Source organism: Ahaetulla prasina, chromosome 1 (assembly GCF_028640845.1).
Source record: "Ahaetulla prasina isolate Xishuangbanna chromosome 1, ASM2864084v1, whole genome shotgun sequence".
In the NCBI taxonomy this organism is placed as follows: domain Eukaryota; kingdom Metazoa; phylum Chordata; class Lepidosauria; order Squamata; family Colubridae; genus Ahaetulla; species Ahaetulla prasina.
This window is the reverse complement of record NC_080539.1, coordinates 355,108,566-355,252,744: the sequence shown is the minus strand read 5'-3', so window position 1 is coordinate 355,252,744 and position 144,179 is coordinate 355,108,566. Positions and strand designations below refer to the sequence as shown.

The window sequence follows — 144,179 nt, the reverse complement described above, 5'->3', positions numbered from 1 at the left end:
GTTATTCAGAAGGGACCTTGGAGGTCTTCTAGTCCAATCAAGCAGGAAACCCTATACCATTTCAGACAATTTGTTGTCCAATCTCTTCTTAAAAGCCTCTAGTGATGGAGCACCCAAAAATTCGGGAGGCAAGCATTCCACTGGCTAATTGTTTGCATTGTTAGGAAATTTCTCCTTAGTTCTAGGTTGCTTCTCTCCTCAATTAGTTTCCACCCATAGCTTTTATTCTATCTTTGGATGCTTTGGAGAATAGGACCCCTCTCCTCAAATATTGGAACACTGCTATCATGTCATCTCCAGTCTTTCTTTTCATTAAACTAGACATACCAAGTTTCTGCAACCATTCTTTATATGTTTTAGCCTCCAGTCCCCTACGACAATGTCATCTTCCAGCTGAGACCCAAAGCTCATAGACTTCAGAATCATGTAGAATGTTCATCGTATTTAATATTTCTACTTGTCTCTTGGAGGACTGGTGGTGTGGTATCCAAAGGATGAGCCCTGCTATTTACTGCATCCATTTAATTGTTCAATAAATTAAAAAATGTCCTTAAACATGCCCCACAGCAGAGAATGGCATTAAAGCCACAATTGTTGGGAAGCGTTTCACAATTGTTGGGAAGCGTTTCACTGAATTTGTGACTAGCGACAAGTGTTGTTGTTGCTGAAGATGGAGTCCTACCAGCTGGCTGGAGATAAAGATTGATATGATTGTCCTCTTCTTGCTTTTCCTCTTTCCTCTAATTGCCTACAAAGTTCTGACAGAAAAAGCCTCCTCTGTGTTCATTCCCATTTTGGGTTGCCTCATTAATATTTGATGGCTCAGCATGATAAAATATTTATAGCTAAATATATTTATGTGAAGACATTAGCAGTGTCCTGGACACAAATCAGATTAGCAAGTTTTGAGAGCCAGTCTGGTGTCATGGTTAAAGTATTGGACAATGGCAGAATAGACCCAGGTTAAAGTTCACCCTCCATTGACTAGATAAATTTGAACCAGTCATTCTCACCTCTCTCATACTGATTGCATTGTGTGGATAAAATGAATGGGGATCCCTGTGGAAACTGCCTTGAACCTTTGGAGGAAAGGCAGGTTATAAATATCTCAAATAAACAAAAATGAAACTTTCATAGGCAGCATTTAATTAAATCTATAAACAATGTGTTCTCTGCATTTCTTTGAGAAAGCTTGCTGGTTGTATCAGGACACTGTATGGTAGATTTTTAATTCTTCTAAGTTACCTTGATTGAACCAAATCCTGAGAGATTCTTTGAGTCAAAAAAGAGTCTAGAATCACAGGTTCATAAAGCTGGAAGCAGTGGTGAAATCCAATTTTTTTACTACCGGTTCTGTAGGCGTGGCTTAGTAGGTGTGGCAGGGGAAGGATACTGCAAAATCTCCATTCCCTGCCTACTTCAGGGGAATAATACTGCAAGATCCCCATTCCCTCCCCACTCCTAGGGGAAGGATATTGCAAAATTTCCATTCCCACTCTACTCTGGGGCCAGCCAGAGGTGCTATTTGCCGGTTCTCTGAACTACACAAAATTTCCGCTACCAAAATCTCCGAACTGCTCAAAATTTCCGCTACTGGTTCTCCAGAACCTGTCAGAATCTGCTGGATTTCACCTCTGGCTGGAAGGGATTTTGGAGGTCTTCTAGTCCAACCCCCTTGCCAGACAGGAATCCTTATACCAACCCAGACAAATGAAGTTCCTATATTTTCTTGAAAACGTCCAGCAATGGAGCACCCATAAATCTGAAAGACAAGCCAGGGGTGAAATGCTCCCGTTTCGGACCGGATTGCCCAATCCGATAGCGATGGCGGTGGGTGGTTCAGCAAACCAGTAGTAAAAATCCCTGCACACCCCCCATGCCCAGCTGAGCCACGCATCATCAGAGGTGTTGTGTTTTTTTTTACTTTTAAAAGCATTTTTTCTTCGGCCAAAAAGCAAAAAAAAATGCTTTTAAAAGAAAAGAAAAGCCTCTGACTATCAGGCAACTCAGCTGGGATCGCCAGAGGAGCCTTTTAAAAGCATTTTTCTACAACCTCTTCAGCTGAAGAAAAAATGCTTTTAAAAGTAAAAAAAAAAGTTGGCCACGCCCACCCAGTCACATTACCCCCCCCACCAAGCCACGCCCACAGAACCGGTAGTAACAAATTTTACATTTCACGACTGAGGCAAGCTGTTCCATTGATTAACTGCTCTCACTATCAGAAAAATTCTCTTTAGTTCCAGATAGGCTCTCTCTTTAACAAGCTTCCCCTGCCCCGCCACCCCGCTGCCAACAACCCCCCCCAGTTGCTTCTTGTCCTCAGGTACTTTGAAATTAAGTCAACCCCTCATTTCTGTGACAGCCTCTCAAGTACTGGAGTGGTCTTTCAAGAAACAGTATGCGAACGATAATCTATATATCACTGATGTGTTTTCCATTCATGTCTGGGTTATAGTGAGCTTCATATGGGAGAATAATATCTCACAGATAATTTCAAGAGAGTTAAGAAATATTTTATCATGAAAGCCTTTTCTCATACAGTACGAAGTGGCACAACTCAACTCACCATAACCTCCAGAAAGAATATTATACTTAGTAGTAGCAGCATTCAAAGAAATAAGCCAATAAGATTGATTTTATGTTAAGATAATAAACATACCAATATATATAATCTGACTTTATGTACACATGAAATTGGTTTGAACTGTGATAAAAACTGGATTTTTTAAATCAATGTTTATTCAAGTAATTTTTCTAAGCCTTCTATCTTTTCAGCCAGTTAGTGTCAGTGACCACATGTGATTAGAATACAGAATATAGAATAACACATTTGGAACAGTGGTGGCATTCAGCCAGTTCTATCCAGTTTGGGACAACCGGTAGTGGCGGCTGCGAGAGTCTCCACCCACCCACCTAGATGTCATCACGTCCCATTTATTGACCTTTTCGATGCTCTGCACCAGTGGTGAAATCCAATTTTTTTTACTACCTCACCTGTGGGTGTGGCTTGGTGGGTGTGGCAGGGGAAGGATACTGCAAAATCCCCATTCCCACCCGACTCTGAGGCCAGCCAGAGGTTGTGTTTGCCGGTTCTCTGAACAACTCAAAATTTCCGCTACCAGTTCTCCAGAACCTGTCAGAACCTGCTGGATTTCACCCCTGCTCTGAGCATTTGCACACACTCACATTTGCAAACTGGTAGCAAATACCACCCCTGATTTGGAAGAGTCCTTAGAGAACTTCTAGTCCAACCCCTGCTCGAGCACAATAACCTATATTATTAAGAAGAATGACTCTTCTTAAAACCTCCAGTGATAAAGCATCCACAACTTCTGAAGACAAGCTCTTTCACTGATTAATTGGTCTCACTTACAGAAAAATTCTCCTTAACTCTAAGTTGGATCTGCCTTTGATAAGCTTCCATTCATTACTCCTTGTCCTGCCCTCATGTGCTTTGGAGAATAGTTGACCCCTGCTTCTCTGTGACAGGCCCTCAAATATTGGAAGACTGCTGTCATGTCACACATTGTCCTTCTCTTTGTTAGGCTAGACATATCCAATTCCTGCAACCATTCATCATATGCCTAATCATCTTTGTTGCTCTTCTCTGCACTCTTTCTAGAATCTCAACATCTTTTTTATGTCATGGCACCAAAATGTTGTATTTACATACTTGGATTATTGTATGTACATACTCAGTTTCCATAAGAATTACTTCATCATAGTCAGGATAGGTAAAGGTAAAGGTTCCCCTCGCACATATGTGCTAGTCATTTCCGACTCTAGGGGGCGGTGCTCATCTCTGTTTCAAAGCTGAAGAGCCAGCACTGTCCAAAGATGTCTCCATGGTCATGTGGCCGGCATGACTAAATGCCAAAGGTGCACAGAACGTTGTTACCTTCCCACCAAAGGTGGTCCCTATTTTTCTACTTGCATTTTTACATGCTTTCGAACTGCTAGGTTGGCAGAAGCTGGGACAAGTAACGGAAGCTCACCCCATTACTGGGCACTAGGGATTCAAACCATTGAACTGCTAACCTTTCGATTGACAAGCTCAGTGTCTTAGCCACCGAACCACCGAGTCTCCAGTGTATAGTCAGGATACTAATTGCCAATTACATAATCAGAAGAAAGCAGTCACTGGGATTGCATGCCTTTCTCAGCTACCTTCAGAAAAGCATACCACATCACTCATAAGCCTCTTTCCTCTGCTCTTCCCCTCACCCCATATAAGGAGTTATGGAATTCTGACAATCGTGTAATGATGAAATCATTAGCTTTTTAAAAAAAGTCTAGAGTCAAAGTCTGTAACCTTTTGGGTGCTTCTCAACAATGCATAAGAAAACACTATTCCAGATATAGAATTTACACTCATCTGCTCTTTGCTGGGGTCCATGGACATGATAGTGTGTCACAGTGTGGTGGGCCTCTTTTCAAACTGGAGATGTGTTGTGTTCTGGCAAGGATGGCAATTGACTCAGAAAACAAGACAGTGGAGGCTTTCATGATTATTTTTTTAGAATAGAATAGAATTTTTTATTGGCCAAGTGTGATTGGACACAGAAGGAATTTGTCTTGGTGCGTATGCTCTCAGTATACATAAAAGAAAAGATACATTTGTCAAGTATCATAAGGTACAACACTTAATGATAGTCATAGGCTACAAGTAAGCAATCAAATCATATTAGGAAATGGTCAATATAAACCATAAGGATACAAGCAACAAAGTTACAATCATACAGTCATAAGTGGGAGGACATGGGTGATAGGAACGATGAGAAGATTAATAGTAATAGTAATGCAGCCTTAGTGAATAATTTGACAGTGTTGAGGGAATTATTTGTTTAGCAGAGTGATGGCGTTTGGGAAAAAACTGTTCTTGTGTCTAGTTGTTCTGGTGTGCAGTGCTCTATAGCGTCATTTTGAGGGTAGGAGTTGAAACAATTTATGTCCAGGATGTGAAGGGTCTGTAAATATTTTCACAGCCCTCTTTTTGACTCATGCAGTATACAGGTCTTCAAGGGAAGGCAGGTTGGTAGCAATTGTTTTTTTTAAAAATGTTTTTTTTAAAAAACTATTTACAGTAACGCAATTTACAACAAGTATTTATAACACATTCCAGGTGTTCACACAATGTCAAGTTTCCTTTTAAGTCTTCCTCTCAGAGACTATTTTTCCCTCTAAGTCTCCTGCTAGCAGCTTTGTTTTCTTCCCTCTTTCATTCTGACTCCCTCCCCAGTTTTGGGGCTTCACGAGAGACTGTGTGAAAAAAAAAAGAAATAATGGGGCTAGAATTTTATTGTTGTGTTCTTAGCACAGCTTGACTTCCTGCTAGATCTGCTCAACCAAATACTTACAACCCACTGGCTTCCCTTTCATGAACCTTGAACTTGCAATCAATTTTTAGCTATGGAATTTTGAAAAAGGACATATAGTAATCTACTCTATTCCCTCTTCAAAATGTTATGGGTAGCACTTCTACAACTCTTCACAATGCTGTACAGCCCTCTCTAAGTCGTTTACAGAATCTGCATATTGCCTCCAACAATCTGGGTCCTCATGTTACTGACCTCAAAAGGATGGAAGGCTGAGTCTTGAGCTGGTGAGAATTGACTCCTTGATTCTCCTTGAGCCGGTGAAAATCGAATTGCTGGCAGTCAACAGAATTAGCCTGCAATACTGCATTCTAACCACTGCACCACCACTGCTTATCTTGCATGGATCTCTCCTGCATGAACGTAAAGCTCCACACTTTGGCTATCCCAACACAATCAGACTTTTGCTGCAGTTTCTTTGGAAATCTCTTGCACTTGTTGTCTTTTCTGGGGAGAAAAAATCCTCCAAAGATTTTGCTCTGCCAGGCACACAGCTCTTTCCTTAGTGATGTGGGAATAGCAGGGTGTGAAAGGGAAATGATTGGATTTCTTGACAATGCTCAAAATTGCATGAAATGAAGAAGAAGCAGCAATATGTTCATTGTTTTGTTATCTTCAGCTAGAGCTATGCTGGCTAGGGAAAAGGCAAGAAACGTTTTCTGAAATTAAAATTGAGAGGTGTTTTCCCCTCCTATGCATTAGGTAATGGTCTCACAAAAATGTCTGCTTGAGGTAGAATAAGAAAACAGAGAATGTAACTGTAAAGATCTCCAGTCAAGAACAAGATGTAACTTCTCCGCTGTCAGGGTTTGTCTGGGTCATTTCACAGGTGATCCAAAGATGTAATGCTTGCTTTGAATGAAGCCAAATTCCACTACCCCCTTTCTCTTTCTCTCTCTCTCTCTCTCTCTGTTTTCTGAGTATTTGTTTTCTGAGGTTTTCGCGGGTGTTTGTATGTAAGTCTTTGGTTATTCGGGTTTTCTCCCGTGTAAAATTGGAAGTGTCTTGGCGATGTTTCGACGAAATCCCATTCGTCATCTTCAGGCTAGGTGTTTACAGCTTCGTGCTTCTAGGAGAAATGTGTGATCGCAGCTGTTTCTTCCTTTTAACTGCTAGTGGGGGTTTGAACTGATTGGGTGGGAGCTTGGCTGTGCTCTGATTGGATGGGGGGGTTGTGCTCTGATTGGATGGGGGTGTGTCCTGTTTGGGTGGGGGCTTGGTTGTGCTCAGATCAGTCTGAGTTGCAGGGGGATTTGAGCTAGTGAGCTGCATTGCTGTTGTTTGGCTTTGTGTTCGTGGTCGTGCTATATCTTCATAGTGGGTGTCAGTCTGCTGCATATATGGATTGGAAGGGTTTGAAATGGCTAATGTTGCAATTGCAGTCTGGCTTCTGGTCCTTGGTCGTTCTTCATCATCAGTGTGGGTTTGGGTCTGCTTTCTGGGTGGATGTGTGGTGGTGACATCCTGTATGGACCTCGTGAGTGTGGGTCTGGTGTCATTCCTCGTGTTAGGGACTCGTTTGTCAATAAGGGCAGGTTTCCAAATGGCTGGTAGGTGGGAGGTATCATCTCGTTTGTTCATGCTGTGTGGGTGTTTTTCTATCTCGATGGCTTCTCTGATTATTCTGTTGTTAAAGCGTTCAGTTTTGGCGATAGTTCTGGTCTTTGTGTAGAATGCTGTCTTGATGTTGTGTTTGTGGAGGATCTTGCTGATTCTGTCTGTGGTGCCTTTTATATATGGGAGGAGGGCTGTGCCGTTTTCTTGTTCTCTGTCTTGGATTTTAGCGCGGGTTTCTTTTTGGATTAGATTGGTAATCTTATTTCTTTGGAATCCATTGGATGTAAGCACATTAGTGAGAGTGTGTAGTTCGGTTTTTAGGTGTTGTTCGTCAGCTAAGCGTTTTGTTCTGGAGATGAGTGTCTTGGCTACGGAATTGATCTGTGCTGGGTGGTGGTATGAGAGTGCGTGCAGATAGCGGTTTGTGTGTGTTTTCTTCTGGTAGATGGTGTGTTCTAGGGAGCCATTGGGTTTCCTGTAAACTAAGACATCCAGGAAGGGAAGTTGGTTGTTAGCTTCTGTTTCCATGGTGAACTGTATTTTGGGGTGTAGGCTATTGAGATGTGTGAGGAAGTTGTCAAGTTTTTCTTTCCCGTGTGGCCAGATTATGAAGGTGTCATCTACGTATCTGAGCCAGAGTTTGGGTTTGTGATCAGATTTTTCTAGAGCTTGGGTTTCAAAGTGTTCCATGTAGAGGTTGGCAATGACAGGTGAGAGGGGTGATCCCATGGGTGCTCCTTCTATTTGTTTGTATTTTTGTCCATTATAGATGAAGTATGTGTTGGATAGGCAGTGGTTAGTCAGATCTAGGATATGCTTGGGGGGGTTATATTTGTTTTGGATAGCTGTCAAGGCTTCTTTGATTGGCACTTGGGTGAAGAGGGATATGACATCGAGGGATATGACATCGAGCACCTCCTAGAAGCATGAAGCTGAAAACACCAGCCTGAAGATGATGAATGAGATTTTGTCGAAACATCGCCAAGACACTTCCAATTTTACGCGGGAGAAAACCTGAATAACCAAAGACACACACACACACACACACACACACACACACTTTATTTTCACATCAAACTTAACCATGGTTTATTGAATAAAGCATAGTTGCCTGAGTTTATCATACAAATCCATTAACTCATACAGATTATAAACCACAATGTGTAGACCCAACCTAGCATTTGCTGTTAAAAAGGATTCTCCCAGCTTTGCTTTTTAGACTAGCAAAGCTTATTCTAGTTTCAAGGTTTAGCTTGCACCACAGTTCTATTAAATGGTGAATAGAGGGTGAATTTTAAATGAATCTCCACTTTTCTTTCGTAGGAGTTTAAATCATGTACCTAGAGATTACTCCACTCTTAGCTGTGATTTAGAAATGACTCTATTCTTAGTTGCAGAATATGCCTGTTACAGGTTGATGATAGGTAGGAATTGTTTATAAAAGCAGCAACTATACAGGGAAAAATATGTTCAACTGTAATATATTGAATGATTGCATTCATATAACAAGCCCAGCTATGTCAGTTATCCATAGTGGTGCAAAGCCTGATAAGTTTGTGTCTTGTTTTGTTTTGTGGCTTAGTGTGGTATGTTTGGCATGTTTCCTGAATGCAGCCAATGACTGGCCATGATGCTTTCTTTCTCCTATATTTGGCACAGCTGAGAAGACTCAACACTTCCATCTTTATTCCACATCTCTTGATGAACAGATAATGCCAAGGAAATGTTTAATTTTGATGACTTCAGCTCAATAAACATGTCTGGGATGACTGGCCTCTCCAACATGAGAAATCAATTATAATGATAGGACAGTGGAGAAATTGAGAATGAAAAGAGGCATTATTTTTAAAATAAAGAAGAGTCATTCAGTGAAATGGCCAGTGTCTACGAGAGAGAGAGAGAGAGAGAGAGAGAGAGAGAGAGAGAAGGAGGGATGATAGATAGAAGATAGATAGATAGATAGATAGATAGATAGATAGATAGATAGATAGATAGATAGATAGATAGATAGATAAGAGAGAGAGGGGGGAGGGAAAGAGAGAAAGAGAGATAAAAGTCTCATTTTACACCCTGTAATCCCTTAATTTGGGGTAGGATCAAGTTGACTGGATGGATCTGAGAGTTTACTGGCTGGATGCCCTTCCTGATGCCACATGGAATTCACAACCATTTTTTTTTCTTTGTGCCCTAGGAGAGAATCATATGCTTCCACCAAGTGGGAGGCAAGTATCTTCACCACTGGGCTACCACCCCCACCCACACACATGTGCTAAATGTCAACTCGCAAAGCATCCCTGACCTGCTCTCGAGTTGCTAAAGGCAAGGGGGAAGGGAAAGTGAACTTCACAGCTGCATCAAAGAGCTGGTATCTCAGTCAAAACAAGGTACATTCCAACCGATATCCCGAGGTCGTCTACACAGAAACCCACAGTGGTCAGAGACAAATGACTTTTGCAACCCACAAAATTGCTTCGTAACTGATGAGACATATTGGGGGGAGGGGGAAAGAGGGTCAGAGGTAAAATGCCAATTAACTAAGGTCAGAGTTGGCTCCATCTGGTCCCTGCTGGCATGAAGCTCCTAATAAATAACTGGATTTCTTTTGAAGCTTGGCTTGAGGCTCATGATTTAATTAGGGCATCTATTGGAACCCTGACACTAACTGATAGTGGATTGTCCTCTGCAAAGAGTCTCTGCTGCAGACAATTGCTTCAGGGTTCCAAGTAACACCCTTAACGAAAGAAGACTCTGGGGCTTGAGTTTCCTCAAAGTTCCATTTTATTAGAGATGTCATATTGGCACATCTGGGAAAACCCAAATCTGAGAGCTTCCAGGTTTTCCTCACCCAAAGGAAAATTCAAGTCCCTGCCCAACACCCACATGCTCATCACATGACCCAATCCAAACACTGTGCCTACTGGAGATGCCTCCCAGTTCCAACCCTCAAAGTGCAAGGCAAGTTGGCCTTGACTTTCTGAGAAAGGAATGTTATTATAACTATATATCACCCATGCTCCATACAATCCCCCTTCCCAGTTTCCCACAGTAGTAAATGTGGTAGGCCTGAAGATCCAACGAAAAAGAGGGCTTCCAGGCCTGACAATTGTGCTGTACCAATCGTGCTGTACCAGGTCTTGAATAACCTCACCTTCATGATCTAGAGGGGGAAGTCACTGCTCTCTCTTTATCAGTTATACACCCATCTATACCACTTATAGAGGGTTTGTGGAGAACACCCGAATGTGGATATGAAGGTCCGAATTGTGCTGACATTGAGGGCCACATCCATAGGGATGCACACACACACACAAAAAAAACCCCAAACCCAACTCCTATCAAAAAACCATTTTCTTCCATCTCCAGCAAGCTCTTTGCAACAGTTTTCACAATAGCAGCATCCCTGGAGGCCTACAGAAAGCTTTCTATCAATGGGGGAAAGCAGGTTAAACCTTTTCAGGAGAGGAGATGTTTTTGCTGTTCCCGGTGACAGACTAAAGGAGAAGGCTGTTATCACAGAAAGCAGGTGGTGCTTTCCACCTGGGTAATTGATAGACCTGCCCTATTCCTCTGCTACGCTCTTGGCAATTGTTAATGGACATAAGTATATTTGTTATGACTGTCCTGATGTGCTGAGTTTTTAAATGACTCCTGGAAGAAAAGTGTTTGTAGGGGGAGGAGGCTGCCAGAAAAAAAAAATAAGAGAGACGCTAAGAGAAGCAAGCACACTACAGTCTGGTATGCTCCAGCTTCAGGTCCACCATTTCTGAACTGTATTATTGTCCTTCTTTCAGGAAGAAAATTCTACCTGAAATTCACCTGCAGTTTGTGCAGCCCAAAAATCTTGCTTTCATACTTTCTAGTCATGTTTAGACTGATACTGTTTGGGTATCTTGGAATGATAATTTCTAGAATTGTAGCCCCTTTAGGAGCTCTTAATGGAGGGCTCCAAGTAGACCTGTCAACAAAGAGAGCTTCCTTAAATTGTCCTCAGTTGTGTTAACAATCATGATCATGTTCCATTTTGCATTCATTTAAAAACTAAACTAAAACAATACCAATAAGCTGCAGCTCATGGATTCCACATGCAGCCTTCAGACCCTTGTGTGGAGCTTATTTGGTAGCAAATCCTGAGAACATTATTTCCTGCCTATTTCAATTGCCAATGATAAAATAACTTTCATAGTAATAGATTGTAATAACTATCAGGAATTTAATCATGCATTCTTATGGTATGGTAGAAGTAAGATACGTATGTATTTTCATAGACACTATGTAAGAAATGCATTGTTATTAGTCTGGGAGAAAGTTAGAGATAAATATTATTTGAAAATTCCAATATGGTTATCAACAATAGAAGCATTGATACACCCAAATATGGTTAATTTTGGAAAGATTTTTAGATATATACTTACAGATAAAGGAGACCTGAAAAGGAAACAATAACTGGAAGAACAAGGGATTGTGATAGACTGATATATGTGTATGCAAATTCAAACAAGATATGAAAAAGATTTAAGATTATATGATTTTTACTCAGAAATGATATAGTTGTATAGGATACTTACAGGAATAGAGGAGAAAATAATTTTTAAAATCTACAATTTTTTACTTAGTATGGAATTAGAAGAAGAACAAGTAAAGGGCAAAAAATTGTGGATTTGCTTGGGCAAAAAATTGTGGATACTCAATTGATCTTGATAGATGGCAACAGTTATGGGAAAGGAATTATAAATTAACAATGTCCACAGCATATAAAGAGAATCAATATAAAATGTTTTATAGATGGCATATGCCTCCTAAAAAAGTTGGCAAAAATGTTTAAAGACAAATCAGCTAAATGTTGGAAATGTTATCAAATACCAGGATCTTATTATCATATGTGGTGGACATGTTCAGAAGCTAGAGTCTATTGGAATAGAATTAAGAATTGGATAGTATTTGCACAAAGATGGAAAGCAGAAAAGATTTCTTGGAAGAGGAAGTAATAAAAAAAAATTGGACTGCGCAGAAATGAGTAGATTAACCTTGATGATTAAAGAGAGAGAAGATACAGAATATTTTAAGATATGGGGGAAATTTTATGATTGGTTAGAAAAGATAAATAGATAAAGATTTTGATATCGTAATAAGAGAACATTATAGTAAATGTATTGTATTTGGGGGGAAACTATAAGGGAAGAAATGAAGATAGGAGGAATAACCAAAAAGAAGAAGTAATTACTGAAGAAACACCGAGATGACACACAGAAGGACTGATGTATTATGTGTTTGTTTGTGTAAAAAATAAAAAAAAACTTTACAAAAAAAGGAATTTAATATTAACTCCTTAATGAGTTCTTATGATGTCCATATTTGGATCTGTGTTCTATTTTTGCAATGATTGCTTATTGCCATGATTAGATCATGATTTACTGTCTATAACTGAAGCAAGCCAAAAATCCCTGAGCATATATACAATGAAGTACTGTTACTAGATCTCAATCAGAAACTTATTCATGGTAGATCGAAGTATAAATGGCAACACATAATGGTTAAATGTGCTACTGTTCAGATTTTTGTATATGTACTAGATCAGATTTTTCCAGTTTAGTCCCCTTCCAGATGTGTTGGACTAAATTCTCAGCTAAAAATTTTAGATGATGCAGAAGTGGGATGGAGAGTTTCGTTGAGTGAAATTCATTCATGAATGCATTTTATAGTTTAGCTATTTTTCCAAGTATGTGCCAACATGCCAAGTATAGCAATAGCATTTAGACTTATATGCTGCTTCACAGTGCTTTACAGTCCTCTGTAAGCGGTTTACAGAGTCAGCATATTGCCCCCAACAATCTGGGTCCTCATTTTACTCACCTCTGAAGGATGGAAGACTGAGTCAACCTTAAGTCTGGTGGGATTTGAACTGCCAAACTGCTGGCAGCCAGTGATCAGCAGAAGTAGCCTGCAGTACTGCATTCTAACCACTGCGCCACCACGGCTCATATATGCTTCTTAGTTAGGCAGGACACGTTGCAGGACACATTGCAGATCCCAGCTATGAAGGAACTACATCTTGTGGGACGTAGGAAAAGGGCCTTCTCTATGGCGACTCCATCCCTTGGAACTTCATTCCCCCAAGTATAAGATTGCACATATCTTTCTGCTTTTCTACAAGACCTTGAAGACATGGTTTGGGGGATCAATTCAGAGTCTATCAAGCGGCTTGTGTGATTCTGTGGTCACCACTACAGTGTAGGGAGTAGGGTGGGGGATTTAAATTATGGATTACAGTAAAACTAAGCTTTCATTGTGATTGTGACATAGTATCCCAAATGTACTAAAACAGACTGAATGATTCTTTCTTAATCTTTGCAGGAACGTACTATATCTCATGATATGATTAAAAATATCAAGATGGCAGCTGCAATAGTGTAGTAAAAGCTGTGCTGTTTCTTATGTGTGTCACAACTTTTTGGACAGTTTTGATCACACCTTATGGACACTCTATAAAAACTACTGAGAGTAACACAGGTACAATTAAGGTTGGTAACCTCGTCTATAGATTCTCTATCTTACTAAAAACCATTGTTGAAGACCAAAATTGGATTGAACTGGCAGGGCAAGCCAACTTAATGCTGGTACTCTTTTTCTGTTGGCTCAAAGGCAGAAAGTATACAGAACAAACTTTTGCTCATCATCAGGTCATTGAGAAATACACAAAAGTGAGAGACCTACTGTAAGTGCATCTTTGTCAATTTAAAGAAAACATAAAATATTAGTAAATAGGCTTGAATTCTGGAAATCTTTGTATTATGATGGAGTTGAAATTTTGTTGCTGATTGCAATAAGAATGGATACTGGACATAACATCTTTAAGTGGAATGCTTAGCAAATAGTTCAACCACAGACATAGAGATATTACAAGGATGGTATTTCTTGTGATACTCTATGGCAGGCAAAGCTGGCTAGGGAATTCTGGGACTTGAAGTCCTCCAGACTTAAAGTGGCCAAGGTTGGAGACCCTTGCTCTATGGAAGTTAAAGTTGAACTTTAAAGAAGTAGGATTATGAAGAGTATGAACGTCTTTGAACTTTGGTGTTGGAGAAGACTCCTGAGAATACTGTGAGCAACCAAGAAAACAAATGGAAAAATCATTGAACAAATCAACCCAAAGTTCTCATTTGAGACACAAATGACCAGGCTCAAATTATCGTACTTTGGATGCATTTTGTGAAGACTTAGTTCTCTAACGTCTCTAATGCTGGGAAAAGTGGAAGGAAAGGGAAAAAGAAAATGTCCAGCAGCAAGATGGATGAACTTAGTTACAGTGGTGGTGTATGCCCTGCTGGAAACTTGAAATAACAAACTAAGAGTAGATTCTTATGGAGAAAATCTATCTATGAGGTCACTAGGACTCAAAAAAAATCATGGCACATAATCAATGACAAGGATACACAATGTCCATTTGGCTATTTAAAATGTATAAGGAATGCTTGTGATGGTATTAGAGATGTCTTGAATGAAGATGGGAATGTAAATATAGTTTTGTATGAAAATGTTAGCCGAGAAACTGAATGACTTCCTGCACATGTTAAATAGATTGTATAACGGAACAAGGAATATGTACTGAAAAGGAAGGTGTCAGAAACCAAGTTTGCTTCTCTTTACCAAGAATGGAATTATTGTAATTTGCCAGGCAGCATTCACAATATCTCAGCCTCTCTGCCAGTCTAAATACTGTACAGTATTTAATTCGAATATACATTTTTTCACAGCCATGGGTTTTAGCACATAAGCCCAGTAAATTACCTCCACACCTAGATGGAGAAAAGGATTCATTATTTTTTTTTTAATTGAAAAAGTTTTAACAAACAAAAACATTTTTGCCCTTTTCCCCCCCTCCCCCCCCCCGCAAAACCCCCTTCACCCCTCCCTTCACCCCCACCCCCACCCCGGCTTCCCGGGTCAATCACAAGGTATTGTTATACATAAACCAAACATAGAATAAAATTTTCCCTTCTAATCCAATTAACCTCATCCAAATCTTTTCATTTCCTAACCCCCTCATTATATAAAATAATACATCCTAATTATTCAAGATGGAGAAAAGGATTCATTATTTTAAAAGGCAAAGGCAGACCTTTGGAGAAATGGAGATGAAATTTAATATGCTTTGTTGTATCGTCTTCAAATTCCTCCATTAAATTGCTGGAATAATCCGTATATAAATAGTCCTCAATTTATGACTGTAACTGAGTCCACAATTTCAGTCATAAGTCATATTGATTGCAAAATGGGACACCATATGACCGAACAGATTTTATTTTGTTTGTTTGTTTGTTTGCAGTGGTGGTTAGGCAAATGCTACCGTCATTAAGTGAATGCATTGTTTGCTGGAAACCAGAAGTAAACAGGTTTCTGGCAAAAACATCATGACTTGCAATCAAATGACAATCATGTGCTGTAAATGTGAGTCAGTTGCTGAGCACCCAAAATGCAATCACATGCAGGGTGGAAGGCAGATGTCGGAACTTCAAAACTGGGTTATAAATCTCATTTGGAAGATCTGTCATAACTTCAAAAGGTCGCTAAACCAACAGGTTCTAAGTCAAGGAGTACCTGTGGGCAGTGGTGAAATCCAAATTTTTTTACTACCAGTTCTGTGGGCGTGGCTTGGTGGGCATGGCAGGGGAAGGCTACTGCAAAATCTCCATTTCCACCCCACTCCAGGGAAAGGATACTGCAAAATCCCCATTCCCGCCCCCCCACTCCTGGGGGAAGGATATTGCAAAATATCCGTTCCTACCCCACTCTGGGGCCAGCCAGAGATGGTATTTGCCGGTTCTCCGAACTGTTCAAAATTTCCGCTGCCAGTTCTCCAGAACCTGTCAAAACCTGCTGGATTTCACCCCTGCCTGTGGGGCAAGAAAACTGCAAGGAAGTAAGGAGACTTTGTGTTGGTATCCAGATTCCCTTTAAATGGGTAAATATTATAAACAGAAGCTGTATTAAAATTTATTTATTTATTATTACTGTGGACACTTCTGTTCTTTATACCACGACACAAGCTCAATGATCGTATATACTTCAGTTTTTTATGCACAGAGTGTGCGTGAGAGAGGTGGTCCCTAAATTTCATATATATAAATAAAATAAAATATATCAGGTTGTGCATGAGGATAATTCCTTTCATTTAAAACTCTTCAGATTATATATATTTCCCTGATAAATTATTTGATTCCAGTAAAACTCCGAAGCTAGCGGAAGTATAGCAAATCAGTGCCATCTTGTGGTCTCTGGGGATGGGTTGTTGTTTTTTTCCCTCAAATTTAATCCATTTGTCGGCTGCTATTTATCTGTATAATAGGGCATCTCTATATGCTGCAGCCCCACATATTCAGAATAAAGAACTGATATCTCCAATCTGATTTCTACATGCTGTATGGCTAGGACAGGGGTCTCCAACCTTGGCAACTTTAAGCCTGGAGGACTTCAACTCCCAAAATTCCCCAGCCAGCAAAGCTGGCTGGGGCATTCTGGGAGTTGAAGTCCTCCAGGCTTAAAGTTGCCAAGGTTGGAGACCCCTGGGCTAGGAGACAACAATATAACAATAATGTCATTATTTCAGGTTTACATTTTTACTTACCAGAAGGGCAGAAGGGGGTAGGAGCCCCATTTTTCTCAGACATTGGAGGTTAGTGATACCAGAAGAAGAAGAAGTGCTAGCCCTGAATAGGACAACTCACCGCCGCCAACTTGCCACGGCCAACTTGCCATGGCCAATTCACCATGGGACAACTTGCCACAGGACAACTCAACAATTCAGTTTAATCATTTAAAATAATTTTAAAAACATTTTAATTTTTGTCATTCGCATTTCATTTTGTCCTTCCTTTTGCATCCTTTCTTTAATAAGTCCGTTCCACCATTTCTTCGGTATTAGTGTAACTCTTGTCCCGCAGTGAGTTATCCTGTGGTGAATTGGCTGTGGTGAGTTGTCCTAGACCCGTGATGGCGAACCTATGGCATGCGTGCCAGAGATGGCATGCAGAGCCCTCTCTGCGGGCACGCGCACCGGTGCCAGCTGCTCTTCCGGGTTCCGTCGTGTGCATGTGCACCAGCCAGGTTCTGGTGCTCTGGCACGTGTGCTCCAGTTTCGGCACTCAGTGCCGAAAAGGTTAACCATCACTGTCCTAAACCCATGCTAGCTATGAAACTACTGTAGGAAGTCAGCACCCTCTCCTAGAAGAATGAAATATTTTAGGAAATGTTAAAAAGGCAGAATATTATATTTCCCTGGATGAGAAATGGAGAAACATGTTTTAAAGACAAAGCATCTCCCACCTTCCTGCCTCCCCAACCCCACCTTTGTCAATGGGCCATCATCTGCAACACAATAGGACCCATCTAGCAACAGAAACTCACCACATGGCAAGACTCAAGCAAGCTTGAGAGACAACCTACAAAGTTAGCTAAGACCCCTGCCCCCTGGGAGTTTGACAACCAATCAGGATACATTTCTTATACAGGAACAGGAAACACTAAGGTGGAGCCCAACAAAGGGTATAAACTCAGGCACTCTCAGCATCTTTGCGCTTCTTTTTTGGGTCTTCACCCAACACCTTGAAGGATGTGATCGCCTTTTCTGTTCAGGAACTCAAGACATGTGACTCCTGTCCACCATTAAACCATCTTTCCAAGCAGTTTCCATGTTTCTGGTGTCTTTTTCACCACTTGAAACTGGACCCAGATGGACCTTTCTTCCAACACTACCAAGTCATTACTTAGAAGAGGAAGCAGAACCAGGGTGCAGGGAAATGACTGCTGAACTTTTGTGCAGATTAGTAGTGACCTGTTCCAAGAAATGAATGTTTGTAAAAGAAGCTAACATAACTGTATATAAGGACACATGTTTTATAGATTCACTCAGATTTTTTAATTAACACCAGAAAGAAAAGCTGCTTAAACAAAAGAGCTCTTCCTATTTACTCCTGCCTGTTGTAAAATAACTACTTCAGGCTCTAACCCCAATTAGATAATTACTTTCCTCTTTTGTCCTAGCAGGCACTCATTACCTGAAAGACACTTAATCTTCGTTAATATGTAGCCCTTCTTTGCTGATGCTAAACTAAGGAACTCTGTGGGATGGAGGCGGGGAAGCTGCAGGGCTATAAAATTTGCCCAATGAAAGTAACCTTTTTGTGAGTCAAATTCCAAAGACCATCTCTGTCACTTGGGTTCACCATGGATGAAGAGCCAGTAGTGCTGTAAACAACCAATACTGCCACCTCTTTTAACGTCCTCCTGCTTTAGTATCCAAACTGCAAATTCTAAATTAGCTGGCAATACAAGGATTTTATTAAAAAATCATATTAGTCATGACTTCATTTTAAGGATGTGAAAGTTGGATGTCAAGAGAAGTAAGCTGAATGCAGTAGAAATGGTATGTGTGATAAAAGAAGAAGAAATTGGGATGAATTGATATGGATTGAAAATGAAGGATCAGTATGGAAGAAGAATATTGAAATAGTTTGATCGTACAGATCGAGGGTTTCTATTCCAAGTTTGGTTCTGTAAATGGAACTTTATAGGAAATGAAAGTTCATCCTAGCTAAATATTATGCTTTAGACTTCAGTTCTTGTCTAGCTTTAGAAGAAGGAGGGGAACCTCTTTTTTTTAACAGATGTTGCCATTTTTACACCCTTCCTTTCCTCTGACGCCACAGGGGACGTTGGTGATGTAGTGGTAACATTAAAGGGTGAGAATTAAACAAATTAGCTCCTTTAACAGCAATGGAAGCCTAATGTTAGTTAGTTTACTTTATTGTCATTGCCCTTTGTACAACAAAATTAAATGCCATCTTCAGTGTACATTATAACTATAAAAATAAAACACAAACACACATCCTTCACATTCTATACAATTGAATTGAAAACCCTGATATTGCATTAAGATTGCACTATACAGTAGAATTCAATATAGTTACTGCTCTGGGATAATGTTGTGACCCAGGCCCAAGTTGGTAGTAGTAGACGTAATCAGTTCAAAAACAGACAGCTGAGAATTAACTCGTTCTCAGTGTAGTCCAAACTAAATCAAAGCAAATTCTTTATAACACAATTCTTCAGTCTTATCACCAACCTTGCTCTAAGTAGGCAAACTGCCAAAGGCTTTTCATGGCAAAAGTTCAAAAGCAGAAGACGCCGACAAGAAATAAATGCAGCAAGACAAGGAGGAAGGCTATCAATGTTGTTTTCTGGCAAAGAGCCCAAACGCCATTGCTGATCTTTTAAGCCTTATGGGAGGGGCCAATCATCTCCTGGCCTTACTCCCGAGTTGTCCTCTTTGTGTTAGCTGCTCTTGCCTTCTGGCAGCTCTTCTCATGCACGCATTAGGAACAGGCTCCTCCTGTTCCTCTGCCTCACTACTGTCAGCCTCTGGAGACTCTGGAATCCACACATCAATCCCAGATGGCACTGGCCCCAACTCTGCCTCCAATGCAGAGCCCCCATCAGGGCCTTCCCCAGCCTCCAGGACTGGCCCATGTTCTTCCTCAGCCTCATTGCTGTCTGACTCCATTGCCAGCTCCGTGGGCTGCTGGCGGACCATAACAGATAGAAGCTGTTTTTCAGTCTTTTTGTCCTTGTTTTTATTATCCTGTACCATCTGTCAAATGGTAGTAGTTCAAACAAAAGGGTGCCCAGGATGAGATGGATCTTTAAAAATGCACCCATTTTAAGATTAAAAATAACCCACAATAATGTTTGTGTCATTCATCTTTCTAGGGTGAAACAAAACTAGATACACACAGCTCAAAATTATGCCCGCTTCTGCTCCAGATTAATTTTAGTGAATATTTTTAAAGTTCCCAACATTTATTTCTAAACCACAATTTCCTTATTTCCATGAAATAAATTTTCTCTATTTCTATCAAGACTAACCAGCCCTAAGCCATTTACAGCTTTTCAACTAACCATCTCTTCTTCTTTTTTTTTTCACAGCTAAAACTGCAGAGGGGGAAAAAAAAGATTAAGGAAACAAATTTATTCCAAAAATGTACTTATATTCTTATATTCTGGAATGTATTTATATTCTTGCTATTCCATTATCTCAGAAGCCATGCTTTGTCCAACTTACTACTTAACGGGGCTAAATTCATCCAGCAGACTATGAGAGGGGGTAACACACTGTGAAGGAAAGCCCTCCAAACTGTATTTTCTTTCCAAGGCAATTTTGAAGCACTCAGGAGAAGAAAGGAAGGGGGGAAGGGAACCATATTTGCAAAGTTACATTGACATTGTAATTTCTGCATATTTAACAAACCATCGCTCCTTTAACTGAAAGTGGTGATTTTCATGGAATGCTACCCTTTTCATTATTGCATACTTCTTTGATTTAATTTGGCATGGGACACATCAACCTTGATTTGGGAAAGCAAGGTTAGAAGGGATATGCAAGGCATAAAAATGAGTTCCTCTCAACAGGAAGGTTTGGGTTTCTTTTACCTTGGCTAATAGCATGATTGCCACATTTCGTGCTTCGTCTGGAGCCCTGGAGATCTACTGCCAGCTAATCTGGACTGAATTCTTGCAACTGTTGTCTGTGTCAGATTCCTACTATTCTCACCTGATTATGAGTAGAGGAATATAATATTCTTTATTGGCCAAGAAGGAATTTGTCTCTGGTGCAGCGGTGAAATGCTAATGGTTCGGACTGGTTCAGGTGAACCGGTAGTAATAAAAGCTACCGGTTTGGGAGAACCGGTAGTAAAAAAATGCTACCAGGTCAGACAAACCGGTATTTCCAACAATCAGCTGTGTCACGCAATTTATATTCACTAAAAAATCCTGCTTTCTAGCGAATCTAAATTGCGCGGTACACCTGTTCTCCCTCTCCTTGCTGTTCTACTTAGCTCAGAAAAGGCTTCTTAAGTCTTCTTTTTCACCACTGCATGATAGTGCCTGCGGTGCACATGCACACAAAGCGTACATTTGTCGTGCACCGCGCATGCGCACGCACAGCGAACCAGTAACAGACCTCGGAGGATTTCACCATTGCTCTAGTGCATAAGCTCTCAGCATACATAAAAGTAACAACTTGATAAATCATAAGTTATAAGACACAATCAATAAAGTGATAGACATAAGATATCTGTAGGAGTAGATAATAGGAAAGATGAGAAGGATAATAGTTACGGAGCTCTACTACATGGTTAGATATTCGCAGGCATAAGATAGTGCTGTGGGAATTAGGTGTTTAGCAGAGTGATGGCATGGTGGAAGAAACTGTTCTTGTGTCTATGTTGAATCGGGGGGTTTTCCCCTAAAATTTTACTTTTTTGTAAACATTTCTTGTCAACAGATGTCTTGATCAAATCATTGCTTCGTCTATCCTTAATTATTTAAGTGTATACAATTTGGGGTGATTTAATGACTGTCTTGAATAATTGGTGTTTGAATAGTTGCTAAGGGCTGAACTCCCTGCCCCACAAACAGCCTTTAAACATATTATATTTAATTATATTTAATAGCAATAGCACTTAGATTTATATACCGCTTCACAGTGCTTTACAGCCCTCTCTAAGCAGTTTACAGAGTCAGCATATTGGCCCCAACAATCCAGGTCCTCATTTTACTCACCTTGGAAGAATGGAAGGCTGAGTCAACCTTGAGCCGCTCAGAATTAAACTCCTGGCAGTTAGCAGAATTAGCCTGCAATACTGCTTTCTAACCGTTGTGCCACCATGGCTCTAATTGTATTTAAATTAAATTAAACAGAGTTTATATGATTATTCCTCATGAGTTTAAATTTTGTTCTTCTTCCATCTTCTTAAAAATTAGTACCCTGTGACAAACTTTGGAAAGAATCCAGGTACAATACCTGAGGCTTGGGAGACCACTTGTATTCTTGAGATCTTTGATTAATATATTGGATTAAAGACCCAGGCAAGGGGGCTCAGGGGGGAATTTTTTACACTGACAATGGACAAGTGCAACTTTTTAAACTGCAGAGATATAGAATCTCTACATCCAATACTCATATTTTATTTCAGACTGCCTCTTTCTAATTGGTTCCCAATACAAAAGCAGAACATTACTGATTAATAGAGGACAACAAACCAAAATAATTCTTTTTATAACCTACTTGTATAATAGTTAGTTCCTATACTGATAAAAATTCAAGGGGCTGTTATGAAAACAGGGAGCTAAAGTTTTCTTTTTAATCAGTGAAAGGCTACCTGTTCAGTGCATCACAGGAAAACTTTACAAAAAGAATAAGAAAAATCTATGCTCTAATATACTTGGGGATATATTAGTTAAAAGTATTTTCAAAAATTGGGAATATTTCAGCTGTTGGGATTCTTGTAATTGTGTCCCTTTAATTTCAATAAATCTTACTATATAGAACTTAGTGAGAATCATACTTAAAAAAGAATCACTTTTATTTATTTATTAAAAATGAGTTGGAAACAATTTGATCTTACTCTGTAAAATGAGTCACTTAATTCAGCCCTTCTCAACCTGATGCCCTCCAGGTGTGTTGGATTGCTGGTTTTGTGACCACATCTACACCAGACAGATTTTCAGGAGACCAGCATATCTGGGAAGTAAGAGATTTGCCAACATTGAACTACATTGTAGTTATAACATATTTTATGACTTAGGCACTATGCAATCCAGAACTGATTCTCTTCAGTCAATTTTTGAACATTTCATTGCCTTTACACTCAATTGCCAGAATTTGACTGTCCAAATGGACTCAGTCAACAAAGTTGTGTGGCTATTTGAAATTATATGAAATAACTACTCTGAACATTATATCTTAATGATCAATAAAAGCCAGTCAAGGCACACAGAATCCAAATATAGATGACTGTGTCTTATAGACTCCTTAATTAATGGGACATTAATTTTATTTTGATCTCTTTAGTTTTCACTTTTAGTTTTCCTAGAAAGATAACAAGGAAAAAAAGTCCACTGATTACAAAGCTACACCTTCAAAATAGCTTAAGTGCCTTGATATGGCAGGTCTACGATGTCAGCTTTTGTGTATGTCTATATTGTATTTATTATAAAACATATAGATATACAAAAATGACCCTCTGGTAAGATGAGCAGCCAATAAATTTTATAAATAAATATGCTTATTAGATTTGTATCCCACCCTTCTTTCAGGAATTTGAAGTGGTATTCACTCCTCAATTTTCCTTTCATAACAAAAGTTTGTGGCTGAACTGAGAGAGAGGGACTGACCCAAACCACTCAATCAGCTTCATTGGTTGAACTAGGATTTGAACTTGGGTCTCCCCAGTCTTCATCTAAAATCTTAATCATTACATTATACCCCGGCTGTCTCTGTAAGAGGTTAAAATTATTACCTTGGATTTAGTAGGAGCAAATTACGTTGATTTCTGGTGGACTTGTGGTGGGATAAATGCTAGAAGGACCAACACTTGGCTAGCATTAATTCTTCCATATGAAAAGAAATATTATGTGCTTAAACATTATTCCATAAAATATTGTGTAGTGGATGTAATCTCTGTGGAAAAGTCCCACTGCTGTGACTGTGTGGGGTGACTTTGCTAAGGAAGAAAGAGGGGGAGAACCAACAGTCTCAATCACCTTGAAAAATAAGTAAACCCCCTCTTTGCTCCTAAAATTCTCAGTTAATTTATGTTCAGGTATTTTATTAAAATTTCAGATATAAATCTGTCAGAGATGAAATCTGCTTTGCAAAGATAAAAATAAATTGAATGTATTCAATCTGGTATGCAAATCATCTTGCATGTTTATCAGAATGTAATGGATCCCTACTTCCCTACAAAAGGACTTTGAAAATGATTTTAAAAATAGTTTTACTACTGGAATTTATAATAGAGTCCATAATACTATCATCTGGGAAATATTCCTTTTTTTTCTACGGATTCCATCTGGAAAAAAACCCTAGAAGATATGAAGGCAACTGCAGTGGTGCCTATTAGTGAAGTTCTGTGCTGGCCATCCCAAAGATGTTTTTTCAAAAGGCAAATTGGATTTTCTTTGTTTTTCCTTGAAGACATTTTTCTTCTCATCAAAAAAAGTTTCTTCAATTCTTCAGTCAGTCAAAAAGCACCTTTGCGGACAACCATGACCTGGATGACTGATGATCTCCATAGACATAGTGTCAGCCTCCATTCCAAACTTCGTATCTCTTTGTACTCCTTATATTCAGTTGTTTTTTTTTTGTTTTTTTTTGTTTTTTATTTACATTTATATCCCGCCCTTCTCCGAAGACTCAGGGTGGCTTACAATGTATAAGGCAATAGTCTCATTCTATTTGTATATTTACAAAGTCAACTTATTGCCCCCCCAACAATCTGGGTCCTCATTTTACCTACCTTATAAAGGATGGAAGGCTGAGTCAACCTCGGGCCGGGCTTGAACCTGCAGTAATTGCAGGCTACTGTGTTCTAATAACAGGCTTTACCAGCCTGAGCTATTACGGCCCATTTGTTAGATAGAATGGGATTGTATTTCAGTTGTTAGATAGAATGGGATGGTATTTCTAATGTAAATAGCTACTGGATTCAAGTTAAGAAGAGAGGGGCCTTTAAGAGTGTCGGTCTGACATAATTAAGGTGGGAGGAGAGATTAATGTTTGAATTCAACAGGAATGTTTGAGCGCGAACGCTAACGGACATTGCATTCCTGATTTGATTGATAACCAGAGTCCTGCGGAAGAAGATTACCACGGGACCCCGGGAAGGAGCTGGCATTGGACCAAACCTGATGACCTTTTGGGAAAGAGGAGGGAGGAATAGGGTGATACAGATTGTCAGCCATATTCTGTCTCAGATTCAACTTAAAACCCTGCTGCTATCCAGATGTAATTAGTAAAAGTACTTGTCTTTATTTTCAAATGAAGTCAAGGTGTATTCTTTCCTAGTTATAATCAGAGGCAGCCTGACACATAGAGCACTGGCCAACTTTTCTTGCTGCAGAATAAGGCATTAGGCAAAGAAACAGTAAAACAAAGGTAAAAGGTAAAGGTTTCCCTTGCACATACGTGCTAGTTGTTGCCGACTCTAGGGGGCAGTGCTCATCTCCATTTCAAAACCAAAGAGCCAGCGCTGTCCGAAGACGTCTCTGTGGTCATGTGGCCGGCATGACTCAATGCCAAAGGCGCACAGAACGCTGTTACCTTCCCACCAAAGGTGGTCCCTATTTTTTCTACTTGCATTTTTATGTGCTTTCGAAACTGCTAGGTTGGCAGAAGCTGGGACAAGTAACGGGAGCTCGCCCCGTTACATGGCAGCACTAGGGATTCGAACCGCTGAGCTGCCGACCTTTCAATCGACAAGCTCAATGTCCTATCCCCTGAGCCACTGCTTCATCTAAAGTTGGATCACTTTGTTCAATACTGTGCCCCATACAATTGATACTTTGGCACAAATTAAAGAGAGGTATATGACATATCAATAATATAGTTATGTAGAGGTCATTCTTAATTTGAATGTGTGGGTGGGAAGAATGCTACTTTTACAAAGGGCCATGTTTCTGAAAAGAGAATGTGCAGCAATTTAATCTCCTTTCTTTTGAATGGAATAGAAAATAATAAATTGACTCAGCCATTTTGAAAGAGGTAAAAGTCTCCTCCAGCTTCAAGGTGCTTCTCAACTTTGTAGTATTCTCACCAAGGCACTTTGACTTTTAAGGGCTATGTTCCTTTCCCACAGTTTTCTTTCTAAAAGGTATTTTCTCATTTTCTTGCAGCAAAAGCTTCCTTGAAAACATTTGTCTGTGCCCTAGGGGTCAACAGTCATTCCTGACTCAATCTCTCAGTTTTAAGTTTTGGCTCACAAAACAGACATGGGAACATGTTCCAGAAATATACAGAGTAGGATATGATCTACATCTGAATCTGTGGACCCTTCCTTTGTAGGCATTCTGCCAATAGATATTTTGCTAGTTTGAGAACTAGGAAGGCAACTTTTCTTCAGAAAACACTGAAGAAAAAGTTTTGCAAGTGGAAAGGAAAGGCAGAATTGCAGAATGGCATTGGATGAGTTTCTTTCTCGTCCAGTTAGAAAAATTTAAGACAGGGATATTGCAAATTAACAGTGTGAGACAGACACAAACAGTGGAGATTGGAGTACCACAACTTCAACCTAAGACTGTCTACTGTTGACCTCACCCCATTCCTAAGAGGTCTGTCAGGGGAGTGCATAAGAGCACCAGCATGCCTACTGTTCCTGTCCTAATGTTCCCTTTGGTTGCATTCATTTTGTGTAGTTACTTCATGCTTATACTTATATATATTGTTGTGTTTGACAAAATAAATAAATAAATAAATAAAAAATAGATTGTAAAGTAGACTGAGTGGGACAGACAGGGCTATGGATGGATGGCAAGAAGAAAAAAAGCAGGAGTGAAATGCTCCCGGTTCAGCTGATCCAGTAGCAATGGCAGCAGGTGGTTCAGAGAACTGGTAGCAAAAATCCCTGGTCCCCCCACCCATGCCCACCCAATCGCCCGCTTGCCCACTTGCCCACTTGCCACTTCTTTTAAAAAATACTTTTAAAAGGTAAAAAAAAGGCTCTGACGATCACAGCTGAGCCGCGCAATCATCAGAGCCTTTTTTTTTACTTTTAAAAGCATTTTTTTACAACCTATTCGGGCAAATAGATGGTAAAAAATGCTTTTAAAAGTAAAAAAAAGATTGCACACCAGAGCTGATCATTCCCTCCCACGCAATGTTCTACTTACCCCATGCTTCCTTTTGGCATGCACTGCGTGAGCACAGCGCACATGCGCAGCTAGCGAGCCGATAGTAAACCGGTTCAAATTTCACCACTGAAAAAAAGTCAAATGACAAATAAATTACAAAAATAGGGAGATCAAAAATAAATAATCTGAGGCTTTGAACAAACACCCTTAGATTTTGAAAAAAGAAAGAAAGAAAGAAAACACTTTCTGGATGCCTATAAAGCATCTTATAAAACATTAAATTCCCCAACAATTAAGAAAAATGATAGCAAGATGAGATGAATCTAGGCAAAGTACCATAACACTAACAAGAAAAAAGCAGATTTATTCAAGGAAAGCACTTAAAACCAGAGACGGGCAACAGTTTTTTATTGCTGCAAATTTGTCCATTTTTGTTTTCCAATTACTCATTTTTATAAATTTTTATAAGGTTCTGGTTGTCAAGCCTGCTTTAAAAAAAGAAAGAAAAAGAAAAGAAAAAGAAAAATGTGAATTGTAAAATACCAGTATGTATGCTTTTTCATGACCTTTCTTTTTCCAGGGATGCATGATATACAATTTATGCCTGAAACTTTCCCTCATGTAACACATGATTATTTCCATGAATATATGAATTTTTGTACAGATATTTCCCTAATCAACTTTTTAGAAATCAGTGACTAATGGCACTGCAAAATTGAGAGAGCTGTGAATTTCAAATGAAAACTAGGTTTCACCTCTTATGTTAGTTTGAAAATGCAAAATAAATGAACTTTCCCCCACTTCCCTGATTGGAATATTAAACAAAGCTTGTGATTTGGCAAAGCAGAGAACATATGTTACTCCAACAATTCTGATTTTCAGTATCACTTAGAGTGGGGGAGACGTCAAAGAGCGAAGAAAACAACAACCATCAAATTAGGCCTTTTTCTACATACATAGCATGTACTTTGGGGCCATCATTTTCAGTTTTGGGAAATTTCTCCTCCCCACACACTGTTGTCTCTGGTATCTCCAGAAATAGTTAGCTTGTTTTTCAGAACATCCTAGTTCTTTGTTTTTAAAATATTTGCTTTCATTTCCTAACTTTTTTATAAAAGTGCTGATGGGGAAGAGAGGATTTCTGGTTAGTTTCTTTAATGTTTGTGTTTATCTCTGAATTTGAACATCCATTTTTGCAATGAAGCATTCATTTAGATTGGTTGCCATAGAAACTAGAGAAACTCTATTCTAATGCTACCCAATCCCTTTTGGACACAAAAGGGCCACCTGCGTTCCTTCCCAATATTTTTCAGAGAAAGATCCTGTCTCTCTTTAACAGTTCAAGATGTACATAATAATCCTACCTATACCCACCTGAGGGTAGAACAAGAGCAATGGGTAGAAACTAATCAAGGAGAGAAGCAACTTAGAACTAATTAACAATTAATCAGTGGAACAATTAGAACAATTAATCAGTGGAACAACTTGCCTCCAGAAGTTGTAAATGCTCCAACACTGGAAGTTTTTAAGAAGATGTTGGATAACCATTTGTCTGAAGTGAACTATGTGATCGGGGTTGATAAACCGACACTTAAGAGTTTGAAAATTAATGAGTACTTACGATCAGCCTCTCTCCCCTTCTCTCCCTCAGGTTATCCCCACAGAAGCCTCTCTCTCCCCTTCTCTCCCTCAGGCTGGCCCCACAGAAACGTCTCCTATCCTATCCCATTCTCTCCAGAATTATTTTCAAGTTGGAAGGGGAAGTAGAATATCTAACTAATTAGCATCAGAGCATGTTATAATAACATGGGAAATACTAATGCTCTGATGGTCATTTTGAAAAACCCTTTCTTAGTGAGCACCTAGAAGTCAAGAGGGACATACGTGGCAAATTTCAAATTTGTAGACTTTATGGTTCTGGAGATTTTGTGATTAATGTGTGAGTGGTTTTCGCTTTTGTGTGTGTGTGTGTGTGTATATATATCTGTGTGTGTGTATGTATGTATGTATATGCATGTGTGTGTGTGTGTGTGTGTGTGTGTGTGTATACACAAGCATATATATATGTGTGTGTGTGTGTGTGTGTGTGCATGTGTGTGTGTGTGCGTGTGTGTAGGTCTTTGGTTGTTCAGGTTTTCTCCCATGTAAAATTGGAAGTGACGTCTTGGCGACGTTTCCACGAAGTCTCATCCGTCATCTTCAGGCTTCAGCTTCGTGCTTCTGGGAGCAATGTGTGATCGCAGCTGTTTCTTCCTTTTAACTGCTAGTGGGCGTTTGAACTGATTGGGTGGGAGCTTGGCTGTGCCCTGATTGGATGGGGGTGTGTCCTGTTTGGGTGGGGGCTTGGTTGTGCTCAGTTTAGTCTGTATTGCAGGGGGATTTGAGCTGGTGAGCTGCATTGTTGTTGTTGTTTGGCTTCGTGGTTGTGCTACATCTTCATAGTGGGTGTCAGTCTGCTGCATGTATGGATTGGAGGGTTTTGAAATGGCTAATGTTGCAGCTGCGGTCTGGCTTCTGGTCCTTGGTCGTACTTCATGATCAGTGTGGGTTTGGGTCTGCTTTCTGGATGGATGTGTGGTAGTGACATCCTCTGTGGACCTCGTGAGTGTGGGTCTGGTGTCATTCCTCGTGTTAGGGACAACATTAGCAACATAGGCAACTTTTCTTCAGAAAACACTGAAGAAAAAGTTTTGCAAGTGGAAAGGAAAGGCAGAATTGCAGAATGGCATTGGATGAGTTTCTTTCTCGTCCAGTTAGAAAAATTTAAGACAGGGATATTGCAAATTAACAGTGTGAGACAGACACAAACAGTGGAGATTGGAGTACCACAACTTCAACCTAAGACTGTCTACTGTTGACCTCACCCCATTCCTAAGAGGTCTGTCAGGGGAGTGCATAAGAGCACCAGCATGCCTACTGTTCCTGTCCTAATGTGCCCTTTGGTTGCATTCATTTTGTGTAGTTACTTCATGCTTATACTTATATATATTGTTGTGTTTGACAAAATAAATAAATAAATAAATAAAAAATAGATTGTAAAGTAGACTGAGTGGGACAGACAGGGCTATGGATGGATGGCAAGAAGAAAAAAAGCAGGAGTGAAATGCTCCCGGTTCAGACCGGATCAGCTGATCCAGTAGCAATGGCAGCAGGTGGTTCAGAGAACTGGTAGCAAAAATCCCTGGTCCCCCCACCCATGCCCACCCAATCGCCCGCTTGCCCACTTGCCCACTTGCCACTTCTTTTAAAAAATACTTTTAAAAGGTAAAAAAAAGGCTCTGACGATCACAGCTGAGCCACGCAATCATCAGAGCCTTTTTTTTTCTTTTAAAAGCATTTTTTTACAACCTATTCGGGCAAATAGATGGTAAAAAATGCTTTTAAAAGTAAAAAAAAGATTGCACACCAGAGCTGATCATTCCCTCGCACGCAATGTTCTACTTACCCCATGCTTCCTTTTGGCATGCACTGCGTGAGCACAGCGCACATGCGCAGCTAGCGAGCCGATAGTAAACCGGTTCAAATTTCACCACTGAAAAAAAGTCAAATGACAAATAAATTACAAAAATAGGGAGATCAAAAATAAATAATCTGAGGCTTTGAACAAACACCCTTAGATTTTGAAAAAAGAAAGAAAGAAAGAAAACACTTTCTGGATGCCTATAAAGCATCTTATAAAACATTAAATTCCCCAACAATTAAGAAAAATGATAGCAAGATGAGATGAATCTAGGCAAAGTACCATAACACTAACAAGAAAAAAGCAGATTTATTCAAGGAAAGCACTTAAAACCAGAGACGGGCAACAGTTTTTTATTGCTGCAAATTTGTCCATTTTTGTTTTCCAATTACTCATTTTTATAAATTTTTATAAGGTTCTGGTTGTCAAGCCTGCTTTAAAAAAAGAAAGAAAAAGAAAAGAAAAAGAAAAATGTGAATTGTAAAATACCAGTATGTATGCTTTTTCATGACCTTTCTTTTTCCAGGGATGCATGATATACAATTTATGCCTGAAACTTTCCCTCATGTAACACATGATTATTTCCATGAATATATGAATTTTTGTACAGATATTTCCCTAATCAACTTTTTAGAAATCAGTGACTAATGGCACTGCAAAATTGAGAGAGCTGTGAATTTCAAATGAAAACTAGATTTCACCTCTTATGTTAGTTTGAAAATGCAAAATAAATGAACTTTTCCCCACTTCCCTGATTGGAATATTAAACAAAGCTTGTGATTTGGCAAAGCAGAGAACATATGTTACTCCAACAATTCTGATTTTCAGTATCACTTAGAGTGGGGGAGATGTCAAAGAGCGAAGAAAACAACAACCATCAAATTAGGCCTTTTTCTACATACATAGCATGTACTTTGGGGCCATCATTTTCAGTTTTGGGAAATTTCTCCTCCTCACACACTGTTGTCTCTGGTATCTCCAGAAATAGTTAGCTTGTTTTTCAGAACATCCTAGTTCTTTGTTTTTATACTATTTGCTTTCATTTCCTAACTTTTTTATAAAAGTGCTGATGGGGAAGAGAGGATTTCTGGTTAGTTTCTTTAATGTTTGTGTTTATCTCTGAATTTGAACATCCATTTTTGCAATGAAGCATTCATTTAGATTGGTTGCCATAGAAACTAGAGAAACTCTATTCTAATGCTACCCAATCCCTTTTGGACACAAAAGGGCCACCTGCGTTCCTTCCCAATATTTTTCAGAGAAAGATCCTGTCTCTCTTTAACAGTTCAAGATGTACATAATAATCCTACCTATACCCACCTGAGGGTAGAACAAGAGCAGTGGGTAGAAACTAATCAAGGAGAGAAGCAACTTAGAACTAATTAACAATTAATCAGTGGAACAATTAGAACAATTAATCAGTGGAACAACTTGCCTCCAGAAGTTGTAAATGCTCCAACACTGGAAGTTTTTAAGAAGATGTTGGATAACCATTTGTCTGAAGTGAACTATGTGATCGGGGTTGATAAACCGACACTTAAGAGTTTGAAAATTAATGAGTACTTACGATCAGCCTCTCTCCCCTTCTCTCCCTCAGGTTATCCCCACAGAAGCCTCTCTCTCCCCTTCTCTCCCTCAGGCTGGCCCCACAGAAACGTCTCCTATCCTATCCCATTCTCTCCAGAGTTATTTTCAAGTTGGAAGGGGAAGTAGAATATCTAACTAATTAGCATCAGAGCATGTTATAATAACATGGGAAATACTAATGCTCTGATGGTCATTTTGAAAAACCCTTTCTTCGTGAGCACCTAGAAGTCAAGAGGGACATACGTGGCAAATTTCAAATTTGTAGACTTTACGGTTCTGGAGATTTTGTGATTAATGTGTGAGTGGTTTTCGCTTTTGTGTGTGTGTGTGTGTATATATCTGTGTGTGTGTATGTATGTATGTATATGCATATGTGTGTGTGTGTGTGTGTGTGTGTGTATGTATACACAAGCATATATATGTGTGTGTGTGTGTGTGTGTGTGTGCATGTGTGTGTGTGTGCGTGTGTGTAGGTCTTTGGTTGTTCAGGTTTTCTCCCATGTAAAATTGGAAGTGTCTTGGCGACGTTTCAACGAAGTCTCATTCGTCATCTTCAGGCTTCAGCTTCGTGCTTCTGGGAGCAATGTGTGATCGCACCTGTTTCCTCCTTTTAACTGCTAGTGGGCGTTTGAACTGATTGGGTGGGAGCTTGGCTGTGCCCTGATTGGATGGGGGTGTGTCCTGTTTGGGTGGGGGCTTGGTTGTGCTCAGTTTAGTCTGTATTGCAGGGGGATTTGAGCTGGTGAGCTGCATTGTTGTTGTTTGGCTTCGTGGTTGTGCTACATCTTCATAGTGGGTGTCAGTCTGCTGCATGTATGGATTGGAGGGTTTTGAAATGGCTAATGTTGCAGCTGCGGTCTGGCTTCTGGTCCTTGGTCGTACTTCATGATCAGTGTGGGTTTGGGTCTGCTTTCTGGGTGGATGTGTGGTAGTGACATCCTCTGTGGACCTCGTGAGTGTGGGTCTGGTGTCATTCCTCGTGTTAGGGACAACATTAGCAACATAGGCAACATTAGCCATTTCAAACCCCCCACCATCTACCAAAAGAAAACACACACAAACCGCTATCTGCATGCACTCTCACACCACCACCCAGCACAGATCAACTCCGTAGCCAAGACACTCATCTCCAGAACAAAATGCTTAGCTGACGAACAACACCTAAAAACCGAAGTACACACTCTCACTAACGTACTAACATCCAATTGATTCCAAAGAAATAAAATTACCAAACTAATCCATAAAGAAATCCCTACTAAAATCCAAGACAGAGAACAAGAAAATAGCAAAGCCCTCCTCCCATATATAAAAGACACCACAGACAGAATCAGCAAGATCCTCCACAAACACAACATTAAGACAGCATTCTGCACAAACCGAAAAATATCCACCTTCCTAAGAAACCCCAAAGACAAAATTGAGTTAGAAAATCAAGGAGTATATGAAATCCCATGCACCGCCTGCCCCACCACATACACTGGACAAACCAACAGAAGAATAAGTGCATGCATTGAAGAACACAAGAACTCAGTCAAAAAAGAGGAACCAACTTCTTCCCTGGTCCAACACCTTAAAGCCACAGGACATGATATTGACTTTAAAAAGACCAGAACTATCGCCAAAACTGAACACTTTAACAACAGAATAATCAGAATAATACATGTCAGCTGCAGATGCGGCTGTCTGTCGGGGGTGAATCATTGGCCCCGATGGAGAAGGTACGCAACTTGGGCGTGCTCCTGGATGGCCGGTTGTCCTTTGAAGACCATTTGGCGACCGTCTCCAGGAGAGCATTTTATCAGGTTCGCCTGATCCGCCAGTTGCGGCCCTTCCTGGACCGGGATGCCTTATGCACAGTCACTCATGCCCTTGTTACCTCTCGCCTGGACTACTGCAATGCTCTCTACATGGGGCTCCCCTTGAAGAGCACCCGGAGACTTCAGCTAGTTCAGAACGCGGCTGCGCGGGTTATTGAGGGAGCGTCTCGGAGCTCCCACATAACACCTATCCTGCGCAGACTGCACTGGCTACCTGTTGCTTTCCGGGTGCGCTTCAAGGTATTGGTTACCACCTTTAAAGCGTTCCATGGCTTAGGACCGGGCTATCTATGGGACCGCCTACTGCCGGCTTCTATCTCCCATCGTCCGGTACTCTCCCACAGAGAGGGACTCCTCAGGGTGCCATCAGCCAAACAGTGTCGACTGGCGGCCCCCAGGGAGAGGGCCTTCTCTGTGGGAGCTCCGACCCTGTGGAACGAACTTCCCCTCGGACTTCGACAATTACCTGACCTTAGGACCTTCTTGTGAACTTAAAAACTTATTTATTTCATATGGCTGGACTAGCCTGATTTTTATTTTATTGGATGGGTTTTAAAATTGTGTTATTTTACAGGGAGTATGTTTTTAACATTTTGGGCATTTAAATTAGTTTTTAAGGGTTGTTTTAAATTATTGTGTGTATTTATATTTTATCTGCCTGTTCACGCCCTGAGTCCTTGGGAGAAGGCGTATACAAATTAAAATATTATTATTATTATTATTATTATTATTATTATTATTATTATTATTATTATTATTATTATTATTATTATTATTATTATTATTATTATTATTATTATTATTATTATTATTATTAGAGAAGCCATCGAGATAGAATCAGCAAGATCCTCCACAAACATAACATCAAGACAGCATTCTGCACAAACCAAAAATATCCACCATCCTAAGAAACCCCAAAGACAAAATTGAGTTAGAAAATCAAGGTATATGAAATCCCATGCACCGCCTGCCCCACCACATACATTGGACAAACCAACAGAAGAATAAGTGCACGATTGAAGAACACAAGAACTCATTCAAAAGAGGAACCAACTTCTTCCCTGGTCCAACACTTTAAAGTCACAGGACACGATATTGACTTTAAAAGACCAGAACTATCGCCAAAACTGAACACTTTAACAACAGAATAATCAGAGAAGCCATCGAGATAGAAAACGCCCACACAGCATGAACAAACGAGATGATACCTCCCGCCTACCAGCCATTTGGAAACCTGCCCTTATTGACAAACGTGTCCCTAACACGAGGAATGACACCAGACCCACACTCACGAGGTCCACACAGGATGTCACCACCACACATCCACCCAGAAAGCACACCCAAACCCACACTGATCAGGAAGCACGACCAAGGACCAGAAGCCAGACCGCAGCTGCAACATTAGCCACTTCAAACCCCTCCAATCCATACATGCAGCAGACTGACACCCACTACGAAGATGTAGCACGACCACGAACACGAAGCCAAACAGCAGCAGTGCAGCTCACCAGCTCAAATCCCCCTGCAGCACAGATTAGACTGAGCACAACCAAGCCCCCACCAACACAGGACACACCCCCAGCCAATCAGAGCACAGAAAAACCCCCATCCAATCAGAGCACAGCCAAGCTCCCACCCAATCAGTTCAAACCCCCACTAGCAGTTAAAAGGAAGAAACAGCTGCGATCACACATTGCTCCCAGAAGCACGAAGCTGAAGCCTGAAGATGACGAATGAGACTTCGTTGAAACGTCACCAAGACACTTCCAATTTTACATGGGAGAAAACCCGAACAACCAAAGACCTACATATATATATATATATATATATATATATATATATATATATATATATATATATATATATACACATATATATATATATATATATATATATATATATATATATATATATATATATCTCCAGTTTATCGAAGTTATGATTTTTTTTTTAATAGGCAACAGAGAAAAAGTTTCAAGGGTATAGATTTTGGTTTTTCAGTAAATTTAAGAAGAGGGAGAGAAAAAAAATGGCAGATACAAAGTTAATGTTTTTTTTAAAAAAACAACAACCTGCAAACAATATCATATTACCCCAAGCAAATTAATGTCATAAAAATAATATTCAGGCAGATAAGTAGGGTAGCTAAGAAAATGTGCATTGGCTATCACATTATCTCCATCCATTTTCTTTCCTTTTGAAACAGGATTTATAATCAGTAATCAATATCTTTAAGTGATGCATCTGAGATTAAAAATTCATTTAACCGTGAAATCTATCACACTCATTCATTTTTCAAGCTTACTCTTTTTTTAAGTGAAATTTCAGCAATACATGGAACTGTGGCTCAATCTCATGATACTCATTCTAGATTAGGGATGTGCCTTTGACAGCTCTTAAATACTGAGCTGTCAAAAACAACAACCAATAGCGAAGCCCTAATTTTCCCGCCTGAAGGGATGCGGAAACAAACCAATCAGATCGCATCGCATCAGGACGCTCAACACTCCTTCGGCAGCTCCACAGATACAACACTCATCAACATTCTTCAAAGCAATTGCATCTTTACCAGTGGTGAAGCACTGTTTCAGAATCCTTTCCAGTGCTCTACACCAGGGGTCTCCAACCTTGGCAACTTTAAGACTTGTGGACTTCAACTCCCAGAGTTCCTCAGGCAGCAAAGCTGGCTGAGGAATTCTGGGAGTTGAAGTCCACAAGTCTTAAAGTTACTAAGGTTGGAGACCCCTGCTTTACACAATCCAACTTTATGCACAGAGTAGAGCCAGAAAGCCTAGTTCGAACAGGAGAACAGCTGTGTAGAACGTTTCATAAGTTCACATTTTCTTATCTGCTCCCTGACAGGTTTAGGCTGTAATGGGCATGAACAGTTTCAGAAAAATGGCCTTCAATGGAGGAAGATGGGGAGTAGAATAGAATGAAAAATGAGTGCATTTACTCAGTTCCAGGTGGAAATATATCATACCAACTCATGAAAGCATGAAGAAACTGAGAGGAGGAAAGGGGTGAGGAAACACTCCCTCTAGCAAGACACTTCAGAAAATTGAAGATGAAAATATGGGCAGTCTTTAGCAGATACAAAAGACCTGCTAAAGATATTAATACTGGTCTTACAGATGGAAGGTGTCATTTGAAAAGAAAGTATGTGGAAACAGAATGTTCTAGCAACTTCATGAAATAAATAACCGGAACCTTTCCTTTCCCCCCACCCCACCACCAATTTATTTTCTCCAGAAATCTTAAAGATTTGGTGTCATTTTGGGTCAGTGAGGCTAGTCTACGTGAAACAATGGGCTAACTATCAGAATGTATCTTTTGGTGTGTGTGTTTTATAAACATCCCAGAAGCATCAATGTATTTGGTTTCTCTGGGAAACATTGTGACAAACACGTCTGGGGTCAAAAGAACCAACTTAAAAACTTCAAAAAAGAGAATTTGATGAGAAAAATTTTTTACGTGTTTTTTTTTTTTATTTATATCCCGCCCTTCTCCGAAGACTCAGGGCGGCTTACATTGTGTAAAGCAATAGTCTCATCCTATTTGTATATTTATATACAAAGTCAACTTATTGCCCCCCCAACAATCTGGGTCCTCATTTTACCTACCTTATAAAGGATGGAAGGCTGAGTCAACCTTGGGCCTGGTGGGACTCGAGCCTGCAGTAATTGTAACTGCAGGCAGCTGTGTGTTAAACACAACTGTGTGTTAATAACAGGCTGCATTAGCCTGGTGAACCACTTCCCAGCCCTGTGATACATGTATCATATGATACATGTATCACAAACAACAGTGTTTTGTTAAATGAAGTATCCAGCCTGAACTGATATGCTTCAAACTATTTCATTCCCATTTCTCTATTGTGGAATTAAAGTAGTGCTGTGTCCTCCTGTTTTTGTAGCAGAATAAAGACCAAAATGTTCTCCTGCCACACAGTTGATGGCAGTGTTGCTTAATGACCACCACACAAAAAAGTAAAATCAGGCACAGTCCCTTGGTGATCCCTTAGCAACAACTATGACTTACAACCATAATTCCTGGCTCAATTACGGTTATTGAGTGCTACCTGTATTGTAGTTTGAATCAAGCCAGGCAGCACAGAAGGGAGAAGAGGGTTTGTACAGTCCTGATAAGAATAATCGAACCATTTCCTTGTTTCTGGGATTGAGTGCCAATTTAACCCAAAGGGCCCAACCTCTGGCACTATATTCTCAATTGCTTTATATTGTTTATTTGGGTGGTTTTCTTGGGGTGATTTTTCCCACACAGTATGAAACAATGCCTTTGCTATTACTAGTATCAGACATATCAGACATATAGGACATTAATACAATTGAGCGAGTCCAGAGATATTTCACGAGAAGAGTACTCCACTCCTCTGCTGACAACAGAATACTTTATGCCACCAGACTTGAAATTCTGGCCTTAGACAACTTAGAACTATGCTGCCTTCGGTCTGACCTAAGCATAGTACACAAAATTATCTGCTACAATGTCCTACCTGTCAATGACATCTTCAGCTTTAACCGCAACCATACATGAGGAGACAATAGATACAAACTTAAGGTAAACGGCTCCAAATTCGATTGCAGAAAACACGACTTCAGCAACAGAGAGGTCAGTGCCTGGAATGCACTACCTGATTCTGTGGTTTCTTCCCCAAACCACCAAAACTTTAATCTTAGACTGTTTACTGTTGATCTCACCCCATTCCTAAGAGGTCTGTAAGGGGCGTGCATAAGCACACCAACGTGCCTACCGTCCCTGTCTTACGGTCCCCATTTATTCGTATCCATTTCACGTATTCATAATCATGTTTATATCTGTTATCTTATTCATGCTTGACAAATGAATAAAATAAATAGTAAAGTGATCATCTGCAGCATCTTCCTTATTGCTACAGTCCAATATAGGTGGCTGCTTGCTTTAACTGGGCAACTGGAATGATTTTCATACCTTGGGTGACCATGTTGAAATTACATACTTTTGGCACACCCTTCCATTGTTATACAATCATCCTAGGATACGAGGAACCGCCCTGTTTTGATGACTGCACAGCCAGACTTGGCAGGTAGGACATCCATCCATCTATACATCCATCCATCCATCTCCTGGCTTCCAGAATTTGCAGAGAATGAATGAATTTAGCAACAAATTCCTTTACTTTTCTAACTTACAGTATAATAGGAAGATTCTTCTTAGAATAATTTGTCAGCAAGGTGCTTGGTGGTCTCTGACCTTGGTGATTTTCTTGTAGATATTTCATTACCAAACTAGATTACCTCTTCAGTGCTAGTTGGGACTGGGCTATGCTCTCAATTTATCTTCTAGTGGCTTGCCCTGTCATTGTTGGTGGGAGTGGTCTTATGGATCCTTAATTGAGCTGTTGTTTATTGTTAGCTTGTTTGTCAGTTTCTTGACTGGGCTATTGTTTGCTTCTTGATTGTTGGTGTAATGTTAATCTTGGTGTTAATTTCTGCTCATTGAGGTATTGATTGCTGGTGAGGAGGTGTTTTGATCTATTTGTTTCCTTTTGGCTTTTGGATTGTCTCTTTTGAATGATATGTAGATGTCATTTATGTATATGTTCCTGTTGATGGTTGATTTGTGTGCCAGACTTACAGGAATTCTCTAGTATATTTGGACTTGGCTCGGTCTAGAATGCTCACAATGTCCCAGTTGAAACTATAATTAGGCCTGTCCATGCGTTGTGCAATTAAAGTATATTAAAAAGTATGTAATTAAAAGTACATAAAATGAGAGCAAACCCCACTCCCTACCAGCATTGATGACATTTCCTTGTTTGGTAATGAAACATCTGCAAGAAAACCACTGAGCTCAGACAGCACCAAGGACCCCACAATTTAAGCAACAAATACTTTATTCTAAGGTTTTGCCTGTTAGTCATGCAATCTGAACATATAATCTCTCCTGTTTTCCTGTTTCTTTTCATCACTGCTCAAACACCATGGAAAGAGCACAGGGAATTCAAAACGAGGAGGAAAAAGAAAACGAACTGACATCTCCCACTGCTGGATTTTTCAAACATTGGCAGGTACAGCTGGCCTCCATACTGTTGTGTACTTGCTGATATGCTTCTTTCTGTTTACTCAGCTGTGGAAGAAGCCAGAAAATACCCAAGTGACAGCAATCTTGTTGCAGCCTGGTTTGTGATCATGATCATGGTTTACATTGCCAGCTCATTAAAAGAGAACAGGGCTTCTGTCTTTCAATCAGCTTTTTCTGTTCAACTGGAGTATATGCAAACCTGATTCATTGCAAGCTGTTCCTAACCAGGGTTCCCAGGATATCTATGCAACATCCTCCCCACCACACACACACACACCAGGAACCCTGTGAGGTAGGTTGGGATAAGGAAGAGGAAGAGGAAGCCAAGAAGCCTTGAAAGCAGAATCTTTTCCCCCTAGCTCACTTGATTTTCTAAACTGATCCTTACATCTGAACCTTTCATCAGAACAATCCATGCAGATTCCTGCAGAATGCAACTTTTCTTCTACTCCTTATTCAGGAGTAAAAGCCTGTAGAACTTTGCAGAACTACCTTTAAAGAGAGAGAGAGAGAGAGAGAGAGAGAGAGAGAGGGAGGGAGGGAGGGAGGGAGAGAGAGAGAGAGAGAGAGAGAGAGAGAGAGAGAGAGAGAGAGAGAGAGAGAGAGAGAGAGGAGTAATTCGTAATTCTTCTATTTTTATAGAACTTGGTGGTGGTTTTTATTTTCTATATAAAATAAACAGAATGGAACAGAACAGAACAGAACAGAACAGAATAGAATAGAATAGAATAGAATAGAGAGTTGGAAGGGACCTTGAAGATCTTCTAGTCCAACCCTATACTATTTCAGACAAACAGTTGTCCAATCTCTGCTTAAAAACTTCCAGTGTTGGAGAATTCACAACTTCTGGAGGCAAGTTGTTCCAATGATTAATTGTTCTAACTGTCAGGAAATTTCTTCTTAGTTCTAGATTGCTTCTCTCCTTGATTAGTTTCCATCCATTCCTCCTTGTCCTGCCCTCAGGTGCTTTGGAGAATAGCTTGACTCCCTCTTCTTTGTGGCAACCCCTGAGATATTGGAATACTGCTCTCATGTTTCCCCTAGTCCTTCTTTTCATTAAACTAGACATACCCAGTTCCTGTAAATGTTCTTCATATGTTTTAGCCTCCAGTCCCCTAATCATCTTTGTTGCTCTTCTCTGCACTTTTTCTAGAATCTCAACATCTGTTTTATGTGGTGACCAAAACTGGATCCAGTATTCTAAGTTTCAAACGAAGCAGTCAATATATTTTCAAATCTTGTTTTGCAGAAAGGAATCTGGTGCTTTTTGAGCATTTTAGAACCTGAGATTCTGAAGCTGCTACATGTTTGTATGAATCAGAAAGAAGGCCAACTGATCTTCTGTCCTTCTCTTTTTGAAATGAAAGAATCCTTGTCTCACACTGTGAATCCTTTGATTTGTCCTGCAAAGTAATGTATTCTTGTTCCTAAGCATTCCTAGCTGATGTTGCCGTGTTGCAAGAATGTCCAGTTAGTGTGATGATTGAAATGCTGAAAAGGATAGGAACCTGCAGAAGAACCAATCAGAATTGTTACAGGTCAGGGGTGAAATTCAAATTTTTTCCCTACTGGTTCTGTGGGTGTGGCTTGGTGGGCGTGTCAAGGGAAGGATACTGCAAAATCTCCATTCCCACCCAACTCTGGGGCCAGCCAGAGGTGGTATTTGCCGGTTCTCCAAGCTACTCAAAATTTCCACTGCTGGTTCTCCAGAACCTGTTAGAACCTGCTGGATTTCACACCTGCTACAGGTAGTCCTTGACTTACAACTGTAATTGAGCCCCAAATTATGGTTGTAAGTTGTGCCTAAGCAAATCACCAAGTAACCGTGATTGGTTTTAGGACCTTTTTTGCAGGAGTTAAGTGAATGTGGTGGTCGTTAAGCAAACCCATTTTTCCCAATGGACATTTTTTTTTTGCCAGAAACTGGAATGTAAATGACAGAAACCAGCAAAAAATGTCAGAGATCACAGCCATGTGACTGCAGGACAGTACAAATGCCTGTAAATGTGTACCACTTGCCAAGCACTGCAAATGTGATCATATAACAGCAGGATTGTTGTGACTCTCAGAACATCAAAAATGGTTCATTTTCTGTGAACATCCATGATAGCTTCTAATAAGTGACTGGTTGTTAAGCAAAAATTACATATAATGCATTTGTGGTAAAGTTCTCTCTGACAGGCTGGTTTTTCTCATGTAGCTTCTGTGAGCAAAACTCTACCATCTTTTCCAACAGGTTGGCTGTTTTGATCCCACTATTATAGCCATCCAATCCTTCCCTCTCAATGAGCAGGATCAGAGGTGGTATTAAGCCAGTTCCTACCGGTTTGCCTGAACCAGTAGCGGAGATCGCAGTGGGCCCGCCCAACCGCCCCAGCAGTATGCCGTCCTATTTAGACACGTTTTTGAGGGCGGACGCACGCACGAAGTGAGCACACACAGGGGCAGTGAACTGGTGGTAGAAATAAGTGAAACGCACCCACTGAGCAGGATTCATTGATAGAATTTATTTCTCTTCCTTTTAATGAAAAGAAGGACTAGGGGTGTCATGATAAATAGTGTTGCAATAGCTAAGGGGCTGCCACAAAGAAGTGGAGCTCAATCTATTTCTCCAAAGCACATGAAGGCATGACAAGAGGCGATGGATGGAAACTAATGAAGGAGAGAAGCAACCTGCATGCCAATATGCACATGAGGGTCGGTTCCGAATAGGCCACGGGCTGGTAGTGGGCCATAGGCTGGGGGTTGGGGACCCTTGGATTAGAAGACCTCCAAGGTCCCTTCCAACTCTCTTATTCTGTTATTCTGTTAACTGCACTAGGCTAACCAATGTCTCTCACTGCCTCCTGGCTTGCTTTTGAAACCTCAGAAACTCTGCTGCTTTGCAAATACTCTGAATCTGAACTGATTGCCAAAGGAAGGGTGACAGAAGTACAGCCAACATATATGCAATGCGGTCAAACCAGTGAAGATGGAATAATAATAATAATAATAATAATAATAATAATAATAATAATAATAATAATAATAATAATAATAATAATAATTATTATTATTATTATTATTATTATTATTATTATTATTATTATTATTATTTAATTTTTATACCACCCTTCTCCCGAAGGACTCAGGGTGGTGAACAGCCAGATAAAAACAATACAATATATTACAATAAAATCACTATTTAAGAAACTTATTCAATATGGCCTAAATTAAATATAAAATACATAATATAAAATAAACCCCATTTAAAATCCAATTAAAAACCCCTGTTAAGCCAGTCCTGCTCGGAAGAATAGATACGTCTTCAGCTCACAGCTCACGAAGTACAAGTAGTCCTTGGCTTACAACCATTTTTGTTTAGTGACCGTTTGAAGTTACAACAGCACTGAGAAAAATGACTTATGATCCTTTTACACACTTATGACCAGTGCAACATCCCCGCGGTCACAAGATCGAAATTCAGACACTGGGCAACTGGCATTTATTTATGATAGTTGCAGTGTCCCGGGGGATCATGTGATCAACTTTTGCAACCTTCTGACAAGCAAAGTCAATGGGGAAGCCAGATTCACGTAACAACTGTGTTACTAACTTCAACAACTGCAGTGGTTCCTTTAACATTGTCGGCAAGAAAAGTTGTAAAATGGAGCAAAACTCAACTTAACAACTGTCTTGTGTAGCAGTGGATATTTTGGGCTCATTTGTGGTCGTTAAGTCGAGGACTGCCTGTCACAGCAACTTCCTGATAATGGGATCCGCCGCCAGCATGAGCATCAGCCAAATTCTTCTCCAGCTAAGCCCTGTTAAGCTACTGATGCAGCAAACAACAATCCTGCTTGCAGAGTTGCCTAGGAGGTTTCGCTGACATTTTTTTTTTGCTCTGCCTTGCCAGGGAGGGATGTGGAAGAACATATTGAAAGTGGTTTGTTTCAAAGGGCACCCAATGAATAATGGATGGGCTGAAAGTGGGTCAGAGTTTATCCGAAATGTTCTGCGTGTTAAATGGAAATTAGCATGCTGTGCTTTGACGGACAGGCTCCCTTCCAATTGCAGACTCAGGTTGCCTCCAAAGCTGCCAAATCAGCTTCTGATCTGGATGATGATTTCCTTCCCTTTCCTTCCCCTCCCTTTCCTTTCCTTTCCTTTCCTTTCCTTTCCTTTCCTTTCCTTTCCTTTCCTTTCCTTTCCTTTCCTTTCCTTTCCTTTCCTTCCCCTCCCCTCCCTTCCCTTTCCCTTCCCTTCCCTTCCCTTTCCTTTCCTTTCCTTTCCCTCCTGTCTTTTTTAACATTTTATTGATATATTTTCACATTACATATATAAGTGCATAGTGAACAGCATATTGTCTGGATCAATTTATTTTATACAGTAATACTTTTCCCACTCCTCTATTGTCCAACCATTTATAAAACAAATCCCATGTTCGAAAATGCTCAATACCTTCTTCTTCTTTTACTATTAATGTCAATCTATCCATTTCTGCACAATCTAATTTTTTTTTAATGACATCATCCTCTGTGGGCATTTGCCACTGACTTCTCAGTTTCCCAAGGATATCTGTGAAAGTGCCCAGAGAAAGAAAAGCAAGTAGGAATCCCTCAAGCTTCTCCTGCCACCGTGATCGCTATGAATAATGTGGCTTGAAATGCATGCAAATGTGCATATGAAGTGTAATTCAACCTCACAGTCCCAGCTATCCACCTGATACTACAGCAGGATTTGTGTTTCTCTTTGCTCATTCCTTCCCTCGCACATCACTGCACTGCACTTCCTTCTGAATTCTCTTTGGCTTCTCCTCTGTTCTTCCACACCACAGCCAATGAAGTCAATTGCATAATGTAATTCTCAGGAAATCCAGCCAAGGTGCCCTCACCTCGAAAAAGATTATTTGTCTTGCGATTGGATGCCAATCAGAATTGACAATTATCACAGAAACCAGGCTGCCTGGATTGGTCTTTACCAGCATTAGCAAGGAATCAGATTAACTTGCACAATGTCTGAGCATGGACAGTGACATTACTAGACAAATCCTGCCTGCCTGTAATAGAGTCATGAGTAAAGGAGGAGCTTGTGCAGCGATCATCATGAGAATTTTCTTATTTTGTTGCTGGGGTGGAATGTAGTCTGGATTCCCAGGAGGGAGGGAGCTGTATTCCAGTGAGCAAGCAGGCAGCAAAGCATGGAAATTTTGGTGGGAGAAAAAGACTTAAGAAAGATCTTCCCTAGAGATTCCCAGGGTATATCTGTTGTTGTTGTTAGTCGTGATGGTGTCTGACCCATCATGACCCCATGGACAACATTCCTCCAGGCCTTCCTATCCTCTACCATCTCCCGGAATCCATTTAAACTCACACAGACTGCTTCAGTGACTCCATCCATCCACCTCGTTCTCTGTCATCTCATTCTTCTTTTGCCCTCAATCTTTCCCAGTATTAGGCTCTTCTTCAGTGAGTCCTTCCTTCTCATTAGGTGGCCAAAGTATCTGAGTTTCATCTTCAGGATCTGGCCTTCAAAAGAGCAGTCAGGGTTGATCTCCTCAAGGACTGACTTAATGACCTAATTAATTAATTAATTAATAATTAATTAATTAAATCATTATAATTCATTATATAATGTTAAAATTTAATAATTAATTAATTAATGACCTAATGAGAAAGAAGGACTCACTGGAGAAGAGCCTAATGCTGGGAAAGATTGAGGGCAAAAGAAGAAGGGGACGACAGAGAACGAGGTGGCTGGATGGAGTCACTGAAGCGGTAGGCGTGAGCTTAAATGGACTAGAGGACAGGAAGGCCTGGAGGAACGCTGTCCATGGGGTCATAATGGGTCGGACATGACTTTGCAACTAACAACAAGGACTGACCGGTTTGATTGCCTTGCAGTGCAAGGGACTCACAGGAGTCTTCTTCAGCACCATAGTTCAAAGATCTCAATTCTTCGGCCTTCAGGGTATATCTATAATTATGCAAATAGTTGCTTTAGTTACACAAGATTCTCAGGCCCCAAGAACCAAGAAAGGCTCTGGGTGTTACTTTTATTATTCCTCACCCATAGACAGAAATTTTGCCAAACCAAAGCAACTATGTAGCAATATTCTGGGAATCAATATGGAGGAGCCTTTTTATCTCTCTTCCTCCCAATCAAACTTTCCGTGCTTCACTTTCTCTTTGCCCTCTGGAATGCAGCCCTCCTTCTGGTAATTCAGACCACATTCCACCACAGTTGCACTCCCTGGGGCTCACTTTGTTTTGCAAGTGAATGAGCTGATAATGTAGCTTTCAGAGTTGGCATTGTTTGTGATAGAATAACATAGAGGAAGTCAGATGGAATCAAAAGAATCCATGACCTGGATATCATTCTCCCTTTATTTATGGGTTGCCATTTTACACCTTATATGTGTTTAAATGGTAACAATCAAAAGTTGCCCTTTCCACTGGCTGTAGAGCTCTTAATAAAGCTCAGGGTGTTGTATTCTATCATGCATACAGTCAGAAGGACTGAATTCAGTGCTTAATTTAGGAAAATGCATGAGATTGATCAGATAAAATTTTTTTACCTATCAGGTCAGATACATTGGATGATTCCACCCAAATTGGCAACCATAAACTGAAACTCATTTTGATTGAAAGAGTTGATGAAATTGTCATCAAAAATCAAATCTCAAACTGGAATCTTTCAGCAGCCTAAGAACACCTGAGGTATAATGGTCTGTTGAAGTGGGTATCAAATGTCCCCGATCAGCCCTTCCATCCACCTTGAAAAAATTGAAAGTGAATTAGTACAAGAAACAGAGGAAAACATTTTATTGGCAACATAGGAGAGGTTTGGATCAGCTGTACCCAATTCTGTTTTCAAGCAGAATGCAAAATGATGTTTTTTTCCTAAAAAGCAACTCATAGTTTAATAACAAGAAGTTTGAGAGTCTTGTCATATGATGCTGTCAATAAGTGTTATTGTTTAGAGAGACATATTGTATGGCCCACTGCTTAAGAGGATTAGTCTGTGTGGCTATTCATATCTGGTGTCAGGGTTCCAAGTAACACACCCAATGGACTCAAAGGTCCAAGGTAGGCATATTCCTCAAAGTATAGATTTATTAGGCATGGCTTAGGACCGGGATATCTACGAGACCGCCTTCTGCCACCGATTGCCTCCCAACGACCTGTGCGCTCCCACAGAGCGGGCCTCCTCAGGGTGCCGTTGACCAAACAATGTAGGTTGGCGACCCCCAGGGGGACGGCCTTCTCTGTGGCAGCACCGGCCCTGTAGAACGAGCTACCTCCGGGGTTACGACAACTCCCCGACCTCCGGGCCTTCAAACATGAACTGAAGACCTTATTATTCCAGCGAGCTGGACTAGCCTAAGAAATATTTTAGTGAAATTTTAAATGGGTTTTAAATCGGTTTTTACCGTTTTAGTGATTTGGCCATCAAATATTTGGTTTTAATTGTTTTTATATTGTTATTTATTATATTGTTATTGTTATATTTTAATATGGCTGTGAACCACCCTGAGTCCTGCGGGAGATGGTGCGGTATAGAAGTTTAATAAATAAATAAATAAATAAATAAATAAATAAATAAATAAATAAATAAATAAATAAATAAATAAATAAATAAATAAATAAATAAATCTGGCATATCTGGGGAAACCCAACTCTAAACTCCCTCTTGGGTTTCCCCCCTAGTTAAAAGTAAAGTTTTCTTCCCCTCCCCATGCAATCCATCACATGGTCCAATCCAGGGGTGGTATTCACTTACTTTCGCAAATGTGAGTGTGTACGCATGCACACACCCTTCCGTGCATGTGCTTTGCTCGCTCGCACACCTTCCGCACATGCGCCCACCTCAAAAACATGCCTACTTAGGACAGCATAGAGATGGGGTGAGGGGACGGGCCCACTCACCCCTACCTCCACCCCCACCCACCCCCACCCATGATTTCTGTTACTGGTTCGGGTGAACCAATCCAAACCAGCTGAATATCACCTCTGGTCCAATCAGGTCAGAGTCCAAGGGTCCTTTGGTCTCAGATCCCATCTCCTTGCACCTGGTGGGAAAGTCTTTGGTTCTCAGAGGAACAAATTTTATTTTGGCTACAATCCCCCAACTATCTCTCCCTCCCCCCTCCCGTTCCCACAGCTCAACTCATCTCCGCTGTGGCAGCCCTGAAGGGGCCAGGAGAAAATGGCTTCAGGGCTGACATCTGGGGTTTTTTCATAGTCGTCCCCTCATTTTAGATCCACCATCTTAGAAAAGCCAGAAGAGTCCCCTTTTTGAGTAGTTTTGTTGATACATTCTTAAGCACTTTGCAGAGCAATAGAGACAAGTGATAATTTCCTTGGGTTAATTAAGTTCCTTGAAGGTACCTTCTGTTTTACAGCAGTCCAAGTTTCTCTTCCACATCTTACCTGATTGTTTATATGTGTCACATCTGGAAGCAATTAATAGGACAGTCCTGTTTCTGATGAGGCCCTGTGGAGCTGCTACAAGGAAGTGTGCTCTACACAGCACATTTGAACTGCAAAGAGTTCCCAAAGTGCTTTGCATCCAATCTGCTTTTCATCTCTATTGCCTTGCGAATCACTGATGCTTTTACACTGGTTTGATCCATATGGCGGAGCGTCTGCAGCTTGCACAGAGGGCCTCCATCCTGGTGGCATTCGCGGGATTATGCTGCTTTTGTCAGAACGATGAAAGGAGCTTTGTGCCATCATACTGCAGGCTCTGCCCCTTTGGGGGATGCATGTGGTGTAGCAACACAGATAAAGAGACAAGATTTGCATTGTAATGCCACAACACTCCCCTTGTTCCAGTCTGTGGGCAGTGCTACATCCAATGACTGCTCAGCTGGATAAGCCAATAGTTGAGCATAGAGAACATCAGCCCATCACTGCTGATTCCTGGTCTCCAACTTCACATTCACTGCAGTTATTGCTCCCTCTCTGTCTTCTATTTCAAACTGACCATAGAAAGCAGTACCTGGTGAGTCTGTAGAGATTCTCAGTCATCCAAATCATGACTGAGAATCTCTACAGACTTTTAGCTATACAATTTGGGATGAACACCCTTTGAATGGTGTGGGAGTAGGAATGGATTTCCAGAGGAAAAAATTGCAGGCTACAGGAATCAGCAGCACTACTCAAGTGAACCTGAGGACACAGATAAACCTCCAAGTGCTTCAATCACCCTCTAAAAGATGCAACTGACCAGTTGTCTGCAAGGAATATAAATCCCTCTATTCCCCACCATCCTGTCAGAACTGAAGAAGCTTCTTGGATGAGAAGCAAAACATCTTCAAAAGCAAAAAAAATAAGAAAGTCCAGGTGCCTCCTGAAAAAGCACCTTTGGGACAATGCCCGGTGACTGAAGAGGTGTCATCAGGAATTGTGCACACTCCAGACCCTGAGCATATTGTAAGGACATTGTCAATTAAGTATATTAGATCATGCCCAAAACAAACATTGTGTTGAGAGGAGAGGGAACAGCTAAAATCAATTTTAAATGGCCTCTAGTGAGCATAGAATAGAATATAATTTTTTATTGGCCAAGTGTGATTGGACACACAAGGAATTTGTCTTGGTGGATATCCTCTCAGTGTACATAAAAGATAAGATCGTTCATCAAGAATCATAAGGTACAACACTTAATGATAGTCATAGGGTACAAATAAGCAATCAAATCGTATTAGGAAAGCGGTCAATATAAATCGTAAGGATACAAGCAACAAAGTTACAGTCAATCAGTCCTAAGTGGAAGGAGATGGTGATGGGAACAATGAGAAGATTAATAGTAGTGCAGATTTAGTAAATAGTTTGGCAGTGTTGAGGGAATTATTTGTTTAGCAGAGTGATGGTCTTGGAAAAACTGTTCTTGTGTCTAGTTGTTCTGTTGTGCAGTGCTCTATAGCGTCATTTGAGGGTAGGAGTTGAGACAGTTTATGTCCAGAATGTGAGGGGTCTGTAAATATTTTCACATTACATATATAAGTGCATAGTGAACAGCGTATTGTCTGGATCAATTTATTTTATACAGTAATACTTTTCCCACTCCTAATGTCTACCTCTATTGTCCAACCATTTATAAAACAAATCCCATGTTCGAAAACGCTCAATACCTTCTTCTTCTTTTACTATTAATGTCAATCTATCCATTTCTGCACAATCTAATTTTTTTTTAATGACATCATCCTCTGTGGGCATTTGCCACTGACTTCTCAGTTTCCCAAGGATATCTGTGAAAGTGCCCAGAGAAAGAAAAGCAAGTAGGAATCCCTCAAGCTTCTCCTGCCACCGTGATCGCTATGAATAATGTGGCTTGAAATGCATGCAAATGTGCATATGAAGTGTAATTCAACCTCACAGTCCCAGCTATCCACCTGATACTACAGCAGGATTTGTGTTTCTCTTTGCTCATTCCTTCCCTCGCACATCACTGCACTGCACTTCCTTCTGAATTCTCTTTTGGCTTCTCCTCTGTTCTTCCACACCACAGCCAATGAAGTCAATTGCATAATGTAATTCTCAGGGGGGGGGGGGAAATCCAGCCAAGGGGTGCCCTCACCTCGAAAAAGATTATTTGTCTTGCGATTGGATGCCAATCAGAATTGACAATTATCACAGAAACCAGGCTGCCTGGATTGGTCTTTACCAGCATTAGCAAGGAATCAGATTAACTTGCACAATGTCTGAGCATGGACAGTGACATTACTAGACAAATCCTGCCTGCCTGTAATAGAGTCATGAGTAAAGGAGGAGCTTGTGCAGCGATCATCATGAGAATTTTCTTATTTTGTTGCTGGGGTGGAATGTAGTCTGGATTCCCAGGAGGTAGGGAGCTGCATTCCAGTGAGCAAGCAGGCAGCAAAGCATGGAAATTTTGGTGGGAGAAAAAGACTTAAGAAAGATCTTCCCTAGAGATTCCCAGGGTATATCTGTTGTTGTTGTTAGTCGCGAAGTCGTGTCTGACCCATCATGACCCCATGGACAACATTCCTCCAGGCCTTCCTATCCTCTACCATCTCCCGGAATCCATTTAAACTCACACAGACTGCTTCAGTGACTCCATCCATCCACCTCGTTCTCTGTCATCTCATTCTTCTTTTGCCCTCAATCTTTCCCAGTATTAGGCTCTTCTTCAGTGAGTCCTTCCTTCTCATTAGGTGGCCAAAGTATCTGAGTTTCATCTTCAGGATCTGGCCTTCTAAAGAGCAGTCAGGGTTGATCTCCTCAAGGACTGACTTAATGACCTAATTAATTAATTAATTAATTAATAATTAATTAAATCATTATAATTCATTATATAATGTTAAAATTTAATAATTAATTAATTAATTAATTAATGACCTAATGAGAAAGAAGGACTCACTGGAGAAGAGCCTAATGCTGGGAAAGATTGAGGGCAAAAGAAGAAGGGGATGACAGAGAACGAGGTGGCTGGATGGAGTCACTGAAGCGGTAGGCGTGAGCTTAAATGGACTAGAGGACAGGAAGGCCTGGAGGAACGCTGTCCATGGGGTCATAATGGGTCGGACATGACTTTGCAACTAACAACAAGGACTGACCGGTTTGATCGCCTTGCAGTGCAAGGGACTCACAGGAGTCTTCTTCAGCACCATAGTTCAAAGATCTCAATTCTTCGGCCTTCAGGGTATATCTATAATTATGCAAATAGTTGCTTTAGTTACACAAGATTCTCAGGCCCCAAGAACCAAGAAAGGCTCTGGGTGTTACTTTTATTATTCCTCACCCATAGACAGAAATTTTGCCAAACCAAAGCAACTATGTAGCAATATTCTGGGAATCAATATGGAGGAGCCTTTTTATCTCTCTTCCTCCCAATCAAACTTTCCGTGCTTCACTTTCTCTTTGCCCTCTGGAATGCAGCCCCTCCCTTCTGGTAATTCAGACCACATTCCACCACAGTTGCACTCCCTGGGGCTCACTTTGTTTTGCAAGTGAATGAGCTGATAATGTAGCTTTCAGAGTTGGCATTGTTTGTGATAGAATAACATAGAGGAAGTCAGATGGAATCAAAAGAATCCATGACCTGGATATCATTCTCCCCTTTATTTATGGAGTTGCCATTTTACACCTTATATGTGTTTAAATGGTAACAATCAAAAGTTGCCCTTTCCACTGGCTGTAGAGCTCTTAATAAAGCTCAGGGTGTTGTATTCTATCATGCATACAGTCAGAAGGACTGAATTCAGTGCTTAATTTAGGAAAATGCATGAGATTGATCAGATAAAATTTTTTTACCTATCAGGTCAGATACATTGGATGATTCCACCCAAATTGGCAACCATAAACTGAAACTCATTTTGATTGAAAGAGTTGATGAAATTGTCATCAAAAATCAAATCTCAAACTGGAATCTTTCAGCAGCCTAAGAACACCTGAGGTATAATGATCTGTTGAAGTGGGTATCAAATGTCCCCGATCAGCCCTTCCCATCCACCTTGAAAAAAATTGAAAGTGAATTAGTACAAGAAACAGAGGAAAACATTTTATTGGCAACATAGGAGAGGTTTGGATCAGCTGTACCCAATTCTGTTTTCAAGCAGAATGCAAAATGATGTTTTTTTCCTAAAAAGCAACTCATAGTTTAATAACAAGAAATTTGAGAGTCTTGTCATATGATGCTGTCAATAAGTGTTATTGTTTAGAGAGACATATTGTATGGCCCACTGCTTAAGAGGATTAGTCTGTGTGGCTATTCATATCTGGTGTCAGGGTTCCAAGTAACACACCCAATGGACTCAAAGGTCCAAGGTAGGCATATTCCTCAAAGTATAGATTTATTAGGCATGGCTTAGGACCGGGATATCTACGAGACCGCCTTCTGCCGCCGATTGCCTCCCAACGACCTGTGCGCTCCCACAGAGCGGGCCTCCTCAGGGTGCCATTGACCAAACAATGTAGGTTGGCGACCCCCAGGGGGACGGCCTTCTCTGTGGCAGCACCGGCCCTGTGGAACGAGCTACCTCCAGGGTTACGACAACTCCCTGACCTCCGGGCCTTCAAACATGAACTGAAGACCTTATTATTCCAGCGAGCTGGACTAGCCTAAGAAATATTTTAGTGAAATTTTAAATGGGTTTTAAATCGGTTTTTACCGTTTTAGTGATTTGGCCATCAAATATTTGGTTTTAATTGTTTTTATATTGTTATTTATTATATTGTTATTGTTATATTTTAATATGGCTGTGAACCACCCTGAGTCCTGCGGGAGATGGTGCGGTATAGAAGTTAATAAATAATTAAATAAATAAATAAATAAATAAATAAATAAATAAATAAATAAATAAATAAATAAATCTGGCATATCTGGGGAAACCCAACTCTAAACTCCCTCTTGGGTTTCCCCCCTAGTTAAAAGTAAAGTTTTCTTCCCCTCCTCATGCAATCCATCACATGATCCAATCCAGGGGTGGTATTCACTTACTTTCCCTACTGGTTTGCAAATGTGAGTGTGTACGCATGCACACACCCTTCCGTGCATGCGCTTTGCTCGCTCGCACACTTTCCGCACATGCGCCCACCTCAAAAACATGCCTACTTAGGACAGCATAGAGATGGGGTGAGGGGGCGGGCCCACTCACCCCTACCTCCACCCCTACCCACCCCCACCCATGATTTATGTTACTGGTTCGGGTGAACCAATCCAAACCAGATGAATATCACCTCTGGTCCAATCAGGTCAGAGTCCAAGGGTCCTTTGGTCTCAGATCCCATCTCCTTGCACCTGGTGGGAAAGTCTTTGGTTCTCAGAGGAACGAATTTTATTTTGGCTACAATCCCCCAACTATCTCTCCCTTCCCACTCCCGTTCCCACAGCTCAACTCATCTCCGCTGTGGCAGCCCTGAAGGGGCCAGGAGAAAATGGCTTCAGGGCTGACATCTGGGGTTTTTTCATAGTCGTCCCCTCATTTTAGATCCACCATCTTAGAAAAGCCAGAAGAGTCCCCTTTTTGAGTAGTTTTGTTGATACATTCTTAAGCACTTTGCAGAGCAATAGAGACAAGTGATAATTTCCTTGGGTTAATTAAGTTCCTTGAAGGTACCTTCTGTTTTACAGCAGTCCAAGTTTCTCTTCCACATCTTACCTGATTGTTTATATGTGCCACATCTGGAAGCAATTAATAGGACAGTCCTGTTTCTGATGAGGCCCTGTGGAGCTGCTACAAGGAAGTGTGCTCTACACAGCACATTTGAACTGCAAAGAGTTCCCAAAGTGCTTTGCATCCAATCTGCTTTTCATCTCTATTGCCTTGCGAATCACTGATGCTTTTACACTGGTTTGATCCATATGGCGGAGCGTCTGCAGCTTGCACAGAGGGCCTCCATCCTGGTGGCATTCGCGGGATTATGCTGCTTTTGTCAGAACGATGAAAGGAGCTTTGTGCCATCATACTGCAGGCTCTGCCCCTTTGGGGGATGCATGTGGTGTAGCAACACAGATAAAGAGACAAGATTTGCATTGTAATGCCACAACACTCCCCTTGTTCCAGTCTGTGGGCAGTGCTACATCCAATGACTGCTCAGCTGGATAAGCCAATAGTTGAGCATAGAGAGCATCAGCCCATCACTGCTGATTCCTGGTCTCCAACTTCACATTCACTGCAGTTATTGCTCCCTCTCTGTCTTCTATTTCAAACTGACCATAGAAAGCAGTACCTGGTGAGTCTGTAGATCCAGGTCATGACTGAGAATCTCTACAGACTTTTAGCTATACAATTTGGGATGAACACCCTTTGAATGGTGTGGGAGTAGGAATGAATTTCCAGAGGAAAAAATTGCAGGCTACAGGAATCAGCAGCACTACTCAAGTGAACCTGAGGACACAGATAAACCTCCAAGTGCTTCAATCACCCTCTAAAAGATGCAACTGACCAGTTGTCTGCAAGGAATATAAATCCCTCTATTCCCCACCATCCTGTCAGAACTGAAGAAGCTTCTTGGATGAGAAGCAAAACATCTTCAAAAGAAAAAAAAATAAGAAAGTCCAGGTGCCTCCTGAAAAAGCACCTTTGGGACAATGCCCGGTGACTGAAGAGGTGTCATCAGGAATTGTGCACACTCCAGACCCTGAGCATATTGTAAGGACATTGTCAATTAAGTATATTAGATCATGCCCAAAACAAACATTGTGTTGAGAGGAGAGGGAACAGCTAAAATCAATTTTAAATGGCCTCTAGTGAGCATAGAATAGAATATAATTTTTTATTGGCCAAGTGTGATTGGACACACAAGGAATTTGTCTTGGTGGATATCCTCTCAGTGTACATAAAAGATAAGATACGTTCATCAAGAATCATAAGGTACAACACTTAATGATAGTCATAGGGTACAAATAAGCAATCAAATCGTATTAGGAAACGGTCAATATAAATCGTAAGGATACAAGCAACAAAGTTACAGTCAATCAGTCCTAAGTGGAAGGAGATGGGTGATGGGAACAATGAGAAGATTAATAGTAGTGCAGATTTAGTAAATAGTTTGGCAGTGTTGAGGGAATTATTTGTTTAGCAGAGTGATGGTCTTCGGGAAAAAACTGTTCTTGTGTCTAGTTGTTCTGTTGTGCAGTGCTCTATAGCGTCATTTGAGGGTAGGAGTTGAGACAGTTTATGTCCAGAATGTGAGGGGTCTGTAAATATTTTCACAGCCCTTTTTCTGACTTGTGCAGTATACAGGTCCTCAATGGAAGGCAGGTTGGTAGCAATTGTTTTTTCTGCAGTTCTAATTATTCTCTGAAGTCTGTGTCTGTCTTGTTGGGCTGCAGAACCAAACCAGACAGTTGTAGAGATGCAGATGACAGACTCAATAATTCCTCTGTAGAAATGAATTGGCAGCTCCTTGGGCAGTCTGAAAGTATACCAGAGGTAGTATTAAGCAGGTTCTGACCAGTTCTGAAGAACCGGCAGCAGAAATTTTGAGTAGTTCGGAGAACCGCTAAATATCACCTCTGACTGGCCCTGCCCCCAATCAATTCTCTGCCTCTTGAGTCCCAGCTGATTGGGAGGCAATGGGGATTTTGCAGTAAACTTCCTCTGGAGTGGGGAGTGAATGAAGATTTTACAGTATCCTTCCCCTGCTAAACCCACCAAGCCACACCCACCAAGCCATGCCCACAGAACCGGTAGTAAAATTTTTTGAATCCCACTACTGCATTACACACTGGATTATCTTTTTACAGCCCCATACAACTGAGGCACAGAGCTATAGAAACTAGCAGTGCATAAACTGGTACAGGTTATCGCAGGAACTGTCTCACTCTAATGGGATTGACTACACCATTGTGCTGACACAAAGGGCATGCTGCAAACCCTTTACCCTCCTGTCAGTCAAGGAATTTTGGCTGGTGGGTCCAGGAGAAGGGCTGTTGTGTCTACGGGGCCTGAGCCGGGCCTCCTAGCTGAGAGTGACACAGAGAGTGAGGAGAAAGAGCCAACAGGGCTTCCCTCTGCAGAATCTTCCCCTCTGGCTCCACTCCAGGTCCCAGAGGCAGGCCAGGTGGAGGAGGAGGAACCGACACGGCCTCTTTCCCGTGACCCCTCTTCCTCCTCCCTGGCAGAGCTCCAAGAACCAGTTGAGGGGAATCCAATGTGGTTAGATGCAAGGCAGCGATGCCAAGCAAAGCGTGCGCAGCAAAAGGAAGGAAGGGGCCTGCCCAGGGAGTGCTGAGTCACAGAGCCACACCCCACAGGGTATAAAAGTGGGTGGAGCTGCCTTTGGGCTCCGTGATGGACAAAGACTGACTTCTGGGAGCTTCGGCTGTGTTATTTTGTGATTCAGACTTTGACTTCTGTTTATTCCTGAACTGCAAATTATGCTGGTCTGAGGAGAACTTGGCAGGCAATCGCAGGTTCATTGCCAGGACTGTTATCTGTTGTCGGAGTAAATTGCTGGCAAGGAAAGTCAGCTCGCATGTCTTTTGGGGTTGTGGTCGGGAGGGGACATAACAAAGGCCTTTTCTGCCATGGTGTCGTGTCCCACTCCTCTTCTGACGGCTGGGTCTGGGAAGTCTGTATCAAGCGTGGCCACGAAGCCTCTGCAGCTTTGCAAAATTCCTATCAGAGTTCTCAGGGCAGGCAGGAATCCAAGGTGTGACTTCAGCAACCAGATTAGACTTTGCCTGACTCAAGGAATGCCAGAAAGCAGATCCTTTATATAGGCCATGGGGTGTGGCTCCTGTCAAGGTTCCAGAAAAACCTCTTCTGCAATAAAAAAACTCAGAAGCCATTGTTTTTCAGAGTTCTTTACTAGCATGAGGAAACTGGCACACGATGAGTGAAATTCCAAAACTGAATTTCCGGATTCTTTTCCCAGTTATACAAACCCCAAAAGTCCCACCCCCCTGACCCCTTTGATGGTCATATGGTCCCACGTTCTCCCAGTTCATTCGAATATCTTCTTGCCACTCTTCCTGCAGATGTGAACACCATCCGACCTTGACCACTTGAAGAATGTTAACATACCCCTCAGCCCCCCTTCTTCCCCTCAGGGGAAAAATGTGGTAGCGTCTGGAACCCTAAAGTCTAGTATGGTTTCCAGGCCTGACAGCTCCATGACTCAGCACTTAGCCAGGCCTGCCCCTCACTTCCTTTTGCTGACATTGCCTCTCCATTCTCCGGAAGCGGGGATCTGTCCACCCTTCGTCTTCCTGCCCAGCTGCCGGCAATTCTAGCTCGTGGCTGGCTTCATGCTCATCATGCTCACATGCTATAGGAGGGAGGTTTGTTTGCTCAGTCTGTCCAGGCATGGTGCCAGGGCTGGGGGCTGGAGGCATGCCAGGCCATTCGTCTTCACTATCAGTCTCTGGCTGAGATAGCAGGAGATGGGAGGGGCCTGGCTGCGGAGAGGGGAGGGCGGGCGAGGCACAACACATGGCTACTGCCCTGTAGAACATTGTGCCCCAATCCTCTGAGTTGAGACCTGCACCCACCCTCTTGATCTTCCTCAAGGGCCTAATAACTTATTCTGCCAATTGGCTTTGGCCCCCAATGGGGAGTATCACTCTGGAGTGGGCTATCAGATTAAGAGAAGGACTCTGCCTCTCTGTGTGTATTTTGCATTCCATTCTCTCACCACCTTTTAATGATAAATTATTATTGTTGTTATTGTTTTATTCTTTTCATGGTCACTAGTTATGTTTGTAAGCTGCCCAAACTCACCCCTAGATGGATGGGCAACACACACATCTAATAAAGCAAGCAAGCAAACAAACAAAATATGCATTTGCAGTGCAGGGCTAGTCCAACCCTTAGGCAAGTCAAGTTTCTGCATGAGGCTTTTGGTTTTATGTATCAAGAACAACAAATTCGTCATTCTTAAACGATTACAATTACATGAATTGTGGTGGCGCAGTGGTTAGAATGCAGTATTGCAGCCAAACTCTGCCTACTGCTAAGAATTCAATCCTGACTGGTTCAAGGTTAACCCAGCCTTCCATCCTTCTGAGATCAGTAAAATGAGGACTCAGATTGTTGAGGAAAATATGCTGATATTTGTAAACTATTCAGAGTGCTGTAAATCTAAATGCTGTTGCTAAATTTTTATACCATCAGAACTTACAAAGAGACAATTGTGGGATTCTTGTGCCACATGAGGCAAAATAGAATTTTTTTAATGCCTTGACTTGTGGTACAGTTAAAACATTGTGCATGCTTACTGCAATAAAAAGTAAATTCTGGATAGCAAGGAGGTGGCCTTGATGCTTTTTGTGTTGTGGACTAAGTTCGGGGTTTTTTATACCATCCAAGTATCTTTTGAAGCATTTAATACATCAAGCTTGAGAGATTCACTATTGTGCCTCTTATCAGTGCCAGTAAATACAATCATCCCTCAGTTTGTTTATTTTTTTCAAAAGATAATCGAATGAAAAAAGAATATTGCCAGTTTACTAGGATACCATCAAAACAACTTTTTTTTTTTGCCTTGAAAGGAAGAGATGTCTTGGCTGCTGTCAGGACAAAGGAAATATTACAAAGTTTTTTTGGAGTAAGAAATATTAGGCTTTCAAAAGAATATCTGGGAATGTATTCGTTTAGCTGCACGTCAAAGGAATTGCTTCAATGGGTTGATCAGGCAGTGGTATGAAAAGGACGAAATGAATTATGACTAGGAATGGGGATGGGAGAGGAATTTATTTAGATTTGCATTCAGATACAAACAATCTAATTTTGTATTTTAGAATCTATACCCAAACCAATAATCCTCTCCATCTTTGGAGAGCTGTACAGGATAATACAGGCAAATTTCACTCAAAGCAGCAAATCAAACTTGATGTATTTTCAAAATGGACAGAAATTGAAATTGACGGTTCACCTATCCTTACTTACAACATCAGCCATAATGCCTGCTGCGGTACAAGACTGCTATGAGGGAGGGAGGGAGGGAGGGAGGGAGAGAGAGAGGGAGAGGGAGAGGGGGAGAGAGAGAGAGAGAGAGAGAGAGAGAAAATGAGAATAAAGTCCCATATTAAAAGAAGCGTGAGAAGTACAGGTAACCCTCTGACCCAATTCACCTGGAGGTTACTTTCTTCCAAACACATTTCTCCTCAGTTGACATAAACATAGTTTGGCAGTATGGTGCAGGGAAGAGATGGGAAGTGGATTCCTTTATATTCAAACAATCAGACAATCTTTCCCTCTTTACAAACCATTGGTTGATAGATGAATGCTTGGCGTGTGTAAGAGATGACCAGGCTGAGCCCAAGGGTGGGGTCAAATGTATCATCAGTCTTGAGTACCTTCATGCCCACAAGAGATCTCAGTCCAGCCCACCTCGAATTCCATTGACTCTTATCTACCACCAATTTCCTTTGGCCATTTGTAGTTCTGATTCTTGTAAAGAGCTTAAGCTTGCAATAAATCTTTATACCCATTTGAACTGCCTGGACCTTTTGATTTTCTCGGTGCTTGATACTGCCCAGGGGGTAATTCCAGGATTGATGGACTCCCGGGTAAAAGAGGATCACTTCAGACTCTTCCTATGGACTTGTAGATGAAATAACCTATTTCATTGCCAATGGAGAACTGGATTCAGAAGGAGTGGTAGAACTGCCTCACTGAATCTATTTTCATTTACATAGAAACAAAGGCTTTAGAAGTTTCTGCATATAATCCCATTATAGTTCTAACCTTCTTTTCCTAGGAGAGAATGGTATGGGGGTGGAAAAATCCAATCATTCCCCACTTGCTTGTAAGGTTTAGGTCAGGGGTCTGCAAACTTGGCTTCTTTAAGACTTGTGGACTTCAACTCCCAGAGTTCCTCAGCCAGCAACGTGCAGCAGCAGCTTAAAAAGCCAATGCAATACTAGGTTGCATTAAAAGAGGTACAGAATCAAGATCATGTGAAGTACTAGTACTGGTACGACTTTAAAGCCTTAGTAAGACCACACTTAAAATACTGCATCCAATTTGGCCACCATATTATAAAAAAGATGTTGAAACTCTGGAAAGAGTACAGAAAAGCGCAACAAAGATGCTTAGGGAGCTGGAGGCTAGAACAGGGGTCTCCAACCTTGGCAACTTTAAGACTTGTGGACTTCAACTCCCAGAGTTCCTCAGCCAGCAAAGCCGGCTGAGCAACTCTGGGAGTTGAAGTCCACAAGTCTTAAAGTTGCCAAGGTTGGAGACCCCTGGGCTAGAGCATATGAAATATAGGTCACAGGAATTGAGTCTAGTGAAAAGGACTATGACAGCAAAGTTCCAAAATTTGAGGGGTTGCTACAAAGAAGGGGGAGGCAGTCAACCTATTTTTTAAAGCACCAGAAGGCAAGACAAGAAAAGATGGATGGAAACTAATCAAGGAGAGAAGCAATGTAGAACTAAGGAGAAATTTCCTAACAGTGAGAACAATTAACCAGTGGAACACCTTGCCTTCAGAAGTTGTGAGTGCTTCCTTTCCTCAATGGTAGCCTTAGGTGTCTGCAGATTTCTTGATCAGCTGCTTCCCAAGAGCAAAGATTTTGGCATGAATCTTTATTCAGAGGCTGCCTATCTACCTTAGAGACTGCAACATGTTGACTTGTATCCCGAGTCACCTTAAGTTTTAAACCTTGGCTTTAATGAAGATGATTGTTTTTGTGAAGTTTTAATTAATCTCAGATTAATTAAATGCTGCTTCTCTGTGCATTCCCGGATGAACAAGTAAAAACAACCCTTGCTTCCAAGATGAAAATATTGCCCTTTTAAGTCTGTATCTCACACAAATTCCTTTCCCTCTTTGGTGGGAGATTGCGAACAAGCAAATCACAGGACCCCAGGGTGGCTCACACATGCGTGGGAGGTTGTACAGTTACTCCAAAATAATTGCAATCATTTTCACACTTCCAGAGAACGTCCATGCTTATGCATGAAAACAAAAGACAAGCATTGTGGAGGCTCATGTCCTGGGCCCTTCCAGTTATGTTGGATTTGAACTCCTATAATTCTGGCTGAGGATGATGATGGTGATAGGAGATGAAGCCCAACTGGCAAAGGTGATGTATTCAACTGGGGCAGATAATAATTTACTAGTCAGTTGGGTCCATATAAGGGGCAGGAGAGTAGACCAACCCCTCGTTATTTACCAAAGCACTTGAAGGCAGGACAAGAAAACGTTGGATGGAAACTAACCAAGGAGAGAACCAACCTAGAATTAAGGAGAAAAATCCTAACAATGAGAACAATAAACCCGTGGAACAAATTGTCTTCAGAACTTGTGGTTACTCCAACAATGGAGGCTTTTATGAAGAGACTGGACAGCCATCTATCAGAAATAGTATAGGTCTCCTGCAGGAGCAGGGGATTGGACTAGATGATCTCCAAGGTTCCTTCCAACTTTGTTACTCTTATTCTGTTTCTCTATTTGGGAAAGGAAATATCTCTGAAAGGCTGATCCAACAGGGCACGGTTGTCTAGGATTTTATAAACCTGAACAGATTAGTTCTGGAAGCTTTGTATGGTAGGGGAAAAACACATTGTTCATTAGAATCTTTTCCCCCTCTTCTTTTCTTTAGCAGAGAAGACAAGACAGTGTAGTCTGCCAAATGCATCAGAGAGTAGCAGATATAACAGGGTAGGAGGGAAGACAACTAGCAGAAATAGGACTTACACCAGAACTCAGTCTAATGCTGCTATGGTTGTGTGAATTTGCCACCAGATTACAAATACATGGTCCATATCATACTACAGAGCATCAGAACTAAGAGAGGGATTACTTCATTCTTGTGCTGAAAGACTTCTATTCCAAACTGTAGTAACTGGAAATCCACCAATGAGGAGGGATGGTGAGAGATGGAGCTAAAACAAGTCAATTCATACCATCTCGCTGCTGTTGGCTAGGCCTTGAAAGATTAATCGGCAACAAAATGGCTAAGATCATTTTTCCTCTAGAGACTTAATGCATCTCCCAAGTATTGCTGTGCCAAAATTACAGATATGTTTAAATCATTTCAGTAATGACTGAGCAACGTTATGAAAATGCTGTATGTAAGAGTACAGAATACAACTTCAAGCAAATGGCTTCCAGAGGCAGTCTCATTCAAAAAGGGCAAATAGCCATAGGTTCTCATAATTTCCATGAATTGGTCCACATTTTTTGAAGCCAGCAAAGCTGGTAGCCTGCATCACTTCTCATGGTAGTGAATTCCAGAGTTTGATTACCCTGTAATGAATGCTGTAATTTTGCTGTATTTTTCTAATGGAGAAAAAGGTGGAACTATGAATAGCAGACTTAACTAGATCAACCTTTGCCTCTGTCGTGATGTAGCTCTATTAGCTACCGGTAGTTATAATCCACAGAAATTGGTTTTTCTATGCCAAAGATTTGCATTTTATGCCATGATCCCTCAGGTTTGTTCTGACCACAGGATGATTAATTTACATAATTACTGGAGATCCTAATGGCCACTAAGTTAACTGTTGTAAGTTGAGGACCACTCACAGCCTATCTCAAAAAAGCTCACTTCTAGTTGTTTTACGTCTGTTTGAGAGCTTATGCACCAGAAACAAATTCCTTGTGTGTCTAATCACACTTGGCCAATAAAGAATTCTATTCTATTTCCTAATCAGGACAACCTCAAAGGGCTGAGAGAAAACTCAAGACACTTGTTTGAATGTCTGACAACTATTTCTCCCCTCCTTGCATACATGCACACATCTAAAGAGATGATCAGATAATAAGATTAATAAAACAGCAGCAAGAATGAATATCAAGCTGCGATCAAAGTAGAACAATATCTCTAAGCTTGTCCAGGTCCTGCTTCCTTTAAAGGTCGGCAGATGCCAGTGAAAATCAATGTCCTTTGGTTCTACTCACTTATCCCAAAGCTACTTATTGTCAGATGTGTCCAGTTCCATCATTTGTCTGCTGAGATGAAAAGGTGTGCTGGTTACCCTGAAAAATAGCTGAATGGCAAAATATTGCAGCATTTGTCATTCGTTTTTCTTTTCAGGATGAATGCACCAAAAACTGGATGCATTGCTATAGCCAATCCCTTCCAGTCATTGTAAAATCTGATTTTCAGCTGCTTTAAGAGTCATGGTGGCACAGTGGTTAGAGTGCACTACTGCAGGCTACTTCTGCTGACTGCTGGCTACCTGCCTGCAATTTGGCAGTTTGAATCTCACCAGGTTCAAGGTTGACTTAGCCTTCCATTCTTCTGAGTTGGGTAAAATGAGGATCCAGATTGTTGGGGGCAATATACTGACTCTGTAAAACCACTTAGAGAGGCTGTAAAGCACTAGGAAGCAGTATATAAGTCTAAGTGCTATTGCTTGGATAGGTAGTATTACATTTGAGTAAAGATTCAGACCATCTAGGTCCCAAAGGAAGGTACAGTTGATGAATACGATACCCGAAACCAGTAAAATACAGATCCTTTCCTGAAAATTGATCAATGAGAAAACGTGTTTTGTTTTATACAGGTAACCCTTGATTTACAACAGTTCATTTAGTGACCGTTCAAAGTAACAACGGCGTTGAAAAGTGGCTTGTGACCGTTTTCCACAGTTACGACCTTTGCAGCATACCCATGGTCATGTGATCAACATTCAGATACTTATGACCATTGCTGTGTCCCAAAGTCACGTGATCACCTTTTGCAACCTCTGATAAGCAAAAATCAATGGGGAAGCCAGATTCGCTTAACCAAATTACTAATTTATCAGCTGCAGTGATTCACTTAACAACTGTGGCAAGAAAGGTCGTAAAATGGAGCAGAATTCACTTAACAAATGAACCGAACAACAGAAATTTTGGGCTCCATTGTGGTAATAAGTTGAGGACTACCTGTATAAGCTACTTATCCAGAGGTTGACTTAAACCTCAACTGGCGGTCCATATTTACAAGGTGGGTAAGTAAGGTTCCAGGCCAGGCCCAACAAGCACCTAATAATATTAATCAACATCTCCTTATAACAACCCCATAATGCCTTGCGGGGTGGAGTCTGGGCAACTGAATGGAGCTAGCAGAGTGTTTTAATGACCGGATGCCCTTCCTATCACCAATGAGGAGTTTTGCTCAGCAGATATATTCAGATATTCTCATTGTGCCCAGAGAGAGAAATATCTGCCTCTACCTAGGATCAAACTCACAGCCTCCTGATTGTGAGGCGAGAGCTCCACCTCTAGGCCACTGCACCACTCCTACCTAATAGTATTAATAAAAATTACTAATTATGAACTATTATGATAAATGAAAACTTTTTAGGATGCTTGATCTATAGCAAAAAGGAATCAACTGGGAACAAATACTGGAGAAAAAAATCCAAGGTGCTTGTTGTGTCTGCGCCCCCCGAGCTGGAGCCACTGCCAGAAAGTGACTCAGAAAGTGAGGGGGAAGGGCCATCAGGACTTACCTCTGGAGCACCGGCTTCCCTGGCTCAGCTCCAGGAGCCAGAGGCAGGCCAGGTGGAGGAGATAATGAGGCCTCTGTCCCCCGACTCTTTCCCCCCCAGGCCATGCCTCCAGACCCGGCTGATGGCAATCAGGCCTGGTTGGACCCTAGGTTTCGTAGGCAGGAGAGGCGGGAACAACAGAAGCAAGGGTGGTGCATGCCTAGGAAGTGCTGAGTAATGGAGCCACACCCCACAGGATATAAAAGCAGCAAGGGCTGCTATACCCCTTCGTGGCAAGGAAATCAACTGCTTAACTAGAGCTGAAGTACTGTTTGACTCATCGGCAGCAAGAGAGATAACAGAGACGCTCACTAGGTTGCTGCCAGAAGCTGATAGTTGCCGGCTAATTAAGTCATTGCTTGGACTGAGGCGAGGGGGACAGAACAGTGCTGGTGCTCATCTATACAGCCCATCATGCCATAGGACTGGGTTACTTAAGGAACCACCTCTCCTCGTGTCTACCTGTCCCATTACATCAGGCAGAGGCATGTTACATGGCTTGTCAATTAAAAAATGTCATCTGGCCGGACCCTGAAGAGACACTTTTTGTTATTGTGCCTATCCTGTAGAATATCATCTCCGCAATGGCCCAACTCTTGTTGGCTTTTCACACGGACACAGCTATAGTTCAGGCATGTCAAACTCAATTTCATTGAGGGCTGCATCAGGTTGTGTTTGACCTCGGGGGACTGGGATGGGTGTGGCCAGGGTGGGTGTGGCCAACATGACATCACTTGTGTCAGGGGGCGCCTGTGGTGGCTCGAGTGCTCTGCCCGTGAAAACAGGCTCCTGAGCTCGATTTTCGGCTGCAACTGTCTCCTGCAACCCTCTGCCAAAGAAAATGGAGCTTGGAGGGGTGCTGGCAGAAGCATCACAGGCTGGTCCTTCGTTATTTCCAGGGTGGCCCCACAGGTTAGATCTAAGCATCCAGCGGGCCAGATCCAGCCCCTAGGCCTTGAGGTTGATATCCCTGCTATAGTTGGAATGTCAATCAGAGCCTGTGAGATGGCTATATTAGTTGTAATTGGTTTTTCTTTTATCTTGGCTGTCAGTTATGGATTTTATTTCTTATGGTCTTTTGTTGTTTTTTTAAACTGTTGTTAGCTTCCCAGAGCTACCATGCTGAGATGGGTGGGCATATTAATTGAATTAAACAAACAAATAAGCAAGTAAGCCCTGGATATTCATTCCTCAGCGGGAGTTTGACACTCTGGATGCAAAACTGATTTGCTTCAAAACAAAAGAGGGGAAGGCAAAACTGAAAATAAGCAGTTTGCTGGATTACACACAAATTAAAGCTCATGCAGTGTTTTATTCCCAGTAGCAGACTAGATGCAGATGTGGAAACTCCTAGCAGGGCATTAAGTCTGAATGATATGCTGTCTGCACGCTACAGATCTCCCGTCTCTCGTGTCTTATCTCTTTGCCTAGCAATCGTGCAGATTGACTTTTATTTCCTTTTGCATAATCAGGAATATTTTTTTTTCCATCCTCATCTTCATTCCTGATGCCATACTGAAAACTTTTGTAGTTTATCCTGCCTGTCCCAAGGATCATTAGGAAAGCTGCTGTGTCACCTTTTGGGCATTACACGCCAATGATCTGCTTCCATTTCTGTTCAAGTGTTTTTGCGGATCTCACCTCAGAGGAGATTATGTTTGGCGATGGAGCTCTGCTGCCACCTGCTGCATTACCATCATATTCCATCTTTTCGTCAGCAGGCCGGTCAAGGAAAATCGGGTGGGGGATTTTCTTAATATGAACTTCTTGGCCTCTATTCTGTGCTTAATGTGCCTCGCAATATGCACTTCAGGATGCAGACTGAGAATAAGCATTCTATTCTGCCCCATAACTCATGATTCTTGAGCTACAATGGATGGGTTCACACAATTAATAATCTAGGTCATGATTTGAAGCAGAACCTATACAGGTAGCTAAGCCCTCAAGCCCTATCCAAGAAAATGAAATTTAATGTGGAAAAAAACAAGGTTTTACATCTGGGCAGGAAAAATCAAAGGTACAAGTACAGATTAGGTGAAACCTGACTCAAAAACAGTAACTATGACACTTTGGAGTCTTAGTGGACGATCACTTAAACATGAGCCAGCAGTGTATGGCAGCAGCCGAAAAAGCTAATACAATCCTCGGTTGTATAAACAGAGTCATAGAATCAAAATCATGTGAAGTATTAGTACTGTTTTATAAAGCCTTAGTAAGACCACTCCTGGAATACTACATCCAGTTTGGTCACATTACAAAAAAAGATGTTGAGACTTTAGAAAAAGTGCAAAGAAGAGCAACTAAAATGATTAAAGGCCTGGAGACTAAAACATGAAGAACAGTTGCAGGATTTGAGTTTGGCTAGTCTAGAGAAAAGAAGGACGAGGGGGGACATGATAGCAGTATTCCAGTATTTGAGAGACTGCAACGAAGAGGAGGGGGGCAATTTATTTTCCAAAGCACCAGAAGGTAGAACAAGAAACAATGGATGGAAACTAATCCAGGAGAGAAGCAACCTGGAATTGAGGAGAAACTTCCTAACAGTGAGGACAATTAACCAGTGAAACAGCTTGCCTTCAAATGTTGTGGGTGCTTCATCACTGGAGGTTTTTAAAGAGACTGGACAACTAGCTATCTGAAATGGTATAGGACAGCGGTTCTCAACCTGTGGGTCGGGACCCCGTTGGGGGTCGAATGACGATTTGCCAGGGGTCACCTAAGACCATCGGAAATATGGGAAGTATACTTGCGAGTCGAAGAATCGTGCTCCAATGGTTGACTCCACAAGCCAGCTGCAGGCTCTTTAAATCGCTAGCCGAATTCGGCTTCAGGCGCAATGAATTAAAAAAGAGAGAAATCTTTGCTCTGATGTCTCCCTCTCAAGCCAGCTGCAATCACTCCCAATCACTAGCCTAATCTGGTTTCAGGCACAATAAACTTAATAGGGGAGGAGTCTCTGCTTTAATGCCTCCGTCCTCAAGGCAATTGTAAGCAGTTCAGATCGCTAGCCAATACGGCTTCAGGCGCGATAAATTCAAAACGAAAATAATTTTATGGTTGGGGTCGCCACATCGTGGGGAATTGTATTAAAGGGGTCGCCACATCGTGGGGAATTGTATTAAAGGGGTCGCAGCACTATAAAGGTTGAGAACCATTGGTATAGGATCTGCTGTTTAAGCAGGGGGCTGGGCTAGAAGACCTTCTATTCTGATTCACTCTGGAGGTTTGGGGAAAAAAAGAATATTGGGGAGGTATATGTTTTACATGTTATGTTAATAGGGAATTTTAACTCTCCTCAAATAGACTTAGTTAAAAATATTCCACTCATAGTGAAGAAGTTCTAGGTGAACTAACAATCCAAATCTCAGAACAGTTTACCATGAATTCCTTCATACAGGAAGCTAGCTTAGTTTAAATCTTAAGTGGTGTATAGCATCTAGTCTGCGAAGCAACTCTTGAACCTAATCACAATACATAAATGTATATACAGTATGCGTCTATATACAGTAAGTGTATGTGGTTTTATAAACACATGACAATTCACTAACAGTAACATTTCATAAACATGAATAAAAAAGATAAACAGAGGAAAGTTTGAAATAAAAGGGCCCAAGTCAGTGCAAAAAAATCTGCATTGTACAATATCAATAAGACAAAAACTGAACCAGAACATAAACTGCAAATGATGAATTGTATGATTACTGACATGATTAATAGGGCGTGCATCACTTTGGAAATAATTTAGAAAATATGCAGTGCATATTCTTTCTTTCATCTTGGGGAAAAAATGCAACTGCTTTCAAGGGTTGCATAATAAACATAACTGGGAATGGGGGAGTTTGTGGAAAGGCACCAAGAAATTTTCTAACTGAAGAAAGAGTTGAATCTTGGTTTCCCACATTTTCTCATGAGGTTTCAGCTAGAAAGTAAAGTGTTTCAAATAGACATGCCTTTCAATTATTTTTGACATCTGCACTGAAATAAATGATTTTTTTTTAATTCTATGAAAAAAAAAACCTAGAATAATCAACTATTTGAGTGTTACGGAATTAGTTCAATATTCATATTATTCCTCAAGAGATGCTTTTTCACCGATAATTGTGTCAAACTTCGTATTACATTCAACTATCCAACTGAGGTTACCAAAAGTGACCCTTAAAAAATAACTCAAGCTACAAATAAATAAAATTCCAGACATGGAGATAACTTTATTATTTGGAAATGTTTTCTTAAGGGGACAAAAAACACTTACCAATTATAATAAACACATCAGCTTAACAGCTGAATACTGAACATGCTTTACATCCTTGGAGAATTAAACTGGCTTATTCAAAAACGAAACAAATGAAGAATAATTCCTTCGGCACAGCATAGTCCTTAAGCATGACCCCCATCTCACCCTTTCTCTCCTGCAGTATCTGAATTTGTTTTAAAGGTTATTTAACTGCCAGCCCACAAATGTTGAACAAGGAAGGTAAGAAAGGACTTTTTGACTTTAGATTGCTTATGTATTGCCTGCTCTGTAAAAAGACAACTTTTTGCAAAAGGAGAGCACCACAAGGAACAGGTAGGCTTAGAACTTTATCCCCCTCCCCCATTGTGTGACAACTTATTCTGCTTGAAGGTTTCTTTCAGTGGAGGTTGTGCCGACCAGCGAGAAATTGTTGCTAGAGAAACTCAACAATAAAATCCAGATGTTTGCCTGCAGGGATGAGTATCTCCATTTCAAGAGAACCTCAACTAGCTTCAGATTCAATGGAGCTCTTAGGAGCAACAGCAGCAGATGAGTTGCTTAGCAGAAAGCCCTGGACGCTAGCAGCAATTTCCCATAGACTGGACTGCACAGAATAAAGCCAGACTGCTTTCAAGGGCACCTACTCATTCTCCATACAGATCACATTAAAGCAAATATGCATTAATTTCAGCATGGAACTCCCAGTTGTCAGCATGTTTCAGCCATTACTGAAACAAGAACAGGTGCCGGAGAAGCTTGTTTCAATCAATTAACACAATCCCGGTTCAATGTAAGACAAATCGACCAACAGAACCACCTCTTTGCATATCCTTGTCTCGGCGCTGAATAGCAATAGCACTTAAGGCTTATATAGCGCTTCACAGTGCCTCTCCAAGAGGTTTACAGAGTCAGCATAGTGCCTCCAACAACCTGGGTCCTCATTTTACCGACCTCGGAAGGATGGAAGGCTGAGTCAACCTTGAGATGGTCAGGATCGAACTGCTGGCAGTCGGCAGAATTAGCCTACAATACTGCATTGTAACCACTGCGCCACCATGGCTTTTCAATAAAAATAACACCCTTCCCAAAACATTCTTAAAAATTCATAGTACAGCTGGGGTAGAGAGGAAGAAATATTAACTGAGTCAATTCTCTGTGGTGGGGTCAAACACACCTATAAAGAGCCAAAGAACCTGGTTCCCAATGGCTTTTAAGACCTTTTAAGGAAACAGGCAAACCACAAGCAAGCAGGGGAAGAGATGGCTGCTTACTGGCCAGCATCTGACTTCTAACATCTTTGGAAGAAAATGTGAACTATTTTTTTTTTCCCATACAGAAAATGGAAATGGAAAAACAAGCAAAGCTATGGTCTGTAAGTTCCCCATTACGTATATCAAAACTTGGGCAGGGTTCAGAAAAGAATGACAAGTAATTCCTGGTTTTCATGAGAATATAAAGAAAGCTTTAAGAAGGGGGGGGGGAAGAGATATTTTATACAAAACTAAATGGCTCTAAGCCTGCTTCATAAGCCAATTGAACTGTATTCTACTTATCAACTAAGGCCATATACGACTGCCTTTGCAAGGAAATATCCTGCTTTTCTAAAGCTTTTCAAACTTAAATGTATTTTATTAAAGCTTTTCAAACTTATCAGATAAACCTGTAGTTTGTCAACATAATGGGTAGTTAAGGCAGATTAGCCAGCTACGTCAAGTGGCCACTTGAGTCTTCCTCCTTGTGAACACACTTTGATTAAGCAAAAATATTGGCAAAAGCGCCTTTTTGTGGTGCAAAAGAATGTAATGTCAAAAAACTTGAGAATGTTGTGTCTTAGGAAACAGAACTAAAAGAACATGAAAAACGATAGTTGGCAGAATTTCTTGGCTTTGTGATATGCTGATGGAAGCTTCTGGAAGAATCTGCATGTCCTGAAATACTGATAAAAATAAGATTTTATTCAAAGATCTAAGCCAGCGGTGTCCAAACTTGGCAACTTTAAGACTTGTGGACTTAGCAAAGCTGGCTGAGGAATTCTGGGAGTTGGAAGTCTACAAGTCTTAAAGTTGCCAAGTTTGGACACCCCTGATCTAAGCCAAAAGTTCCCCCCAGGAAAAGAAACTGACAACCATGCTAACAATGGCAGCATCCTTCCCTAGCTAGAGGATTATCTAATAAATTTCTAAGTCTTAAGTCTTTAAGCTATTAGGAATAAGATAACTAAACTAACTTTACATGATTACTTCTTTTTCCTGCCAAATAATTATGTATGAAGCTTAATGTACCTAATCAAGCAACATTGGGGAACAGGATGAAATTCAGGCTAAGCAAAAGGGATACTTTGGGCTCTTTCGCTTTTGAACAATAGCCTCTCATAAATAACAACCTCACATAACGAGCAATTTAAAACAGAAACCAAAAAAACCTCCTCTTTGCCATGGGATCCAAATTTTTTAGAGAGAATTTAGCTCCTTTTCAAAAATCTGGGCTTCAACTCTTCCTGGGTATTTAAAACTAGCTAGAAGTTTTTATTATTATTATTATTAGTCAGAATGAAAAAAGGCTTTTTGTAATTTTGCACTTGTAAAAGCAAGCCAACTGTAGAAGTAAACTCTTGAGTTGGGATCCAGCAAGTAATAACTTCCTGGGTGATTTCTACATGGAGAGAAAAGCTTCATCAGAAGAGATCATCTGGTTTTGGGCCCAATGTTTGTCCCGGCATTGCAGACTGGTAACTCATCCAAATTCTGGAATTCCCTGTGCCGTAGGCAAATTAACCCTTTTTGCAACTCCCGGACCTGTTCCAGGGAGACAGGTAAAAGCATTTTCATCACCACGCTTTAAACTTGTCCCGCTGAAAGATTCAGAAACAATTTTTCACCATCTCAAAAACGATTCTGAGTCTTGGTTCTCTTGGGAGGTAGAAGAGGAGGAGGACTTCCCCACCTCTCCTGCCCACCTGCATATTTGATCGTCAGGCATCCATCCAGGATCTCCAGAAGATGAGCCGGCCGGCAAGAGCTATGACTGCTCTGCTTCAGAAGCTGGTTTTGCGACGCGTTGCCTCACTGGATTTGGTGGAGGACCAGGGTACCATGAATCTCCGCGGTCTGTTTCACCATCAAGATTGGCTCCATCAAGTCCTTCGCTTTTTTTTTTCAAATGCTGAGAAGATTCTAGTAACTTTCCTAAAAAGAGAAGAAAATTCAGCATTGCCAATTTATCTCTTTAGAGCAGGAGTGTCAAACTCAAGGCCCGGGTGCTTAGACCTGACCAGCGGGGCTGCCCTGGAAACAGCAAAGGACTGGCCCGCAGTGCCTCCGCCAGTGAAAATGGAGCTTGCAAGGGCTGCATTTGGTTGCATAACCTTGCTAGAACCAGAAAATTAATAGTTCATTTTAATCAAACTTGGGTGAAACTATTCCCTCCTTATCTGCCACTCATTAATGCATCTTCAGGCAAAATCAGAAACCTTCTGCCACTCTTGCTAAATCCTTACACTGTTATTTTAGATGCCCAACCAGGCATAATAGCACTTCTATCTCCTTTTAAGCAAACAAGAGAGCCTGCCTCCCTCTGTTCTTGCTGGTTTAGGAATAAGATCTGGGACAGAGCAGAGAGGTACAATTGACCACTGAGTGGTACTACTGAAAGTGGGCAGGGCTGAGACAAATACAGTTAAATGCCATTATTTAATTAACAGGTAGTTTAATTACTCAGACATTTTATAATTTTGGAAAAAGCTCTGGGTAACATACTAAGGCAGGAAAATAAAACAAAAGATAAAACCACACAAATGCTTAAACCTCCCTTTTCTTGTCTCAGAAGAAATCCACTTGGCATGCAGCACTATACTTACTCTGATGAGGATGCTGGTATGGCCTTTGCTTTTTAGAGGGACACACACAATCAGCCAGAAATACCATGATCTGAAAAGAAAACCAACATTCTTCAGTGCTACATTCAAGCTTTATCTTTTCCTTTTAAAGCTGAGTGCAAAGAAAACACGTTTACTTACAAGGCCTAGCAGCAACCCCGAAAACAAAGTTACAAATGCAAAAATTGCATAGGATCCCCAGTTTGGTATACCAAGGTTTTCTGTGAAATAAGTGTGACATTGCTGAAAGGGAGAAAAACACATTTTGAGAATTAGCTGGACAGCAACTCTGTAAGCTGCCTGGAATCACCATGAGTGAGTTGGGCAGCCATATATATATATATGTATAAACTTAATCTCTCTTCTGATTTAGAGGAAGATGTGACACGTACCCTAATCCACATGGAAAGCTGAAATAAGGCAGACATGCTGCTCATCCTGCAAAGAAACACACGAGAAGAAAAAATAAGGGATAATTCTACGGTCAAAGAGGCTAAACAATAAAATCTACAATTAATGAACTTTCAGTGGATTTCAGTGATCTAAGCAGCCCATTTGAGATTCAGCATTCAAGTTCTATTAAGGTTGCTCATGCAATTTTCATCTGACTGCAATGGAATCAATTCCCATGTCCAACTATAAATGAAACCCAATTGTAAATGATTCCTATTGGAAGAACAAGTGGGAGACATCCAAAGAAATCAATGTAGAAGCAAACAGAGTTTTCTGCGATGCTCAAAAGAAAAAAAAGGGGAGGCCTGCATAGGAGAAGTATAAAGAAGCCTACAATCAAAGGGGAAAATAGGGTAATCAAATGATGAGCTTGAAACTTGCAAACGTTTTCCAAAACAACAACGTAAGAGGGCTGGAGGGGGTTATGTTAGAAGAAATCGCTCTTAACGCTGTTGTGAAGAGAAAGGGATGAATTAGGCAACAAGTAGACTATTTTAATTAAGATTTTAGTTCCCCCCCACCAAAGGGCAACAAAGCCTTTGCTGGCCATCACTGTGCTACTAGTGAAATGAAGAAGCAGCAGCTCAGATATACAAGGAGAAACATTTAAGTGAACTCAAATCTCCAAGGCCAAAAAAATTATGTTTTTGGCATTCAAAGAACGGCAGAGATCCTGGGGAAATTGTGACGTTTCCCTCCCAAAAGACTGCAGGAGAGCAAATGGCCCTATCTTCAAACAAGGAGGGGAAGACGAACTGAGGAAATTAAAAGATCTGTCAGTTTGATGTTTTACTGGATGGGATTCTCAGACTATTAAACAGCATATTTTTGAGCTGTGGATAGGAATGTAACAATTAATAAGAGACAGTATGGGTCGGATACAAATCCAGTTAAATTCATGTCTTTGATCGACAGAATTACTTACTTAATGCACTGGGGATATGGCTTGGACATAGTGTGCTCTACCCTTAGCAAAGCATTCAAATGTTCTTTTCCTTTCAAACCTAAACACACCCAACTCCTCTTCAAAGGATTTCTAGTCCCCTGATCATATTCATTGGCTTTCTTTTTTTTTTAAGTGAGGTGCTCAAAATTGGGCCTAGTACATGAGGTGGTAGTGGACCAGTGCAGAATAAAACGGAATGACTATGACCTATTTGGTTACCCTAAGCTTCTGATAGGAAAATAATGAAAATAATGAAAATAACTAGACTCAATCGAGATTGTAACTGTTTTCATAAATCATTAGTTTAGATCCGTGATAGCGAACCTATGGCACGCGTGCCAGAGGTGGCACACAGAGCCCTCTCTGCTGACACGCGCATCTTCGGCCGAGGTCAGTTCTCTGTGGCGTTTCTTTCATGAGCTTCTGTTTCCCTGCAAACAACGAAACAGAAGTTCACGAAAGAAAAAGATCTTACCTCATGCTGCACTGCCAGTGTTGGGATGCCCCGCCTCCTGCCCATCAGCTGATTTTCAGGTCTCTGCTGCACATGCATGAAAATCCGGGCATGTGCACATTTGCCTATGTCCATGCACATGTCCACGCATGTATGAGTTTTTAGTTTTGGCATGCATGCGCACACAGTTTGGGCACTCTGTGTCTAAAAGGTTCGCCATCACAGGCTTAAATCTTAACTTGATCCTGGCTTCATAAATGATTAAACTTGATGCATTTATTTCCCAAAACTGTTAGGGAGCAGAAACATTTCTGCTGATACTTACAAAAATGAAGATGGGCCAAGCCATGAAGAAATGGGCTCAACAGACTTCCATTCTTGCTCACTGATAAAATTGATGAAGTCACTTTTAGTTCGGGGACCTTGGTACCGTCTAAATTCTCCATCTTTACAACTGTTCAAAATAAGAGCCATGTCAAGCGCTTAAAATTCTCATAATGTCTCACTTAGCAACACTATAGACAAGGTCACAGAGTGGATAAAAATCAATGTTTTTTTTTAAAAAAAATAAAAAACAGATTCTTTTGATTTAAATCAGATTTTTTTTATTTTTATCAAATTTATTTTAATAAAATGCTTTTGGAGTAAAAAACTATCTAAAGATAGTTTTCTATTTAAGATACATTAATAATTTAGTTTATTCAGCATGAAATGAAGTTTAGTTATGTAGCATGAGGCTGTATATTCTGCAATATTGGGACTGTTGGTAAGTCAACAGCGGGTCAGAGAAGGAGCCGCTGCAGGACAGAGATGACAGTTGCTCCTTAAAAATTATGATTTAAATCGAGTTAATCTAAATAAAGCTTTTTTACTAGTGATTTAAATCATGATTTAAATCGAGTTGATTTAAATCAAATCCACTCTGCAAGGCCACCTGATGAATTTATTTATTTATTTATTGTCTTGCCTTTATTACTTATAAAAACAACTTTTTTAAGTGGCAAGCATCTAATATTCCTTCCTCCTTCTATTTTCTCCAACACAACAACCCTGTGAAGTGGGTTGGACTGAGGGAGTGACTGGTCCAAAGTCACCCAGCTGACTTCCATGCCTAAAGTGAGACTACAAATCCTGGTCTCACAGTTTTTAGCTTGGTGTCTGAATTACACCAAACTGGCTCAATTACTATGCTTGTTCCAATACACCTGTGTTGAATGCAGTCGGCTTAATAGATAAGACTTTCAATCCACATTCCCTCAAGTGAAATTTGTTTGGTCAGATTACCGTAACCTCTCAATCCATTAAGATAGGCAAGTTTTTTTTTTTAAGGGCATAACTATTTTTATGAAGACAGAAAACCATGGGCTTTACCATCTCACAGAAGCCTCCAATTAAACAGCTAGAAAAAAGCTAGAAGTGATAATGATAATAATAATTTATTAAACGTGTATGCTGCCTAACTCTCAACTGCTCTGGGCAGTTCACAACAATCAAAGACATTCCAATAAAGCATAAAAGTAGAGGAATTTTGCTTCAAAAATTTGCCATTCGTTATTTCTTTAAAATAAAGTAAAAAAAAAACATTTAGTCAGACACTACACTGTACTTTTACTTTATTTTTTACCAGGTTTAACTCTGCTTCTGTGTTCTGCTAAAGCCTTATTGCCCACTTTTCCTGTTTTGTTTGAAAATTGAGATTAACGTCAGTTCTGAATTATATGTTAGGTTGTATATAGGAAGATATATTTTCCCCATATTCTTTTCAGATCTGTCGTAATTTTTTTAACCATCTCCAGTCTCACTTTTTTTTAAAAAAGCACACAAAATTTATCTCATCTGAGATTGGCCTATTTCACAGGTTAAATCTCTAATGATTGGGAAGTGGCATTACAAAAATTCTTCTCCCCCCCCTTTTTTTTCTTTTTGATATTTTTAAGTGCCAAGTAAGGCATCACAGATTATTCTGCAATCCAACAAGACAGACACAGACTTCAGAGGATAATTAGAACTGAAGAAAAAACAATTGCTACCAACCTGCCTTCCATTGAGGACCTGTATACTGCACGAATCAAGAAGAGGGCTGTGAAAATATTTACGGACCCCTCACATCCTGGACATTTCAGCTCCTACCCTCAAACCAACATTATAGAGCACTGCACACAGAACAACTAGACACAAAAAGTTTTTCCCCGAATGCCATCACTCTGCTAAACCAAGAATTCCCTCAACACTGTCCAACTATTTACTAAATCTGCACTACTATTAATCTTCTCATTGTTCCCATCACCCATCTCCTTCCACTTATGACTGTAACTTTGTTGCTTGTATCCTTACGATTTATATTGATATTGTTTCCTGATTGCTTATTTGTACCCTGGGACTATCATTAAGTGTTGTACCTTATGATTCTTGATGAATGTATCTTTTATGTACACTGAGAGCATATGCACCAAGACAAATTCCTTGTGTGTCCAATCACACTTGGCCAATAAAAAAATTATTCTATTCTATTCTGAGGGTAGGTGGGAGGGTGCTGGATGAACCACTGTCCAGAAAATAGACAACACTGGGCGCTACCAAATTATCACCCCAAAGCAGCAGACAGGGACAATTGTTGAGACCCAGATAGTTTATGGGAAGGGAGAGTTGAGACTTCAGATGTCCTCTTCATGCATGGCAAGAAGTTCATTAATGTACTTAATAGATCAACTGATGTGATGCTTGGGAGCTTGTCTTCTCCAGCCTAACTCGTTCTAGATGTCTATAAGTTATACTGCTCATCTTCAATCAGCCAGAAGGCACCAGTATGAGGAAGACAGTTATGATTTTGTTTGATTTTGTTTTCATTTTCGAGTTGCTGCTTGTTTTAAGCATGTCCAAAAATTGTTCCTTTAACTGCTTTTTCCCTTGTTTTATTTTGCCTTGTTCAAAGAAACTGAGGAAGAATGAGACTCTCTTCCTTCATTTCCACCTGGTCTGTCATTCTTGCCATCTTTGATCTTCCTTTTAATTGGTTTCATTGTAATGTCGTTGTTTTGACTGTTATGAGTTGCATGGCATACTAGTTTGATAAATAAGTATTTCCATCAACATTTCCCTAAATACTTTTTAGGGATGACTGTATTAAAACAAGCTAACTGACTGATTCCAAATGTTTAAATGAGATATTGTGATTTAACCTTAGCTGGCTAAGGGACAAAAACATAGGTAAAATTATAGATCTATTCTCACTTCTGCAAGAGGCCTTTATAAAGTAAGATAAACTACAGTTCTTTCTTCTTCTTCTTTTCATTCTCTCTCTCTCTCTTATATCTCCACCTTATCTCCATCCTTTACTGCTAACAGGAAAAGCTGATTATGTCATAATCTATTTCTAGATTATTAATGACAAAATGGAACTAATATTACTTTAAGTTTCGTTCCCTTAATTGATTTTAAATTCTAGGTCTTTTATCGTCCTCCAAACAGCTATTTTCACTGAACTTTAAAATTACTACAATAGAAAAACGTGAGATGCTGAAGTATTTTCCTATTTTGCTTTTGAGGCAAAAACCACAGGAGTTATAGCAACTCAATCGGTTTTAAAGTACTTACTGGTAAATGGTGGGAAGTGCTGTTATGACAAATCTTCCACTTAGTCCTATATAAAGATCCAGAGGGAAAATGAGGGTCAAGAGTTCATTATGGTAGATGTATTTCAAGGTAATCAGTCACAAATACATTAATTCTGCTCAAGTTAAATTTCCCCATTTTAATTATGCATACAATTGCAAGTGACTTTTTTAAAAAAGTGACAGAAGTTATAAGTAACGTGACTGAAGACTGTACTACCCTATCCCATCCCCAGCATCCTACAAACAATATATTACCAACAGCCATACCCAGAACTCAATCAGTAAAATCCATCTGTTTTTTATATATTATTAATTACCAGTATATTATTTTTATGAAAAATTCAACAGGCAGACAAAAATGGAATTGGTTATTACTTTCCAGATGAAAAAGTAATGTTTCACTTTTCAAACATGTTATCAGGCCATTCTAATGTTACCCCATTCAGCTTCTAACAAGCTACTGAAGTGCTATATTCTGTTACCAAGCTATTACATTATTCAATTTTCCCCACACAAATATATCTTGCTATTTTCAAAGTTGTAACAATAGCAGCACACATAGTGTTTCAGCAAACCAACAGTTGTTATTGTTTCTATATCACAACTAAAATTGGGAGTGCCTAGTTCCATGTAATTTGTTCCAGGCTACATAGTTCATGACAGAGGAATAGTTTTGAATGCAAAACTTTCCACCTATAACCCTTGCTACTAAATTATACATCTCATTAAAGGACTTTTGTTCCAAAAATCTTTCATCATCAGTTTGTCAACTAAGCAGAGGGCTCCAAGGGATAAAGTGGAGAATTTATAGTCCTATTTTATCTATTATTATTATTATTATTATTATTATTATTATTATTATTATTATTATTATTATTATTATTATTATTATTATTATTATTATTAATTAGATTTCTATACCGCCCTTCTCCTGAAGGACTCAGGGCGGTGTACACCCAGAATAAAAACCCAAACAATACAATATACAATTAAAACAAAATTAAAAAACTTATTATACAATTGGCTGAAAACTTTAAAACATTTAAAATTCTAAAAACCCATTAAAATTCATATAAAATTTAGAAATATAAAATATAAATTTAAAAATACAACAACATTTAAGCCAGCCCCGCGCGAGTAAATAAATACGTTTTCAATTCGCGGCAAAAGGTCCGAAGGTCAGATATTTGGCGTAAACCAGGGGGAAGTTCGTTCCAGAGGGTAGGAGCCCCCACAGAGAAGGATCTTCCCCTGGGGGCCACCAGCCGACATTGTTTGGTGGACGGCACCCTGAGAAGTCCCTCTCTGTGTGAGCGTACGGGTCGGTGGGAGGCATGAGGTAACAGTAGGCGGTCCCGTAAGTACCCAGGCCCTAAGCCATGGAGCGCTTTAAAGGTAGTAACCAAAACCTTAAAGTGCACCCGAGAGACCACAGGCAGCCAGTGCAGTCTGCGCAGGAGTGGTGTTATATGGGAGCTACATGGAGCTCCTTCTATCACTCGCGCAGCTGCATTCTGGACTAACTGAAGCCTCCGAGTGCACTTCAAGGGGAGCCCCATGTAGAGAGCATTGCAATAATCCAAGCGAGAGGTGACAAGAGCATGAGTGACTGTGCATAAGGCATCCCGATCAAGGAAGGGGCGCAACTGGCAAACCAGGCGAACCTGGTGAAAAGCCCTCCTGGAGACAGCCGTCAGTGCAGGCATGCTAGTAGGCCAATCTGATTCCTGAAAGAGTTTCCAACATTAATCTCTCACTAAGAAATTCCCAAAAAGTTTCTGAAGAATTATCAGGATCCTCAGAACACAGCTTGAAGCTATCTGATGGAAAAAGCCTGAGGCTACATACACATTGCATCATGAGTACATTGAATGTACATTACCTACAGTTGGCATCAGGGCAGCATATAAAGCTAAAGATGGGCAGCATATAAAGCTAAAGGTTTCTTCTATCCAGTGGAGTCCAACTCTAGGGGTGTGTGTGCTTTATCTCTGTTTCTTAGCCCAGGAAGCCAAAGTGTTGTCCAAAGATACTTCCATGGTCATGCCAAGATGCATGGAATGCTGTTACCTTCCCATTGAAGTGAGACCTATTTATCTGCTTGCATTTACATGCTTTCGAACTGCTCGGTTGGCTGGAGCTGGGGCAAGTATTTCAGCTTAACAGAGTTGGAAGGGACCTTGTAGGTCATCTAGTCCAACCCCCCACCCAAGCAGGAAGCCCTGCAGCATTTCTGACAAATGGCAGTCCAATCTTTTCTTGCAAATCTCAAGTGATGAAGCTCCCACAACTTCCAAAGGCAAGCTGTTTCACTGGTTGATCGTTCTCACTGTCAGAAAATTTCTCCTTATTTTTTGATTAAATATCTCCTTGTTCAGTTTCCATCCATTATTCCTTGTCTGGCCTACAGGTGCTTTAGAAAATAGCTTGACCCCTTCCTCTCTGTGGCAGCCCCTCAAATAATGGAAGACTGCTATCATGTCTCCCCTGGTCCTTCTCTTCACTAGGCTAGCCATGTCCAGTTTCTGCAACCGTTCTTCATATGTTTTAGTCTCCAGTCCCCTAATCATCCTGGTTGCTCTTTTCTGCACTTTTTTTCTAGAGTCTCTACATCTTTTTTATTGTGTGGTGACCAAAACTGGATGCAGTATTCTAGGTGTGGTCTTACTAAAGCTTTATAGAGTGGTATTAGTACTTCACTTGATCTTGATTGTATCCCTCTGTTAATGTAATTTAGGATTGCATTGGCTCTTTTGGTGGCCACTGTACGCTGCTGGCTCATATTTAGCTGGTTGTCCACTAAGACTCCAAGATCCCTCTCACAATTACTACTATTAAGCCTGGTTTCACCCAGTCTATACATGTACTTTTGGTTTTTCTAGCCTAAGCATAGGGCTTTACTTTTCTCTACACTAAATTTCATTTCGTTAGATAGGACCCAGTGTTCAAGTCTGTCAAGATCCATCTGGATCTTGAGCTAGGGTTTTAGCTATTCCTGCCATATGAGAGGAATAGAGAGCTCATCAAGCCACGCTCAAACCTAAGTAAGCTAAACAACTTGAACCACTGAGTCATTGTGCCCCTATGGGCAGCATATAGGTTGATTAATCAATAATAAATAAAAGTACTGAAGGCAAATTTGAGGTTGGAGAAAAACCTTGCAACTATTATTATTATTAGCATATGGCATTGTTACATTAACTAGGAGAGTACAAGGCTAATGCTAAGTAATAGTTTGCCTATTTACCAGGTCTATCAGGTATTCCCATGGTGCGCCAAAGGAGGCCAAGCTGGCTTCATACCAGAAAGATAAGCAGCTCTTTCTTCTTCATCATCTGATCCCCCACCCCCCTTCTCTGGAGTTGCTTCACAAAGGGGTGTTGTAACCTGGAAGGTTCAGAACCAGCAGAAATCTGACTGACTGCACTGACTGCTTCAACTCATCACTCTACTAAAGTTTATCTACGCATATAGAACATCCTTTTGAACTGCAAGGTGGGCAGAAGCTAACTGATGGGAGCTTATCCCATCATATAGTGCTAGGTCTCGAATCAATGGAGCAGAGACCATCTCCAACATGATTAAGCCACTGAGTCACCACACCCCAACCTTCCAACTGTGTGTAACTTATTCTAAAGCAATGAAACATACTTTACATTATTCAATTCACATCGGAACAACAACTTACCTGGCTGCTCTGTTACATCCACTTTGGCAATGTTCACTTCAAGATCCTCGCTCCATTCAGCAAAGCTTTCCCATTCCGGCTGTAAATTCTGACAGGCAGGACACCAAGGAGCATAGCTGAAAAATAAATGTTATACAGGGGAAAAAAACATTTTCTTTCAATAACTGAGAATAAAAACTGCAGGCATCTTGGAGTGCATACTTGCTATATATTGTTATTATGATTTACGAAAACTGTAGTGCCAAACATCTATGATAGTAGAGCAATACTGGTTACAATAAAATAAATATTTAAGATTAAAAGGGACAAAATTTTAAGGGAAGAATCTATGCCCTGCACACAAAATCTTCTTAGCTTGTTCCTTGGTATATCTAATTCAATGGATATAAAGTTGTGATGGTCAAGAGCCACTTTGCTCAAGAATTTCAATAATTATCTCCAACCATAGGTAACATTCTGGAGTAAACAAACCACTGAGGTTCTAACTCAGTAATATAACTGATTGCCATCATAAAACCTTGATCAACTTCACTGGATTCTATAACACAGAACTGTTTTATTATGTTATCTTACTTTATATGACAACTCATTAACCTTAATAATTACAATAATTCAGTAACAGGAGGCGTAATGCTCTTGAATATTCATGGAGTGTCTCAACAACCAAGTGCTAGAGAGGTATATAACATTCCATTCATTGACTTCCGCTGGCGCCACCTTCTTCGCTCCGCACTGAATATCGTAAAAGCCGGCGAAAACAGCGAAGAACAGCTGTTAGCCAGCTTTAATTTCTCTCCCTGGGAGAAAGGGAGAGAATAGAGCAGCGGGGGGAGTGGTAGATCTCCCCAGGGGCTTTGTTTTGTTATGCAGAGCCCCGGAGGGTTAAATCCCACTGAATCCTGCCAAGCTCCGATCTTCAGCACGCTCCTGCAAAAGCAGGAAAAGAAGAAAGTGTCCATCTCTGCTCAATCGATTTTTTTTGTGGATTTCTACATGCAGACGGAACAAGCGCGAGTGAACAACTATTGGATTGCAAGTATTTCTGATTTCCTGACTTCTACCTTTTAAAAAGAGAAACTTTTTTCCTTGCTTTAACTGACTGCTTAATATGGCGTCTGAGAGGAAGCGAAAGTGAAAATGAGCAGGCTGTGTAACTAAGAAGCTAAGAAATGTTACTTGTGGATTGTAACAAATTGAGCTCTCCTATATTTAAAGGGGAAAAGAGAAGTTTTTAAACTTAAATTTTGTGACTTTTAAAAATTGAAATGGCTACTAAACCACCTAAGACTGCTGGCAGAAGGGGATCTGAAGTAGCTTTGGAGGATTTGATTAAAGAACAAGGAAAAGTGTTTGAAGAGAGGTTTAAGGAGATGATGGATAATAATGAGAAAATAAGAGAAGACATAAAAGAAATAAAAGAAGATAATAAAAAGATAAGAGAAGATATTTTGATCGCTTTTCAAGGTTTGGCAAAAAGACTGGCGGGGGTGGAGGAGGAGGTGCAAGAAATTGTTTAGTCAAACCAGCAATTAGATAATAGAATGGGAGGAATGCAAATAAGATTAGACAAAAAAGAAGATCAAGTGGTGGTGATGCAGTATAGAATGATGGAAGGAGCTCTGAGAATTAGGGGTTTACAGGAAGAAAAAGGTGAAGATTTTTAAAAAAAATTATCAGACGCCCTGGCTGAATTTATTGAACTTGATCCACAAGAGGTTGCTTATCAAATTGATAAAATTTACAGAGTTAATTCTTGGATTGCCAGACAGAAGAAATTTCCTAGAAACATTGTGGTTTATTTTTTGAAAAGGACAGTGAGAAATCAGATTTTGCAAGTTGCATATCAGAAAAACCTGAAAATAGGAGAACAGGAGCTAAAGGTTTTGAAAGAAATTCCTCCTAAGATGTTAAGGGATAGGAAAGACGCTATATTTTTTACACAAGAACTTAAGAAGTACCAGATTCAATTTAGATGGGAAGTTCCAGTTGGTTTGACAATGTATTATCAAGGAAGAAGATATCGTATTGATACTGTGCTTAAGGCCAAAGATTTTCTTTCTACTGTGCTGAAAGTTGAAACAGAAGTAATAGAAAAAAGAATTCAAGAGACTCAAATTGGTGTGGAAGCTGAGGTGATCCCAGTGATGTTACCATCTGAGGAACAACCACAAGAACAAAGAGTGACGAAGGGAGCCCTCAAGCGTAAAGAAAAGGAGCAACAAACTCAAAGTAAAGCTCAGGATTCTGCTACAGAAGTGGTGGGAGGAGCAAGGCTGAAGATACGGGAGGATGATCTTCAGCTGATCACTCCAAGGCTTCAGCAGGCCAGTAATGGCAAATAAAATTTTGACTTGGAATGTCAATGGTTTGAATTCAGCTCAGAAGAGAAGAAAAATATTTCATTATTTGAAACAATTTAGAAATGATGTGATTTGCTTACAAGAAACACATATTAAATTATCAGATCAAAAATACTTAATAAACTCAAAGTTAGGTAAACATTTTGCTGCCTCAGCTTTGGACAAAAACATGGTATAGTGGTATATTTGAGAAAAGATATACCAGCCAAGTTAATAGAGGCAGATACTCACGGAAGATATATTGCCATCGAACTTATATTAGAAACAAAAAAGACCCTTTTGCTTGGTATATATGCACCCAATCAGCAACATGAAAATTTTTACAGAATGTTGTTTGGCAAGTTGATTCTATGGGATTATAAATCATGTATTATATTAGGAGACTGGAATAGAGTAATAGATACATGAAAGGACAAGATAATTTCTTCTAAGAAGATACCTGCACATGCAAAGCTGCCTAAATCCTTTTTTGAGGTGATAGAAGATTTTGAGTTGAGAGATGTATGGAGACTGCGGAACTTGGAGGAAAGAGATTATACTTTTTTCTCTGATAGGCATCAATCCTTTTAACGTATTGATTTTATTTTAACTTCTAATGATTTGCTTTCTAGGGTGAAGAAAACTAAGATATTTCCAAGATGTTTGTCTGATCATAGTCCTGTTTGGATGGAATTGCAATATGGAAAAGAAGGCAGAAGAACATGGAGATTAAATGAAAATTTGTTTAGATATCAGGATAATGTAAATCAATGTAAAAAGCAGATGAAAGAATTTTTTGATTATAATTTGAATAAGGAAACATCAATAGAAATGGTTTGTGATGCCAGTAAAGCCTTTATGAGAGGTGTGTTTATATATATTAACAATAGACAGAGAAATAAGCAACAAAGACAGCGTAGGTACCGAGGAGATTTATAAGAAACAACAATTATTAATACATAACCCGCAGGACTAAAAGATTAAGGATTCAATAAAGATATTACAGAGTCAATTTAATATGATAATGGCTGACCAAATGGCAACAAATATACAATATGCCAAACATAATACTTTTTGTAATGCAAATAGACCTGGTAGGTGGTTAGCATAGACTTGAAGGAAAAAACAGAAACAACGTATTATAGAAAAAATAGAATATAAAAGTAAAGAGAGATATCAACAGGATATAATTAAGAAAGCTTTCTTAGAATATTACACAAATTTATATGCTAAAAATAAAATACTGAATATAGATATTGATAATTATTTGAAAGATTATAAGGTTAAAAGTTTAACTCTAGAAGAAAGGGAAGAATTAAATTGGCCTATAACTTCTGAAGAAATTATTTTGGTAATTAAACAATTAAAAATGGGGAAAACTCCTGGTACAGATGGGCTTACAGTAAGTTATTATACGAAGCTACAGGATGAGATGTTAGGTCCACTTAAGGAATTATTTAATCAAATACAATTAGGAGGGGGAATTCCCTCTTCATGGAGAACTTCTTTTATTTCATTGATACCAAAAGAGGAACAGGATTGTTCTAAACCTGAGAATTATAGGCCAATTTCACTTTTAAATAATGACTATAAGATTTTTGTTAAAATAATAGCAAACAGATTAATGTTACTTTTACAACGTAGAATTCATACTGATCAATCTGGATTTATAAAAGGGAGACAGATGAGGAATAATGTTAGGCAGAATGTTAGATACCTATTGGAATATTTAGGAAAGAAAAAGTTTATATCAGCAGCATTTATTTTTTTGGATGCAGAGAAAGCTTTTGATCAATTGCATTGGGATTTTTTATTTAAATTAATAGAAAAAATGCAATTTGGAGATGGTTTTGTAAGAATAATTAGAGCAATTTGTGGAGAGCAAACAGCCCAGATAATAATTAATGGTAACCTAACAGAAGCTTTTAAGATTGTGAAAGGAACAAGACAGGGATGTCCTTTATCACCATTATTGTTTATTTTAATTTTGGAGCCATTATTAGATAAAATACGAGAATCTAAGGAGATAGAGGGTATTAAAGTTAGACAACATGAATATAAACTGAGAGCTTTTGCAGATGACTTGGTGATTACTTTAACGAACCCTATAAATTCAAGTGTATCTCTGTTGGAAATAATTGATCGACATGAAAAGGTCTCAGGGTTTAAGGTAAACCAGAATAAAACAAAAATGATAATAAAAAATATGACCAAACAACAGAAAGAAAAGTTAGAGGAAATAACAGGATTTGAAATTGTAAAAAAAGTTAAATATTTAGGGGTTTATATTACACATCAAATGTGAAATTGTATAAGAATAATTATGAGGTCTTATGGCAAAAAGTTCAGAAGGACTTGACGGTTTGGAAAAAATTGCAGTTATCGCTGTTGGGGAGAATAGTTGCTATTAAAATGAACGTTTTACCTAGATTTTTATTCCTCTTTCAGATGATACCAATAATTAAGAAAGATAAAAATTTGGGGGAATGGCAGACTGGAATTAATAAATTTATATGGGAAGGTAAAAAAGCCAGGGTTAAAATGAAAATAATTCAAGATTCACGGGAAAGGGGAGGCTTAAAAATGCCTAATTTTAAATTATACTATGAAGCAGCTGTTCTCTCCATAAGAAGTGATTGGTTTAATCTAACGGAGGAGAGAATTTTGAATATAGAAGGTTATGATTTATTATATGGATGGCATGCATATTTAATTTATGATAAAAAAATGGATAAGGCTTTTAAAAACCATGTGTTAAGAATTGCTCTCTTGCATGTCTAGAAGAAATATTTTTATAAATTAAATTATAAGGTTCCTATGTGGGCAAGTCCTAGACGTACAATAGAGAATATAAATTTAGAACAGAATCAGGAAATGATTACATATAAAGATCTTTTGTATACTGAAAGTGGTAGTTTGCAACTAAAATCCTTGCACGTATTAAAAGAAGAAGGGAAAAATTATACTTGGTTCCAATATGGGCAATTAGAGAGCATTACTATTAATCGTTTCATAGTTCCCATCACCAATCTCTTTCCACTTATGACTGTATGACTACAACTTGTTGCTGGCAATCCTTATGATTTATATTGATATATTGATCATCAATTGTGTTGTAAATGTTGTACCTGATGAACGTATCTTTTCTTTTATGTACACTGAGAGCATATGCACCAAGACAAATTCCTTGTGTGTCCAATCACACTTGGCCAATAAAATTCTATTCTATTCTATTCTATATGGGTAATTACGTGCTAGATGGAAGGAAGATCAGAAAATTGGTATAGTCCAGAATGAGGAAAATTTGGTAAAGCAAATTATAAATCAATCTCAGGAGCATATAAAGAGATTGTATAATGTGTTACTTGAAAGAGACTCTGAAAGGGATTTGGTAAAGGACTGTATGATAAAGTGGGCACAAAATTTTCAGGAACCAATATTATTAGAAACTTGGGAAAAAATTTGGGTTAGAAATGTTAAATTTACGCAGGCACAGAATTTAAGGGAAAATTTTTATAAAATGTTTTACAGATGGCATTTAGATCCTAAGAAATTTTCGTGTATGTATCCAGATATGCAAACAAAATGTTGGAGATGTAATTGTGATGACGCTACATATTTTCATATTTGGTGGACTTGTAAGAATATTAAGGCTTTTTGGATAAGAATTTGGTGGATTCTACAAAATGTTCTGAAAAAGAAGATAAAGTTCCTGCCGCAATTTTTTCTGCTGGGAATTATCACGGACTGTACAGTAATTGAGACTAAACTGATTTTAAATCTAATAACAGCAGCAAGTTTACTGATAGGACAGTATTGGAAGAAAAATAGGAGAATGGATATTGAAAGTTGCCAATTTGGCTGAGATGGCAAAAATCTCAGCCTTTTTGAAAGACAATACACAAGAAAGATATTTAAATGAATGGAAAAAATGGATTGACTATATTCAAAACAGATATCAGACTAAGAGTTATCAGACTGCCTTTGAATGATTAGGATGTATTATTTTTTATTGTTTTGGGGGAAGTTAGGAATTGATGAGAATTGTAGGAGTATAATTGAGTTAGGAGGGAAGAATTTTTAGCATATGTTTATTTTATTTTTAACTATACCTTGTGTTTGTTCTGGGAAGTTGGGGGGGAGGGGGGTTTGTGTAGGGAGGGGGGGCTGGGGAGGGGAAAGTTTTGTAAAACTTTTTCAATGAAAAAAAAACATTCCATTCATTAACTGTTTCAAGCATGAAAGAGCTAGTTTTAGGATATCTGTATCAAACCAAGACACTCATGTTATATCCATGCATGAAACAAATGAGTTGTTTTGCTACAGTCACAAGTCATTGGGGAGTCAGGGGGGAAAAGCACATATGGTGATGCTGATGGAGGCAGGGACTCCTCTTAATTGCCTAGACTGGATGCACAAGTCAGTACATTGGTAGTGGCTGAATTGAGGGAGAAAAATATGATATACTGCAGTGAAAAAATGGGAGATTGATTAATGGGATATAGTACTAAACTAAACAAAGCATGGGGGAAATAGGGCATTTAGGGTTTAACATATGGAGACTGTGACTAGTACACCAATCTCGGCCTACTCATTTTTTGTTTCATTCAAAAAAAAATGCTTCTGCTTTCACTTTTGTAAAACAGTGACTGGCTTGAAACAGCACAGTTCCTCCCATTCAGAAGCTCCCCTCCCCCAAAGAACTACCAAATCAAGGAGCTGAAGAAGCTTTCTTGGATGAGAAGCTAAACGTCTTCAAAGAAAAAACAGGAAGTCTAGTTACTTCTTGAAAAAACACTTGAGGGATTACCAAATCTAGGGTGCAAAAATTCACCTTAGCTCATGAACGTCAACTATGGTTACTTTTAAGATGCATGGAGTCTATTCCCAGAATTCCTCAAGCCACATGCAAACTGGCCAGGAATTCTGAGAGTGAAGTGAAGGGTCAATATATCATAAAATAACCAATATTGACAAACCCTGCTCTCAATCATTAAATAGCCAGCCCCAAGGAAGAGATAGGAAGGTCAGGGGCATCCACTGTTCTCCCGACTGACGAGTGAAATGGGGCGAAGGGTGGAGCGGAGTTAGCCCTGAGCAGATAAGGAGTTCTCCTTTCTAGACGGCTGGACTAGATGATCTTTGCGGTCCCCTCCCCATCCTACGATTTGCCCAGGCACTTCCGGGAAAAGAGCCGCTTTTCTCTGCCTGCCAGGACTCACAATTCCACCATCCACTCGCCCTGCAGCAGTTCTTGCCACGCTCCGTCAGTCAGTACTTTGACTCGATTCCTGCCGGCCAACGCGGGTCCCGGCACTATAACCACCAGCAGCAGCAGCAGCAGCAGCATCGAGGCGAGCGCTATCCAGGAAGATCTCGATGAGGAGCCACGGAGGGGAATAACGGCCGCCATCATCTCGGACGACTTCCGCCTTGGCAGGGCGCCAGGAAGCCAATCAGAAAGGATGCCGGGAAAAGAGGCGACTCATCCCTGGGAATGGAGAGAGAGAGAGACCGAGAGAGACCAGTCGAGCGCGCGGGCGGGCGTTTCCTCGCTTCCGCTGCCCCTGGTTACGGAGGGGACCTTTCCTTGATTGATTGATTTGGAGAACAGCGAATCAATCAACGTCTCGCCTCGATCCTTTCGCCCCGCCTTCCGCCTCTCTCCCTTCTGCTTCCCCAGCTTCGGAGCAGCATTCCTGACAGATTCGATGTCGCTCGTTCGCCGACTTTTCAAGGCGACGGAACTTCGGCACCAGACGGATTAAAATGAACCAGGAGTTGCTATGACGATTTATTTATTTTTTTCTTTTCAAAGGAATAATAAAAACACATGTTTTAGAAATAATATTTCCCGTGTTGTTGTGGGTTTTTTGTTTATTTAAATGTGTAAGGCATGAGATGTCCTTTTTTTTCTTGCTTGGTTATAGCTGATGAAAATGAAGTGATTTCAAGAAGCCACTCAAATTCCTCTTCCAAATTCCAAATTCCTTCTCCTACGTGTAAGTGGGACCTTGACTGAAGGATCCTAATGCCACAGAACGCAAGTGTTTAAAAAATCTCCCTGCTCCGAATTAACAAGAATCTCCTGCTCATACTGGCTTGAGATAGGTGACATTCAACCCAATGTATTTGGACAGGGTTAAAAAAAGTTAAGGGAGGCAGCTTTCTGCTTCATACTGTATCATCATCCCCCTTTCAGTCTAAGGCGAGGATAAATTGAACAAAGCAAGATACAAGGAACTTGGACTGAGGTAAACTGCACACCTCTACAGGTTGTCCTTGCTTAGTGATTGCCTCCTTCATGGACGGTTTGCAGTTATGATAGTGACAAAAGTAATTTTGGAACCAAGCCTGGCATTTACGACCTTTGCAGATATATAAAACAAAGGAAAACTAAAGCAAGACCATAAAAATAGTCATGGTTTGCCTTATGGACCATTTCTCTTAACAACTGAGTTGCTAATAATTCCAGATGTGGTTGCAACAGGAAGACTATGTGTAAGGGAGTAGTCTAAGAAATTAATTTGAATGAGACATTTAATTGGGCACTCTACCCAAAATATCTAAATAATGTTCATCTTCAGAGACAGTTTGTTATAGTAGGTAGGAGAGTTTATCATGGAGCAATACAGGTAGTCCACAACAGTATTTACTGACCATTCAAAGTTTCAACGACACTGAAAAATGTGACTTGCGATCATTTTTCATACGACCACTGCAGCATTGCCAATCACATGATCAAAATTCAGATGTTTGGCAACTGGCATGTATTTATGAGGATTGCAGTGTCCTGAGGGATCACGTGATCACCTTTTGTGACCTGACAAGCCAAGTCATTGAAAAAGCGAGATTCACTTAACAACTGTGTTACTAGCTTAACAACTGCAATGATTCACTTAACAACTTTGGCAAGAAAGTAAATTGGGACAAAATTTACTTAATTATCTTGCTTAGCAACAGAAATTTTGGGCTCAATTGTGGTCATAAGTGGAGGACTACCTCTGCTACAAAATGGCAGCTGTCTTTTTCCCAGAAGGCTTGCTGTTCTGGGGTATATTTTCATGTATCTCAAAATTCTTTTTCTAGAAATTATTTTTTGTTCCTGCTGAGATAAATTACTCACCCCAATTTTTATAAGTCAAATATTTAATATTCTATTTTCTATTAAATTATATCATTTTAATTTTTTTGAATAATGATTTTTTTCTCTTTTAAGGGGTATGTGCTTCATTTACATTCCATATTAAGCATTTGTAATCCCATGATGAGGCTAAGAATTTAGAAAAGTCAACACCTACTATATAATACCTAATTCAGGACCATCTCTTTCACTTTCCAGTTGCACTTGTAAAGGTTTTTGTGTAGACTCATCCTGTCACACACATTCATATTGTCTTCAGTGTTTTGAATTTTTCTAAATGTTCTCTTGCTTTCTGCACAGAATTCAGTTAAAGCTTATGTTGTTTGAAAGTAAAAACCATTCTTGTAGTTTGTTCCATCAAAATACATTATTTTTCTGTTTAAGTCAGAAAATCAGTCAGAAAGAAGCAGTTTTCTTTGATGCAGTATTTTAATTGACATTTAATTAAATGTCAGACATTTGAAGACAGAAGAACCACAGCACAAGAGAAGCGAGCACTCCACAAAGCCAGAGCTGCAAATGCTGCAACAATGGCACCCACATCTGCCCATTATGTGGCAGAACATTCCATGCCTGTATAGGCCTTACCAGCCACCTGCGGACACGCCGTGGACAGCCCACAACCCACTAGATGTCAAGGTCCTCTTCGAACACAATGGACGAACATCATTTTAATTGAATTTCGTTGAGAACATATGCATCCGTATTATTAATCTTCAATCTTACAACACTTCTACACAACTTGGTCCCTTCTCTTCTTCCTAACAAAATGCATCAGGACATCCCTTCCTAATTTTGCAAATTCTGTGAACTTTGTCAATTTTTTTGCCTCTGTATCCTCTTCATCTTTTCATCTCTCTTTTAATAACTTTTGTCTTACTTTTAAAACATTCTTTTATCATCAATTTTACATGTCTGGTCACTTCTCTCTTCCAAAGCTGTTCATTTAGTACTAAGTGATTCAAACAACTTTTTGCATAAATCTTCAAACATTTTCTGAAGCAATTCTGGTGTAATTCCTCTTTTTGCAAGTTGTGCTAACAATCCCCTCCTCCATTCTCTTGCTCATCTGGTAATTGTCATTCTAATTTTGTAATCCAGAAATGAAAGTGTCTCAGTTATAAGAGGGAAAGTAAAAGGCAGGCTTTTTTTTTTTGCTTTGTCTTTCTGCATCTTAAATACATTCATCTAAAATGACATTCCATATTTGCAGTCACTGTCACAATCTGGCTCACATTATCTTTATTATGTAAAAACTACCAATTGTCTATACTCTTAATGCTAAAAAAGTAAGAGTCTCATGAGTCAGGTCTGTTTGCCTGTTTAATTCCAATATTTTAAAAAACACTCACCAAATTTAATATTTCAAAGTTACTGTCCCATTTATCCATTTTGAACTTTTGATATTCAATTCCTGTTAAACTTTTTGCTGAAAATTTAAGTCCTTTATATCCGCCCCCCACTTCTTTATCCAGAAAGTATGTTGTATCTTTAGTTAATGAAAGTATCATTAACTGGTTTTCTTTCATCCTGCCTTTCTCTTTAACTGTAAATTGATTACATGCAACTGTGATTATGAAAGTGATGCTTTTGCAGATCTTATGTCCGTTACAGGCCGCATTATGGCTGTGAGCTTGACTGAAATCCCTCAACCCTCCCAATAAAAGTGTGTTTACTAAAGAATATTTCTGGTTTATCTGTGGTATTTAAAGATGAAGATAATCAAGTTAGATCAGGGGTCGGCAACCTTAAACACTCAAAGAGCCACAAAGGTCCTAATCAGAAGCCCCCCGTTCAATTCTGGAGCTGACCAGAAGTCCGGTTCCCCCACCATAGAGTCTCCTCCTAGTGCGGCATCCTTTTTCCTCTACCTGTCCTAACCGAAAACCCTATCAATTGTGGAGCAGACTGGAGACAGGGAGCTGCAGAAGAAGGATGAAAGAGCCACATGCAGCTCCAGAGCCGTGGATTGCCGACTCCTGAGTTAGATATTTTTAAAAATTACAACCAAACCTTTTTTGTCTTCATAAATTTATTTAGTAAACAGTGCACATTCAAATGAAATACTGTAGCAATAACAACAGAACATGACCACATTTAGCAAACAAAGGAGAAAATTATCTGGTGACTTCCTACTCAACTACCATCTTTATAAAGGAAGCTGGTAGAGAGAGAAAGAACATGAAGCTTTGCTGGTAGGAGAATGCAACATAAAACAACACTGCCCATCTCCTAACATCCACAATAAATCCCTCTGTGCAGGTCAGAATCTTACCAAAAGCTACTGCGTATGAAGGTTTAGAATTGGGTCACAGAAGTGAAAACACAGAATAGCATGTAAGGCAAAGAAAAGGAATTATTTCTCAGTTCTTTCATGAGTGAAAGGGGATTTAAGGCAAGTAGGAGAGTGAGCTCATATTCTGTCATAGAATGGAAGGAATTAACAAATGGATCTTGGTAGATGGGATAGAAGAAAAAACAGAGAAGAAGAAGAAATAGAAATAGAGAGAAGACTGCCTAGGTTTACCACATAACAAAAATATTTAACCACTGCGAGGCTCCAATCTTACACTCCAGCTGACATATCTCCAGGAACCCTTTCATACCATTTAATATTTCTTGACTGAATAAAAGACCCAGCCAAGTTGCCAACTTCTCTATCTCTCATAAATATTCATTTATCATGAATGGAAAAGGTGTATTATGAGAAGAAAAATTCTTCTATAACAACAGATGCTGGCAATAGAAACAGTGTCTGGTTCTGGAGTTGTGCTTTCAATCAAGGTTACAGGTAATCCTTAACTACATTTGTTTAGTAATCAAAGTGATGACTGGGATGAAAAAAGTGACTTATGACCGTTCCTCATACTTATGACTGTTGCAGTGCCTCCATAGTCACATGCTCAAAATTTGGGTGCTTGGCAACTCATATTCATTTACAATGGCTGCAGCATCCCAAGGTTGCATGATCACCATCTGAGACCTTCCCAGCTGGCTTCCAACAAACAAATTCAATTCAATACAGCTTCAATTAATGACTGCAGTGATTTGCTTAATGGCCACAGCAAAAAAAAGATAATAAAACTGGGCATAATTAAGTCAACAACCACCTCACTTAGTGATGGAAATTCCATCCCAATTGTGGTTGTAAGGTTGAGGATTACCGTACTTGCATTACATATGCATATAATGCTACCCTATATTACCTATGTACAAAGCTGAGGGTTATTTTTCTTCCAAACAAAAGAGAAATCTAAAAATAAACAGCCAGGAAATGTTAAAGTGCTTTTGCTTAATCATTAAGTAAGTCACTTGAATGGTTTTGTGGAACTGGATATTAAGGTAGGTACTATTTTAGGAAAGGCTTTCTCTGTAATGCTGAGCTATAAGCAGCTTATTGCAGCCTACAAATGTTAAAATTGGTTGTCCAATTTATCTACACTTGAGCAGTTCAGTGAATGGTGAAAGAGAAGTGACTATGAGTTTATTTAAATATAGTATTATTCCCTGTATTTGCTACAGAGATAGTATCTACTGCACTAGTGAATTAATCTAATTGTGACTAAAATAGCTATTTGTGCCTTAAATTGTTAATACAGATGGTCTACATAATTAAAGCAATCAACCAAATCTCCTTATGAGCAAATATCAAGATAGACTCAAATAAATCAACAACATCCTTAGCCGAACTGCACAATAAGGGCTACCCTCAAACTGCCTGGAGATTACTAATAATTCAAAAAGTGCTATATTTAGAGTAATTGACTTCTTACTGGGTACATGCCATCACCCAAAAGGGGTGCTGAAGAATATAAAATATTGTCACCGTCTGCACTCCTTTTTTAAAACAGAAGCAAAAAATGTCCTTAACTCTGATGTTCAGATCTGCCAGTCAAAGCAGTTTGAGTGGATGCTTTGCAAAACATGCATGAACAAGGCAGATAACTAGGTGAACTCTTAAATCCTTCAGCTACAATGGGATTTTTTTAGCATTTTCTACTCTGTAATAACTTCTCACTCTCTCTCTCTCTCATTTAGAGCTGTTCTGTCTGATTCCCAGATTCTCACTATGTGAGCAACTTCTCAAACAATTACAAAGCATAAATATATTTTTTCTAAATTCAAAGGCAGCTTGAAGAAAGACCTAAGACAAAAAACCATTTAACTTTGCATTTTTTGTAAATGCAAACTGAATAGCCATTGATCCACAAGCAACTGCTTGTACTGTCACATATGACTGCTTTCTTCAGAATCCAGATCTCTCAAGCGAGTTTCACTGAAATGAATGAGAATGTCCTAAGCACACAATTTCATGCATTAAAAAAAATCAATGTACATGTTGCATTATGCTATTATTGCTGCATAACAGGTATCAACTAGCATATAACAAATTGCTTGTTTCATAGTTAGTTGCTTCAAAACTCTGCTTAATTCCACAAATACCTAAACAAGAGTTTTAGGATTTGATAACATCTTCAAGTGTTGGTAGAAAAATGATGTTAAGTAGTTTAAGAAGTATACTCTTCTGATTTTAATTAGAACATTAATTAGCTCATGGAAGAAGAAGAGCTTTTGCAGCTTGGTTAGCTGCCATTCTTATTACAGAGCACAAGTTACTAGTTCATAATCTCCCCTTTCGTGTAGACAAAAGTAAAAGGCTCAAAATACAGGTCAGCCACACATCTTATTATTGCATGTTTGTGAATACTACCAAAAATCATGCTAAAGGGAGATGAGGAGAAATGTACTTCCAAAGGGAGAAAAGGCAGACAAGAATAAATTGAACTACAACTCTTTCAACAAAACAGAAATATACATTGAAAAGTACCTGAAAGAGAAAACTGCAGAAACAGTTTCAGTTATTTATGCTAAATAATATTAAAAAATAAGGTCATGCTTTGTTCTCTTTGAACATTAACAGTGAGTTTCAGGATGATCTATCAATGATCAAATTTCAATTTATTAGAGGAATTGTCCTATTACAGAACCACCCAATCACTACTAAAAAGTTCTGCTGAGTTTTAGGATATCTCAAAGCAATGTCTGGGGGAGCTGCTAAGAATGCAGAGATAAATACCCAGTATTGTTACCTAATTCATTTTTTTAAGGAGGCGAACTATCTCTAAGGAAATCAATACTCCCTCCATTCTCTAATCTGTTCAGGCTTCTGTTCATCAAGCATGCTCATCTAAGAAATATTAGCATAAGAAAAGCTTGATAATTTCACAGGAATAGAAAAGTAAAATAGAGTTATATTTCAATTTAGTAGCTATCATTACATATCTTGCAGATCACCAATGACAAAAAAGGTATTAGTCAAAAATTTGCCTTAAATTCAATGCTGAACATATTCAATCAATCCCTCTTAATATTCCTAGCAATCTCAGCAATCTAATTATTTAGCACCATGTCAAAGTCAGTACACACTGAAAATTTGGTTGTACATTCTTTGTAGTCACTCGTGGGCTACATGCCATAAATTTATGCACAGAGATGGAAGATATTTCTTTCTAGAACATTTACATGGGTGCTGGCATATCATTATGCATTATTTTAATAAAACCCAAGTCACATGGGCTTTCTCTACCAGCCCAAAAGCTGTAGGTCTTTAGATAAAGGGCAAGAAGGGTTTACCTTTTAGATGTACAGCCAGGTCCAAATAGTGTAAGAATAAAAATAAAACTTTAAATGCATTGAGCTGAAAATAGCTATCCATTCTATCTTATCCTCCAGTAAATTATCCCTCCACTTCGAAAGGAGGGGGTGTATTAAGTGCAGATAAACAAATTACAGTATCAGATATTTACAAAACCTGTGTAATGGAGGGAAAAGGCAGCCCTTTAACTGTTCATAAAAAATGTGAAGCAATCATGGTCTCTATGTAAATATGGAGACAGACATCTAGTAAGATTGTGCAACACAGTCAAATGATCCCACCCCTTTAGCAATATTACCTATGCCAGTCACAGGAAGATAAAGATCAAAGCTCTGAGTTTGGGAGGGTTTTTGCCTATTGCAGGCAACACAGTGCTTCTTTTATCAAGATAAATTATTTCAGATCAATAACAGTGTGCAATTTGGATCCCCATTAGAAAGACAGTTCCATATTCCCTCCTTCCATTTCTTTCCTATCAACAATATCCAATTCTTATTTGGGGTTCACCTGTTTGCATTACAATTAAGTCATTTCTCCTTTCTCCCATCTTGAAGAAACACAGCTTCTGCTTTGTACAGGTCAGGCATCTTCAGTGCTACTTGCGTCGTCAAATGTATTCTTCAAAGTGCAGTCAAGCCAAAATTACAACGGCAGTACATCATACCAGCAGTGTCCAGCCAGTTATCAGATATAGGGTCATATTTCTGTACAGTATTAAGATAGGACGACCCTGAGTGACCACCAACTACATAAAGATACGTATCAATTACAGCTGCGCCAACTCCTATTGGGGAAGAAAAAAGAAAATATATTTAACATTACAAAATCAAGTCCTTTTCATAGGAAAAACATGCAAACTAAAAAAACCACACCCCACAATTTAAATAAGTGTTAAAGAGTTTCTGGTCGTTATGAGGAAACTGGGATGCAGGAGTATTACATATGTTCACCATCTTCAGATATATGTAAAAAAAGGCAAGTAAAAACCTAATCATCATCATCATGAATGCGATAATGTGGAGGGTGGAAAATGTCCAAAGATCAGATGTTTTCTTGAGGGAGGGGAGGAACACCTATAAAATTATCCCTTCAACTCATCTCTTCACTGCCCTTCTCTATCTTGGGCCTAGCAAAAGACAATAGTACAGGAAACTCAGAACAAAAATGGCCAAATATTACTCCAATATCATGAAAATGGGTTAGGCAGAAAATGCTTTCTGGAACAAATTCTTGGCCTCCAGGTTATGCTTTTATCGTCATAAAGAATTTTGGCTGAGGAAGAAAGCAGCAATTTATCCTTGAAGATTTGAGTTGAACTCTCTAGAATCAAGGATCTAATAAACAAGCAGTTGCAGTAACAGCTCTGAGGACCCTGTCCACTTCCTCAGATCCAACAGTCAAACTGCTCCCAGATAATCAGGTGAGTCTAATGCATGGGTGTCAAACTCATAGCATCACATGACATATATTTTTTCCTTCTGCTGAGCTGGGGTAGGTGTGGCCTATGTGTGATGCATCTGGCCCACATGCTGCCGATTTGACACCCATGCAATGGATCTGCTCCATGCTTGGTTTCCAATCGAGAACGAAGCCAAGCAATTTTGTCTGTTATATCCTTGACAAATTCCTCTACATGATTTCCTAGTTGCAACTGAGGAACTGAAGGCTGCATATGTATGCTGATGGAATTTGGGAGAGTACAGTCATATATATACACATGCAGTAACATGTGTTACTGCAATACTTTTCTGTGAGAAATACTTGATTTTCTGGAAAAATTTCTGGGGTGCCAACAATTTCGGCCATGACTGTATATGTTCTGGTTAGTCTGGGATTCTCTCTTTTCTCCTTTTCTTTTTTGAATGCTATCTCAAGATAATGGGAAAAGGATGTTGGCATTGTTGAACTGAATGAAACAAGAGGTCATGGGAGAGGCCTGTGTGTGTCATGTTTGTTTGGTGTGGTACTTGATGCTTGAGAAGTGTATGAATTGATCAACTACAAGCTTTCACTCAGTTTGGAAGCTTTTTCTGCTAAACTGGGTATCAGGCTGAACAGAGAGGGAAGTCCTGTCTCTGCCAAAGTGTATGCCTCATGAGTAAGTGGCTGCTAGCTGGCTGTGAACATCAGAGGAGACCTCACAAGGGCAGCCATCTATTCCTGATATCATCTTTTCTCTGGTCATTTCTCTTGTGTACCTATTTTTTCATAAGCTCAGCCTCCCCTTGGACTCTACAAAATTTGCCTGCACCATGCCTGTTAGCTGACAGGCCAGGTCAAGAGGGAAAAGAGAATGTGGTATTTCCAGAGGAAGATTTACTTTTACAGACTGCGCTTTATAGTTTGCTGAGATCTGTTGCAACCCTAACACCTGAGCCAAATAATAAAGTAGCAGGAGGGAAATAAGGGTGATTCTGCATTACGCACATAAAATTATGTTTGCAAATTCAAAAATATGGAGTAGTTCCCAAATATGTAATTGTCTTACAGGGAGAGGTTTCTGTAAAGATAGAAGTTACTGGAAGAGTAATAAAAAATCAGCTTAGTTGGAATCATTAACAGCTATAAGATCTAGAATGGTATCAAATGAATACCTAAGCAATATTATTACTCAATCACCAAAATGTCTAACTCTAGAATAGTCACGTTGTCTATCCACATTCCCACAAAACTAAATTTAATTTATTTTATGCTAGGAAGCCCTCTGAAATCCTAAATGATCCAAAGTTTTATGCCACCATCTTTATTAATATAATCACCACATTCTTTTTGCTTTCAGAGAAAAAAAGAAAGAAATTCAATCTTTGGTTGTAAACAGTTTGCCTGTGTCTTAAAGTACTGAGGATATAAATACTAGTCAAGTAAATCTCTCTCTTCCTTTTTCTAGGGTTTTTTTGGTTTATCATAGCAAGGATAAGTTTTTTTTTTAAAGGAAAAGACAACTGAATAGCACTTTGGGGCATTCTTACACAATTTGCATAGAAGTAGCACAGTAAGGGAAAATTCAGTGATGATTTTCTTTGTTCAAAGTAAGACTTAATTGCTCCCAAAGTGACATGAAAAAAAGAACAACAAAATTCAACTGAACAGGAGCAGTTTAGATAATAAGCTGAGAAGTTTATTACCAGTTCGAGGTTCCTTCATCGGATGACAAACAGTCCATTGGTTTTGGTGTGGATCATACCGCTCAATGCTGGACAAGTGAGAAACACCATTGTGCCCTCCAACTACAAAAATGAAGCCCAACATAACCCCAACACCGAAGTTTATTCTCTTGTCTGCCATTGGTGCAACTGCTTCCCAGGAGTCCTTGTTGGGATCATAACGTTCCACACTGCAGATGGAAACAAACAACAGCATTTAAAGACCAGAGTTTCTACTGATTACTTCAAGTTAGTACTATAGCTGCTTTCATGAGGGATAACCAGCAAGTTGCAATTCCCACATGAATGCAGCTTCAATGGCCCCTTGAGATAGTCTATAATACAAGTTATCGTCAAGGTATTTTGTTAGCACATAAAACTCTACAGTCAAGATGGAAATCAGGAACCAAAAGGAGAAAAAGGATTGAACATGACTTAAGGTATAAAACAAAACAACTATTTTTTAAAATCAATGGATGTATGACAATTATACAATTGAGGAGATAAAGGGAAGTATGGCATCTAGCCACAATACAACAATACCCAAAAAAAACCTAACCCTAGTTTAATGGGATTGACTTGTGTGTCCTTTTGCTGATTAAAATACAGGTAGTCCTTGACATCTAACAGTTCATTTAATGACCATTTGAAGTTACAATGGCACTGAAAAAAGTAGCTTATGACCAGTTTTCACACTTATGACCGTTGCAGCATCCCCATAGTCACATGATCAGTATTCAGATGCTTAGCAACTAACTCATATTTATGACGGTTGCGGTGTCCTGGAGTCATGTGATCACCACCTGTGATCTTCTGACAAGCAAAGTCAATGAGGAAACCAGATTCATTTAACAATCGTGTTACTAACTTAACAGCTGTGGCAAGGAAAGTCATAAAATGGGGCAAAATTCAATTAACAATAGTCTCACTTAGCAACATAAATTTTGGGCTCAATTGTCATTAAGTCAAGGACTACCTATACCACAGACATTTCCACATATAGCAAACAAAGTGTGAAATACAGTTTAAGAAAATCTGTAAAAAGGTAGTAAATGTAGAATAAAGAGACTCAAACGTTTGCCTGTAGCAGTGTAAAGGCAGGAAAATTTTGTATCTGATGTAGCTCAAGCAAACAGGGCTGCCTGGTTTTGCTCTACATCCATCACCTGGCTAGACAGTCCATCATGGATAGGATTCTATAAATCCATTTCCTAGATTAATACCCCCCCCAAAAAAAAACCCACCTGTGCAGTCATATGCACCACAACTCTCTTTTTTCCTTCCCCCTGCAAAATGTCAGTGAACCGGGGAAAAAAATAGGGCATTTTTCTAAATGCCTTTCCACTGGGTTTCTATAAAAGTCCACAAGGAATGAAAAAGAAATAACATTTTTCCTACGATCTTTGAAAAAGAAGAACAGAACAGAATAACAGAGTTGGAAGGGACCTTGGAGGTCCTCTAGTCCAGCCCCCTTTTCAGGCAGGAAACCTTATACCATTTCAGACAAATGATCGTCATATCTCTTCTTAAAAACTTCCAGTATTGGAGCATTCCCAACTTCTGGAGGCAAGTTCTTTCACTGGTTAATTGTTCTCACTATCAAGAAATTTCTTCTTAGTTCTAGGTTGCTTCTCTAAAATAATATGACCTATCACTTTAGATCTTGGCATTCTCTCCCTCTCAAAAGTAGCTCAACAAGCTAATACTATCCCAATTTTTTTTTTAAAAATGCAGCCAATGGTCTGTTCTGTTTATAATGCTGGCAACAACCCCCCCCAAAAAAAAAACAACAATAACCAAAACAAAAACAAAAACAACCCCAACCCTGCCATTTGGGAAACACAAACTTTTCTTTCTTCAAGCAGGCCATAAATTATGGTAATACATTGGCTTCCAGAAGTTCATTCATTTCATTTAAGAACTTTCAAGCTTTCTTAGAATCACATACAAATCACATACTAATTTATGCTGTTACGTGACTGTGATGTTATTTTTCCACAATAGGAAAGAGACTTGAACATTATACTGCAGCAGTGTTATTCCACGTCTGTGATGGTCTTTACATAACAAGTTTTGATTAAGTTTTAGAACAATTTTAACTTCACATTTAACTTTTTATTAATAAGGATTGCCTATTAAAGTCTGCAGAATGGATTGGGTTAGAGTTAAATGATATAAACCTCTACTGTAGTTGGCAAGTTGCGCTCCTAATTTTGTAAGTGTTGAATCTCAGGAATTTTTTCTCTAATTTAAATCAGCAGACATGTAGGGAAAATTACCAGGCTGTATTCACATTATATTCTTACCCATAGTTAATTTAGCTATTGTTTCATTAACACTTTAGAAAATTGGATTAACACAGCACACTCAACAGTAAACTAGCCCCAAGTGCATTTACACAACACACTTGCAAAAAATGTGGTTAGCATTTAAGTGTACTGTTATCTCAGGAATACAACCCCAGGCTACAGTAATGAAATTATGTACAAGGCTAGAATCTCATATAATCTTACATCATCAGCCAGTTGCTCTCTATAAAGAGAGTTTTTAGTTAGAATGAACGCTTGGTTTTTGATGTGTGTGCACATGACCAATAAATACCACAGTATGATTTAAGACCTAACCAAATATATGTAATTTCTTCTCCCCAGGTTTTGAAAAAACAAACAAACCACAAGTATAATTTTAACAAAAAATCCCAAGGAATTTGTTAGACAAATTACCTAAAGCATGAATTATGAAGGCATTGTTACACTGGGAATAATTAATAATACAGGGTCCTGCATATTATTGTTCTGCTGTATACCACCCAGAGTTGCTTTCCACAAGAGTGCCCATTTAATTATATGATCAAATCAAATCAATAAATGTTTAATAATAATAATAAAAAAAAAATTGCCAATCTTAAACATGCACTTGCCTGTTCATATGAGCTGGACCATAGCCCCCAATGGCATAAATCATTCCATCTAAAACAGCTGCAGCAAAGCAACTCCTGGTTTTGTTCATTGGTGCAACAGGCTGCCACTCCTTCACCTTTGGAATATACTTCTCCACGGATTGCAGATAGGACTGTCCATCATAACCTCCCAAGGCATAGATTTCTCGTGACAAAACTGTTACACCCAGTGTACTTCGGCTGTCATTCATACTCTCAATTGATGTCCAAGTGTTTGTATCAGGGTCCCAGCATTCCACAGAGCTTTCATGCTTCCGATAATTGATGCCTTGACACATGTGGGTTGCAATTCCTCCTATTACATAGATTTTCTGATCAAGGGCACAGATTCCAAATTCATAGCGAGGAACACTCAGAGGTGCTAAGCCTATCCAAGAATCATTCTTAGGAAAATACATCTCAACACTGAAGAAGACAAAAAACAATAATGAGGCAAAAAAATGGAATTTCAATATATCAAAAGCTGATATTCCAAATGGAATTTAAACACTTTTATCCCATGTCTCTTTATTTGCAACAGTTTTTTCTTTTTTAAAAAAATGCTGGTTTGAGTTGTTTGATACTGAATCATTTTCTAAACGGACTCCTACGCACAAAAACATTGTAACTGAATTGATGTTTCGTGTTAAGCCATATATGGCTTGGTTTGGGCTTAATGCTTTGGGTAAACTAAGTCATTTGGCATATAAATAATAGCTGATGGTTTAGCAGTTAAGTGTGATCTTTGTAGTATATTCATCAAATTAATTATAAGCACTGCTCAGTGTGAGGTATGTAACCAGTCTCTAAATCATAAGAGTTGGAAAGAAATTCAGGATAACAAATCTTAAAAATAATTTTACTTGCAATATTTATTTATATGAAACTAAACTTAGAATGTAATGTAATCATTTGGTTTGTTCTGAGAACACATAAGGGATACTTTCACACAATATTCCTGTGATCACAACACCTTATATCACCCAAACTTTACCAAAGCAGAGCTTTATTGTTTTGAAAAACAGCTCAACTCCTTAATGAAGATTGCTTGAAACTGAAAGGCCCTAAAAATACGGTCCACCAATGGAGATGAAGGCAGTCAAGTGGCTGATTTGATTGTGTTGTTGCCATGGGAGTGGAATTTTTTTATGGGTTATTATATGGTGGGTGTTTTCAAATGTTATAAAGCCACCAATCCATTCCATGGTGCTTTAATAAAACTGACTACTACTCAATATTTGGAGATAATGTAGTCAAGTAAAATATAGCCTTTAAAAGGTGAGGCGGGGGCATAAATGAGTTGTTGACTTTCTAAATATGAGCTGTCATACATTTTACAGCTAGCAATTTTAGGCAATGAAACTGATTACAGGATAATTAACCTCAATATATTTCTTTGTTATAATAACAACCCTAACAGTTGACAAAGAAAAATAATAAGACCATTCATACTTCTAACAGAATAGAAGTTAGATTTGCAGTTATTTATGCTCCCACTTTATACTTAATTGTGTGTGTGGGGGGGGGGAAACCCTGAAATCTCTTTCCTTTTTAGTAAATGGGATAAATTATTAGACTGATATGATTAAGATATAAATTAATTTCTGGACTAAAAGATTGCTGTGCACAGCTTACAAGGCTGTGACCATTAGAACAGCAGCAAAATGAAGAATATTCAAAATTATAACACCCTGGTCAATTATCTGCTTTTCTAAAGCTTCTGCATTCCAGACTATTCCCTTTTTCTACTATGCCATGACAAGTAACTGAAGGTTGTCAAAACCTGTATAGTTTCCTCAGAGATAGGCTCCGCTAGCTACTTTGACTTGTGAACAGAAAAGGTTAGCAAGAAAAGCCTGCTTAAATCCAGTGGTTTGGTTTTTTTTTTGTTCTTGTGGCTATTATTTCTCACCTTTCCAAACAAGCAAAGAGTCCAGCTTTTCCTCCCACTGCACAGAGCACTTTAGGAGGGCAGCGAGGACGTGTAGTTAACACAGTCTGATATGAAAGTCTGTGTTCAGGCATGAAATGGTACTTCAGGGCTTCATTCAACAGATGTTTACAGGTATGGTCATCACGAATGAGATGATTGGCTTCATAAAGTCTTGTGAGAAATTTAACACTCAACAGAGGCAGCCGTACACAGTGAAGTAGCTGTGCCAGAAATTTCTGACGCTCCTGCACATCATATTTGATCCAAGATTCCAGTGCATAAAAAACCATTTCCTCTGTAACTACATTCAAGCAGTCATTGGAAACAATTTCATCCAGCTCAGAATGGGTAAGTTCAAAGAACTCTTCTGTCTGACAAACATCTTCAAAGTTCTGACAAATATATTTATTGGCAGCCGAGTACAGATCATGGCAGCCATAAGTCTCTGCAAAACGGGAGATACCAATACAATTGCCAGGATCCAGCTGGCTTTCTAAAAAGGTACAACATTCTTTCAGCACAAGCTTGATTTGCAAGAGATTGGCAGCAGGCAGAAGCGATTCCACAGTGTCCTGTGATATGAATACAGTCCCAGTATAGGCATATTCCACTATGGCCTGCAGAGCTGCTTCTGCAATGCACTGGAATTCTACTTCAGAGTTTTCTTTTTCAGAGAGATTGCCACTGAACATGGCTTTGAAATATGGACTGATACTAGCAAGCACAACTTTATGGGCATGGATCTTGACATCTCCAACCCGAAGGATGACATCACAAAGTTCATGGTGCTGGCGGAGTAAGTTCAGGCCTTGCAGGAGTTGCTCTGAATGCAGGGGTATTAAGTTAGCAATCATATAGGTTGGAGATGACTGGTCCATCTGTTAAAATAAATTTAAAACACATTTTCATAAATTTTTAACGAATATACTTTTGATACATATAAAGCAATATAAGAACTTGTGCTCTTATCACAATGCAATGTCTTCAATATAGGGAAACTTTGAAGACTTCTTAAAAACTGCATCTGCTGCAAAATGCAGCAATCTGTTTATTGAGCCACTTGAGTCATATTATACTAATTTTGTGAACTGTGCATTGGTTACCAATGAATTTCTAGGTGAATTTTAAAGTTCTAGTTTGACTTATATGGCTTGGCTCCTAGGTACTCCAACCAGATTTGGCCCATTTAAGGGTCTCTTGCAAAAGTTTCATATGAAGTGAACCAGAATGTGCTTGTTTTCCAACATGGTATTAACATTATGAAATAGCCTCTCTCAAGGTTATGAATGTCAACAGATTAGTCTCTCTGCATTTTATTTCAAGTCATTCCTATTTTTAAAAATCACTGAGCTTTTTTATCTTTCTCAATTCATATCAGTATCTCTGCTTTCTTTTTAGATGAAACTTTATTGTAAAGAGATTTTCATATTCTCCCTAGATGTCTACACACCCAAATTATATTCCTTTCACACACATGGATGTATGTATGAATGTGTATGTATGTGTATATGTGTGCATACACACACAAAAGCTATTTATTTGCAGTGATTTACTGATTTGAATAACAGTAAGAAAAAAAGAACTGTACCGAAATAGAAAATTTGAGTCTGAAATATTACTAGTATGAAACAGAAAATAACAAGTCTGCCTAAAGTTAGCAATAAGACAATAATCACAGTATGGCTATATATTCTCTATCTTATACTGTTTGGTTTATGTGCTCTAAGCAGGGCAACACTTTAAAATTCTGAAAAAGCTGCTTTAGAATGTACAGAAATGCAAACACCTAGTGAGTCATTAAAGTAGTATGTCTGTTATAGGGCTGCATTTATGTTCCCGTTGCTCTAAAGCAACTTTTCAGTGTCGAATCATAAAACTTTACAACAAACTCTTAAGTGCTTTTTCTTTAAGCTTCGTGAATCTTTATGACTATGGAATCCTCACTCATTACTTTGATTACTTTGGAAGTCCTTATCACAATAATTAATAAAACGTGGATATTTTAGAACCACCACAGGTCCCTCCCTACATTACCCACCCCCCACAAAAAAGTTAAAATCTACCCCTCCATTTGAAAACCAGCAATTTACAGCGTGTATATTTGATTATGATAATCTCCGTCCAAGGCAAATAATCAACTTTAACACCACTTATCTTGTCTCAAGAGAGACATACTAACTAGACACTACAGAAATTGCCACCAATTCACTTGAAAACCAAATCAATCACTTTCTGTTCTTGCATTCAGCTCTAGTAACCCCAACTGCCAGCCGACTGTTCCCAGTACTAGGGGGAGGGGAGCGAAAACAGTTACCGAGCACGTAGAGACGACAAAGGCACCTTAACTTGACAGGGGGAAGAGGCCAAAATGTTTTTAGCAAATACCCATCGCGCCCATTTGCGAAGGACGACGAGGAACGGAGAAAAACAAGGACCTCCCGCAGCCAGTCATCCCTTCCAACCTCCGTCTCATATTATGTTGGAGTTTTTTTTTCTCGATATTGTTATCGAGCCCAAATTCCTCCATTTCGGGCATTTCCCTCAGAATTAATATCGCGGGGGTGGGTCGCTCACCGGACTCAGGGGACGACAAGCCCAGTCGGGCGGGGGCCTCAGCGGGCTCCTTTCAGGCACAACAACACAGCCAGACGCAGCGGAAGAGGAGAAGAGAAAGAGGCGATGGCTGGTTGCGTCATTTCCGCTAACGATCCACAGACTCCGACTCCTCCTCCAAAATTTCGACTCCCGGCAGCCTTTTCGCCGTTCACGGGGAGAGGTGTTGCCACAATTGCACATTCCAATTGTACATTTAAATCAGAGCAAAAACAAACTTTCCCTGGGTGTAGATAATTATTTAGGCCTTTGGCCCTGTTAGGTGAGGGATTGGACTACATGCCCCGGCGCGCACTGCGCGCCGAGGCCTTCTACGCGCGTCTTGCCTGCGAGACCCGCCTGAGCGTTCTCGCCAGCCTTCTCGGCTTCTCTTCTACCTTTCCTAGCAAAACGATTGACAGGCGCTGCTGTTCTTCCCCAGCTGGGCGTTGTGCGCACGCGCAATGAGGCCTCCGTCGTGGCCGAGGCGGCGAAGGAGGCGGCGGTAGCGGCGGTGACGCGTTTCCCTGGAGACGGCGATGCTCCCCTGTGAGGGGCCCGGCGGCGGCGGCGGCCTCGGGGCGGGCTGGCGGGGCAGCCGGGCAAAGCCCTGGAGAGGGGCATGGCCAGAGAGGAAGAGCAGGAAGGGGGTGCCTCCGGCGGAGGAGGAGGGGGCAGCGGCGGCGGGGAGCAATGGGAGGCGCCCGCCGCTTCTTTTCCTGCAGGCCGCGTCCCGCCGCCGACCCAACCGGGAGTCACGCCTCTGCGCTTCGGGCTGGTCCCGTCGGAGCTGCACGCGCGGCTGCTGGACCAGCACGACTACCGAGGCCGGGTGGGCGCCATGGAGCAGCTAAAGCGGGTTTTGGGAGAGGCGCCGGGGGCGGCCTTGGCCTGCTTGCCGCCCCCCAGCCTCCTTGGGCTGCTCAGCCTGCTGCGGGCTCTGCTGGACGACTCGAACTTCAAAGTGGCGCTGGGGGCGCTGGAAGGGCTGCGCCTGCTGGCTGTCCGCCTAGGCCCGGCGGCGGGGAGCCGGTCCCGCTTGGAGCCGTTGGTGGCGGCCGCAGCTAAAGTGCTGGGCGACGCTAAGTTGGCCATCCGCCAGGAGTACCACCAACTCTTTCTGGGTCTGATGCGGGCAGCCGGCCCTCAGCCCGTGCTGGATCTCCTGCTGCGCCCCGAGCACCTGCAGCATCGCAATTCTCGGGTCCGCGAGGTTGTCCTGGCCATCTCCATCGCTGCTCTCCTCACCTTTCCCAGCGAGGACTTCGAGCTGCCCAAGCTGGTGGCTGCGCTTGCCCCTGCTCTGGCGGACGGCAAGCGCCGGGTTCGTCACGCCGCCTTGGAGGCTTTTGCTGTCTTGGCCTCGGCCCTGGGCCCCGGCCGCACCAGCCTCATCTTCAAGGCAGTGGATGTGATTGAACTTCAGGATAATGGCGAAGGAGTCATGAGTGCCGTGCAGGCTCGGTTGGCCAGAAAAACTCTCCCCAAGCTGACCGACCAGTGGTTTGTGGAGTATGCTGTTCCCCTGCCATCCTCAGCAAACGGGCGCGGCTTTCATTTGCCTCATGGAGCGGACACAGATTGGCTCCTGGAGGGCAACCGTATCCAGAGTGCCCAGAGTTACTCTGGAGAGACTGCTGGGTCTTTTACCCCTTTTGCGGACCAAGGAGTATGTCCCCGGCGGGTGTTAAGCGCCGGGAAAGGAAAACTGCCTTGGGAGAGCGAACGACCTGGGAACCAAACTTGCTTTGTAAAAGGAAGTGAACCAGTAAGTAACATCATTGTAAGGTGCTGCCCTTCTCCTAGATATGGTGTCCTCCAGGTGTCTTCAGGCCCAAACTTCCACTGGCCAGGATTCGCATTAACTTTGCTGTGTAGGGCTGAAAGGATATGGAGTCAACAATCTGGATCAGGGGTCTCCAATCTTGGCAACTTTAAGCCTGGCAGACTTCAACTCCGCCAGGCTTTAAGTTGCCAAGGTTGGAGACCCCTGATCTGGATAGTACCAGGTTAGAGGAAATCAGTTTGTATTCTGTTGTAAAGAATAAAAATTAAAACTTCCATTAGCTCTGGTTTTTAGATGAAGTTCATGCTACTATTCCCAGAATTTTGCGTGACCCAATTGAACTTACTTTTAGATATTCTTAATACTATATGGCTTGTAATTTTAAATAATATTTTAAGAGTTTGCATTTTAATGCTGTAATAGCATAATTGTGATTTAATTGTTGGCAGGTAGTCTTAGGGCCATAGTTAGTATAATATCGGTGGGGTATGGTTAAATAAATTAAAAATGTCATGATTCTAATTTTATACTTTCACTCAGCCCCTCAAGACTTAGCTGTCAGATAACCTGATTTAATCCTTTTAGCTATTACCAGTACTTTCTAATGTATTTGTTTAATATGATTACCATGCTTCACAGTTAATTAGTCATGTTGATCTGGTGGATGTTAAAGGAAAGAAGTGGAAAATAGGGCACAATTTCTGGTACTCTTGTTAAAACCTTTTGCTTTACTCTTAAGAATTTTTTATGCCATTAAGATATGCTGAGACGTCCTCTGTTTGGTTGCTCTCAAACTACCAATTTACTAATAAGACATGTAGGAGACAGCTTTCTCCTGTCATTTTAAACTAGATCTTCACAGTCAAGTTATAAAAATTTGAGTGCTTGGCAACCTGTATGTATTTATGATAGTTGAGCAACCCAGTCATATTATTACTATTTGCAACCTTCTTACTTCTTCAGACAAGCAATATCAATGGGAGAAGTGGGATTTGCTTGACTTAATGTGCTTCACTTAACAATCGCTTAACACCCATGGCAAAAAGTTATAAAATTAGGCACGACTCACTGAACAGCTTGCTTAGCAATGGAAATTCTGGTCACAATTGTGGCTGTAAGTCAAGGAATACTTGTAGCTCATCAAGGTTTGCCACAAATCATTTCTTGAATTTGGAAGACTCATTATCTATTGAAACTTGCACTGTCTCAGGAACGGTGGAGGATTGGTATTATTATGGCCAGACTAAAGTGGTTCATCAGAAATTAAAAGACTTTAAGAACTCAGATAAAAATCAAATAGATGAATTTCAGGCACATGTTTTGGATATTTGCATTATCCTCCCATATTATGCTTTTCTATTCAAAATTCATTTTCATGCAGAACTTAATAGTTGTATGTAGGACTATTTGCATTGATGGAAAGCTGAATTACCATGGAGGTTAGTTGAGATTTAAACTCTATGTTTTCTTCTGAATTTCTGCATAGAAGCATGGTATCAACAAAAATTGACAATATGTAATCAGAATGTCTTGAATATATGCCATGAAGAGGGAAGTTGAAAGCTGTCAGATACTCCGACTTCTGTATTCCATATTAATTAGTGAACCATGAGGAGATACTAGATCAAACCCAATTTTTTAAAAATGTCTAGTCTGAATGGTCCCCATGCAGAACTTGGACAACTAACTTTCAGGAGACTGCAGGACCTGAATTTGATAGATTTATTCAAGCCATTATGGTTAATCAAGATTTGATTGTTCATAAGTAGGAAGTGTTCTGAAACTTTTTGAATCAAGAGCTGAAGCTGCTGCTTCAATTAAATTTAAAAATGCACAGATTACAATAGGGTTCACGTTCCTATGAAAATCTAATGCCTAGTGATCTGACGTGGCAATGGTAGCTCTGGGGAACAGTTGCAAATACAGATTAAGTTTTACTTGCCTTCCTACTGCTCACCTCCAGCTGAGCAGCCTAGTTCCTAACAAGCCACAGACTGGTACCGGTCGATGGGCGTGAATTTGGAAACCCTTGCTTTATTGGACCTCATCCCTGGACACTACACCCCTTTTGTGTAATGTAATGGAAGTGATGCCACTATATTGCAAGTATATGTTTTCTGTATGATCATGGCCTTCTTTTTCCTCTTCTGTTTCAGACCTATTAACATTTGTGAGATGGGAAGCTACATAAGTATGATGTATAAATAAATTAAAAAGAAAAAAAAGTTGAATATCAAATTCAGTATAACACAATTAGGTAAAACTGATTTTGATTTTGAAAAGTGCCTTTTTAAATAGAAAGGTCATAAGATGCAAGTGTCTTAAACCCTTCAGAATAATTTTCTAATGGTCAAGCCAGTATGTTATATTGATTATATTGTTATATATATGTTATATGATTATTGAAGATAAATCTTTGGATTTGAGTTAGGATGAGTTCAAAGAAAAGTAAATGAATATAATTTTCACAGTCTTTAATTTTTTAGCTAAGGTTTCTCAGGATTTGAAGATTAATAATTACATTTAGGTACATTCCAATGACCTCAGTTTTGTTACAGATTAACATTAAGTAGCCCCATAGCAGTTAAAGGAATTTGTGAAGTCAGCATTGTTCATAGGAGGTCAGTAATAGTACGGACCAATACAGGAAACTAGCAGGTACAGAAATAAGTCTTTTGCAGTGATTTTTCAAAACAAAAAAATATATTTGTTTGATAAAGACTAATATTTGTAGTAGACTAGATGGTCTCTTAAGTTGACTTTCATTTCTGTATTTCTGAAATTTGCATTGTCCTAAGAACAATAGAGGAGTGGAGTTATGGCCAGACTAAAGTGGCTATCAAAAATTATCAGACTTTAAAAACTCAGTTTAGTTAAAATATCCTTCTTGAAAACTTCAGATGGTTTCCCATACTATATCCAGGGTCTACATTCTAGTCGGTGCACTTTTTTTCTTCTTAATTTTGCAAATGAAAAATATATGTAAATTACATTATATCGTAGTACTATTTGCCTTTTCTTTCTGTTCCAGTGCTTGACATCGAATGATTTTCTTCACTCTCCTAAATTAAGAACTTCTCAAGGTAAGCCAGTGAAATATTAAGTATGTAAAGAGCTCTTAAGAACATCAGAGTCATTTATAGTAACAAGCTGATACAATAGATGGTACAGTACAGGAAGGGTTCTGCCACCCCAGGTGCCTGTTCTGCCCTCTCCCCCATTCTGTAAGATGGAACAAAGAACTGCTAAGTTACTCTGAAGTCTGGTGCAATTGAACATTTTTGAAGCTGTCTCAGTCATAGCTCAAAAGAATTAGATGTTTTCTTTTTTCTTTTTCAATACTCCGACTGTCATCTTTAAAATGTTGGAAAAGAATTTGATTTAAGTAGTGAAAATAGAATGAGACTGAGATGACAAGAACTTCTACTGTGTTGATTGCCTAGTTATTAGAAAATATGAGAATATTTTTGTAGTTTGTATGCTAACTTAATCAAAACATTATTATTATTTGCCTAGAAAGATATAGGAGAAGATGATTCAGGGAATATCCCAAAGAAATACAGAATTAAAATCAATTGACATTTTAACTTGGGAAAATAGAACTATGGGATAATGCAGTTGGTTTTAATACTATATTTCTTGCTTTTCGCATCTCTGAGTGACAACTGGACCAACTGGCAGATGGGTTTTGTAGGTATAAAAAAGAGCCAGTGAAGAATGGTAATGAATATGGGATATGTAGTTAGTATATTGATATAGCTAATTTAACTCTTTTAAATTCTTACAGTAGTATTTTTTTTTTGTAAAACACCTGTTGCCTTACCCTCCTGGTTAGAGAGATAAATGGCCACTAGAAATTGTAAATATTAAAATAGTCCAGCAGTGGAACAGTGGTCTTTGAAAGAAAATGCAATATAGTTATTAATGTATACATTCACATGTCAAGGCTTGTTTATTCTACTATCCTGTTGCTTACAACTCCCAGAAATCACTGAATTCCATCTACCCTTCTTGGGGAGCCATTGGAAGTGTCTAGAAATACAGTACTACAAAAACTTTACTATCAATTGATAGTTTTATAAGACAAATCTACTTAAGGACATTTCTTACAGTTTGCTCTGAATTTGCTAAGTAGGACAGAAAGCTGGAAATTTAAATTGGCAAGTAGTACTGGGGAGGAAATTTAAAGCTAATATGTTTTGCATAGCATCTTAAAAAAATGTTTACAATGAGATTTTTATAATGATACATAAGTTGCCCTTAACTTACGACCATAATAAAGCTCACATGATTTTGTTCCCAGGCCTGATGTTAATATGCTTATTGACATAGATAGATAGATAGATAGATAGATAGATAGATAGATAGATAGATAGATAGATAGATAGATCCCTATTGTATCTATATCAATTATCTTTCTGATTGGTTTTGTCCATGCTGCATGTTTCTTTGTGGTTATGTCTGATTTTGTAAACCAAGCAAAGTTTAATCTGTTATTAAAAATACAATAAATATTAATTATCATTAAAAATGTATTGGAGATTTCTTGCATCTCCTACTCTGGAAACTGTATATATCTGATTAAAACAGATATTTTAAAAAATGTAACATTTTGATATGCTACGAGGGAAAATGGGTTCTATCTTTTCTGCTCTATATAGGATATATATATTATTCTGTTTTATAAAAACACCGTGCTAGAAAATATTCACGGTGGATTTTTACAGCTGCCTCTCATGCTGTTCTCTTTACACTAAAATATATTTTATTTTGAATTAAACTTGTTACTATCAATGGGACATGGAAACATCTGGCTATCTTTTGTTTTTTGCTTGAAAGGTGTGATGGCCTCTCATCAGCCACATATTTCAGGAAAATCCAATCTTCTTGGTTTCTCTCATAGCCATGGGAAAAGTGGTAGTGTGGATTCTGACCTACAGTTTCTAGGACTTAGCAGTCCATGGCAAGATAAAGGTATTGAATAACATGATTTTCCTGGATACTGCTACTATTCAACATTCAGTGATAGTAGACTTTTCCTCATTACTTTTCTATTTCAGTCTGCTCCTATATAAGGGTTCTAGTATTCGTAGACACATTTGTGGATAATAAGATCTTCCATCAATATTTCAGCTATAATAGGATTACATTAGCCGTCCAAATAATTACAATACAGTAGTAAGATGTACAGATTTCGATATTTAGCATAATTAGCTGGGTACGGATAACAGAACTCTTTCCCAGTACTGCAGATTAAAATCCTTAATCAGATTGACTTTACCTATGCCAAGCATAAGCATAACCACTAAGTTAAAGCAGCAGTTCTTTTTCTTAGAATATCTTGTGATGTCAGATTGGTTTCTGGTCTGCTTCTCTCTTAATCTTCAAATTTCTAAATTATGTTTTAATTTAATGCTTAATTATTCTTGTTATTTTTGCTCATTATAACCTGTGTTGGGAAAACATACTTATTTTTTAAATAGTCTTATCATATCTATCCTGTTATATAGATCAGGGAACTGCAGTTTGTAGTATTTCATATGTTGCCACATTCCAGTTGCCATTAGGCTTAATCATTATGAGTAATTATGAGAAGTATAGTGCTATAATATCTGAAGAGCCAACACCCCACTTAAAATGTTCCAGGAAAGGAAAGTTAGTATAACCTGGTTTAATAAATGGACTAATAAGTACTAAAAACACTTCTGCTTGATAGAATTAGGAACTCAAATAAAAACCTTCCATGCTGTTCTCCTTAAAGATTAATGATCAGACACGATTGCCAACAATATTGTTTTTCCAGGATTATTTTATGCAAATTGTCTACTTTGTGTCTTTTCCAGTGTGTACTAGCCTCAATTTTACCAACAAGCCTCAGCGGACCTTTTGTAGCCCACCTGAGCATACTTCTCCTCTTTTGGGCTGTCATACTAGCCAAGGAGCATTCATTCTTCCATCCTACCCATTTTCATCACCCAGGCAGAGTCCAAAGCACACCTCTCCGCCAACAGATTCACTTAAGAAATCACAAGATCATGCTGTTAATTTCTCTAATTCCTGGCCTCTTAAGAGCTTTGAAGGGCTTCCAAAACCTACACATCAGAAGAAGTTTTCCAGCCCAATATCAGGAGAAGAAGCAGGTAACATCCTTAGTAATAATCTGTGCTGTTTCCAATAATGTGCACAAACTCTGGAAATAAAATGCCAAGAAAGGAAAAATAGGAAGCAAATGTAAAAGAGACATTAGGAGTCAACTCCCTCTTAAGCTTTAACAGCTTTTCTTCAAAAGCAGTAATTTACATTCTGTGTCAATACTGTTTAATGGAATTACCATCTAATATCAGTTTTATCTTATTTTTCTTTGTAACAGACAAAAAGTCTGACACTAGACTAATTTAATTTTGATACACTAAACAATTTTTTAACTTGCAACCAATTTATAAGCATTAATAAAAACCATACAGTTATATATTACTGTTCTAGTCTATTGTATTTTCTTTAAAGTTGTCTTGAACTGATTTTAAGAAAAGTACGGGTTTCAGGATTTAACACATTTCATGGGACTAGAGCTTAAAAACTGGTAAGATTTGTTTCAGGGTTTCATGCGTAAAGAGATTCTTCCACTTACGTCTAGGGATAATCATCATTATCGTTCTCAGCCATTCAGATATGTCCGATTTTCAGCCACTCTGTGCATCAGCATTTTCCATGCTCCTCTGTCTCACACCACCTCCTTCAGATCCACCATGTTCATCCCAGTGTCATCTTTTTATAGTGTCCAGCCAGAATGGGGCCTTAGGATGGCTCCTTTTTTCTGCTGATCACTCCCAACATGATTGACTTTTCAAGTGAATCAGCTCTGATGACATGACCAAAGTATGACAGCCTCTGTTTGGCAATTTTGGATTCAAGTGATATTTTTGATGAGTTTCGGTCTAGGACTTCTTTCTTTGTTATTTTTGCAGTCCATGGGATGCGTAATAGTCACCTCCAGAACCACAGTTCAAAGGCATCCACCCTTCTGTTTGCCTTTTTTCAGAGTCCACGTTTTGCAGCCATAACCAGTAATTGGAAAAATTATTGCATTAACTAATCTGCATTTGGTTGTGACGCTGATATCTTCATTCTTCCGAATGTTATTCATGCTAGACGTTGCAGTTCTTCCAAGTGCTATACGCTTTCTTGTCTCAGGGCTTCAGTCATCACTTTGGTCGATTTTAGAACCCAAGAAGATTCCTTTATTTTTTTGACTGTCTGTTGTCAATCTTCAGTCTGACCTGTGTGTTCTCTGCAGTTGTCATTATCTTTGTTTTCTTGATGTTAATGTGCGTCCAAATTTCTCACTTGCATCTTTGACTCTCACAAGTAACCACTCCAGTTCCTTCTTGGTTCCGTGAGCAATGATGTATCATCTGAATATCGGAGATTGTTGATATTCCTACCACTGATTTTAACCCCGATGCTGGATTCCTCCAAATGTGAATTTATCTTAACTATTTCTGTGTACATGTTGAATAGTATAAGTGACAGGATGCAACTTTGCTGAGTGCATTTTTCAATCCTGAACTATTTTGTGTCTCCATATTCCGTTCTTACAGTGGCTGCCTGGTCAGAGCACAATGACTGAATGAGCTGGATGTGGTGTGGTGATATCCCCAGTTCTTTGAGGCAGGTTCCAGAGCAAAAACAAATCAATTGAAACCTTTAGAAGCTGTTGCAGATAATGCAATATCAGTCTAGTTATTCCATTCTGTACTAATCAGTAAGTGCTTCTATTAGGACATCAGCAGCACATTGATAAAATGCCTTATATAATCTCTTCATACAGACGTGAAACCTCAAGATACTCCTCCTATTCAGCTGAAACCTGCCTTTGTGAGGACCCCAGCTTCAAGGAGAGGCCTGAGTGGAACAAAGCCAGTGCCTCCAATCCCTAGGGGGGTGAGCCCCTTGCCTGATAAAACAGAAATCAGTTCAATGGGACAAAAGAACGGGGAGCCAGAAGACATGTGGCTAAATGAAAGGGATAAGAAATTGGCCATTGATCTTTCAGAGTTAAACATCAATGAAAGAGAGCTTGATGAGGAAGAGGTAGGAATACTGATTAATAATAAATTTGCCTGCTCTTTTTATTCTCATGGACTTCTTATGTGGTATAATTACATGGTTGACATGATGTTTTTGCCCTTTATTTATTTTATTGTGTTTATTAAATTTATATGCCACCCATCTCACTATCGAGTGACGCGATGGGAAAATTTATACCTGTTTTTTATCTTTTACAGTCATTGTTAGAAAGTCATGTTATGGATGATTTTGGAGCTCTTGCTTACTGTAATTATTAGAAAATAGATATTACCATATAGCAGAAGAACATCAACAGGAATTGAACCTTATAATCAAGTAGTTGTGCTATTCATTCAAATGTCCTACAAAGGAGAAGTAATAGAGATTGTCTGGATTTATGCTTTTCTTTACAGCATGGATTATGTGTTGTTCCTTGTCTTTAGATGCATAGTTCTCTTCGGTCTCTTCGTAATAGTGCAGCTAAGAAGAGAGCGAAGTTGAACGGCAGCACTTCTGATCTTGAAAGCCCTGATTCTGTGTTGAAGCTTGACCTAACTTCAGAGTCACCTTCCTGCTTGTCATCTCCAAGTACTAGTTCTTACAGTGAAAGTGGAGTTTATAGTCTTGAATCTGTAACATCCCCACTGTCTACAGCACCCCAAGGGTTAAGAACAATGTGAGTTTTATTCAGAAGTTAAGAGTGATATATATATTTTTAAGTTCAGGGGAAAGATTGTGCTTGATCATTGTTTCCACTTAGCTACCTTAGTGTTGTTTAGCTACCTTAATTTGATTTTCAACCAAACAGTCAATTACTTGAAAAGGATTGATGATCCGGAAGTGTTCTTACACTATTTAGATCAGAGAAGCACAGCGTTAAGTCCTCCAAGTCACCTCTGAGCAAATTCATGTGTAGCCCTCAGAGATTTCTAATATTTGTTAAGAAATTACAGCAGCTTCTGAGTAAATAATTGACTGGATGGTAATTAGCAGAATTTAATTTTAATTAAAGACAATTCATATTTTAAAAAGTAATGTTTTGTCTTGGCTACGCTTGCTACTTTTGGAGTGTATGCACTGGCCTTGAAGAATTGTGTATTGAATTTGGAATAATGTTGTAAAATCCCGCAAAATGTTTTAACTATCTGTCACTGAGATAGCTAAAGCTATCTCTTGTCAATGTCATCAATTGTCAATGTCATCAATTGTTGGTGAAGTATAGCTATTTACCCCATATCTGAGGAAGATGATTAATTCAGCTAAGTTTGTCTACCATAACCAACAGCAACTTTTTAGGATTTCATATGAGGCTATTTTCAACCTTACCTGTGTAATCTGACACTTAGCTATGGTCCTTGAATTTACAACTTTGAAGATAAGAATATGGTAATACACATTTAAGTATTTTAATATGCTAGTTATGTCTCTGTGGCAACTTCCCCATTCCTCCTATTTACACAACAGGGAGGGGAACATTCCTGACAACATATTAATGCAACTGTTGTAGCTTTATGACTGAATAATAAGTGTAAAACCATTGTCCTAGTCCCGTTGAATCTCGTAAAGAATCACTTTTTTCACTTTGCTGAATTTCTAATTGGAAGCACTTCTTTCAGCTTACCATCTTGATGCCAGCTACATTTAGTGTTTTTTGAAAAAGTAATTACATTTTTCTCGTGCGCGCAAGATAGATATCTTCAGAATAATTTGATAGTCAACATTGGAGTGTCTGTATAAAGTTGGTCTATGTTAATCTTAAATATTTTTTTCTGTTTTAATAGATCAGATATCTTTTCTCTACCTGGAAGTAATTCCCGCCCCACAAAGCTCTCACCTGCACGGAATCGAAGCTCTATCATTGTGGAGCAGAATCCCAGTGCAGGTATATTGAGAATAGGAGAAAATATTACATTTAGTAAAATAAAGACATTTTAGTTGTTTGTAATATACCATATCTCTAGTATATTTAATAAATATAATAAAATATAATGCATATAGATGTGTATGTGTATGCATTTATATGTATAAATGCATATGTAGACACATATCCATGCATATATTTATATGTTACTGTTTTGTATAGATCACATGTACTTCAGTAGATTAATATCAAGTTTTGGATCCTGACAAAGAGAATATTAACTGTGCTACATCACTGTCAAAACCACTAGCAAAGAATTTTAAATGTATTTCACAGTTGGGTTTTTATTTATTTTTTACTAAGAAAGCTGTGCATTTTCTGTAGCACAAAATTAGGATTATTCATAATAATATTGATTGAATGAACAAGGAGTAGGAAGTTTAAAAAAAATAGAAGAAATGAATAGAGAAGGTCATCAGAAAAACAGTTGAGGGCATATCCCCAAATAGAAAAGAGGCAAATTTTAGAAGTGTGATGCTGATTGTGCAAGAGATACAAAAAAAATATAACCATAGGTACATTTAGAAGAAAAGGTTATTTTGATTCTTCCTGAAAGGTCAGAAAAGGTGCTTTTTGTGTGAAAAATATAATCATAGGTATGTTTAGAAGAAAAAGTTCTTTTGATTCTTCCTGAAAGGTCAGAAAAGGTTCTTTTTATGTGAAAATCCACTGTATGCAGTGGTGACACTTCTTCCCTGTGGCCTGCCTACCGCTAGACATGCTCAGAATGGATTAGATTAGAAGAAGGGAATGAAGTCAGTCTGATTTAAAACATTGGCATATAAAATTAAGAGTTGACCTGCTCTCTGTTGCCTTAGAGAGCAGAATGGATCCAATGGATGTAACTACAGGGAACTTTAGATATCAGATTAGATATTTGGAGGAATTTTGTATTAATTTCTTTATGTTTTCGTTTATATAGTTTTTCTCTTTTATGATTGTAAGCCACCCAGAGTTATCTTGAGGTAAGATGGGCGGCCCTATAAATTTTGTAAATATAAACAGTCGTAAAATTGATTTAATAAATGAATAAATTTTCTGACTTTAGGCTTTGTCAACCAGCAACAGGTTGCCTTATAAAGTGGCATGTTCCTCTTTACTAGATGGCTCTAGACAATAAAAAGGTTACTGTTTGAAATACTTTAGCAGAGTTTAGCAGAATTTTAACCAAGCCAGGAGTTGGATCAGATTATCCAACTCCTGTGGATACAGTTCAATTATCCTGTGATTAACCATTGTTGTAGCAAAAATACATAATACTGTATTATGTGTTCCTAAGTGAATAAGGGTCATAACTGGTTATAATGAGGAATCATCGGGATTTGAATTGTTATAAAAATCCCCAGGTCTCTGTATGGTAAAGTGCAGTTTAAAAACCAAACGTGGATTGGAGTAAATGTAACAGTGCATCTCTTATAGTTTTTTTATAATATGCAACAACAGGCAGCTTTGTGCAGTCTGCCAACATTTTTTAAAATAATAAAGTAGTCCTTAAGTTTCAACCATTCATTCAGCAAGTATTCAAAGTTACAACAGCACTGAAAAAACCTGGATTTAACAATAGTCCTTGAAGTTGCAGCTGTCACAATGTCTCTGTATCACACTATCAATATTTGGATGCCCAGCAATTGGTCCATGTTTATGGCCATCGCATTCTCCTGCCCTCCTGAACTACCTCTGCTTCAACTTCCCCCATCTGCCTATTTCCCTCCCACACACATATCTCTGTACTTTTGGCCACCCTGCATAACTTGGTCAAGATGAAAAATCCACTGTATGCAGCCACCACCTTTGCCTCTAGCTGGTCTTCATCGTATTCTTCACTTTGCCTCCCCTATTTATTTATTTTTATTTATTTATTAATTGCATTTGTATACCGCCCTTCTCCCGAAGGACTCAGGGCGGTTAACAGCCCTATGCTGGACTTGCCAACAACATGATCCCTGGCTGGCAATGGTCTGCTGAAGTGGGGCAGAGGCCCACCAGGAACCTGGCAGCTGAGGAGGTGGAGGCAAGCTGTGGAGCTTGAGGTTGACCATGGCAGGGAAGCGAGGCAAGACAAGGAAGAGGGCAGAAAGTTCAGTCGTGCTATGCAGGATGGCTGAAAGGGCAGAGATTGGGGAGAAAGACAGGTTGAAATGGAGGCAATTTGTGTAGTTTGTTTCTCTCTTAACCAGGACTGCCATATTTGCTGTCGCTAACCAGCACAGTCGTGATGGTTTGTTTATTGAGTGCTTCACTTAGCAACAGAAATTCTGGCCCCAGTTTGGGGGGACTAGATATAAATTGACAGCTGCCACGGCCCAAAAAACATGCTGCTGAGCACCTCCAAACATCTCCAATCTATTGACAAGCTCAATGCTTCTGCCATTCTGCTAGGCACAGAACGGCTGATTGGCACTCAGGTATTTCTTTGCAGCCCATGAGGATTTTTAATTTATCAATGTGGTCCTTTCCCTAGACAAACCATCTCTATAATACAAAGCAGATGTGTGTGTGTATGTATGCGTGTATGCATAGACTATAAAAAGATATTGTAATCTAATGGGCAGAATTTGTGTGAAATAATTCTACAGGTGCCATATTAGACATTTTCCAGTGATGTTTACTTATCTTTCAGGAACCAGGTTTCATGAAAAAGCAACTTCCTATGTAAGTGTTAGTGGCCAGCATCTCAGTTGTGGAAATGGATCAGGAGATTATGAAGATGATAAACAGAAAGTTTTGTCTCCCACCAGTCTGAAAGGGCAGAGCAAAGAGTATCAAATGCACTGTAAATCCACAAAAGGTAAGTAATTATGAACGTCACAGAATTGGAGGAAGAATTGAGAGGTGAATATGGAGCTGTAACCTAATGAACTTCTGCTTACATTTCTGGATAGAGACCATATCTGCCTAACTTCTTTCCACTTCTTTCCTTCACTTTCTGCAATTTTTACATGCCATAGTTGTAAAAAGTAAAGTAGAATTCAAGAGCAGCAGAATCCATCTGTCTGTTTTAAAATTATGGTGAAATTAGCTTCAGAGTATGGAGGAACGAATCACGCAAATTAGAGCTGTGCTGTTTGCAGGCAGTAGTATGTATTGATAATCTAGAGCTTTCCATGGTAAAATTATTAAAATAACAAAAAACAGTTTTTGAAGATTTTACTAGAATGGAATAGATGCCTTTGCAATTGACTATGTTATCAAATCAGCTTTCCTGTGCAATTTCAATAGTAACCTCTCATTTTGCACTTTGGAAATTTTAGTTGTTAATTACTAAAGGAGATTTCAATTTTGCATTTTACCTAAATCATTATGTATCGTTATATGTAATTTAAATTTGGCTAGAATAATTTTGTTTAGTATAGAAAATATTAATAGATTTTTTTTTCATTTCTCTGGTATATAAATAATTATTAGCTCCTCAGTTGTTTAGAGGATGATTTTTTTTCAGTTGGCTCATATCAAGAAATCTTATTGTAAAAGCTTGTATAGTATCAGGGCAATAGTGACATAACGTCAAAGTTCTTTTTTTTTTAACTTGTGAAGGAAAAAAATACTTATTTCGGAAAAACATAATTCTGGTATTATAATTTTTTAAAGGATTTACAGGACCTTCTTCAAGTTTACATCATTTGAATAGTCTAGAATACATTTCACCGAGTGCCTTGTCAGAAGACTCTGTAGTTATTGTCGGAAAAGGTATTTCAAACAATTACATTTACATTTATTATATCTTTGTTTATCCTGCCTTTCAGTGACTATGATCAGAGTGCAATTACAAGAAAACATTAAATATAACCAAAATAGAATAGTGATTCTTATATGCCTTTGATGAAGTGTGCAATATTTGTGGATAAGCAGTTAAGAATTAAACATTTAAAATTCTATTTTGTGTCTTTGAGCCTTATTGGTTAGTGCATTACATGTATTTCAGTACTCTGCTAGTTGAAGACGAAATATTTAAAAAGGACATTTTTTTTTATAAAAAGGGACAAAAGACTTGTACACATTGAAGAGAATGGTACTATTCCTTGTTGGTTAATTAGGTTCCAAAAACTATTACCTTTTTAAACAACATTTTAATTAGATTAAAATGGAACAGATATGGAACAAAATTTAGCTTTGGTACTAGCCATGCTGGCCACTTGACCTCAGAAAATGTCTTCGGACAATACTGTGTCTCCCTTGGCCAAGAGAGACAGAGATGAGCACTGTATTCTAGAGTTGGACACGATGGGACAGGCAAACCTTTACTTTTACCTTTTTTTTCTTTTTTGGTAATCCAATAAATTGTGCATTTCAGGAATGTTTGAAAGCCCCTCTTCACTTCCTACATATGGTCAATCCATAATGTTCTCCATGGAGAATGGAGATGCACCTTCATTCAAACCAAAAATGGAATCACTTTCTGGCATCTATGGGAGAGCCGTCCAGCAGCAAAGCTCTGCACCTTGCCTAGATGTGGAAAATGAAAGAGATGTAAGAATGGACATTCCATCATTTAAGAAAGAGGGCAGTCAACTTGCATAATGTTTTCTTCCCCAGATATTGTAATGTAGTATACCTATAAGAGAGTGGGGTCTACATGTGAATGTGTTTCCAAGTATGTCATATAATTATCAAGCATTTATCTTCAGGATGTCAGATATTAGTCAAATGAGAAAGCAGAAATATATAATTTGACATGGCAGTCATTAATTTTATCTCACTTCGGTGTGCATGACCAAAAACTAGATACGTGTATCATAATGGGCTTTCGAGAGTGAATTGCATATAGTTCCTGATGTTTGCTACAGCACATTAACAAATAGGTATATTTTCTTGTGTTTTATTCTAAGGGAGTCCAAAAAATAAACAAATGCACACTGTTCATTTTTATTTTTACTCGTTTTTATTACATTCTTATATTTAGGATTACAGTATTTCTAATACACCTTACTATTGTTACAAGGTAACAATAGTAAGAAAACAATTGTTCAGTTACTGTTGTGTCCGACTCTTCGTGACCCCATGGACCATAGCATGCCCTGACCTTCACTGTTTGTCCAAATTCATATTCATTGTGTCAGTGACATATCTAACGATCTCATCCTCTGCTGTCCCCTTTTTCTTTTGTCTTCGATCCTTAAAAAACAAATTTTTAAAATCCTTCTCACAGGATCGGTATCTTATTTAGTCTCACATATTAAGTCATCATTTTATTCTTACTCCATTTAGTCTCCTAAGAATTCTTGGTTTGAGCTCCCCTCATTTCCATTTCATTCTAAATGTATATATACCACCAAAGGTAATTCCTACTCCTATATCATAATTGAAATATCTGAAATTATGTCATTTCCAAGAGTTGGCACTGCCTTGATGGCACATAATCAGTCTTGATTATGTATTGCAGTTTAGAGCATTGGGGTGAAATATTGGAATGGGTTTGCATCTTGCGTCTCAAAAGGAAGAGAAATGTTGGCTGTGTTCTTTTTTATTTGAGTGTTACGTTCTTTATTCGTCCCATACTGAATGTATTTTACTTTCTGTTGTAGATGAAAGTTGCCTTATCCAAATCTGCCCGAGAAAAGATGAGACAGAAGAAGAGAGAGGAGAAGGAGCACCAGCAAATTAGAGATCTGGGGAAAAAGGAGTCCAACCCTTGGGAATTGCTCAAGATCAGTGAATCAGAAAAGATGACAACCGACAGCAGTAATCCACTATTTCCTTAATGATCCTTTAATATGGTTACTAAAATGACTGTCATCTTAGGTTCTGTAGCATGCACACAAGGTGCATTCCTGATTTCTTTTTAAGTGCTGCTTCCTAGTTCTGAGAGTGATTTTATTAAGTGCTGCTGCAGGCAGATAAAAAATACCATAACGAATACAGTTAAAAAAATTATTTAACAGCATGGCTGTTAGATAAAAATCCGATTGTTCCTTTATCTAGATTGTTGTTGTTTGCATTAATCAGTTTTATCTGTAACCTTACTATATCATTTATAATAATTAATTTAATAATTAATTAATAATTAATTAATTAACCTAGTAGAAATGTTGCTTCCTGTACTTGGTGAAAGAGAGCATTATGGAAATATTCTAAAAGGGCCTTTGTTTGTTTCTTTGTCCTTAAGGAAATGTTGCTTTCAGTCCTCTGTTGAAAAGAACATCAAGTATTAAAAAAGCACAACCTTTGATCTTGTTAGACTCAGGTAATCATTTTATTTGTTTATTGATTAATTGAATGTTTCTCTCTTCTCCCTCTAAAATACAGCATTAACAAAAACAACCTTTTCTAATTGTCGTTAAACACTAGACAGAACTAATAATATAACTAAAAGTTTGTGCTTTCATCATGTTAGGATCCAAAGCTCTACTGAAAAGCATGTTTTTCAAAGACCAGATATCTGGTCTTCTAGTCCAATATCTCATTTATTTCTTATTAAAATGGGACCTTAAACAGATCCTCCCTAGATTTCTATGCAGGATAATGGTAATAAAGCCCAATCTGTCCCTTCTAGATTTTGCCACTCTCATTGTGCTGGCAGAATATATTTTCAGCCAATATAGGAACCTTGTTTCCTTAATCACCCAATATAAAAATGACTTTTTCTCCTGGGTGTTTGGGTTGGAAAAAAACAGATTTCCCCAACAGATGAACTATAGTACATTTTACTTCTGATTGCTGTGTTATTGCCATAGTCCATCTTTAACAGTATGTCCTGTTTACTTTGATTTTTTGTTTTTGTTTGATGAGCTAGTCTACGCCACCCAGAGTCGCGTCTGAAGTGGGCGGCCATATAAACACAAATAAATAAATAAATAAATGGCTTATTCACATCACAGAGTTAGGTCACTTTTGCATAATCAAATGGATGAAGTTGCAGGTGAAGACACTCCAGGTCCACAGATGCGATTTAAGGATCGGATGTTATCGGTCACGCACAGTTCCGAAATAATGGAACCCTCAGATTTGAGACCCTTCCCCAAGCCTGAATTTGCTCTTTTGGAAGCCTTGCAGTACCTTGCTGATAATGATTGGTATGTTTCTCAGTCTTTATATTATTATTATTATCACCACCATCATCATCATTATCATTATTATTATCATCATCATCATCTTTAGGGTGAAACAGAAAAAATCCTGTTGGATACAATTAAATAAAAAGCAAATACCACCGTATTTTACTCTTAATGTAAAAGATTACTTTTTTTAACTGGCGATTTTAGTTATTTTTTTAAGAAATGTGATAAAATGTGTAAGTTGAGAATTTTTAATGAATCTGAGCTGTTTGTCTATTCTGTGCAACATACATATTTCATCTTTTGTTTCAACATAGGGAGAAGAAAATTGAGGGCCTCAATTCAATTAGGTGCCTTTCTGCCTATCACTCCGATGCTCTAACTGCAAAGCTGCATGAAACTAGTTTGGCTGTTGTGCAAGAAGTAAGGTGTTTTTCCCCCGTTTCTTCAGATCTCATTGGGGGGTGGGGGGAAACACTAAATGACAAGATGTTTGCTATTAGTTCTTTTTTTGGTAATTTGTACTTTAATTTTTGCATCCCCTTTATTTTTCCTTATTCATGAACTTTGCTGTTTCCATAACTTAATTGTCTTAATACCTATAGCCTCAATATTTAATATTTCCCAATATATTAACTGTGATTCTAGGCCTCCAAAGCTTCTAACAAAAAGGGCATACAAAAAAATGTATAAATATGCCAGAAAAAAACAAAACAAAAAACCTCCATTCGTTTTTGCTTGGCTGTATCTTCATTTTAGTAAGACTTTAGTTAGAAAATGGTTTATAAAGTATTTTTTCATGTAACATTTCTGGCCTACCAAACTTAAGCAAAATTATCTAGGTTAAAGTTCTCTGATTTATCATCTTTTCTATGAAATCTGTAGCTTAAACCTATAGCATATACAGGTAACCCTTGATGTACAACCATTCTATGTTACGACATTGCTGAACGAATGGTGGGCCCCATGCCATTCCATTCATACACACCTTCACACCCTCTTTGTTTGGGTTGTGGAAAGTTGGCAGGAAGCTGCCTTATCTAACGACTATGAAATTTGGTTAATGATGGCAACCAGGATCACAGAGATCATGCTTTACAACTTCATTGGTTAGCGACAGAAATTCCAGTTGCTATCATAAGCCAAGGACTACCTATACAGGTAATCCTCGCTTAATGATCATTTAACAAGTTTTTGAAATTACCAACAGCACTGAATGAAAGGACTTATGTATGGCCATTGCAGCTCTCCGACAGTCACGTGATTGTGATCTGGGTGCTTGGCGATCTATTCATATTTAGGGCCATGATCATCTGGTCCCCATGTGCAATCTTCTCTGCCAACTTCCCCATAAAGGCAATGGTTGCAAGCCACTGCCACCTACCCACAGGAATCCCTCTGGTTTCTGTGAACTGACTGATAAAAGCCCCTCCCAAAATCCAAGCAAGAAATACTTCTTGGATTTCAGGAAAGACTTTTTCAGCCAGTTTCTTTGTTTTTCAGATAAATGACTTTTTGTCTGCGTATGCCAATGATGCATCAATTTATAGTTGCTGCCCACTTCAGCACTCATTTCAGAGGTGGGTTTCAGCAGGTTCTGATCAGTTCTGGAGAACCGGTAGCGGAAATTTTGAATAGTTCAGAGAACCGGTAGTAAAAATTCTGACTGGCCCTGTCCCCATCTATTCTCTGCCTCTCAAGTCTCAGCTGATTGGGAAGAAATGGGGATTTTGTAGTAACCTTTCCCTGGATTGGGGACGGAATGGAGATTTTACAGTATCCTTCCCCTGCCACACCCACCAAGCCACACCCATCGAACCAGTAGTAAAAATTTTTGAAACCCACCGACTCATTCCTCTGACTGACTGTAAAGTCCGAGGATAGCCATGTTTGTAGGAAGGGAATTAAACAACTAATGCCAACAAAGTTACTTAACATATAAGCATTTCTTGGCAATTTCCTTCTTCATTAGTTCCAGAAGGTGGGACTTAAACCTGGTTAATCCAGTTTAATGTGTAATATGTTATATTGTTGCATTTATTGTGATATCCCATATAACATGCTTGCATACACATATAATTTTATGTAATATAATGGCTTGATTGGGGATGGGGGGTGAGATTCAAAATCAGCAGTGTTTTGCCAACTGTTGCTGATTCAGGTCTTTCTTTTCGTAGGTGAAAAATTTACGTTCTGTTGTTTCCCGAGCTGCGGTTGTTTGTTTAGGAGATTTATTCAACTACCTGAAAAAAAGCATGGATCAAGAACTAGATAATACAGTTAAAGTCCTTTTGCATAAAGCTGGGGAATCAAACACCTTCATTAGGGAAGACGTTGACAAAGCACTGAAAGCTATGGTTAATAATGTGACTCCTGCACGTGCTCTTTCTTCTCTGATCAATGGAGGTCAAAGGTAGAATTTTGAATTATGGTCTTTCAGAGGCTTTCTTGACTCTGCTTAAAATAAAATAAATAAAACGTGAAGCAAATCTAATTATTATCAGAAGTCAGCTCAGCCTATTACAGTTCTGATGATTCATCTAAGAGAATTTTCTTTTCCTTTAAACGTAGGTATGAGATATGAAAATGAGCAAATTTGAGAAGTAGAATGTGGCTTTATGCCAACTTCAGAGTGTGCAGACCATATTTTATTTCTAGAGTGAGATATTGAGAATTGTATGAATGAGATAAAATAAAATGTACATTTCTTGATTTAGAGAAAGCATATTGTAAAGTGAATCTGTTCAAATTATGGAACATTATGCATTTATATTGGGTGGAGAGAACGTTGCTGAATATGGTTATAGCAATAAATCTTGTAATGCATGCATGAGAATAATGAATTAATGGATAATTCAACAAGAAATAAGGATGTGTGATAATCCCTCGGTTGTTTAAAATACTTCAGGTTAAATGTATAAAGTTGGTTGATAATGAAGATAATGTGATTGTTGGGAATATGAATGTGTATTTACTTTCGCTTGCAAGGGATATTTTATTGTCTGAAAACATGAAAGATGTGCAGTGAGTGGTGGATTGCATGATGCATTGAAAATTTATGTAGCAATGACCAAGGTAACTAATGTATGTTTAATGGAGAAAATGGAATGAGTATAATAACCTGTACATAATTAGTGAAAAATGTGAACAATTAGATAAATGTACGTACCTTGTTAGATAGAATATTTTGTAAACAGGAATATAGGAAAATAACAGTTCCACCTCTTTTTCTTGTCCACAATATGTATAGGCCAGAAACCACTCTCATTCAGATGAGAGCGATGATCTCCACCTATCTTTAATTTTAGTGAAAAGCTGATTTGGTTTTTGTGTCATTCCTTGTGACTACATAAGTTACTCTTGTATGATGTACTCAAGAAGTATATGAGGTAAAACAAGAAGAAATAGGGTCAAAAATGAAAAAGTGGTGGATTTATTTATTTATTTATTTATTTATTGTTTATATTTATATACCGCCCTATCTCCCAAAGGACTCAGGGCGGTTTACAGGCATTTAAAAGCAAGAAATACAATAAATACAATTCTAAAAACAATTAAAAAACTTATTCAAAAGCCTTAATTAAAAATATAAAAATTAAAACCCAAGATAAAACCCATAAACTAAAATCTAACTCAGTCCTGCGCAATTAAATAGATATGTTTTAAGCTCGCGGCGGAAGGTCCGAAGGTCCGGAAGCTGACAAAGTCCTGGGGGCAGTTCATTCCAGAGGGTGGGAGCCCCACAGAAAACCCTTCCTGGGCGTCGCCAGGCAACATTGCCTCGCTGACGGCACCCTGAGGAGTCCCTCTCTGTGAGGCGCGCGGGTCGGTGAGAGGTATTCGGTAGCAGCAGGCGGTCCCGTAGATAACCCGGCCCTATGCCATGGGCGCTTTAAAGGTGGTCACCAAAACCTTGAAGCGCACCGGAAGGCCACAGGCAGCCAGTGCAGTCTGCGCAGGATGGGTGTTATCACGGGAGCCACGAGGGCTCCCTCTATCACCAGCGCAGCCGCATTCTGGACTAACTGCAGCCTCCGGATGCCCTTCAAGGGAGCCCCATGTGAGAGCATTGCAGTAATCCAGGCGAGGCGTCACGAGTGCGTGGGTGACTGTGCACAGGGCATCCCGGTCCAGAAAGGCGCAACTGGCGCACCAGGCGAACCTGGTAAGCGCTCTCCTGGAGCGGCCGTCAAATGATCTTCCAAAGACAGCCGTTCATCCAGGAGGGCGCCTAAGTTGCGCACCCCTCCGCCGGGGCCAATGACTCGCCACCGATGGTCAGCCGCGGTTAGCTGACTGTACCGGGATGCCGGCATCCACAGCCACTCTGTCTTGGAGGATTGAGCTTGAGCCTGTTTCTCCCCATCCAGACCCGTACAGCCTCCAGACACGGGACAGCACTTGATAGCCGTTGGGGTGGTCCGGTGGAAAAAACAGCTGGGTGTCATCCGCATACAGCTGATACCTCACGCCGAAACCACTGATGATCTCACCCAGCGGCTTCATGTAGATGTTAAACAGAAGGCGAGAGGATCGACCCTGCGGCACCCACAAGTGAGGCGCCTCGGGGTGACCTCTGCCCCCTGTCAACACCGACTGCGACGGTCGGAGAGATAGGAGGAGAACCACCGATAAGCGGTGCCTCCACTCCCAATCCCTCCAGCCGGCGCAGCAGGATACCATGGTCGATGGTATCGAAAGCCGCTGAGAGGTCTAATAGGACCAGGGCAGAGGAACAACCCCTATCCCTGGCCCTCAGAGATCATCCTGCGACCAAAGCCGTCTCTGTGCTGTAACGGGCGGAAACCGGACTGGAGCAGGTCTAGATAGGCGGTTTCATCCAGGTGCAGAAACTGATATGCCACCATACTCTCTACAACCTTAGCATGAGCGGGTTGGAGACTGGGCGATAATTACCTAAAACAGCGGGTCAGGAAGGCTTCTTGGAGGGTCTCACCACCGCCTCTTTCAAAGGCGGCGGAAGACACCCTCCACCAAAAGCGATCGTAATCGCCTGGAGCCAGCCTCGTGTCACCTCCTGGTGGCCAGCACCAGCCAGGAGGGCACGGGTCCAATAAACACGTGGTGGCATTCAGTCACCTCAACAACCTGTCCATGTCCACGGGAGCCACAGGGTCAAACTCATCCCAGACAATGTCACCAAGACCACCCTCGGACGCCTCACCTGAGTCACTGCAATCTTGGTCCAACCCGTCCCGAAGCTGAACGATTTTATCGTATAGATAACCGTTAAACTCCTCAACGTCCCTGCAGCGGGTCATCCCGCTCCCCTGGTGAAGAAGGGCAGGTCACCCGGAACAGGCGGCTGGGCGGTTATCTGCCGGCGCAATGAGGAGGCGTAGCGCCTCGCTTCCCTCAATGCCACTAGGTAAGTCCTTGTATAGGACTTCACTAGTGTCGATCAGCCTCTGAGCGGCTAGACCTCCAGGAACTCTCTGGCGTCTTCTCCGGCGCTTCATCCCCTCAGCTCCTCGGAGAACCAGGGGCGGTTGGGACCTGCGCGGGTCAGAGGCCGCAAAGGCACGACACGATCTAAGGCCCCGCCGCGGCCCGTTCCCAGGCGCAACAAGTTCCTCAGACGTGCCGTGAGCCAGACCCTCAGGGAATGGCCCAAGCTCCGTCCGGAACCTCTCCGGGTCCATCAGGCGCCTGGGGCGGGACCAACGCCTCGGCTCCGGCTCCCCCCGGGGTTGGGTGGCGGGCAGAAAGTGTAGGCGAAGGAGAGTGATCTGACCATGACAAAGGTTCGGTGACTATTTCCTTTAAGTCCAGATCTCTCAACCACTGACCAGAGACAAAAATCAAATCGAGTGTACCACCCCCGGTGTGGGTAGGGCCATCAACTACTTGCGTCAGGTCTAAGGCCGTCATGGAAGCCATGAACTCCCGAGCTGCTGTCGATGGCGAGCGGAAGAAGGCAAGTTAAAGTCCCCATGACTAAAAGTCTGGGGTTTCAACTACCACCCAGGAAGCACCTCCAGGAGCTCGGGCAGGGCAGCTGTCACGTAGCAAGGAGCCAGGTACGCGACCAGCAAGCCCATCTGACATCTATGGCCCCACTTCACAAGGAGGGATTCACACCCGACAATCTGAGGTACAGTGGTCTCCCTCGGCTCCAGACTCTCTCTAATCACAACCGCCACCCCCCCACCCCTACCCTGGGCTCTCGGCTGATGAAATGCACGGAAACCTGGTGGGCACATCTGCACCAGGGGCACGCCCCCTTCTGCGCCCAACCAGGTTTCCGTAATGCCTATAAAGTCCATGGCACCCCTGAATAAGGTCGTAAATTAGGGGCCTTATTGGCCACGGACCGTGCATTACATAACATCAGCCGAAGGCCCAGGCTCTGAGGTCTTGGCTATCCGAGGCAGGAGAAGTCTGGGGGCTCGGGCGCGCGATCGCCTGCAAATATCGGCGCGCCCCTTAACACGATCCGAGCCCCGCTTCCGCCAAATCTGCCCCTCCCCAAACCGTGCAAATAACGCCACCCTCCACCAATGGAACCTGAACTCCCCATAACCTTGGACCTATTAGCTCACCGCCACGAGCATGCGCAGGAACTGATACCCCACCGGCGGGTTTCCCCAACACCGCCCTACCCTCCCACCCCTTAAAATGCCTATCTAAAAACCCCAAAGGCTCTTCCTCTTCGCATGCCACCTCTGTGGATCCCAAGATCCGTCATTGAGGCCGGCCCTTGGTAATAAAGCAGGCCATTCCTGCGGCGGGGCACCTGCAGGCGCAAGAGTTCCTGTACCGAATAACATAGGCGAATCGTGAAATAATACTACTTAGCTAGGGAAAACAGTCGCGGAGATGATCATTGTCAGGATGGCAGAATATTAGTCCATAGTGCTTCACACGGATACCCATCGTCCGATGGTGGCTAATAATGATGATAAATAGGCTAAAGATGGAAAGATGGAAAAAATAGCCCAGTCCAAAAATCCATGGGGGAAAACGAGGTGGGTGGGTAGATCTTCTACCACCCTCGGCACTGTCTACAGCTGTTCCTGGGTATGTCCACTGCTAGATCTCAAATCGGTCTCCAAGTCTCTTCCACAATAATTCCAAAGAGCAATCCTGGCCAAAGGTCCCAAAAGGCCAGATAAGTGCAGATGACAGTGCACAAATAATAGTGAGAGAAACAGGTCTCAAATGGTCGAGACACCTCCCATAATCACCATGCCAATTCCCTTCATTAAGATGGTTCCCTTCGTTAAGATGGTTAAGATGGTTCAAAGATAAAAATCCTCAGGCAAGCCCCAGGCGAGCCCCACATTCCAAAGGCCTGGCCACTCCTCAGATCCAGGGCCTTTCCCAGAAACCGGGCCAGGCACCTCTGAGGAAGGCCGGTCAGATGTAATAGGCCGTAAATCCCAGATACGGCATAAGTGGGGTAAAAACGTCCTCAGAGCCCCTCCCTGCAGGGAAGGCAGTGGGAAAGCCGGCAACGGAAAAGCCGGCAGTGGAAAAGCCGGTGAAGTCATAACCCCCTTCGTCCCGAAATAACCAGGCTGGGGGGAGAAAACGTACCCAAAGTAGCCAGCGCTCAGCAATCGCAGTCCACAGGCCATGATGGGCTGACAGGCCTACGATCCGCGACTGCGGCCTCGCCCCGCACCACGGCCCAGGAAATGGCCGCCGTTCGCCGCTCCCTCACCCGGCCTCGCTCTCGGCAGCCGTGTCACCGAAAAGGCCCGCAGACCTCTCCCACGGCTGCCGAGAAGCTGGCAAAGCGGGCCGGGGGGTACAGGCGGCTCGGCTAGCCGTCTGGTTGATGCCATCCCACGTCGATCATCCCGTCGGCGGCTCCGTTCACCTAGCGAGCCGCCATCTTGCGCATGCGCAGAGCCTTTGAATGAGGATAAATGTAAAAGTGATTGAACAGTACCTAAAAAGTTATGGTGAAGTGGATTTTTTTTCCATATACTATACTATATGAAAAATGGATAGACTTGATTATCCCTTGAAAAAGAGAAAAAAATGTATGTAGTAATGTACAGACATGATAGAATCAATGACGGAAAGGTAGACTGGATGGTTCAGGTGTAAACTAGATTTGCCTATATTTCATTTTCTTATGTGTTTAATAAACTATTTTTACTCCCTTCTTGCAATGTACATAAGCTTGTTTAAGTGCTTTTGTAATCCATTTTGGAAGCCATAGTGGAAAGACAAGATATAAGGAAGCAATGACTGTCCAAGAAAATATTTAGGCATGCTTATTAGCATGAGTTTTTCTATTGTTATTTCTTCTCTTTTATTTAAAACATTTCCTTAGCTTTAATGACCTTTGACCTTGTCTAGTTTCTCTTTGCTGCAACACACCTGAATTTTAATCTGGAATTGTGTTGTTTGGAGTGTGTCTACTACATAAAAGACCTTGCATTGCTACTAGCCAAAATACATTAAATTTAGCTCCGGATATCTGGGATTTTATGCCTTTGTTATCTTGATTCAGTTATAAAATGCATAAGAATTTTCAAAAGCTATTTCAGCATCACTATTGCAATAAGTAATAATCATGTATTTTTTTTAAACTGTATATGCTTTTTATTCTTACCAGCCACTTAAATATAGCAGTAAGAAGATGCACTGCCCAACATTTGTCAGATGTTGTAGAGCACATGGGACCAGGACGTATATTGTCTGGAATTAAGGATATAACTGACAGGATTTTGTCTGCTGTGGCCAAATTTGTCCAGGATGGTTCACAAGAAACAAGGTGAACAGAGGCAGGGAAATGCTGAATGGCATGATTTTTTGAAAATAAGCAAGGACATGAACATGTTTTAGACTCTGTTTTGTATGAAAGCTTAAGTTTCTATCTCAGTTCCTGAAAGAAATATCAAGCTGGCATGACAAATCAAAGAAAAATTAAGAATCCCAAAAGGTGTTTTCAGGTTTAAAAAATTACCTTATACAGGAAAACACTGATTTAAGTTTCTGTAGTTTCTTACTGACTTAGATTTTTATAAAAGATGACCTTTGTTTCTCCATTCTGGATGCCTCATTTACATGGTGTTTTACATGCTAGAAGTAGACATGAAAACATTGATGACAAAAGCTGAGAAATTCCAAAATATTGATGTGAGGAAAAAATATAAAAAAATGAAAAGTTGTTGCATATTTGGTTTTTAGCCCATCATATTAATGAATTAAGTCCTTCTGCTTAAGATGTTACATTTATGGGAAATAATAATGTTAGTAGATATTTTTTATCGAACTAAAATATAAATTCCTACATCTGGTACTACTGTGTGTGTTCACAGATTTGTTTAGAGACAAACAAAATTATCCAAGGTTTGTATGACTGGATCCTAAAGCAAGTACATTTAGTAATTTTCATTAATCTCATGAGTACATGTATTAATAAAACTGATTTTGTGATGTTTGCAGATATTATGGCCGAAAAATGCTTTTCACTTTGATGACACACACGGACTTCGATAAAATGCTTGAAAAGCATGTGCTACCAAAGGACTTGCCTTATGTTAAAGAGACAGTCAGTAGTTTGCGTCAGAAGGTATGTTAAAAAGCTAAAAAGTTCAAAAGTTCAAAATAAGATTGAATAAAAATAAGCCATAAATTCCTATTAATCTGGGGAGTGATTAAAACTGAACATGCTGCTATATGGTTTGGATAAATTTACAATAACATTTATGTTTTAAAAGTGCAGTATTTTAAGTATCATTATACCTGTCTGTCTTTTCATTTAAAGTTCTTTTTCCAATTCCTCTTTAGCAGATGTATGCTATTGTGTTTCTATGAGAAACTTTTCTCAAGTAATGTCTTTTACAGTCCCTGTTTTAAAAGTTAGTTATGCTTTTGTATTTAATTAGAATATGTTAATCTTTGAGATTTATTAAGGCTGAACACCTATTTCATAGCGCTTGGATTTCAATTTGGAAGTTTTGAGTCTTGGAACACCATCAAATCCTTTGCTTTTTAACACAGAGGAAACAATTAAATGATTTAATTAAGCCTATTTTTGTCAGAAGCATGTAAACTGTTTTTATGAGAACTTTTTTCATTTATTGTTTTACATTTTCTCTTTTCCTCTACTGTCTCCTGTGTTTATGCATTTACAAGCGTTTGAAGTTTTTTTTGAGACAAGAACCCATATTTTATACATGTGCCCTTCTTTCTTGATGTTATTATATTAGAGATAAATGAAGATAGGAGGTAAGATAAAGAGAATTGAAATAAACATTTCTTGTTACATAATTTCAGGGACTTGGGGAGATGCCAATAGTTACACCCTCAGCCAAAGGAAGGCGTTCTCATACTGGCAACATAGACAGTTCAAGATCAAACATGTCACGCGAAGTACTTAGTGCTAGTGACAGGTATGGTTGTGACCTCTTGCTTCAAAGATTCCATCTAAATAGTATCTTTCAGATGTTGCAAATCTAAAAGAAAATAATGTTTATTTAAAATTTTATACAGTTGCTATGTATTAACAGGTATGACAGTTTTTCTTGCTCCTGTTCAGTATAAGTGGAAAATTGAACATAGAGTGTGTTTGTAAACTAGGCATAGAAAAATTGGAACAAAAGAAAATGCCAAGTTAACATTTCAGAACTTTCTTCTTATGTGCATGATAACCCTCGTATCCTGGACATAAACTGCTTCAACTCCTACCCTCAAAACGACGCTAGAGAGCACTGCACACCAGAACAACTAGACACAAGAAGAGTCCCAAATGCTAAACAAATAATTTCCTCAACACTGTCAAACTACTCACTAAGTCTTCATTACTATTACTATTAATCTTCTCATCGTTCCTATCACCATCTCCTCCCATTTATGACTGCATGACTGTAATTTTGTTGCTTGTATCCTTACGATTTATATTGTTTCCTAGTATGATTTGATTGCTTATTTGTACTCTATGACTATCATTAAGTGTTGTACCTTATGATTCTTGATGAATGTGTCTTATCTTTTTATGTACACTGATGCACTAAAGACAAATTCCTTGTGTGTCCAATCACGCTTGGCCAATAAAGAATTCTGTTCTACTCTATTCTATTTTGTTTGTGAGAAGTCAAACAGTTAAATAACATTTTCCTTTTGTTAGTACCTGAAAAATTTTAAAAAATTGGTTTGTCACTGTTGACACTCTAAAAGCAAAGCTTTTGCCTAAGTAAAAAAAAAATCATCCAAGGAATAGCAGTTTTCTACAGTAGATGGTTTTTCATTTAATGGCATTGCTTATGGTTTTACTAAAATCACTACTTTATCTGAAAGACAGAAATATTTTTTAGATCAATGAAAAATTCTTCAGTTGAGACTGTAAACACCTAGTACTGAACTTTTTGGATTTGTAGTTGATAATTTCTGAGTCCCTCTTTCTCACTTAATTTTTATATGAATTATTGTTGCATTAAACTCTCAGTAGTAAGTACACTTTTTTGTATTCATGTTACAAATAGACATTTTCAGGGTTGGATTTCTAGCCCACGTGAAACTGAAGTTATAATTGACCTGATCTCTGTAGGAGAGCCAAGAAAACTCTGCTGTTGTTTTTCTTTTAGAAGCTAATATATTTAATAACTTTAAATCCATTAAAGTAATACAGTACATATATAGAAAGGTCCATGGACTATGGATCCTTCTGTACATGTACTGGACTATACAGGAGATTGGACTATACAATTACAGAATGCTCTCATTATTTTCTCAACAGAGAGATTAGAGAAATACGTGACATATCCAGGAAATTGGTTCCTCGCAATGCTTTGGAAAGTGCTGAATATGTAAAGTTTATAACAACTTTACTGAATGCAAAAGATTTCCGCGATCGAATTAATGGAATTAAACAACTGTTAGCAGACACAGAGAACAACCAAGACCTTGTTGTTGCGAACATTGTGAAGGTAACATTATATAGGTTACAACAGAACCTTCAGTGTTCTCTCTAGAATTGGAAGGAAATCACATAGGTGATATAATACGCTACGTACACTGAAAAAATGTAATTTAAATGCAAGAAACAAATGACTATAAGGAAAAAAATAAGTAAATCACTAACCTGGTAGATAGAAACATAGTTACAGTTGGAAGGAGGGAGCAAAGATAAAAAAGCTGCCAATGTTGTCAGAACATTGGTCCATGTAGCCCAGTATTGTCTGTTCTGGCAGCAAGAACATGACATGGCAAGAATGTTATTTTGAGTTCTATTTCCTGAGCTTCCCTAATACGAAGAAAGCGGAATTATGTAGAATATATTTCATGTGTTGCATCTGTCATACTGCAGCTGTCCAGAATGTATCTTGCCAGTACACAGAACCCTCCTGCAGGATGTATTCTTGGTAGCCACAAGATGGCAAGTGCAAAATAAGAAAGACTATTGACATAGGCATGACTGTCATAAAATATTTGATTAAGCTTAAGACATAAAACTTGCCAGTACCTTGGGTTTTTTCTGGACCCACATTAAACAATACATCGTTATTCTAGAACTTAGAGATGTTTAAAATGTATTTTATTTATTTTACTGTATCAAAATAGTTGACAAGAAAAAAACATAATATTACTATACTGAAACTTCAAACTTAATAATGGTGAGAATACAAAATAAAGGACAAGATGCCTGGAAATGATAAACAGAACACTTCCAAAAAGTATACCCTTGATTCTTCTGATAGATTCCAGATACTAGAAATATTGCCAATAAAAACAAAGATATCTTCAGGAGTTGGAATAATATGGTCTCAATGGTTAAGTTACTTCCAAATTTTGGACTTGTCAGGATTGTTGTTGTCACCTTGGATCAATTTTACTTCCAATGGCAAAACATTGCAACCCATTCCACTCCCCAAACATTATCTGTAGTGTTCAATACACCTTTTTGTTATATTAAATTATGATTATAGGAAAATAGTTTCATGTTACTGAAAATGACTTTCACTAGTTTATCAGGACAGGGCAGTTCAAGCTCATTGTTTCAGAGGCTACATAAATAACTTTGATTACATCATCTAGTACAAATGAGCCACAGTATACTTCTTCAAAAGTTCCAGGCATGTTGGAACTTAAAATACTGAATAACCAATGTTTCAATTATCTCTTACTAAGATAAGGTTCGATTTTACAAACATTTTAAACATAGCTTTGGCAAAATTGTGTTGATTCAAATAATACTATGATACTCAATTTAATCAGAAAGCACATTAAACTATATTTTTAACTTCTGGTAAAAAAATTTTAACTTCTGGTAAAACTCTGGTAAAACTATAAAATAAGATATTCATGCGTAGTAGGTCAATATTTCCCATGTATATATTGCAGTATTAAGTGCTTATACAGAAAATGATAGCTGCATGAATCAGGTCACTTCTTGTCAGCATTGCAGTGAAGTAAAATAACTATCAGGTGGAACATAAATATAAATGCACGCCCATTGCATTATGCTGTGTAAGCAACATTATATAAAGTATGGAAAATGATTGAGAAATAAAGTGGGGGGGGGGGAAGGAAAGTCAAGAAATAAAAAAGAAATTTGGCTAAATCTAGTTTAGCCCAGCACCAGTCATAGTATTTCTCCGTATATTTTTATTAACGCAAATTATTTCTACTATGTCCTTATATCATGCATTTTGTTAAACCCATACTATTACATTGCAAAATGAATTGCCTTAAATGAGTAAATCAATCAGCCTAATATCATTGTTTATTATCTATTTCTTTTGTGTGATATTTCTTTGTCAGATATTCTTTAAGTGATTGGATATCTCCTGGAGTTCAAACTCCTTTAATAGTTGGAGTTTTTAGGTATTCTTGAGCAAAGAAGCATATTGGTTAAAGAATTTTAAAACTGGTTGCATGAGTTTTATGTCCTTGTTGCAAAGGGGTTTGCTATCCTTTGGCTGACCAACAATTCTTCAGGATATTCCACCAGTGCAGCAATATATGAAAGAAAAAATAACTTGTTTGGGTTTACACTGAAATTACTAGAAAAGTTGGGCTTGAGCACATTTTCATAGGATTCCACATTTTATACTGACAGTTTAACAATATATTTGGTCAAAGAAAATAATTCAAAGTATTATAATTGTGTCTGTCTAGATCTTTGATGCCTTCAAGTCTCGCTTACACGACTCAAATAGCAAAGTCAATCAGGTTGCTCTAGAGACCATGCACCAGTTGATTCCTCTGTTGAAAGAGAAACTATCTCCTGTTATCAACTTGTTAATTCCTGCCTTGGTTGATAACAATCTGAATTCTAAGAACCCAGGCATCTATGCTGCTGCCACCAATGTCATCCAGGCTCTTTGTCAGCACTTAGGTAAACTGACTTGTTTTTCTTTCATCTGCTAGATTGAGCTTTAAGGTGTAGTGTTGCAAAAAAAGAGGGGACTAAACAGTTTGGAATTTATGGGCTTTTATTTAATCCGCTTATAATACAAATGTGGATTTAATAATGCTTGCTTTGTTCAGTTTGTAAACATTCCTGTAATGTACCAGTCTCATTTCAACAATACTTACTTATAACAATGTATTATATGTTTTCTGTTGTTTTTTGGCTGTGAACCGCCCTGAGTCTTTCGGGAGATGGGCGGTATACAAATATAATAAATAAATAAATAAATAAATACTTTATGGCAGGGGTCTTCAACTTTGGCAACTTTAAGATTGGTGGACTTTGACTCCCAAAATTCCCAAAAGCAAAGCTGGCTGGGAATTCTGGGAGTCAAAATCAGCCAGGCTTAAATTTGCCAAGGTTGGAGACCCCTGCTTTAGGGCAAGTTAAGAAGTTTGACAGGATGTAGGAAAATTTACATATAGGTTCCACATATATTGAGCTATGGTTTGGGATACCCATAGTTTGTTGATTAGCATGTCAGAAAGGTCCACTCAAATTAAACTATTGACCCATGTGTTGCTTTTTTAAAGATTTCATTAATCCAGCCATTATTATTATTATTAACAACAACTCAAGGCAGCAAACATACATAATATCCTTCCCATTCTAAGGAGATTGGGCTAAATGACTGTCATAAGATCATTCAGCTGGCTTTCATGTCCAAAGTGGGACTGGTTGGAGACCTTTTCCTATTTTTTGTAGTTCCCAATTACACTAGATTGTGCTATTGAAATGTGGTGACCAGTAATTATTTTTATCTATTTGTATGCTGTATCACCTAGGGAATTTCAGGCTGTTTTTGATATCATACCTTTATTTTTTTCTCTCCGTCCCTCTCTTCCCATCTTCAATTTAAGTGGCAAAGTGTTGTCTACTTTCTGTAACCTTACTGCCACAATTAGAACTCAATTTTAAAAATACTTCTTAAAAAGTTCTCAACCATTCTCTAATATCGCTGTAATGCCATGTTTCTCAGAAAGTTCAGAATTAAAAACAATGAAAAATTAGGAGTGTTCTCCACCTCACCCAGCCCCAAACATTATAGCTCACAAACAACACACAACAGCTGCATTAACCACCATGCTAAGTGTATCCAGATAAACTATATTGTGATTTAATGTGGCATGTAAATTCATCCATTGAGATTCTGGGATTTCTGGGCCTTGAGATTAATTTTTTCTATCCCCTTGCCATCTTTCAAACTTTGTTTCATCTTGATTGTTTTATACCAAAGTCTTATTATTAGAGCTCAGAGCTAAATCTTCTGAAGCAAATCCTGTGTTTTATGTCCTTGTTTCCTTTGCTTCAAGACAATTACCTGCTTCTCCAGCCATTCTGCACTAAGGCCCAGTTTTTGAATGGAAAAGCCAAGCAAGACATAACTGAAAAACTAGCTGGTAAGGTTTTCAGCAGTTTTCTTTATGCTTCATGTCTTTTTTTTTAATCAATGTTTTTTTTTCTCTGTAAGACTGATCTCTACTGAATAAGTCTATCGTGCATTTTCACGAGTCTTTATTCAAGTGTTTCTATATTGCAGGGTTGGCAGTAGATGGTTTTAGTCTGAAGCTCATGGCCAATACAGGAAACTGAAAAGCAAATGTAATATGGCCTGTTAATATTCTATTCCATTGAAGTGTTTGAAATCAGAATAGAGATTTGTTTTCTATTGGTACACATTTATTTGGTAGAAACGTATTTGTTCTTCAATATTTCTCATGTTTCTAAAAGACCCTTTGACTTTTTTGTATGCAGTACATATGTTCATAGTTCACAACAGTTGCTTCTGAATTTGCACAATAGCCTTCTTAAAAAGACTATATTAAGACAGAATTTCTCTTCAGTTTTAGGAAATAATCTGGGGGGTCAGCATCTTACCATATCTTTGTATGAAAAATAATTCTTTCTCTCTTGGTTCTTCCCGGCATTCAGAACTTGTTGTCGAGTTGTATCCCCGGAAGCCTCATGCAGTGGAGCAGAAAGTCTTGGTGGTTTTATGGCATTTGTTGGGCAACATGACAAACAGTGGTTCCTTACCTGGAGCTGGTGGAAATATTCGGGCAGCCACTGCTAAACTGTCAAAAGCACTTTTTGCACAAATGGGTCAGAATCTGTTGATCCATGCTGCATCTCAGCCCCCACACATAAAAAGAACTCTGGAGGAATTCCTAGACCAAACTACCTGAAGCAGACCTTGATATGGACATAAAGACATAAAGACATAAAGGCTCTGGATAACAGCATACAGTTTTACATGGGCTGGAATGGATCATTTTCAAGCAGCCTGCCTTTTTTATGTTTGTGCTTTTCATGCAGAAATGAAATTGGAGTGACTGCTTTTAATGACCAACCATTTAGGACTTTATTTTTCCAGTTTAAGTCCTAGGCTGAAACCAAAATCAGTATGGCACTTGCAAACGTACTTCCTGTCCTGGTGCTGTTCCTGTAGAATCGGGATTGGATGTCTGTGAAAGCAAAGTCAACTCTGCTTCTTTGCACTCTTTTTGACTTGGTGGCATGGTGCCCTGTGTGTACTAACAAAGATGAAATTTAGAAATAGTTTTAATCATGAAATCATGTTATGACATGTCTTCTCGTATAGCCTTAAAAGGGGGGGAGGGACTTTGGAGAGACATGAAGAACAGGGTTTTGTGTGATATTTGTGGAAAAAAATGTATTTTAAAAATCAGTCCCACTCATGATTGTGCAGTGTTAGCTTGCTTTTGCTGCTGTTGATGTATTACATCTGCTTGACAGTTGAGCATAATTATCTGCACATTGTTGTAAAACTTGGAAAAGGTTTTAATGAAGCATGTTGTTGACCAAAATTTATAGAAAATAATTTTTTACAGATTTTGAACATGTCTTAAAAGAGATGGCACATATTGAATATAGCTTCCATATTTTAGTGTGAAAAATATTACTGAATTTTATCTGTCCAAAATTTATAAAGGTGTTAACTTTTCTGACCTTATGTGCAATCCTCAGCAATATAGTGCCAGTTCTGCTCTCAAAATATGACACCTACAAGTACTGTATTCATCTGAAAGATAAAAAATGTTATAAAAAATAAATGGCTTTATTTCTGTAAATAATGTTTATTTCCTTTCCTGATTTGTTCGTCTTGAAGATTACTGTTTTTGAAACATTAAGTTCTAACTACTTGACACATTTTTTATTCCATTCAATTGTGTCCAGTTTTCAGAGCCTGCCTGGACAAGTCCCGGCAGTTTTCTTGGGAAATTTTTTTAGAAGTGATTTGCCATCACCTTCCTAGGGCACGAGTGGGCCAAAGTTAACCAACTGGCTTTGTGCCTATGGCAAGAGTAGAACTCCAACTCTCGTAGTTTGCATAGAAAAGGACCAAGAAATTGTAAACAAATATGAAAGGGAAACATAGCTAAAAGTTTTTTACACCGATACTATTCATTCCTGCCCTTGATCCCATCACATTCATATGGCATTTCATATATTTTTCTTTTGTTCTTTAAATTTATCTCCACCCCAGCCCCCCGCCCCCACCAGGATTCTCAGCAACCTTCTCTTTTTGCTCTCAGCATC

General features: G+C 39.5%; 3 protein-coding genes across 8 annotated transcripts; 1 reads left to right on the top strand and 2 right to left on the bottom strand.

Moving 5' to 3' along the window:
• Nucleotides 1-68,632: 68,632 nt before the first annotated feature.
• Nucleotides 68,633-89,590, bottom strand: TMX1 (thioredoxin related transmembrane protein 1). The gene is made up of 8 exons (XM_058163164.1): nt 89,274-89,590; nt 81,713-81,828; nt 78,005-78,050; nt 74,736-74,864; nt 72,950-72,995; nt 72,699-72,800; nt 72,540-72,609; nt 68,633-71,868 (listed from the first exon to the last, which is right to left on the bottom strand). Exons 1-8 carry the CDS (start codon nt 89,465-89,467, stop codon nt 71,702-71,704), a joined length of 870 nt encoding a protein of 289 aa, XP_058019147.1. The 5' UTR covers nt 89,468-89,590; the 3' UTR covers nt 68,633-71,701.
• Nucleotides 89,591-93,191: 3,601 nt separating this feature from the next.
• KLHL28 (kelch like family member 28) lies at nt 93,192-107,661 on the bottom strand. The gene is made up of 5 exons (XM_058163162.1): nt 107,440-107,661; nt 104,845-105,743; nt 102,915-103,358; nt 99,977-100,185; nt 93,192-97,635 (listed from the first exon to the last, which is right to left on the bottom strand). The coding sequence occupies exons 1-5, from the start codon at nt 107,659-107,661 to the stop codon at nt 97,472-97,474; spliced, it is 1,938 nt and encodes a 645-aa protein (XP_058019145.1). The 3' UTR covers nt 93,192-97,471.
• Nucleotides 107,662-108,066: 405 nt separating this feature from the next.
• TOGARAM1 (TOG array regulator of axonemal microtubules 1) lies at nt 108,067-143,704 on the top strand. Of its 6 annotated transcripts, XM_058163159.1 has the most exons (23): nt 108,067-109,225; nt 112,275-112,326; nt 114,083-114,217; nt 115,087-115,383; nt 117,072-117,334; nt 117,754-117,986; nt 119,092-119,192; nt 121,852-122,019; nt 122,820-122,918; nt 123,523-123,698; nt 124,754-124,910; nt 125,335-125,412; nt 126,082-126,241; nt 126,541-126,646; nt 128,401-128,636; nt 134,817-134,975; nt 135,650-135,776; nt 136,484-136,599; nt 137,943-138,132; nt 140,324-140,543; nt 141,932-142,018; nt 142,159-142,220; nt 142,551-142,688. In XM_058163159.1, exons 1-22 carry the CDS (start codon nt 108,080-108,082, stop codon nt 142,209-142,211), a joined length of 4,359 nt encoding a protein of 1,452 aa, XP_058019142.1. In that variant the 5' UTR covers nt 108,067-108,079; the 3' UTR covers nt 142,212-142,220; nt 142,551-142,688. The 6 variants fall into 6 exon arrangements, with proteins under 6 accessions (XP_058019142.1, XP_058019140.1, XP_058019139.1 ...); XM_058163157.1 differs by lacking the exon at nt 142,159-142,220 and having other exon boundaries at nt 126,088-126,241; nt 142,551-143,704; XM_058163156.1 differs by lacking the exon at nt 142,159-142,220 and having other exon boundaries at nt 142,551-143,704.
• Nucleotides 143,705-144,179: the final 475 nt, after the last annotated feature.

Coding starts and splice junctions, on each gene's coding strand:
- TMX1 (XM_058163164.1), bottom strand. CDS start 89,467: ATGATGGCGGCCGTTATTCCCCTCCGTGGCTCCTCATCGAGATCTTCC. Junction 81,829..89,273: donor GGCGAGTGGATGGTGGAATT/GTGAGTCCTGGC, acceptor TTTATTTTTCAG/CTATGCTCCTTGGTGTCCTG. Junction 72,996..74,735: donor CTTGGCCCATCTTCATTTTT/GTAAGTATCAGC, acceptor GTTTCTTTGCAG/GATGAGCAGCATGTCTGCCT.
- KLHL28 (XM_058163162.1), bottom strand. CDS start 107,661: ATGTGCAATTGTGGCAACACCTCTCCCCGTGAACGGCGAAAAGGCTGC. Junction 100,186..102,914: donor GGTCCAGCTCATATGAACAG/GCAAGTGCATGT, acceptor TTCCATCTGCAG/TGTGGAACGTTATGATCCCA. Junction 97,636..99,976: donor GATGAAGGAACCTCGAACTG/GTAATAAACTTC, acceptor CTTCCCCAATAG/GAGTTGGCGCAGCTGTAATT.
- TOGARAM1 (XM_058163156.1), top strand. CDS start 108,080: ATGGCCAGAGAGGAAGAGCAGGAAGGGGGTGCCTCCGGCGGAGGAGGA. Junction 112,327..114,082: donor TAAATTAAGAACTTCTCAAG/GTAAGCCAGTGA, acceptor TTTGCTTGAAAG/GTGTGATGGCCTCTCATCAG. Junction 128,637..134,816: donor CTGATCAATGGAGGTCAAAG/GTAGAATTTTGA, acceptor TATTCTTACCAG/CCACTTAAATATAGCAGTAA.